Source organism: Hemibagrus wyckioides, linkage group LG10, assembly GCF_019097595.1.
Source record: "Hemibagrus wyckioides isolate EC202008001 linkage group LG10, SWU_Hwy_1.0, whole genome shotgun sequence".
NCBI classification, from domain to species: domain Eukaryota; kingdom Metazoa; phylum Chordata; class Actinopteri; order Siluriformes; family Bagridae; genus Hemibagrus; species Hemibagrus wyckioides.
In genome coordinates, this window is record NC_080719.1 from 20861097 (window position 1) to 21005275 (window position 144179).

The window sequence follows — 144179 nt, forward strand, 5'->3', positions numbered from 1 at the left end:
TACCTGACATCTTTTAAATTAAATATGCAGAAGGAAAAACTGAGCAAACTTTCCTGCAGGACAGGATTTTCCCATGTTAATGGTAAGCTCTGAGTGTTCTGAGGACTATATGAGCTCTTGCAAAGGAAGATGAGGTAAAGGAGAAAGTTTGGGTGGTGATGTTACAAGAATAAACATTGAAAGCCTGTGGCTAGTAAGCAGTGAATGTGAAGCAGTTCATATTGGTGTATGCAGTCATTTGCTGTGATGATTATGCATGGTTGACGGGCATTGCATAGATGATTAGATGTGTAATTGTCGGTGAGTTTGAGTCTATGAGTGCATTTTTTTTGTTTTGTTTTGTTTTGTTATTTTGAGCAACACAGTTGCCTGGTGGCTAATGTATAAAATTAGACGAACAGATTTCTCCCAAAGCAGCAGTTCTTTTCTGTTTGAAAATTCTATTACAAGAGAGTTGAGGCTTTTTCCACTGATCTCATGCTTCTGCTGTTTTCTCTGCTTTCAACCCATGAAAGCATTTTGGACTGACAGAGAAGAACAGGAAAGAAAAAGCCATCTGGTACTAATCAGCATTTAATACTGGAGACTCAGTGTAAATCTGGAGAGATTCTGGCAGCTGCAGGCTTTTATTCGTTGGAGCTTTCGTGTGTGTCTGTAGGTGTGTGTGTGTGTGTGTATGTGTGTCTGTGTGTGTGTGTGTGTGTGTGTGTGAGAGAGAGTGAGTGTGTGTGGAGTGGAATCTGGGGTCAGCAACATCAGTAAATTTTCTTTTACTGTAATATTTGTCTTTTCATATGCATTTATTTATTTGGTGATGCTATTATTAACATGACACTGAATAAGCAAAGTATAATCTTATTTTCACATAATGTAGTACTTATGTGATGTTGGACAAGACTGCTCTATTTGCACTGAATAATCAGCTGTTCACTAACTTACAGAAACAAAGGGATCACAGCATTTTAATTAGCATTTGTACCATTTTAAGTTAGACCAAAGTGACTAGTCAAAGGGCCAGGAAAGAATGTTCAGGGTCAAGCAGCAAGGTTAGAAGTCAGGGCTCTTGAAAGTGATTGCACTGACAGGTTTATACAAGAAAAGGTCATTAAAGATCTGAGAGAATGTTGAGTTATGTCTCCGGTCCTTTTCAGGACAGTAGATAATTCAAATGGTTAAAGCTGTACTTCCCATGCAGAGTAAAACAAACTGTAAATTGTTTACTCCCCAAAGACCAGTGTAAAACATCACATGTGTGTTTATCCACGACTGTGTACATTAGCAGTCATGAAAAGCATATACAAGAACATGGTAAGTATACATGACAAGTTTAGAACATGTAAGCACAGTGTAATTCATTCCTTCGGTGGTTTATCCGGGTTAGTGTTACAGAGCCGGTCCCAGGAATACTGAGAGTGACGCTGGAACACACCCTGGATGGGACACGAGTTCATCATGTGACAGCATGCACCTAGACATGCACTGACTCACTGGCACCTATGGGTAATGTAGCATAGCTCAGAATCGAATAGGTGACCCTGGAGCTTTAAAAAACCAATGCTACCAGCTGCTTAACTGTACTTCCCTAAACATGGTGCACTCTGTGAGGGTATACTAGCATTCTATTGTATCCCACCATGAGCAAAATGCATGTTAAAGCCTTTTAAGAAAAAAGTCATGAATTTACCATGTGAACTAGTATTTGATTTATTAGTGATTAGCTCTCTGTATTACTGTGGTAAGAGTTACAGGCAACTTATCCTCCAAAGTTGGAGAAAGCCTCCTGCAATGTTTTATCATCCCCATCTTCTGCTGAGTGAATTTCATTCATTTTGGAGCCTTTTGTTACTGATTATGGCACCATTCAGTACCTTTATTGATGCTTCATGGATCTTCATCAACTTTGCCCTCCAAGCATGCTCTCCAACTCCAATTCTGAGCCTCCACATAAATATCTTCAACACAGTCTCCCCACCAAGTGGATCTCTGTGTTCAGCTCAGTCCCACAGCCCCTGTAGCAAAGCACAGGTACCATGATTCTACCTCAATGTCTCCCACTGCCCATTGTTCAGCTTGCTACATTTTCTGGACTGCTGCTCACCCTGGAGGTCTCTACTCAATCTTCTCCACACCTTTCATCTAGCCAATCAGTGCTGCTGCTAGTATGTCAAGTGTGTGTCAGAACTAGCCTACAGTGTTAGCTGGATTCTTGAACACACACTGGTGCTGTTATACCTCATTCTTGTTTTTATTCTCTGTACTTTGTATTTCATTCCCCAGCTTTTACATACTAGACTGTAAGTACTAGAGGTCAATAGCTACATTCTTCCAGTAAATTGAGTGTTTTTTCCAGTTAGTTGTCTTCCAAGCTAATCAGATTCCACTATATACAGTATCAGCTCTGTGTAGTTCTGAGGAATTAACCAGCCATGCTACAGGATTTATGGTCATGTAGAAAAAAATAACGTTCCATGGAATCCATAGGCAAACATGAGCTGTTCCAGCTGCCTTGGCATTTAGAGAAGCAGTGTCCAGTTCAGACATCTCTCTGCCGGGAGGACATACCCCCCTAGTATAAGCAAAAGACAAGAGATGTGTGACCATGCACATCACTCTCAGTGTCTGAGGTACAGTGTGGTGCCAGGTAGGCACAGAAGGGGTAAAATAATAAAATACACACAAACATATTCAATTGAGAGTTGTCTCTCCAGCCCTCGAATTCTAAGAGAATCTATCTAAAAGAAATGAAAAAGAGTGGTCCTTTTAAACAAAGTCACAATGGTCAGATGCAGTAATCAGGGGTGGCACAAGGTTGCATGATGCTTTCCACCTTCCACAAAAGCTCCACCATGGTCAGCCTCACTGAGAGCTACTAAAATTGGGACTGTACGGACAGTATCTATAAAGCACATACACATGAGCGAGTGGTGTGTGCACCCAGATTTACTGATTTTACATCTGTCACAGATGCCAAATCAACTTATTGTCAATGATGGTTCTTCCTGCCAGAGGTTTCCAGAACACTCTTCTGGATGTGGATGTACAGGTCGACAACTGGCCTCACTGATTACTGTATACATTTCTGCTTCTATCACTGAATCTGTTCACATTGTGCAGAATACTATCATTCCCTTTCCAGCAATCTGATAGCCTGTTTGTGGCCTGAAAGATTCTACCTTGGTTTCCACTGCATCCCTCATAGGACACACTGGCAACTTTTTTACAGAATTTGTCACACTTGGACAGGTTACTTGTACCTGTGGCACCAGAGTAAAGTGAAAGTTGTGGACTTTTGACCTAGCTCTTATGTGGAAAATGTTCCACAAATAATGTAAAGCTGCTCACCTAGATTTGTTTCATACATGCCTTACACTGGTGTCACCATGCACCTATTCTAGATTGTACAATGTTAACATCACTCTTCCCAGTGGGACAAGTATGACAATAATACATGATGTCAAGTGGCAAGAAGTTATTATTATTTGTCTATAACAAACTTCTAGATTGTTGTTTGTTAAATCCAGTAACAGATTTGTGAAACACCAAACTGCAGCAGTCTGGGATCATGAAGAATCTAAAAAGTTTGGACATCTTGTGTCATTCTATTTAATGAAACTGGCTACTGGTTATGTTTCATATTGTGCTTGGTATTGAAATCACTACATGGCTTATCCCAGTAGTATTTCCTAACATTTATATAAAATATAACCTCATGCTCTGTCAATATTTTAAAAGATATTCTCTTATTTATTTAGTCGAAAAGTGGATATTGAATAAAGTGGTCTTCAGGTTTCTACGAATTTCTTCAGAACTGAAATCAGAGACTTTAGGGAATTTTAATATTGTGGAAAGGAAAAGCAACCAACCCTTTTCCTTTTTTTTTATTTGAGGGAATCTGTTCAGTTCAGATGGGGCCAAACTGCAGTTAATATTCTGTTTCATTGGAATAACCTAATCAAAAACACATAAGTTATTAGATTTAGGGGCAAATGTGTATCAGCACCACAGTGTGACATAGGCCCACAGTGGCTGAAAAAAATAACTCCAAACAATTATTAAGAATGCAGAGAAATGTTTCAGTGTTGAATATAAAATATTAAATATTAAATATTAAATATTAAATATTAAATATTAAATATAAAATATTAAATATTAAATATTAAATATTAAATATTAAATATTAAATATTAAATTAATTAGGGGGGCTTGGTGGGTAGCACGTTTGCCTTATACTTCCAAGGGTTGTGGGTTTGATTCCTGCCCCCACCGTGTATGTGGAGTTTACATTTTCTCCACATGCCTCTGGGGTTTCCTCCAGATACTTGGTTTCCTCCCTCAGTCCAAAGACATGCTGTTTGGGATCTCTAAATTATCTGTAGTGTTTGAGTGTATGGGTGATTGTGCCCTCTGATAGACTGGCATCCTGACCTGGGTGTACCTCGTCTTGTGCCATGAGTCTCCTGGGATAGGCTCCAGGTTCCCCATGTCCCAGTATAGAGGATGGATGGATGGATGGTTGGATGGTTGGATGGATGGATGGATGGATGGATGAATAAAATAATTTTTTCTAAATGGTCTACAGTAATGTTTTGTAAGAGACTTGCAAGCAAGTTGACAGAAAATTGAAAGGACACCAGTTTGTTGCTGAAAGGACTGGGAAAAGTCTGTAAATACCATTATTGAAGTAAAATCTGCTGGAGAACAATCTGGTTGAACATTTTAGTGTAGAGGGAAAAGTGCATCCTCTTATTAATCTTCACATTCTTTCAGTGAGGGCTGATCTGAAATTTCAGGAGTTAATTTAAACAACACAACTGTATAATCATGCTTGTGAATTGTGGAGTTTAGATGAGTTTCGGAGATGTTTGTTTTTATAGTTGGAGACTTTTAGCATTTTAAAAGTGAGGTATAATTACTTGTGTAATGGAAGAAAAACTATCATAAAGCTTCATGAGCATCTGAGTATGCAGTGCATGTAGGACTGAGAATGTGCAGCTATAGTAGTGTGTGTGTGAGCAAAAGCAGGTATGATGAGTCTAATAATCTGTAGCCACAATCTGCCAAACATATGGGAGAAAGAGGAACGAAAAGTCCCTTATTTCCCTTACTTGCCCACTTCCCTGCACTGGGAACAAGCTCACAGTCCCTTGGTCTGAGCTGTGGAGCGCTGGCAAATATGCAAATTCTACTCACAGGAACACTGTGTAAGAAAAAGTTCAGCTGTGTTAAAAGGAGATCAATAATTAGAAACCTTTAATGCACAGTTTTCCAGAGAAATTTCACAGCATTGCCAATATCCATAAAATAAAATGAATGCACTGAACAAGCTAGTTTTGTTGAATATGATTCTCATTAAGTCCTCTTCCTTAGAAATGCCCTGTTTCCAAAGAAACACTTAAAGAAAAGCGATGCCATGAATGTGTGTTCAGTTAACTTTTGATTGCTATTGTGTGTGTGTGCGTGTGTGTGTGTGTGTGTGTGCGTGTGTGTGTTTCTTATTTCATTCTTAGGGATGTGGTAGCTTAGTGGTTAAGGTGTTGGACTACTGATTAGAAGGCTGGGAGCTCAAATCCCAGGTCTTGAGCAAGGCCCTTAACCCTCAATTGCTCAGCTGTATAAAAATGAGAAATTGTAGGTCGCTCTGGATAAGGGCATCTGCCAAATGTAAGTATGATTTATCTGTTAACATTATTTTTGCTTTTTTGAGTTGAAACACTTCTAGATAACACACACATGCTATAACACCCTTAATCATATCGGCATAGAAAAGCAATATGCAATAGACAGCAAATAGAGCAGATGGATAGATTAGTAGCTGTGAGTAACTATCTGGCCATGTTACTGGTTACATAGTTATGCAGCTAAGAAATAAAGTTCCTTGGAAGCCATAGGCAAACATGAGCAGTTCCAGCTCCCTTGTCGTTGGCCATTTTATTGAAGCAGTGTTCAGTTCAGACATCACTCTGCTGGGAGGACATACTCTTCCAGTGTAAGCAAAATACAAGAGAGATGTGACCATGTACATCAATCTTAGTGTCTGGGGTACAGTGTGGCACAAGAGGAATGAAAGAATAAAATATAAACAAACATATTTAATTGAGTGGTGTCTCTCCAGCCCGCAAATTCTGCAACCTAAGAGAATTAAAAGTAAAGGTCATTTCAAACAAAGTCACAATGGTCAGATGGAGCAGTCACCATGGTGGCACAAGGTTGTATGATGCTTTCCACCTTCCATGAAAGCTCCACTATGGTCAGCCTCACTGAGTGCTTCTAACTAAGAATGCCTCTGGGGTTTCCTCCGAATACTCTGGTTTCCTCCTTCAGTCTAAAGACATTCTGTTTGGAATCTCTAAATTGTCTGTAGTGTGTGAGTGCAAATGCGATTGTGCCCTCTGAAAGATTAGCATTATTTCCTGGGTTTATCTTGCATTGTGCCCTGCGTCTCCTGGGATAGGCTCCAGTTTCCCTACGACCCAATAGGATAAGCGGTGTAGAGGATGGATGGATGGATGGATGGATGGATGAAATAAATTATTCTAAAATGGTATACAGTAATGTTTTGTATGAGACTTGCAAGTAAGTTGACAGAAAATTGAAAGGACATCAGTATGGTGCTGAAAAGAACTAGGAACAGTCTGTAAATACCTTTCTTGTTTTCAGTGTGGGCTGATCTGAAATTTCACAGATCATGGGTTTAGGAATACATTTAAACAACACAAAGTGTATAATCATGCTTGTGAAATTTAGATAGGTTAAGATTTTAGATGAGTTTTGGAGGTGTTTTTTTATAGTTGGAGCCTTTTGGCATGTGAAAGTGAGGTATAATTACCTGAGTGTAATGGAAAAAAAGCTTTATGAGCATCTGAGTATGCAGTGCATGTAGGACTGAGAATGTGCAGCTATAGTAGTGTGTGTGTGTGAGCAAAAGCAGGTATGATGAGTCTAATAATCTGTAGCTGCAATCTGCCAAACAGATGGGAGAAACAAGAACGAAAAGTCCCTTATCCACCCCCCTACCCACCCCACTTGTCCTCTACCACGCACTGGGAACAAGCTCACAGTCCCTTGGTCTGAGCTGTGGAGCTCTGGCAAATATGCAAATTCTACTCACAGGAGCACTGTGTAAGAAAAAGTTCAGCTGCAATGTGTTAAAAGGAGATCAATAGTTAGAAACCTTTAATGCACAGTTTTCCAGAGAAATTTCACAGCATTGCCAATATCCATAAAAATAAAATGAATGCACTGAACAAGCTAGTTTTGATTCCCATCAAGTCCTTTTCCTTAGAAGTGCCCTGTTTCCAAAGAAACGCTAAGTGAAAGAAGATGCCATGAATGTGTGTTCAGTTAACTTTTAAGTTTAGCTGTTTTGTGTGTGTGTGTGTTTATTGAATATATATATATATATATATATATATATATATATATATATATATATATATATATATATATATATATATATATATATATATATATATATATATTCAATATATATTGAATTCACACAACTGCCGTTGTAGTTATTCACCAGACATAATGCATCTTAAATATATATATAGATATATATATATATATAGATATATATATATTTAAGATGCATTATGTCTGGTGAATAACTACAACGGCAGTTGTGTGAATAAATCTATGGTCCAGAGTATTATCCAAATATTCAACCACGTAATCATGTACAGTAATGACCACTGACTGCTTAGATAGGAAGAATCCAACATGTTTACTAATTCTAAGTAACAGCAGGAGACGAGACCTTAACTCCCCACAAATGCTTCACCTCTTGTAACTTGACCATATCTTTGTAATCTAATTTTACTGTGTCAAAACATTACAATTTTCTTTTCCACAGAACTGTCACAGCATTGCCAATATTCACAAAAACAGTAAAAAGAAAATCAAAGCATGCAGGGTCTCAGAATGATGAACGCTTTCTGAAGAAACTGTTGGAAAACGGCTGCTGTCTGAAACATTGTTTTGGCAGAACCGTGCACTCCTGTGTTGCATATTTTGGCTATGCTGGGCTTTTTACACTCAGCTGCTCGCTTTTGTTAACTGGCTCTGACTTGGAGATCATAACAGGAAATACAAGTGGGAGGGTGGCAATCAGGTTTTAGATTAAAAGGACTAATGAGATGACTCATGGGAGATAAACTTCCTCTACATAGGGGCTCAGCCTTGAGAAAGTATGCTCCAGATTTTGATTTCACATTAGCACATGATATACAGTGCACATGAACACTGCGAACACATATTCACTGCCTCCTTGTGGAAACAAAAAAAATGCAAACATTGGAGGGATTAGTGTATCATATAGTTATCTTTCTTCATGTTTTATGTTTCACTCTATCATTCTCTAGTTTTTATTTAAAAGGACATTTCTTTCTAACCACGGAAAGAACCAAAAAATTGGTTAACATTAATTCTGTATGAAATGATGGTTGAAGAATAAAAAAAACCTGTCATTCGTTGTTTTCAGCATTCAACATTGTCTCAAAGCAGCTTTACAGAAGTATAGAAACATACAGAAAAAAATGAAAGTTAAGTTCTATTTTATTCCTATTTTATCCCTAGATTATCTCTATTTTATCCCTAATAAGCAAGCCTGAGGCAAGTAAAAATTCCATTAGGTGACATGAGCAAGAAACCTAGAGAAGAACCAGGCTCAGAAGGGAACTCATCCTCATTATGACATGACAGGCTTTAATGGGATGTTAGACACTGTAAATGGTTGGCAAAAAATTGGGATCCCTGGACAAGCTTAATCTTTTTATATGTACTTTTACATACAAATTACATGTATACACAAAGTATATAGTATAAAGTATAGATATACATAGGTTTATACAATTTCAAAATTGTATAATGAATGCCTATAATGAGAAGTGGCGTAATGGTTAGCATGTATGCCTTGCACCTCCGAGGTTGAGGGTCCGATTTCTCCCTGTACTAGAGGGGTTTAATCACTCAGTTGTTCAATGTAGGCTGATTCGCATCTCTGAATTGTCTGTAATTGTGTAAATGTGTGTGTGTGTGTGTGTGTGTATAACATGAAGCTTCAGATAATACTGCAGGTTGTGAATCCATATGCAGAGTGTTTATTTAGACAACAGTAGGCAAAAAACAGCAGGCAAGAATCGTGGTGATAAGGACAGGCAAAAGAGCAAACAAACCAGAGAAAGCAATCCGTGGAGCAAATCACAATCAAGTAGTCCCCTAGAATTCTGGCGAGGCTTGGAAGTGCGGGAAGTGCAGGTGGGAAGTGCAGGTGGTGCTGTTACAGAATGCACCCCCAGAAACACCTCCAGATGTTCTCCTCCTGGGGCATCTGCATGGTTGTGGGGCTGCTTGATCTGGGTGTGCCTGTTGAAATTTAGTGGTTGACAGATGATTTTGAATGGTCCTATGTAGCCCCATGTCCTATGTAGCCCCAAATTTGGGGCTCATCTTTTTGCAGGGGAATTTTCAGCAGAGGTTTCTAGTAGACCGCCAGACCCAGTGGCTTGTACTGTGGGTAGGGCTGACATCTGCAATTGTCCTGGGCCTCTTGGTGGCGAATCGCCCTCTGGAGTTGCACAGAAGCGCCCTCCCAAACTTCTGCTCCTTTGGTACAAGTTATCTATAGCTGGGACATTATGTGGCTTGCCCATCCGTGAAAATATGGGTTGAGCCAGGTTGAAGTCGTTGGGTGCAGGAGTTTTGGGTGTACACCATCCCTGGGAAAAACTTGTTCCATCTGGTTTGTTGTACTCTAGGTTTGTTGACCTGCCATGCTGGATCTCTTCCATTATATCCCAATGTATAGAGGCGATCACCAACGAGGCAGTTAGATTTGGCTCAGGGTCCAGGACTTTGCTTTGCTTTGCTGGGTTGTGATGGTGAGAGAGGGCATCTGCTTTCACATTCTTGGTCCCTGCTTGTTAGGTGACTGTAAAATTAAAATGTGTGAAAAACAGTGCCCAGTGCATCTGGTGGGCATTCAGCCATTTGGTGTTTTTAATAAACTGTAGGTTTTTATGATCAGTTATCACCTGGAAGGGTCAGTGGGATCCCTCTAGCCAGTGGTTCCATTGATTCTTGATTAACAGCAGGTTGCAGTTGCTCACATCGTAGTTTTGGTCAGTGTCAACTTTCTTGAAAAGAAGGCACATAGAAAAAATTATCTGGAGAACCATGTTGTTGTGATTGTACTGCCCAGTACCACACGGCAGGAAGTGGCAACCTCCACAATGAAAGGAAAGCTAGGGCCTTGGTGCCATAGGATGGGTGTTGATGAGAACTGTAGTTTCAACAGTTCAGAGGCCCTTTAGGCAGAATCCAACCATCACAACTTCCTGGGTTTGCCACAAAATAATGCTGTGAGGGGACAGTCACTGTATTGTAGCTCCATTGTAGCTCCTTAATGTTCAAGGGGACAGGCCATTTCAGAGGTCTGAGGCCACCATCCTTTTTCCTGATGAAGAAAAATCCTGTGGCAGCAGGAAAAGTTAAGGGATAAATGAAGCCTGCATCCAGGGCCTCCTTAATGGTGCGTCCTACATAGAACTCAGGAGGTAAATCTTGCACTTAGAAAGGGCAGTATTAGAAAGGAGTTCCATAGCACAGTCCCATGGTCTTTGTGGAGGCAACTCAGCAGACCATTCCTTGCTGGAAACCTCCCGGAGGTTGTGGTATTCGTGTGGAACATGAACTGCTTTGGTAGACTCGAAGCTCTTCACCGACCATGCAGGGGAGTCTGAGGTCCTTCCTGAAGCAGTGGGTAAGGCAGTGGGAGAAACAGGGTATCAGATCCTTTTGCTGCCATGAGACCTGCTGATCATAGGCATGGAGCCATGGAAACCCGAGAATGATGGGGTTGGCAGGTGAGGACATCATGAACAATTCAGTTGTTGACAGATGACATCACTCCTCTGGTGAGTGGTGCAACCATCCCTGTTAGGCTGATTATCCACTGTCGTGATCTTCAGGGGGGTGAAGCATGGTCTACTCAGTAGCTGGAGTTCTCCAACCAGCTGGCAGTGGATGATGTTTACTGCAGGGCAATCTATCAGGGCTGACACACAGTGACCCTTATTATCATAGTTAAGCTGCACAAGTAAGAGAAGACTATAAGGACAGGTGGAGGGGCTCACCTTGGTGTTTCATGGGGCCGGTTTCTTTGGGCAGTTATGTCCAGCTTGGCTGCATTAAAGACAGAGCTGGAGGTGCAATTAGCGTTGACGTTCCTAGGGGGACACTTGTGTTCTGCCGAGATGCATAGGTTCAGGGAGGGTTGGCATGAGCCGGTCTCCCTCAGATTGTGGGAATAGACATGACAAGTGACTAGGGTGCTGGTTCCTGTGGAGTACAGACAAATAGCTAGGGTGATGAACGGTGAGAGTGCGATATTTTGGTCCCTGCAGGTGAGTTTGGCCTGTAGCATGAGATTAAGGTCCTCCTAGAATATCGCCTTCAATGATGTGTCATTCCACCCACTTTGAACCACTAGGGTTTGGAACTTGACCACATAATCTGAGTCAGTACCTTGCCATACTGACTGCAGTAGTTCAACAGACAGGTGGCGACCTTCTGCCAGATACTCGAACACTTCCCAGATAAGGGTAAGTCCAAAACAGCAGGCAAGAATTGTGGTAAAAAAGAAAATATTTAATTATATTCATTCATCTTCTATACCCACTTTATTCCTAATTAGGGTCACAGGGATCTGCTGGAGCCTATCCCAGCACACACTGGGTGAAAGGGAGGGGTACACCCTGGACAGGTCGGCAGTCCATCGCAGGGCTACATATAGACAAACAACCACACACACGGGCAATTTAGAAAAACCAATCAACCTAACATACATGTTTTTGGACTGTGGGAGGAAACCAGAGTACCTGGAGTAAAGGATTCACCTTCTTGCTGTGAGGCAACAGTGCTAACCAGTAAGCCACCGTGCTGCCCATTAAACAATATTTATTATAAAAAATAGAGCCAGAACACAATCCAAAAACTCAAACTTGGAATTGCAGACAAACTGACAATACGTCTTGAAGAATAATTGGTGTGAGTGTGGTATAAGTGTCTGCTAAACTGCAATTAGTCCGCTCAAGCTGGAAGTGGCCCTTTGAACTGGAAGTGGTTAGAATCTTGGCAACGGTGTGATTGTGCCTGGCGATGGGTTGGCGCCTGATTCAGGGTGTCCCCCAACTTGTGTCCTGAGTCCTCTGGGTTTTCTGTAGCCCAGTGTATGATAGATGGTACAGAAAATAGATAGATGGATGGTGCCTAATCCCATTGCACACAATGGGGTCCAAAAAAAACCAGCAAGGGTCCATAGCATAAAACCACACTAATCTATCTCCACTTTATTAGGAACACCTGTAGGCTGGACATTCACGCAGTAATCGACTCATCCAATTATAAGGTGGCAGCACAATGTTGAGCAGGTTGTAGTACAAAAGACCACATCAGGTTCTATAAGGTTCCTGTCAATCAAGAACAAGCATGAGGCTATCATGGGTACAGACTGCACAAACTGAAGACTTGAAGACCAGGTGATATTTTTCACCATCTTCATTGATCCAGTATCCAGTTTGGGTTAGTCTGTGCCGATGTGCTACACAAATATGTGCTACATTATATATATATACTACTACATGTTATGGCAGTACCAAATGGTGTGAAAGTACACTATCCATCAACCCCTGCACATCACATGAGCTTGTCACATGTTCACTGATCACTCACAGCTGTTTCCAGTTTAAGTTGTGTTTCTCGTTCTCAAATTCTTTGTCTCGCTCTGTTGTCACAAGTTGTGTGTCAGCTCTATTATCACTTGTAGTCTGCATGTTTCTTGCTTGTTATCTATAGTTCACAATGATCGATCTTCTTTTCACAGTTTTGGTTTGTACTTTACACAATAAATTTCTTGCACTTGCATCTGCCTTGCATACCAACTCCTGGCATCAGATTACATGGGATACATGGGTTGTTTTTGACCATGAGAGCAAGGCTGGGAACTAGTAAATAAACTTTTTTGATAACGAGGATGCCAACTCTTGCACAATTTTGACAAAAAGTCATGAAAACATTACAACATTAGTAACATTAGTGAGTGTCAGTGTTTCCAGGATTAACACATTTCCAGAGGTTATGAAAAGGCCATGAAATTGAAATTCATAATAAGGCGAATAACAAGGATTTTGATGCAAAAATGTACATTAGATTAGTGGTCTCTGCAAAACAGTTGTAATAACATAGCTTGTGTAAAAGATAAAAGATCAAGTTCAATGACACTGGTAGAGAGAGTACTTCTGTGTGCAAAAGATTAAGCAAACATCTAGCAGCATGAAGGGTCCTGCAGGGACAGGGTCAGTACTAGATACGTGATTTTAGCATGAAGTTTTCCACACAAAAATACTAGACCTTTGCACCTTTTCTACAAATATTTTTAAATGATGCAATGCCTGCATCTTATATAAATGTTTGTAGAGACTGTGATTCTACTAATGCAGTAGAGTATTGCACTTTACTTTTTGGCTGTGATGAATATAGTCAGAGGTGATTGTGCATCTGTAACTGCATGCCAAGCCCGTCAGCACAGTCACACAGTTACAGTATGATGTAGTGTGTGACTGTTTCCCTTTCTTTTTCTTGTCTTGGCTTCATTTACACATTGGAGCTAGCTGTATAATAACTTAGCTGTTAGAGGACGGCTAGATTGAGATATCTACACTAAAGGAGTTTGTGTGTGTGTGTGTAATGACCAGTGCAGCATATCGCTGTGCCATAAAAGGTGTCTCACTGGGGGCTCATCAACTTCTCACCGCCTTTCTTAGGATCTCACCCTTCTACTAGAGTGTCTGTAGAAAAGAGTTGGGAAACTGCATGACTTGGTGATGCAGTTTCCCAGCTATTCACATACATTGGTTATTAGATGGCTTTGCTGTTACTTTTTGGTTGACCACCCAATGGGCATCTTTGATTCCAAGCTTTCTTCTGGTTTCTTCTTCTTCTTCTTCTTGTTCTTTCTCTTCTTTTTGTTCGTCATCATCTTTATCGTCATTATTAGGGCACTGCAGCTTAGTAGTTTGCACATTTGCTTCACACCTCCAGGGGTTTGTGGTTCCATTCAAGGGGTGTCCTCCAGGTACTCTGGTTTCCTCCTGCAGTCAAAAAGCAAACGTTGTAGCCTAAGTTGTTTGTGTGATTGTGTGATACACTTGCATAATGTCCAGGGTATACCCTGCATTGTTCCCTGAGTCTCCTGGGATAGGTTTCATGTTCCCCACGATCCAGTGGGATTACTACTACTACTAATAACAGCAACAACAGACATTGTGTTATGAAAAAAATATATAGATTGTTCATAACAAAACTCTTCCCTCGTATTGAAATGTTTCTCATTTCAGTTTTTCACAAATTCATCTATTCTTTGTTTAATCAAAACTATTTGAAAATACGTCCTTCATAGACACGTCATACTCAGCGTTATCTACATAAAGATAAAACTCCAAAAAAGTAATGGCAACAATAGAGGCGTTTAATAAAAGCTCAAATTCATCAATCTTCAAAAGTTCTACATAGAACCAATTTTTTGGGGAAAAGGTTCTTCTGGCAAACCCTAAGGAACCCCAAGGAACATTTTTAATACAGATATCCTCTGTATTAAATAGAATATTATTTACATATTAAATTCAATGAATACTATAGAGTCATTGCTGATCTGTTGGAAACCTTGCAAGAAGAAACAAATTCTACATAATTCGGTCACTTGCACATCTAATATTCACATTCAGTTAGCGGTGGTTATCCAGCCTTTACACAGTGATATACAGCATGCAATTAATGTTAGCTATACAATATTTAGTTTGAATGTGATTATCGATAGCTGGGCTGTATAGCAAGAATATGAACACAATCTTATGAACACCCTTCCTACTCTGGCTCATGGACCTGGTGTTTGTGCCTTATGTTGATATATATTTATATATTTGCTCATTTGGCTGACGATTTCCACCAAAGCAGCTTATAGTTGAGACAGCATACACCTGCACAGGGTTGAAGGTCTTGCTCAAGGACCCAACAGAGAGTGGTACATGGTAGTGTTGGGGTTTAAATTCACAAGCTTCAGAAACCCAAAGCCTTAAACACTTTAAAAACTCCAACCACTCTTTTCAAAGTGGTGCCTGTTGGTTGTGGTCTTAGCTTAAGCTTAGGTCCCAGTGGGTTTGTTTTCAGCTTTTGTGGCTTAAAAACATCTGTCCTTTGAGAATCAGAATAGATTACATTCTTCAGCTGCTTGAGCCAGCTTTTATATACTGGTTTATTCTTAAGAATGTTTAAGTGGAAAGTATGGTTTTCCTTCTTGATTTTTCAGCTTATGTTCCCAGAATGCAATCAGCACTGGCAGCGAATTCATGGTAAGTGAAGGTCAGCACACTCTAAAGTGTACACATTTGTTTCGTCAGAGCAACTATGTGCAGACATTGTGTAGCTTTTCAAGCCAGACACAACATTATTATTGCAATTTTAAAACACTTTCACAGGAAAACGTTTATTGATGATACACACTTCTCAAAACATGCAGTTAAAATCAGCATTTCTATTAAAAATGTACAATACACAATTTTTATATTGCACTCTCATTAATTACAGTATACTGCCATGTTGTTAAATACATATTTACAAAATTTTCACATGCTAGCATGCAGTTCATTCAAAATGGCAAAACAACAGGGGTAAATATTATTGTGTACAATAGCTGAACTAATAAATAATATATACAAAATACAACTACCAGATTGGCAGAATTATGATGGAATTAACAATAATAAACTTTGAGTATGATTTCTAGGAATTACAAATAAGTAACTCTGATGAAATATTCACAAATCAGCAATAAAAACGTCAGACAGCAATCATTTTCATTTATAGCGCATCTGAATGTTGCAGTCATGCCAGCGCAGAGAGTTTGGTTAGTCTTCCTCACTGCTGCATGAGCCACTGGAGCTGTAGGAGCTGTCATTGCACTCAGCAATGTAAGGAAACTTGTACATGGTGGGGTTCAGCTCGGGCACCCAGGCCCGTGGGATCAGGTATGTTGCCAGGTTGAACAAATCCACAAACACTTTGTAACGGTCACTATTTAAGGAGGAAAATGTCAATAACAATCATGCAAGCATGAAAAAAAAACAGCTCATGGTTTATACTTGTTACTTTATACTTATACTCATGGCAATTAGCCTGATAGATTCTATTAAAACAGGATCTAATAGTATTCAAAATTTCCATTACAAGTTTATTAGGTTTTAAAGGTCCTCAGTGGTTATTAATGTATAATGGATATTTCCCTTTAGGATCTACTGCTCCTTTTTACAGATTTCTTTAATGTTGGTGATTTTTCAACATTAGCGAATGTTTTCAAACTTTCCATTCAGTCATCTTTTATTAAGAGGTTCAACACGGTTTATCGATCCTACAAGGACCTTTATAATTCAACCCATATAGGGAAAAAAATCTATTACCAAACCAGCAGAGAAAAATGTAACAGTTGTAATTTATTTATTAAATAAATAAATATTTCTATAAGATGCTCTGTACTATTTGACACGCTGTATATAGCAGATTATATGATGAATGACATCATCAGTGGATCATATTCACCTGACAGTAGAACGCAGGTAATGGTAACCGGAGGAGCCGCCCGTGCCCATTTTATTGCCGATCATTCTGTGCACCATGCAGACGTGGTTATCTGATGGCAAAGGTTGGTGGTTGTTAACTTTCTGACAGCTAACATGAAGGTTAAATGAAGAGACGTTCCAAACTACATATCACACATTACAAACAAGACTTACATCTCCATTTAGTCATAAGTGTATCAACCTCCATCAGATAGGTCAGAAGCTGGAAGGGCACCTGAAAGCGAGGCTCCTCTCTGCAAAGGGGAACCAAGAGAACACACTCTATCATCTGTGGAACATCATCTCTCTACTGTATTCCATGCATAACCACAATATCTATAAAAAAAACACCAACAGTGATGACAGGCACACTTTCTTGCATGTGACTCTCTGACCTGTAAAAGTAAATCATTAGGGCTCCCTGAAGAGCTCTGTAGGACAGACGGCGCTCTCCTGTAACGAAAGAATGAAGATGTTTACTTATAATGTAAACACGCTGACATTCCAGGTGTATGTCAGATTCTCAGTCACTTAAGGTTAATGTCAGTTATCCAGGATGGGAAATGCAGTCTTTTTTTTTTTTTAGTCTAAAGCAACTGATGGTGAGTTCACCTTTGCTTAAGAGATGTTCATGATGTTGGGAGTCGAACAGATAAGTGAACACTTCAATCTGCTTAGTGAGATCCTCCAGCATGTCTTGCTTTTTCTCGCAATTTGGCATTTTCTGCGAGAGGCAAAATTTGTTAGTTGGTTAGACACTAAGGTAAATAAAAACAAAACAAAAAAAAAAATGTAATTGCTCTTACTTCAAGCTTCTGCTTCTCCATCCTGAAACCTTTCTCAATGTTTGCTTGCAGCTTTCCCCAGAAGTTGAAGCCGTCCATTTCAAGGCCAGGTGTTCTCTCCAGCCATTTCTGAATAAAAAAATATGAAAATAAAAAAAATTGTGGACTGACTTATTAAACCTTTCTGGCTTGGTATACGGATAATGTCTAGTGCTGTTGTTTATGCATAGAAAGAGAAGTCAGGGGTCACATTATACCTCTACAAGCTGCAGGAGTGTAGGCTCTTGCTCTGTTTTGATCAAGTCCTCACTCTCCTGCCCCTGAAACTTGTCCCTATAGTGCCGACGGTTGTAGGGAACTCTCAATTTCTCTGAAACTCCATACTTATTCTCAAGGAGACGAAACTGGAGGCTTTGGAAACCTGAAGCTGAGGACAAATACTCCCTGTAACACACATGAACACATACACGATTACACTTAGCAAAACAATCAGTGTTTCTAATCTTGTGTTCCGGTAGTCTTGTAGCCCATGCTACATTGAAGGAATTGCGCAATTTAACATGGCGCAAAATGCGGAATATGGCTTATATGGCTCACTATTTCAATTTAAGCAAATTAAAATGTTAACTGCTTTGTGCAAAAGATCAGATTTTCCTCATTTCTAATCTCCTCTACTGAAGCATGTGATCAGATGACTCTAAAAAAAAATCTTAAGGTTTTACATGAACTTGTGGAGTCTATGCAGCTTGAGTGCAAACTGTTATTGAAGCAAAAAAATAAAAAATACATTCATAAATTCCGCTTTTCACTCTATCAAGGATATCATTTGTAATGAAAATCGTCGTATTATATTAGAAACAAATGCAAAATAGAAGAACTTCTGATGTTTTTGTTTACCTGAAATCGAAGAAATCCAAAGCTGTCATGGTTTCCAGCACAGCAAACTGGTCCACCAGCAGCCTGAAGATCATGGTGATCCTGTGGATGCGGCTCACCACCTTCAGCATGTTCCTCTCATCACGAACCTGACAGCGAATCAATCCTCTTTTACTCCAGGACTGATAATAATTCACACTTCATTTTTGTTAAACGCGTAGCCTTCGGTTGAAAAGTTGGAATGACTCACGTGATTGTGAACGAACAGTTCCCGAACCGAATCAAGCTCCCACATGATCTGCTTAAACCATAACTCATAAGCTGAAACACAGAACGATCTTATTAACTATTGAACATAAAGACTTAAAGGGAATGAGAATTTTTGAAACAAATATTAAAGCAAGGTATCAGTTACATTGGTGGGTGACTATGAACAGATGCTCATCATGGATTTTGTTGCCGTTCAGTTCACTCTGCAGTTTCTGAGCATTAATAATCTTATCCAGCTAATAAAAAGAGGTGGAAACATCCATAAATTTCGCTCACTACTACACAAAACACCATATTGTAAATCACAGTCAACAGAGTATATCATTCTACAAACTGAACTGAATTTACCTGCAAGTAGTCTCCATAAACAATCGCCCCATTGGCGTCTTTGTTGGTGCCTTTTTGAGATTCCGCATCCTGTTCTTCTAGCTCTTCCTCTACAGCACTGGTTTTAAAACTACTTATGAAAAAAATTACAAAAACACATATATGGTTATGAAAAATATTACATGAAAAGCAATTGTGATTTTCCTCCATTTAAGTAAAAGGTTAGCAAAAAACAAAGAAATCTACACGTACCGAGTTTTTGCTAGAAACGGACATCCACTCATGGTTTTTTTTTTTTTTTTTTTTTTTTTTTTTTTGCTCCACAGAAAGTTTTCACAAAGTCATGGAGATCAGACAAAGATCTCCACTATTTAAAGGTTTGGTTTGTCCAATCAACAGCCTGCTATCAACCTCTGCCCATCAAAAAAAAATAGCAGCATGACAAATATAATGTCACATGTCACGATGGATGGACGGATGAATACACAGACATTTCCAGTGAAATCCCTTTGGCTGAGCTACGAAAAAAAGGCAATTCTGGGAGGGATCGATGTACCTTTAACACACTTTATTTGGCCATCTTACTTAGTTTTAACAGCCCACATGAGCAGTGGCACAGTTAAGGTCACGTTTCGGCGTTTAACATGGCTGTAAATATGCAAATGATTTCACAGCTTTCGTGAAAACAGTGATGGGGTAAAGTTACCAAATGATCAGTAACAGCATTCAGTTCTTTAATCTCTAGAATTACTGAAAGTTTTCTCTCAGATTAAGTAAATATCAATATTTAAACAGCAAATCTAAACAGAACCATCCAGATTTGCCAATGGACTTGTTACACAAGGATGTCAGGTCTCATCACCATCGAAAGTCACATCAAAGTCTTCCCCACAGATACTGTTATACAAAAAGTATAATTTGTGTAATAAGTATAATTCTTCACATATCTGCAGAGTCCAGTGCTGTTTCTGAGGGAACATTCAAGAAATTTCTGACCCTAACCTCTAGAGTTCAGGCCTCAGATCAAAGGTTGTAGAAATCTGACTGTTTTTGAAGCTGGTGCTTGGGTTAATGTGTACTTTGTGCAAATTTATGAGGAGCAAAAACAAGCAAAAAGTAATGTTTACAGGGGCCACATTTAGCTCAGTCACAACCAAGGTGTGCTGATTGTGTGTAACAGGGTGACAATTTTGAACACAAACACATTGCACATAATGTCCTTTCTATTACTGTACACTACATAGTCAAATGCAACTGTGGATCCAGGAGCTTTTGAGCAACTTAAGGCTTACAGGCATCTGTGTTGTTTTCTGAATTCAGTAACATAAATTCCTTCCTGCTCAAACCATGAAATGTTCAATGATGAATACCTGAGTGCAAAACTGACTGCAGCAGCAACAGCAGTTCAAAGCCACTGCCATGGTCTCCTCTTTGGTTCTATCCACAACAGTTCCACATATGTTCAAGTTGTCCACCTGGTCCATCCTGAGGAGCAGTGAACACCAAGTGATGAGAATCCAACCAGAACCAGGGCATCAGGATGGATCAAGCGGATCCAGAGAGCTCAGGAGTAGCAGGCGTAGCTCGACAGAGAGTGAGAGAGAGTATTTGATATGCTTGAGATCACATAATGGTTAAGGGCAATGTCCATTGTTAAAGCACTATACAAATGATTTTCAAATGAAAGACTGGAGTCAATAATCACACCGAGGTCTTTTACTGCTGCACATGATAAAACAGAAAGATAATCCAGAGTTACTCTGTAATCGCACTGCATGAAAAGTCAGATTTTCGTCAGTTAACGACACTGTAACTTGCCACAGAATTTCAGGTTAAACGACTGTTCACGCGAATGTGCAGGCAGCACAGATAATTATCGGGAACTGCCAAAAATTGACGTGAAATAGGCTTGGCAGTAGACCCCCCCATGTTCCTATCACCTTGGCCTGGCTTTAGCTTTCATATGTAAATGTAGTGTGGGGAGGGGGGACTCACTGATTGAGAGTGGGCTTATTACCAAAATGTAAAGAAAATCTAGTATAAAAAGCTCAGTCTTATTTTAATTATAGACTTTTAAATTGTTGCTTGAATTTTGAATTGAGATTTGTCTTACACCGTGTCCTAACTACACGCGACGTTTTTTCCATGTTAATCAGCTTTTGTCCTGACCAGCCTAACCAGTTTTAGAAACTGTTTTTCTTTCTGCAACGTCGAGGCTGACAGCTCCTATACAGAGATCTCAATGAAAGTTCTGCGCATTAATAATATTGATCCTCAAACATGGATGAGGAGAGACTGATTATAGACGTTTAATAGCAGAAATATATAATAAATCCTTCAAGTTCTATAAGGAAAGCCATAAGAAGTGGAGGGGTGTATCTCTCTATGCATGTGTGCTCTTGTATGTAAGTATGTGTGTGTGGACTGTGATCTCTTCAGCTGCAGTATGAGAAAGCACACAAACAGAGAAAAACTGTTATGATCGGCTGTGCTTTATGATTGATCATGTTCAGTATGGACACAAATTTCCTATTGCTGGAATCATATCACGTTGCGTCTAGTTAGACTACCTTGTGTACCACTAAAAGACACAAAACATTAATAATAATAAACAAATAAGTGTGTGTTATATATAACAAATGTTAAATAAAATCCACATTTGTTCAATGCTTTATCAATTCAGTTTATTTATATAACAAATTTAATGAAAGTGAAGTCAACTGAGCGTTATTGTCATTGTCATAGGAACATACAGTGGAACAAAATGCATCTCTAAGGCTCTAAGGACCAAATTACACAACAGAAAATACTTTTTATTGTATACAACTAACAAAGTATATAGCAAATGATTACATAAAGTAAAAAAAATATAGTATAACATTTTAAGACAATAGTCTGATCGTCACCGCACTCCTAGACCTCAACCACTGTACATGTACCGTACTGATATCAGAACATCTGGCTGCATGTTGTCCGAGAACAAGAACTTCTGTCTTGTCAGAATTAAGGAGGATCCACGGTCTCATGTCCTATACACATTCTTCAACTTTACAAAGTCATAGCAAGGGGAAAACTATTTAACAATCATCCAAAATACTTTCCTAATAGAAACCACCTACTGATACAACTATAAATGCTGTTCGGAAGAAAACATGACTCACGACTGAAAATGTATTTATCTAACAAACAAGGTTGGGGGTTGCAAAAAAGGGTCATTTGCGCAAGCAAGTGACTCACAAAAGGAACAAAAAAAAAATTTACCGGCAAAAGAAATTACATCTGTAATTTAGGGCTTACAGCTGCATTGCTTGGCTACTCTATAAATTATTTTCTTTCTTGCTTTTCGTTGACAGGAGATTAATAAAGTCACACCTCTTATCTCTCTCTATCTAATTTTCCAAGTAAAGAAAGTTCTAGCTTCTAGAAGTTTAGTGCTGTGCAATAATCACACATTTGTCTTAGAAACATTATTTAGCTACCTAGCACAATTCATACACTTTTTTAGAATTGTATTTCATAACTCACTTTCAGCTTGTATATTCAACAAGGTCCGATATTTCTTGATCCAGAAATGATGGCTAAAGCGTCATGATTTTTGCATATTAATCATTTAAACCAAAAATCCATTTGTCAGCAGTGTCACTAGTATTTCAGATTAAATATAATATCAATTCAGTGTTATTCTCCCTTGTGATTTTACTCGAGCACCTTTTTGCATTATTTGTATAGCGCTTTTCACAATGGACATTGTCGCAAAGCAGCTTTACAAGGATATAAAAATTCAGAATAAAAATGATGAGGTTTCAAAATTGTATTATATTTATCCCTAATGAGCAAGCCAGAGGGATAAATCCCTGAGACCATATGTGGAAGAAACCTTAAGAGGAACCAGACTCAAAAGGGAACCTCATCAACATAAATCACACCAAGGTCTTTTACCTCTGTACATGATGAAACAAAGATCATCCAGTTACTCTATGATCAGAACGCTTACATCTGGCAGCATGAAGTCCTAGTACAAGCACTTCTGTCATGTCAGAATTAAGGAGGAGGAAGTTAATAAGCATCCACTGTCTCATGCCCTTTACACATTCTTAAACCTTTGTAAGCTGCTGCCTCTCATCTGGCTTTGCTAAAACATACCTGTGCCATCAGCATAACAGTGGAAGCTTATACAAAGTTTATAAAGTAATTTGGCGTAAAACAACACCAAACCTTATGCGTAAAGAAGTCAGCATTTGCATCTACATACTGATAATGACCAGTAAATAAGACCTGAGCCAATAGAGGGCTGTTCCCTTAATACCAACATGTTCTAGCCCAGGGGTGTTCAATCTTATCCACAAGGGACCAGTATGGGTGCAGGTTTTCATTTCAGCCAAGCAGAAGCCACACCTGAGTCTACTGAGAGCCAAGATCAACTGATTAAACAACTGAAATCAGGTGTGGCTAATGCTTGAGTGGCATTAAACCTGCATTCCTTTGCAGACTGGACATCCATGTTCTAGCCTATCAAGTAGAATAATATGATCAATGGTGTCAAAAGCTGCACTGAGATCAAACAACACCAGCAGCTTTATTAGAGTCCAGTAATGGGTCATTTACTACTTTAACCAGTGCTGTGATGAGGCTTAAATCATGACTGAAACATTTCATGAACTTTATTCCTATGTAGGTCTGAGTATAACTGCTATCTTCAACCTTTTTAGGATCTTGGAGATAAAGGAAGGTTTGATATTTGCCTACAGTTGATAAGGATTGATATATCTGATACGGCTGATAAGGGTTGAGGTCGGGTTTTTTAATCGGGGGCTTAAAAGATTTTGGAATATGATAAGGGAGGAACCCCTTTTAAAAGGGGTTTGATTGCCACTGGTATTATCTGTTTAAAAAAACATGTAGGTAAGAGATCTAGTACACAAGCTGATGATTTTGAAAAGGAAATTATTGAAAATAAATTGGTCTCTCTAAGAGAAGTGACGCATTTTAAACACTGATCTGATAGAGTAATGTAATGATTCTAAATTTCTAGTCCAAGTTATTTGTCTGATATTTTTCACTTTTGACATTGCTGCGACATAGTCAGTTTTTTCTAAAGTATTAAATAAATATCTAGAATATCTTTTATTTACAGACCATTAGCCTAATGTTTGCATAGGATGCAAAACGCAGTGCATCTCTCTTTACTGAAGTTAACACAGCTGATGATCTTGTAAAAACATGCTTATTTTAGTACAAATAACCATTTAAAATTCAAGATAAATGTTTACATTTTTATTTGTATAATGATTTTAACACTGCCACAAAGCAGCTTTAAATAAATATATAAATTCAGGACACACACAATTATATAAATTCATCTGTATTGCTTAAAGTCTATATCAGTATATTTTAATCTTCAAATATATTTTTTTTATGTAAATGTAAAACAATAGTTCATACTGTTCATGATTCAAACAAATCATGATTTATCAAAATTTATATTTATAGAGGTTCAGTTAAGGAGTCTTTCAGTATTTTTAATTGATTTGCATTGTTAGAAATGGCAGTAGAATAAGTATGTGCAGTGTGTTTATAACTAATATACTGTCAAACGGTTATAATGTTAAGTAAATTTATGGCCACAGCTGTGACGTCTGTTTGTGGAGATAAGGCTTTTCAATTTAGAGAACTGGCACTACAGAATTAGTCGTGTAGCTCTTCTGATCACACGATCACACACACACACACACACACACACACACACACACACACACACACACACACACACACACACACACACGGAGAGAGAGCCACACACACACACACACGGAGAGAGAGACAGAGACACACAAAAGGAGACAGTGAGAAACAGAAAGACAGAGAGAGCCACACACACAGAGAGAGAGGGAGAGAGAGAGAGAGAGAGAGAGAGAGAGAGACTGAGACATCCAGACAGACCCACAACGACAGAGGCACACAAAGAGACACACAAACTAACTGGCACAAAGACACACACACACACACACACACACACACACACACACACACACACACACGGAGACAAAAAGACACACACATTATCAGCTTTAATCCCAGCAGTACACAATAACCCTATTAAATCACAATAGCCGTAATGAGATGTGAGTGATGACTAAAAATCACTGAGCAACATGCAAATGAATCCGTTCACCATCTTCACTGTTCACCACCATGTTGATTTTCAAACCTGTCTGAAAACATTAATGATAATTCCTGGGAAACCCTGGGTTTGTTTTTTTTTTTTTTGCTGCATAACCTGGGGACTCACACAGCCAGACAAGATGACAATTTATAGTAAATAAAAAGCAAAAACATTACAAAAATAATTAGAAAAACATATGTTCTTTAATCAATTCCAAAAACAATCAAGAGCAAAATAAGGAGCAGATTTAAAAAAAAAAAAAAAAAAAAATGCAAACAAAACAAAAAAAATAATAATAAATGAACTGATTGTTTTACAGTTTTCTACAAAAGAGAGGATTTTCAAAAGGTTGGTTATAAACATCATTGTTTATGGACACAAGATACTCAGGATGCTGACTCACCATATTTCACTCATTTATTCAGTGTCAAGCTTTTATTCATAACAATCTGAGCATATTTCCCTGAGGAAATGAAACCATCATTATTATTAATAATAATAATAACAACAATAATAATAACAACAACTTACATCCATGTGTAAAGAAAAAAAAATTGATGGTGTTTGGAGTAAAGCATACATCATAGTCATGTGCAGATTTACTGATTTCTGATTCATAATCGTTGCAAGCTATTAAAAGAATTCTGCATGTTGGTGATGGGCAGCGTTTAGGATCTGCATTAAAAGCATTAAATAGTCGATTGCGGCTGTGCATTTAAGGGGAAAAAAAAGGAAAAGCATAGCCTTCTTTTACATTTGCATGTTAGTTACAAATCTGACTAAAGCAAACCCTCGCTGTCCAAGAATCAGCCTTGGGTAATTTTATGTACCTTTTTTCAGGAACTGTGCACATCAGCACACAACTGACTGCATCAGCGTTTAAAGGAATTCTGTCCGAGCGGTTATGAAAATCGTAAGGTTTGAGCTGCGTGATAAGGTGCAGGACTATAAATAGGACATCCTCTATGTCACCATGTCTGCTAGCTCTCCTACAGGAAAAAGAATAGAAGTGCTACACACACACACAGGCACGTGCGCGCACACACACACACACACAGGAACGAGCGCACATAAAAAACACACATGCACAGGTAGGTGTGCACACACACACACACACACACACACACACACACACAAAACAGCCTCATATAAACTGATTTAAATAGAAATGACAAACAATAAAATCAAAAATAATTTAACATTTCCCTCAATACCAAGAGCACTGCACACAAGCGATTGTCCTGTCGGCCAAATCCAGTGTGGGACGATCCAAGTCGGATTTTTTGTTTGTGTATTTTTTTTTCTTATACATAAGCATCTTTTTTTCTTCTTCTTTTTTTTTAGGGTAGCATGGACATTAAATACCATAAGAACATGGATGCATTTAGACTCATTTGCTTAATGCTGACCATTCAATCCTGACGACCTGAACACATTACAGTACAATAAATATCAATCCTTCTTTGCAGAAATGGTTATGAGCACGTTTACACAGAGAACGACAGGACGGACAATCGTGTGAGGACGACGCCAGAGCAGAGCAGACGTTACAATTACAATCACATACAGGCAGTCGCGCATGATCGCTGATGATTCCAAACAGTACCAAAAATAGAAATGAACAAAATTTGTAAAGCTATAGCCCTTATGCTGAAAGAAGGAAAAAAAAAGAGAAAGAAAGAAAGAAAAAGCTTAAGCAAGCATAAATATTTGACATGTATACCGGACAGACATATTTGACGTATACCGAAGACAAGGCCTACAAAAAGTATCAGTATTAAAATATCTGAGTAATTAAAATGACTGAACTTGGTTTATACTGTGCTTTCTTACGTGCATTAGTGTCCAAGTGAATCTCAAGATCCTGATACAATCTCCGCTAATAAGTTCAGACATTTTATTTCGTTTAGAAAATAGAAAACTGCTGGTATGGGTCATACTCAGAGTGTTGGTGTGTAAACTGAGGGGGAAAAAAATGTTTAAAAAAAGGAGAATGCTTTCCCTCTGCTGAAACTCATCCCAAACACAGCTAGCTCATCATCATCATCATCAAGTTGCATCGTTAAGTACTGAATGTTAAATAGCAGCATTTCATTTTTCGGAACATTAAAAGGTAGAATTTGAATCTGAATCTGCGCTCGCAGGACTGACGTTATGCAAGATTCGTATCTGATATGTCTAACCAACTCTGAGATTGAACGGCTCGCAGTAAAGGAGAAAATGAAATAGTTTGCATATGATGAAACGTAGCATAGTGGTCGCTGTAATTCTGACCCAACTCCTCGATTGGATTAATAAGACTGACCTCACCACAACCGTTTCCATCCATTACTGTCGGTCAAGTGACTGACTCTCTTATTTGTTTTTTTTTTTTGATAAATTGTTCTAGAAGTGTATGTAGGACAAGCTTCAGAGATCACCAGAGACTAATATTCAACGGTCACTAATGCTGAAACAGTTTTATAGCCTTGAAATTTTTGCTTCATGGAAATGAAAAAACCATCGTGAGTGTTTCATGAAGGCCCCCTAAACACTACACAGGAGTAATCATTCATCAGGCCGGGTGATTGGCTGACTGCGGTTCTGTTCGGAGATTTTGAATAGAAAGCACGTGATTTTGAAGAGCGTTCCTCCATAACTGGCATTGCTCAATGACACCCCGATGGTACGCACCATTCCTTTGGCCTGCTGCTGCTTAATCATGACTCTATTCTTCCATGGGAAGAAATAAAAAATGAATATTATATATAGTTACTTTCTTTCATTTTTTTTTAAATGACTGGTTGGAAATACTGTCTGCTGAAGCTGTTACAGTTTGGTTGGCTCCACATCGCAGATTGCTGATGTCCCGAAGACTTTAGCATGCAGCCCAATTTATTAAGATACTTGTGGCTAAGCTAACAGCGCAGTCATCATGAAATGGAATTTCAGTCAGGAGTCCGCAGCTACGCTCCTCGAAGTAAGTCCAAGTACAAAGCAAGAGGGTAAAAAATAATTACTGTAGACAGTGTGGTTCTGGTGCAGTCTTAAGTCACATCTCCTTACGTGGAGTTATCCACAGTTCCCAGCCTGTGGCGTAAAAAGATGACGTGGCGGCAAAAATATGAATAAGAATAAACCTTGCTTCTGTAGAGAGAATGCTGTCTGTCTTAGTTGTTACAAAACAAGTGTCTTCTTGGGGACAGGATGCATTTTTCTCTTTAATGGCGATCCTGTTACGATTCATGATATGAGAGCATCCGAAGGGGTGAGAGATGAAGGGGTGGTGTCTTGGGGGGTGGGGTGGGGTTAATTTTGGGGTGCTAGGAAGCAGACATGATTTGGTAAGAGCCGTTTTCTGACTGAGGTGGAGGTTTGGCTTCTGTGGTGGTTTTAGGTTTGGGAGGCCAGTCTGGATCCACACTGAGTTCCTGGGCCAGATGCATGTAGCGTGCTTTGGGCACCGCCCTACGCCGGCAACACAACCACGAGAAGAACTTGGATGTACAAAAGTCTATTCCTTCCTGCACACAAACACATGCACACCACACACACAGGAAAAAAAACAAGACAAGGGGAAGGAAGAGAAGAGAGAAAACATTTTCATATGCTTTTCATTTAAACACATCCGTCAAGCCTGAGATGGGACTGTGGGATACAATAATGAAATAAATAATGATATAAATCTACCCGCATATGTAAGTTGACTGATCACTAATACAGACAATGAGTCACATTTCAACAAAGAATAAAGGACAAGTTTAAATCTATGTCACTAAAATAAGCTGAAACTGCCCCGGGAGAAATCGTGATAAAGAAAAAAAAATGTTTTAACACAAGTATCTAAGTAATTTCTGAAGGAAATGCATCTAATTCATCATCCATTACACACTGACTTCTAACAAAATGATCTCAGGTGTTAAAATGGTTGCAGATGTTGTACATTGCACAAATGAAGTAAACAGGAGTATTAGAAGCATTAAAGAGAGCAGGAACATTGGGATAATCAGAATACTGATAACATAGTACGGCCACTAGGTGGCAGCCAAGTAGCATTCAGAGAGATCATAGTGAACATGCACAAGTCAGACATTGCAACAAGACAGACAGACAGAGAGAGAGAGAGAGAGAGAGAGACAGACATACATACCGATAGACAGACAGAACCAGACAGAGAGAGAGAGAGAGAGAGAGAGAGAGAGAGAGAGAGACAGACAGACACAGAGAGAGAGAGAGAGAGAGACACACAGACATACATACCGATAGACAGACAGACAGACACAGAGAGAGACAGACGAACAAAAAGAGACAGTGAGAAAGACAAATAGACAAATACCGATAGACAGATAGACACAGACAGAGAGAGAGAGAGAGAGAGAGAGACAGACAGACACAGAGAGAGAGAGAGAGAGACACAGACATACATACCGATAGACAGACAGACACAGACAGAGAGAGAGAGTCAGACGAACAAAAAGAGACAGTGAGAAAGACAAATAGACAAATACCGATAGACAGACAGACAGACAGACAGACAGACAGAGAGAGAGAGAGAGAGAGAGAGAGAGAAAGAGACAGTGAGAAAGACAGACATACATACCGATAGACAGACAGACACAGACAGAGAGAGAGAGAGAGAGAGAGAGAGAGACAGACGGACAAAGAGACAGTGAGAAAGACAAATAGACAAATACTGACAGACAGACAGACAGACAGACAGAGAGAGAGAGAGAGAGAGACACGGACGGACAAAAAGAGACAGTGAGAAAGACAAATAGACATACATACCGATAGATAGATAGATAGATTGACAGACAGAGAGAGAGAGATCTCTGTTCAGGTTTTATTCTGTGCCCTTATAAATGCTTTGGCAATACTGTGTACAATTTGTCATGCCAATAAAGTGTATTTGAATTGAATTGAACTGACAAAAAACAAAGAGAAACAGAGACACAGACAGGGACAGAAAGAGAGAGATAGATGGAGAAAGAGACAGACAGAGCGAGAGAAATGGACAGAGACATACACACACACGGGCATGGGCACAGAGAGACACACACAGAGACAGACAGTCACAGAGACGGACGGAGGGAAAGGGGGGGATGTTACAGTAGCAAGTGAAGAAGTAACGGTGAACAGAAATGTGATTTCCCAACCTGTGGTGGCGGGGTGGCAGGGGGGACACCATAGCTGCCCTGCTTGTCTCGGCTGAACACAAGCTTCCATAAGACGACGTCAAGGACGATGGTCTATGGAATATCGTAGTGGGGCGGAAAGAATTAAGAGAGCTAATGATCACATCGCTTTCATAAGATTTCAACTGCTACAGCAACAGTAGCAAATTAAATAAGACCTATTGAGAAGGGAGTGATTTCAGGCTGTGAGTTAGTGATGAGAGAAAGAGAGTAAGCAGTTCTTCAAGGAGAAGAAAAATATTAAAACTGTGAGCAATCTCTACAGCTGAAGGCTCTGATGACATGATTGGGCAACGTGATTATTTGCTAAAACATATTTTCAGATGTCGGAGAATGAGACGGCGTAACCTGGAGTGATTAACAGACAGCTCAGTGCTGTAGAAGAGTATGAAGCTTAGAGTACTGTTTCCTCAGAATCTTGATTGAGAGGAAGGTAATCTCATGAATATCTAGGCTTTTAAGATTCAAAGGCAATCAATGGCATCTGGAAATGGAGATGATTATATGGCAGGCTAAATACCTCTGTTGCAACTGTAAAATTAGTTTTGTCTTTGTTTTTTGCATGACATTTACATCTGCACTCAGTCAGACAGCTGGGATGTTTCATTGGGCTCCAGTCTGAACATCTATATAGAACATTCTAGGACCCAGTAAGTAAAGGGTCAGAAGATTCACAGTGTATATGGCACATTCAAGGAAGACATCAATCCACATACTTCAACACTTGCAAATACATCAGTCATACAGGAAAAACAAAAAACAAAACCAACAAAAAAAAAGACCTTAGTTAACATGACACAACAGCTGATATGAATGTAAGGTCCTATATGAACTGTGAACTCCGTTCTTCGTACCCTGCCTACCAGACAGCCTACTTGCAAAAGACATAACCATAAAATAGATAACCAACAGAAATTTCTCAACTTACCTCCACAAAGACAGACACGGCAGCATTAATCAGCACTATAATCAAGACAGTGATACGCCAGGTGAAAGGAACACACACAATCTGCAAGAATAAATTACGTAACGCTGTTGAAATCCAGTAATTTTATCATAGTCATTTTACGTCATATGATGACTTTGAAACATGCAGTTATCTAATATGGACAATGGATAATTCAAAGCATGGACTGATCTCGCCGCTGCGATACACTGGGCTGGAAACGGCACACATTTTAACCTGGATTACATATCGAAATGTCGTTACACCGATTAGACAAAACATTAAAACCAACTGCAGACATGGACTCCACAAGGCCTCTGAAGGTGTGCTGTGGTATCTCACACTAAGATCCTTTAAGTCCTGTACGTTGTGAGGTGGGGTCTCCATGGAATGGATTTGTTCGTTCAGCACATCCTGCAGATGCTCGACTGAACTGGAGGCCAACTGTTGAACTATGTCGCATTCCTCGGATCATACCTGAAAAATGTCTGGAGTGTGACAGGGTGAATAATCCTGCTGAAATGCATTGAAAAGGTGTACTTGATCTGTAACAATGTTAAGGTAGGTGTCAAAGTGACATCCAAATGAATGCCAGGAGCAATGGTTTCCCTGCAGAACATTGCCCAGAGCATCACACTTCCTCCTGGTGCATCTCATCGTCAGGTAAGCGATGCACTCAGCTGTCCTCATGATGTAGAAGAAATGCATTTCATCAGACCAGACCACCTTTTTCTATTGGTCAATGGTCCAGTTCTGATGCTCACATGAACCATTGTAGAGGTTTCACTGGAGGACAGGAGTCAGCATGAGCATTCTAAATGGTCTACAGCTACACAGCTCCATAACACATGCACTTTTTTATCAGAGCCAGTATTCACTTTTTCATTCCTCACGTGCATCAATGAACCTTGGGCGCCCAAGACTGTCACTGATTCACCAGTTGTCCTTTGTTGTACTACTGTTCATAGCCACTAACCACTGCACACCAGGAAGACCTGCAGTTACTGGAGATGCTCTGATCCGGTCATCTATCCAACACAATTGTCCCATGTCAAAATCGCTCAGATCTTTATGCCTGCCCATTTCTTCTGCTTCCAATATGTCTTCGAGTGTTTACTTGCTGACTGATACATCCCACCCCTTAACAGCCACAGGTAATCAGTTTCATCACTTCACCTGCCAGTGGTTTTAATGTTATGGCTGATCAGTGTATGTACTAGCCAACACTGACTTAGGTCAATACCACCAAAAACATCAGAGTAGATTACGATGAACTAAACGCACACATCAAAATATTATTAATTGTACAGGCCCACTATAAATACAAACACACACAAACACACACACACACAGACTCTATGCTGAGTGTCAGTGTTAGTTATTAATAAAGACACATGCAAAAAGACGTACCTCTAAACCATGATCGATATCAGGAATAGGGAAGAGCATGATGACTAACAGGAATATGTAGAGGCTGAGAACAGACACCACAAAGAGCCCTGCAAATACAGAAATACAAATCAGTCATGGCCATTATAGTGTCTATCAGTCATAAAATACATATGTGCATTGAATAACAGACACTGGTGCGCAGCAAACTGCATACAAACGGATTTTATGTAAACTCTGACTTCAAATCCTATCATTTGCATAGATTACCAGACTTGCACCCTTATCCAGAGCGACTGAAAGAAGAGCTTTGGAGTCCCTATCAGAAACACATTCTAATGCTAGCTCACAGTAATATAAATATTTTTTACATTATTTACATTTTATAAAGAATATTTAAACAAACGTAGAAAGTAAGCCAGCACCGACTCAGAAATAAAGACAAATGAAACTGTTCTTCCAACAGTGTGTATAAAACAGAGGACAGGCCGGTCAGTACATGCAGAGCTGTAAAGAAATGGCTCAGCTAATGCAAGATTTACATTTTTAGCACACATTTTTATTATTAAAATGATATATTAGTATATAATTTTACTGGCAAAAAAAGCAAATCAGAATATCTTTTTCTTCTGTCTTTTAGCTTTTACCCAAATTTCATGCTCCCAGCCATCTGTGTACTTGAACTTTTATGGGGTTGAATGGCTTGACAACATAGGACAGGTACCCAATCTGCAATATCGTTCCAGTTTAATGGTGCCAGTATTCCATGCAGTGTAGAAAGATATCTTCTGTACCTACATACGAAGACTTACAGTTTTTATAACTGGGCTGACGGAATGGTTTGCCTTTGGAAAAAACAACGGCAACGATGAGGTACTGAAAGGAAGAGACATAGAATAGGGAAGTGTTCTCGTAGTTTTGGATGTTGTGGTCATCAACCTCGGTAGAGTTGGAGAAATTGCTGTGGAAGGATGTATTGCAGGCACTGAAAAACAAAGAAAGAGGGGAAGAGTTAATGAACCATAAGTCAGAACATCTCGTGTGCTTTCTGCTTTGAACGCAGTCATTATTATCAGTTATTATTATTATTAGTTTAGACTATTCTGACATCTGGATAAAGGGCATGAGAAAGTAACTCACTCTGACTCGGGTGTCCAGATCTCGTACCAATCCTGGTTGCGCACCAGCAGGAAGGTGAGGGTCTGGAAGCCGAGGCAGATGAGGATTTGAGTGAGTACGGAGAAGAGCAGAGGCCCTGAGATCAGACCTGAAGGAGGTCGCTGAGAAACCAGCACAGACCACGCAGGATTCAGACTCACTGTGTGAAAAACAAACAATAAGCAAAAATCACTACAAATCCAAGACTTTGAGGGTGTCAGACAAATCAATATACAATCACTGTCCACTTTATTAGGAACAATATTTATCCCCCACCCCAGATAATTCTGTGTAAATTCTAATGATTGTTGTGTGTAAAAATCCAAGGAGATTTCTGAAATGCATAAACCAGGTCCTCTGGAACTAACATCCATAACCACAATCAAAACCACAGAGATCATATTTCTTCTTGCATTCTGATGTTTGATGTAAACATTAACTCAACCTCTCGACCTGTATCTGCACAAAGCTATGTGTTGTGTTAGATAATGTGTAGGTGTTCCTAATAAATTGGATGGTGAGTGCATGGATCTCTTATTTACAATGTTGCCAGGGTACAAAAACAGAAACATAATAGCTATGTGCACACAGTGTAGGACAGGATCAACATCCTGTATTAAGTAAAAGAGTTGAGAAATGTACTCACTGGTAAATACAACAACAAGGATGATGGCAATGTCAATAAACAGGAACTGGAAGTCGCCCAGGTTGCTGAGGATCTAAAAAGAGCATTTTCAGTGAATCAATCTTGGCAAAGACTCAATATATATGAAATAATGCAAACATCAGGTCAAAACACTCATCTACGGATAACAACGTTTTAAGAATAATGAAGAATTAAGAAGAGTTTTGTGTGGCGATGAACAATGTGGTTCTTGGTCTCTTGGCTGTGTTAATGTAAGTTACTTACATAGTAGAGCAGGGTGACACTGATGTACTGGATGATGCTGTAAAGGGCCATGAACTTGAACACGCAGAAAGACGTAATTAGAGCTGCTCTGCCTTCCCTGCAATGTACAAATTACTGTTTATAAACAGTATTCAGTGAATTCTGTGTTTTTCTCACTTGAAAGTTGTCAGCTACACAAAGCATCTGCTAGACAGTCAATAACAGCCAGTGAGCACTTGAAGGAAGTTAAAATCGGACACCTGAGCTCATGTTGACTCAAGTTGTAAAACATCTGACCACAACAAGAGAAACCCTCTCATAAAGCCATAAAACCCTAAGCACCCGTCAATGCCCGAATAAGCTTTCTGAACCTGTGATCATTTCATCATGCTTTACTAAAATGCTAGATTAAGATGCATTAAGACTTGTATTAATGTTTACACATAACAGCTGACTGTGAGAGACCAGTGCCTAGGTTTAAAAGCTTAGATGAGCTTAGCTTTGGGCTAGTGATTTGTTTTGTTTTATTTGTATGTATGTATGTATGTATGTATGTATGTATGTATGTATGTATGTATATATATATGAATGAGTATGTGTGTATGTGTTTGAACAGGTTTGTTGTACCGAATTAGGTTGGGCACACAGGAAATGTTGGGAGTTCTGGAAGTGAAAGGGGAAGCCACTGAAGCCTCCAGCTCAGAGAGAGAGATACCCCCATGAGCTCTTTTCAGGGCCTAATGAGAGACAGGAAAGAAATAAACAAAAAAAAAATATATGCATACGTGCATACAATCATACATACATACAGACCAAAGATGTACTCACCCCACAGTCATTGGCACCATCTCCACACATTCCAACATAGTAGCTATAAAAGAAAAATATATATGACCAATATTACATAAAAGGCTTACATTTTACATAAGTATGTGTATGTGTATGTGTGCACGCATCACCCACTCAACACTCTGTAGAGCCTCCACTAGCTGGGTTTTCTGGTCTGGAGACATTCTTGCAAAAACCGTTCCATGTAGGACCAGCTAAACAGTCCCACCAACAAACAGTTAGCTTTCTAATACAAATGGCCACATCACAAGCCTGCACAGTTTATCTGCTAAACACTTAGCCTTAAGTATTATGCTATAATGCAGCAGTTCTAAAAGTTTTTGCACCCCTGACCCAATCACTATCACAAACTATACAAATATTAGGCAGGATCTTGAAACATGTCTCCTAACATGCTGGTGATTTACTGGAGCCAAAGAGCTTTTAACCAAATCAAAAAGGCTAATAAATTATAAGAACTTGGCAAAAATTGTACTTCGATAACAATGTGTTGTGATTTCCAGATTGTCTTTGGACCCTAGTTTGAGAAGGGCTGCTAAACAAAAGGGGGGGGGCAAACAAACATGTTGCTTCTGACCTTCTGGAGCAGGTCCTGGAAGTGTTCAGTAATGACAGCAAATGATTTGCCACTCATGGCAAAGTGGTACTTCTCGATAGACCGCTGTTCTTCAGGTCCATCCTCAACACCAATCTCCACCTCCTGCATAAACATATACAAAATCATCTATTACAAACGAGCCTCTCACTTACAAAAGACAACTTGGCAAAGGCTTTATGTCAAAGATTATCTGAATCACTATTTTTCAGTGGGTTACAAATGCATTATCTGGTCAACTTCTGAGCCCCTGGAAAGACCGTTTTAAATATTCATACTCATCTGTAATAATATGAAAATATGAAAATATAAATATGAAATAAGCCATTATCTATAGTAGATTTGAAATATATATATTCAGCTAAAATTGAATTATAACTAAATGCTGTGTTCTGATCAGAAATACATAAAATCGTAAAATTACTAATGGAAAGTGTGCTGTAATTATTCACATTAACATTGTGTGTGAGAGACATCAGACAACATGGCAAACAATACAATGTCACTGAACTAGTCAGTTAGCTGAAGTGCTGTAAAAGTGAGCATAGCTTCTTCAGATCCTTTTCTGCTAAAGGACCAATATAAAACGGAGCATGTCTGAAATGTCTCATTGTGTCAGTCTCAGTTAGTAAGTTCTGCAAGACTATATTAAAGTCTGTTAAGTATTTGACCACACTAACTGAAAAACAGTGAACTGCTAATGTTCTGCACTTGCAGTGTCAGTCTATGTACTGCAGAGGGAGCAGTCTGACCTCCAGTGAAACTGGCTTGATGGAGTGCTTGTTGGGATTGTCTGCATAGCGCCAGTTGATCCTGGCCACCTGGCCATCTCTGGGGGGTAGGGCATCAGCAATAATGACTCGGTCCTGGGGCAGGATCATGCCACAGTCCCGTGCCACTGAGATAGCTGTAAGTATATTGTCACCTGTAAAACAGAGAGATGATTACACAAGAGGTTAACAATAAACTTTATTTAAATAGCACATTTATAAAGATAAAAGGTAACTCACAGGCCTTAACAATCAAGAGTTGAGAAAGAGGTCATAGAAAATAAAATAAGAAAGAAAGTATAATAGGAGATATAAAACTAGTAGTAAATTCTTATGCTCTGTTCCACAGGAAACAGGAAGCCAGTGCAGTGATGCTATACCTAATAATATCTCTGCTCCTGGTATATATAAAAGTGCTTGCCTTTTTTTCAAGTGGTACTTTATTTATGCCTTCAGGTAATTTTTTTTTTTACAATAGCATACAGGAGGAAAAAAATGTATATATGAATATATATTTATACACACACACACACCATGAGGTTTTTTGTGCCCTGCATTTGGAGGCAGGATCAAACCTGTGCTATATTTCTTAAATAATGAAAATCATCATTTAAAACTATTTACTTCCTCTCTTGCTTCTTGTCTTATTTTTATTTCAAAGGATGCCGGCTAGACAGGTTACCATTTTATCTTCAGGATATGATCTGATACTATACAGATATGCACCATCTATGCTGCTTTATTGTGCTGCTTTATTGTCTGATCTGTTGGTAACAAATAAGATCACAAAATATATATTTACGTGAAGCTATTTCTCCTAAATTAAAATACTTTCATCACTCAAATAATTCACACTTTCAGAAGTGCTGTTTCATATAACAACTCATTTAGCTGCAAGTATTTTACTAAAAATAAATGGTAGGTTTTAGATCAGTCTAAATTTGCTCAGACTTGATAGATCCAGATTGTGTTTCTTCTGTAATGGTCTCACTCGTGCTGCTTTAAGTGCATTTGGAAAAATAATTACCCGAGCTTCGTAGGGGTTTGCAGGAAGGCCAAATGGGGTAATACACAGTCTACATCCCAATCTAATACTAACTACATTCACAACTGCACACTCATCTCTGGCACGCTCTGAGCCAGAGAGCTGAAAGCTTTATTTGTTGGGATTACAGGAATTCCTAATGTACCCGAACAAGTGAAATTAACCTGTACACAATCAAAATAGCAGTCAGCTCTGGAGCAGTGTAGTCAGCAGTGTATTTGGACAGAATATGTCAGAAGTGGAGAAATCGGCAGGTTTTTCCTGTTACCTGTGACCATGACTGTGCGGATGTTTGCCTGTCTGAGGACCTCCAGCACTCCGGGAGTCTCGGGCTTCAGCTTATTCTGCATAATGATCAGCCCCAAGAACTCCATGTTGGTCTCAATGTGATTCCTGGAGATGAAGATCATCGCATGTTAATATGAGCAAACCACTGCGTTAATAGAACATCCATGTTTAGTGTATTGAATATTTTTAAACTCAAAAATGTAATATTTAAGTAGTTTACTCCTATTAGAGGGCTAGAGTGGTTAATCGGACGGGGTGAAATTTCTTAACAGAGAAGAAAAAGTCCAATTTTTCCATTTATACAAATTTCCTGCGTCATGTAATACTTTAATTCAAGTCCTAAACAGAGCTTCTTTCTTTACAACTATAAGTAAGGAAAACCATGAACTACTGAACCTGAATAAACTTGAGCAAGAGCAGGACAGAGAGGCAGGAGGATCTGGGTACCAGCTGGCACAGAGTTCTCATAGGCTACTCAGAGGAAGGATCTGTAGTACCTGTTAATGTTCTGTACTTTATGCCAGGTTAGTTTGGACTCCAGACGTCTGTGTGCCAGGGCGATGACGCGGAAACCCTGTTTAGTGTAGTCTTCCAGTACCTCTGCAAAGTCCTGTGGCACTGCAGAGCACAGTGAAAGTGTTTGATATGTTAAATGATGCCTCAAACTGTTAACAAAAATTCCATTCAAATTCTATTCAAATCCAACCAACCGGTCTCTTTCTTGCATAGACTTGCCACCACTTCAGGCGCCCCCTTTAGGTAGGCATCCATTCGCTTTTCTCCGAGGATCCGAGCCACCACGCTCATCCTCTGCGATGCTGAGGAGAAGGGGAACTGCCTCACGATTCCGATCTCATAAGATGCCTGTAAGGGACACATTCAAGAATAGATGCTCCACTATTCACACGGACACCCCCCCCCCAATCTGGTCACAAGTCCCACCCACCAGGCAGCTCTTCTCAATCATAGCACCATTTGCACACATGTACTTTATGCAGAACTGTGTTAGCATACTTAGCACTTAGCTATACTTGGTTGAAAGAACACTAAAAGCTTCTTGACGCGACGAAGGAGAGCGCCATCTACCCTCTTCTCAATACATAGCTAGTGTCGCTTGCGATTGACATGGGACAGAGAGTACACCAGTACTCAGATCCAGAGAGTATGGCCACTTTTGAACCCTTGTCTCCTGCTTTTTTTTTTCCCCCTTTCAAAAATACAGAATTTACACAAAAATTCAACTACTCACCGACAGCTCATACAGCTCCTGTAAAAACCAGAGCCAAAGAAACCAAAGGTCACTATTTAACAAAACATTAACATGAACTCTGGCAGAACATGCTCTGTATATCTCATTAGTATGCAACGAGAGTAAACACACCATGTCCTCCTCTCGTGACATCACAGGCTCAGGAAGGAGCTGCTTGGGTGGACGCACTACAGTGGGCATGATGCGTTCATGAAGAGAAGTTTCCTCTTCTGTGGCCTCCTCCAGGATCTGCAACACACACACACACGCTTTCAACATTTTCCTCTGATAAAATATGTTAAATCCTTAAATTATAAATAGTTGAGAAGTACTACAACTTTTCCAGGAACAAGCTACTTTTATTCACCATGCAGCAGTGCTTTGGAACAAAATGCTACACAACCTCTTTCCTTTTAATATCACCAGCTCAATATATTTATGAACTAAAAAACAAACTACTGTATGAAAAATTCCCAAAGTAATGAACCAATGTTTATTTCTAACCTATGCAAACAGTGAATCAGATTAGAATTTTGCAGATAAGAATAAGTAAATATTACAGCAAATGCATTAATATAGATATTTCATTGAATATATAGATTACTGTATGCCTATTAATGTTGACTAGCTGAGTCACTCTCTGTTTTGGACTATTGCTGTTTTAGTTATGTTAACTGCTTCTTAAAAATGATTTATGTAAGACCTTGGACAAATAAAGTAGCTACATGATAAAATGTAGTTTTCTTAGTAGCTTGTAGTGTAGCTAGTTACTTTCTCAACATGGTAGCTTGGCAAGATTAAGGAAATTACAACTGCAAGAGCAGGTTCCCAAACACTGGCCATTTGTATCACAGCACTGTCAAACAATTATGAGCAGGACTGAGATTATTAAATGATACAAACTTTTCCCTTAATGTGGTGGAAAAAAACACAATAAAGAACAAACCCAGCCAGTGGCTTCAAACATCTTCAGGTCCAGAGGGTCTCCAGAGAGTTGGCCTTCAATCTTGGTGAGCGAGTGACATGTGGCCATGCAGGCCACAAAGTGAGACTTCACCAAACTCTCTTTAAAGGCATTCTCCTCTGAGTGGAGGAACCTGGATGGTGAGAAAGAGAACAGCTATACTTTAACCTTCCAAAGAGATAAAAGGGCATGAAATTTAAGAAAGGAACCTAGAACTGGGAACACAATACAGCACATTCTGACACCTGAACATGCATTAAAGCCTGCGATTATTTGATGAGAATCATATTGTGTACCTGCTGTTCTCCACTCTCTGCACACCCCACAGATCCAAGCCGTCTTCAGTGAGTGTGCCTGTCTGTAGGATGAAGAAAAATGACACAAAAATGCTAGGCTTTGAAAGTGAGATTGCCCTAGACAGTGCTCTTTAAGATCATAGTCATGTATAGTATACAACAAAGTTACAGAGCAGTAATAAAAGAAGGTTAAGATCATTGTTTCAAAAAAACTTTAGCCCAAAGAGGTTAACTTTGTGCCGTGTGTGCTGTCTAATATGAAATCAAGGGTCAGATTTTACATTATAATTGTAATCTTGTTTTTTGACAGAAAAACGTCATAGAATAATTTACCAGTAACGTTGCATGCGCATTTTGAATTAATGGTACTACCTTGTCCATCAATTATTGTCCAGCATACCTTGTCAAAGCAGATAAGGTTGAGCTGCCCACAGATGTTAATCCTCTGAGGGCTGATACAGAAGATGCCAAGGTTTTTGAGACGTCGCTGCGCATACACGATACCCGCCGTCATCGCCGCCGGCAGTGCGGGTGGCACCGTAATGGTGATGATGTCCAGTGACTCGATGATAATGGTCTTTGCAGGAACCTACAAAAACAGGAAGTTTTTGCTATTTTGCATATATACACACAAGTCTCACAAAAAATCACATCAGCTTGTAAATTAAATTGTTTTCCTTCCTCTAAATGGATTTTAAAGGAACATTTTTTTCATATTCATATTCATTTCATAATAATAATAATAATAATAATAATAATACCTGTATTATGCATTATATCTAAGTCCAGTCCACAAAAAGGATTTTTATTAAGTCCGGTTAAATTTAGACATGACAGAACCCACCTAATTTAACTTAAGTTTGCATGAGTATTGGAGTGAAATCCCTATATAACTAAAACTACTGCATACAGTGGCAGTGCAGAACAGTCAGTATTACCAAAGCAGACAAAAACACAGTAACAAACAGTAAAAAAAAAACAAAAAAAAAACAGTAATAGCAATAAACTAAATAAAAATCTACATAAACGCAAGGAAAAAAATCCAACCTATTTAACATTTCCAGTGGAGAAGGGTACTACCTTATTAATTATGCTCAGCACGATCGAGTAAATGAAGCCAATGCCAGCCACTCCGACGAGACAAAGCAGGAACAGGTAGGCGTCTCTGTACAGCTTAAAGTCTGTAGGCTTAGGGTACAAGATGGACCGAATCAGCTGGCCCTTGGCTGTACTGAAACCTAGAACAAATTAATGAGAGTGAGCATGCATACAAAAATACATACACATGTACCTAGGTACAATAAGCTGACTGAATTATTATTGCTTTAAATAAGTATATGATTGGATTATATTCTTCCTTAGGTCAGTCACTTTGCCACTTGAACTAATGTAAATGGTGTTCCCTGCCTTCAGGGTCACAAAATGTTTTGTAATAAGAGCAACACTTATGACTTGTGTTATAATAATAATAATGAGTGACATGTTGGCATATCCAGGGCTTAATCAAATTCAAAGGATTAATTTGAACAAAATTTGTATGCACACATCTCAGCTTGTTAGGGTTAAGGGTTGTGATCAAAGGGCCCAACAGTAGCATCTTGGCCCCCTGACCTTCTGATCAGTAACCGAGAGCCTTAAATGCTAAGCTACAGTGCTAATGTATAAGAGACAAAATAAGCCGTGTGTTGACGTGTGTAGTCCAACATTAGAAGCTTCGAGAAATGTCCACCCTACTGGATTTGTTATCATGTTTCAAAGAAAAGAGACATGTTTCTTCATCAGGCACAAGGGAATGAACAAAGCAAGGAAAAATGACATTACCAGTCCTGACCACCACAGCTTTAACCCGTTCTCCTGAGTAAAAGCGGGTCTGGATGACGTGGGTGCCGCAGAACAATGTGTGTCTCTTATGTTCCTCCATATCATACACCTTGTCCCCCTCAGAGCCCTTGTCTCCCTGTTGTGGGTTGGGCAGGTTAGTCTTAGTGACAGGCACACTTTCACCTGGTGAAAAAAAAGAGAGAGAGAGTGTGAAGAATCTGTTACAGCCCAAGCTTGGGTCAGACCTACAGCAGAGAGTGTTATGGGCTTTCCCAATACTGGCAGCTAAGCATTGCTAAGGCTTGAACTAGAAAGTTGAACTTGAAGTCCTAGAAAATGACTCACTGAAGAAAGAAACATAACTTTCAGATAACAAATGAGGATGAATAAGCACTTTCGCTGTCCCAATAATTCTGTAGGTATTTTACCTTGTCCTACGAACAAAATAGTCATGTTTGATGGCTGTGTGTTTTAATGCAGTCTACATGTCTCTGTGACATTACCAGTTAAAAGTGACTCAAGGGGATAAGTCAGTCTGGATGAAAATACATTCACAGAATTAAGCACCTCTGTGCCTATTGCAACATTGTGGACTGAGGTTTGTCTAGTACCATTTCTGCAGTACCGGTGAAAATAACATTTAACATATTGACAGATGAAAAACAATTATTTAACCAATTGGGATTGCAGAAGCCGAGGTGAAAAGATGCAGCCAGTGACCTGTAAGCATGCTCTCGTTGACTATGCAGGTTCCACTAATCAGCACTGCATCACAGGGCATGATCATTCCGTTGCTGGGGATGACCATGACGTCGCCTGGGACAAGGTCTGTAGACATAGCTTCTTCAATGTCTGTATTAAGGACAGAAAGAAAACACTGGAGACCAATTTCATGTAAATAACACCTTGCTTTGCCAATCAGACAAGGACTTTGGTAAAGGGGAAGTACTTTAATTTTCATAAGCAAATCCAAGGAAACAAGTGTAGAGAAATGTTGTGCATATTCAGCAACAAAATTTGCAAGTGGATGTGCATGTAAAGGATGACGGGTAATGGTACCATACAGCCCTGCCCACAGGCCACCACACAAATACACACACTTTAAATACTGCGGTCACTTTCACTGTCTGGTTTTACAATTACCACATTTCACCAATTTATACAGGATTAGGATAGAACTTAAACCTTACCATTATTGGCTCTGCAGACTGATACACGAACAATACTGTGGGTAGCCACCATGTCGTGTAATGTGATATATTGCTACAAAAGAAAAAAAAAAAAAAAAAAAAAAATATCACATTTACATCCTTATAAACTTAGATATATTATATAATAAGTCGTTACTACTCATACAACGGAAAAACAGACACAAATAACATGTACATCATAGTAACATAGCAAAAGTGACCGTGTTTTCCTAATGTGAAAGGAATTTCAAACTCCTGGGATTGGAACTAGAGATGCTCATTGTTTGACTGGGCATTCTGTCTTGATAGAACGTATAGTAATGGTACTAGGGAAGCGAGACTAAAATGGCCAATTTACCTTTTTGATGGTGTAGAGAGAGGTAGCTATTGATATGATTGACATGAACATTATAGCCATAGCGTAGTAGTAGTATTCATCAGCACACCACAGGATAACACTGAAGAGCTGGAAGATGTAAAAGGGGTTCAGAACCTAGGAGGAAGAGCCAGCCAGAGTGAGAGAGAGAGAGAGAGAGAGAGAGAGAGGGAGAGAGATAGATATGAATAAATCTGTATGTGTAACACATAGGAAAACTATAACAGTGGAAACCATGACTAGTTAAACTACATGACATTAACCAACACTGTGGCAAGGTCAGCGGTTTTCCTTTAGAACTGGACTATGTGATGGGGGCTTTTGCATACATTAGATTAAATAGGTCGCCATTTTAGAAGACAAATAAGATTGACACAGGACTGTCTTGCAGGTGAAATGGCTCATCAGTAGAAATGACATGCATTTACACTAATGATATTAAAATAGTACACTAGTTTTACTCTGTAAATGTGTAAATGTGCTCTTGCCAATATGAACTATAGTGTAACTATGACATTCCATATAATACAGGGTCATTTTAAGATATTTGACATTATGGGGGGCTGGGGAGCGGTCCCAGAGGCGTAGGCACACCATGCAAACTCCACACTTGGTTGAGGCAGAAATCAAACACCCAACCCATGGAGGTGTTAATATTACTGTGTTAAGTAAATCTATCATGCATTGATCCTAGTTTTAAATAGTCATTAGGCAGGGTTTGTTACGCAGATCAGGCATCAGTGCTTAGACAACAGGATTCCAACCAACAGCGTACGCTTCTCTTCTACCCAGTGATAAAGCGACGGGCGTTACTGTGAGTGTTTACTTTCTTACACATGAAAGGCTAGTGTAAGTCATTAAATTAACAGAAGTATTAAACTAAACATTTTGGAACGGAAGCTAAAGGTCTTACCTCCTTGATTAGCAGCTTGAAAAGAGAAGGCACTTTTACAGCAATTTCATTCACTCCAAAAAACAGTCTCCTGAAAAAAAGAAAAAAAAAAGAGAGAGAGAGAGAGAGAGAGACAGACAGAAATATTTATAAAACCTCAGTGTTTTCTGATCACCTGGGGCAATACATATTTTTGTTGGTTTCAGGCTGATCCAGTTTGTACAGGTTAAGGCGAGCTGCTGAAGAATGTTTATACTCAGTGCTCTCCTCATGCCTGTTCCCACTGCTCAGATTTGCTGCAGTGTGATTATACTGTATGTTGAAAAATAGTTATAGTTGTGAGCACTTGGCCCGTACCTGTACTCCTGTTGGTTTGGGCTGAGGCCGCCGCTATGATCTGAGTGGATGCTGGAACAACTCGGCTCCAAATCCTCGAGACCCCTGCATAGAACACAGCAGCATTAACAAAAAGCTGAACGAGTGAATATTCACAGCTATTTTCATCCTGTTACAGTTCACTAAGAGAAGACCCACACACAAATATATATATTAAAAAAACAAGAGGCTGCTTACGTTAACACTTCATAGTTTTGGACAGTGTCATTCCAGTAGTACTTTGTGCTATGGAGTGTAAAATAGCGGATCTGAGGGGGTGAAAAAAATAGAATAAACAAAGCGCAGATATTCCAAATTCAGCAGTGACTCAGCAATGTACTACAGCAAAACGGTTCCTGCATCCCCTGCAGTTATTAGTCATTAGCAAAAAATCTGGTATGGACACATGCTGGTATTAGACTTACTGGTATGCCTTAGTTAGACTGCATGAGTACTTTATGTACTTTCACTAATACCCATAAGTGCACATGGGTGTGTGTATGTTTGGGGTGTGTGTGATTTGGGCTGAATGTTTTGGCAATCGTGATTCACAAGCATATGTCAGCATGCATAAATCCATGTAGAAAATGTGGCAGGATTGTGTATACCTGTACAGGTTGGTACTCTGCGTACTTCCTGATGAAACCTTCGGCTGCAGTGTCAGAGGGGTGGGGTGTGTGGCCATTGGCCATGTGGGTGGTGCTCTGCAAGTCCAGGCTGCTATAGGGGTCCTTTCCCGGGGCCAGCATCACACGCACCTTAGCCAGAAACCAGCGCTTAAACTCATCCTGGAGGACACGCACAGAAAAAGAATGTGGGGGACAAATAAAAAGAAGACAAGGACAACAACATAAAAAATAAAAAAAAGTACAAGAAGAAGAAAGAGTACATACAGTGCTTTGGAGCAGTACCACCTGGGCGTCTCGGATGGCGATGCGAGTGCACGTGGCCTTGACACACCACTCAGGCAACCAGTAAAGTAGCAACAGCAGAAAGCCGCCTGTACACAGCACACCCACTGCCACAAAGGCCAGCTTCCAGCGGCACAGCCTGTACCCGCTCAGTTCCTGTGACATGGACACAGTTGTTAGTCACTGTACAAATAAAATTTTTATTCAGGATCACATTGTAATTGGAAATTGTAATACAGAGACATTCAATTCTACACATTTGTGTGCATCAAACTGTGTCAATAGTTTGGGGAAGAATCACATATAGGTCAGGTGTCCCCAAACTTCCGGCCATATAGTGTAAGCTCTTGACATGTGTATGAAGTCTTGCTTGCAGTGGTTATTAAACATTGTGGATGACCAAAAAGGTTGTTACTTCATCAAGATTTTTCTCTGTTCTAGTTAGAAATGCACATGTTGTTGCAACACTTTACTCACAATAGTCTGTTACTGTATTACTGTTCCAACACTGATCTGCATTCAGATATACATTTTTCCCCATATATAATTTCTTTCTTTTCTGAACTGTTGAGTAATTCTATTCATTGCAATTTTTTTGAAATTCTATTCTTTTTATATTTTTATTCTGCATTTTATTCTCTTTTATTATTTCTTATTGTGTATGCGATGCTATTGTAAAGCTAAAGGCTAAAATCTAGTTTATATTCTAGGATTTTATTGTTTAATATAACAGAAATATTATATTTTGTCCTACTTTGAGCTAGAAGTCATAAATTAATCCACACTGCAAAAACAAATCTCTAGGGGAGAAAAAGGAGAAAAGAATTGGCACAATTTCCCATATTCATTAAAATGGGTGTGTACTGGATGCTAAAATGGACTTTAGAGTGTGAATTGGTTATATTGTCTCATGCGTCATACTGTCCATGATAATGTGTATATATTACAGTTATGGTAGGGGTAAGGTAGGGTTAGTACTCTTCAGATCATATTACACATCATCATGCTGACCCACATGCAAGGTCTTGCCACACACAAGCAATATCATAAGAGAAGAGTGTTACAACTCCTTCACTGTCATATGGTCATGTGAATATTACAACATTATGTAACCCTCTGCATGGTACAGTGGCTCAGCCAAGTTGCTGTGTTAACTTTCCTAAACAGCAGCATGTAGGGAGCCGGGACACTCGGTCATTAAGAAGAACACAGCTGCAACACTAGCGGGATTTATTAACAGCTACTCTATGTACAGACTGATCTGACAAGTGATGATCTCCCCACATTAACATCTATAATGCACATCACACATTAGAGAGCTTACCATTTCATCCTCCAGCCCCTTATTAACAATCTTCAGGTCCTCATTCTCCATCCTGTATTCCTGTTCCACCTCCACTCCAAAGGGTACAGCTACTTACCTGGAAAAGCACACAGTGTCAGAAAGAGTTCAAGATCTACAAGATACACAAACACACACACAAAAAAAAAAAAACACCTCACACACAGGGACACTCCAGTCACGACCCTGACCTCTCCAGCTGCATTTCATACAAATACAAACATACTTGAACCATTCATTCCCACCGCTTAGACTTTTTTTCTTCTCCACTAAACTCAAAATAACAGAATCATCTTTATTGCCAAGTACGGTGGGTCTACATGTACAAGGATTTTGTCTTGGTGTACAAGGAAGAAGGTGCAGTGTAGCCGAGTTGTGTGTGTTAATGTAATGCATATGAAACAGCAATGTATTTGTTAATGTCTGAGGAGGAGGAGGATAAGTAGTGGGTCCTGGATATAGTTTTGTGGCATGAGGTTTTAGTCTTGATGGACCACAGCCTCCGGCCAGATCGTACGTACCCCGAAAAGTTAGACACATTTCAGGTTCTTGGAAGTGTATAGGTCCTGAAGAGGTGGCAGCCATTCATCTTCTCTGCAGAGCAAATGACACTTCTGCAGTCTGCCGACAGTGGAGAAAGTGAGCATGGACTCAATAATGGAGGTTGTAGAAGTGCAAACACCTACTGTACTTACAGCTTCAGGAAGACTTTACATTATTATTTAAGGTGCGTAATGTGCAAGAAAATAATGCAGAAGCATGATGAGTTTGTGTGTTTCACATTTAGACAAGCAACAATTAACTTAAACGTACGTTAGTCTTTTTTACTATAATGACACTCTGAATTGGAATAGTTCAGCAATAAAAATGGACGAATTTCAGGCTACCCCCGCAAAAGAAACTACGTCTCAAATCACATATTTATGTACTACTTTAAACTTGAATTAAGTATTAACAAAACAACTTTTCCTCTTTCTGTTAGTGTCTGAATTTCACCTTCAAACCTAATGAAAAGTCTGTTATATGATTTGAGACACAGCTCACAGGATGATGGCGTACATTCTCAAGGATGGTTCAAGTCAAGTCCTGAGGAGGCTTTGTCGTCATTTTGATCATATATAGCTGAAGCTATATAGCTATAGCTGGTGCTACACAGAGCCACACAAAGACAACAAAGGAGTCAATGTCAGAAGTGGGATTATTCACCAGTGTGTTTAATGTAATAAAGTTTGGCTTGGGAACCTGGTGGACTGGGATATTTGAGCCTTAGTGAATGTCAATTAAATCTTCTGGATGTTTATAACTACACAGAGCGTGAACAATGCTGCTTGTGCGGCTGCGGGTTCTGCAGGTCAACATACTTTTAGCCCTAGCCTTCTTTATTTAAAACGGACTGATGTCTGAAACTGGTTTCAATCATATTCTATAACTGCATTAAGTGGTGAGCAGGAGAATATCAGGATTGTGAAGGTGTTGGGAGAAAGAAAAGAGAAGAAAAGAAAGCAATTCAGATTGCTGGTGCAGAGCATGGTGCTCAGCCTCCTCAACAATGCAGCAGCAGGGAGGCAGCATGGCGGTCCTGATCCCTGCTCTCTGCCACAGAGCCTGATCTTATCTGGGCCACTGCACCCGCCCTACATCAGACAAAGGGGAAATTTAGCTCAGGACCGTGCCCTTCCTACTATTTTACACCAGCCGGCCAGGCTCAGGCTTAGCCATGCTCCAGTACTGAGAAGAGTTGATCAGCATTCTCAAGCAGTTTGTGACTTTTTCAATAATCTGCCATGCAGTTTGTCCATTTAAAAACTTTGACTTAAAAAAAAAAAAAGCATTAAATATGTATGGCACATATACAAGAAACAGCTAAAACAGCTTGTAACCCATAACTGCAGCAGACAGTAGGGTAGATTTTTACACTATTTCGTAATTCTCTCGACTAAAGTACAGACACGCCTTTTATCTACTTCTTCTCACCACCGTTCCTTGTGCGTGGGCAAATCTCTAAATCTTATTTTCCCACTCAGTATGAAGTTCCATGGTCTTTCTTACTAACTAGGAAGAGCGTTAATTTCCAAAAGCAGCTGGACAGAAGAACATGTTTGTGTCCAGTTGCTCATCTGAATATGGAAGAGAAGAGATAACCAGCATTGACCCTTTTTTGTTTTGGTTAAACATTTTCTAACACAGCACTTGCAAAGACATCCAAAGAAGAGAATGGTTAGTGATCTGTCCTTGAAAAAATGATTAATAGTGATGAAGTACAACCCTGACACCTTCAAATATCTCTTCAGTTAATTATAACTTTGTGCTCAAAGACATGCTGGGACTCTTCCTTGGTAGTACTCTACTCTGCACTACAGTTATTTCGGGTAATGGATTTACATCCTGTGACTGACTGGTCTTAGTTTTTGTCGGTGATCAATTCTGCTGCAAGGCCGCAGTGCTTCAGGTCACCGTTTTGCTTCCTAGCCCAGCACCTTCTTATAATTTTTCAGACATCTGGCTCCATCTAAACGGATAAAGTTTGTCCAGTAGTCAAAATTACTATCTTCAGCTGCATCATTGATAAACGAGCTGCACATAAATCGCAACACATCTCTGAGTAAAGCTGTCTGCTGTAAAGGTAGTTCACATTTTTAAAAAGTCCTTTAAACATGTTAAAAAATTATAAAATATAAGTATTTGGCTATGGACTACAAGAACTGTTAGTGCCCAAATTTACCCAGTGATCTTTTAATTCAGGAGCAGTTTTCATGCAATTTATTCTTCATTTCTCTGGTATGCAACCCGTCTCATCCGCTCCCACATTATTCTAACTTTCAGTGGTCATGTGTTCCAGTGGTTTGCAGTGTGTGGTGTACCTAAAGCACTTTAATCCTCAAATTGCTGGCCATATTTCTATACATTCACAGAAAAAAAAATGAACTCATCTAGTTAGGCTATGATTAAAAGGTTTTTTTTTTCAAAACCAAAAATGACCTCATGAGTTAACCAGATCCAACAGGTGGTATGCTCTTAATCAAGTGCTAAAAATTCAACCTCATCATGACTTGCTTTATTTCCACCAACACTTTCAGGATTGAAAACAAGAACACACCAGGAATGGATTTAAAAGTCGTGGAGCAGAGCCTATACTTAATCCCAGACCTGCAGTTCGGCATGTACCAACATCACTACGACAAACATTACTATTAAAGGTGCATTAGGGAAGATTTGTGGAAAAATAGAGCTGTGTCGCCAAACTAAATACTGCACTCTATGCACTTACTCCTGTCTATGGGACTGAAGTCCACCATTTTGGAAATTCTTCTCATCCAGAAGTGGCAGAACCTGGTAGCTCCGCCCACTTCCACTACATAATCAAAGCTGCAAGAGATGAATGCATAAAGTGTCCAAGATTACACTTTGTAACTTTCGGTTGAATAAAAGTCCATCATATGGGTACTTCAAGCTCACTAAGAAGAAGATTTTTCAGTGTCAACACCTGACTCACACTATTTATACTACACAATGGTGTAGAGAAATGCCTAGGTATGTGATTTAGAACACACCTTAGGTCTTTAAGAGTTAAGTCGGTGGAGTTGAATAAGATATAAAATAATTTTTGTACAAACTGGACCTGCCCCTGTTTCAACCCAAGTACACCAAGCTCCACCCCCGAAACGTATTGTGGATTAACTAGAGCTACCATTAGCAAGGACTGTCATGACATCAATTCCAGGTGCATTCAGGCATTTGAAGATAATTTATAATTCTAGAAACACATTCCCTCATCAGAATGACTGTAAAGATGCGTTGTCTATAAAAAACAAAAAACTGACATGCGAGGCCAATGCGAACACAACAGATTCTGGACCAGAAGCATAAAACCAACTCTACAAATACTTACGGTGCCCTGAGCGTAATATGATGACATACAAAACCTGCAATCATCTCTAAACACATCATGTGTACGGACAAAAATACTTACATTTTAAATGACAGCCTGTCTCTGAACTACAACGCTCAGTGTGCACAACCGAACCCAAAGCAACCATGCCGCTGTTGGTCATGAAGTTGTAGTAATGGATTGTAAATAAAAAAAAGTTAGACTTTATACTGGATGTAGCTGCCATGATAAATTCTGGGTCACCTTCATTTTCTTCATCAAAAGACAGAAGGTAAATTGAAAGCAAAAAAATAAAATAAAAATAAAAACCCTGAACTGGATGGACATAAAATCAAAGACTGAAAGTCCACATATAAAATTAATACCATCCAAATAGAGCTTATATTGAACACATATGACTTGCTAATATCTTACCTTTAATACACTGGGAAGAGAGGAACATTTATACAAAGCAACATCCTTTCGACTGGAAAGATCCAATCACGTTTCAAAGATCATTACACTTGCTAAGTGGATGGGTGATAAAGCTTGGGGTCCGAAAGTGCGATCTGGAATGATCTGTATTATTCTAGGGAGATGGTGTGTGGGTATCACCTGTTGCACTGAGGTGGTATAAGCAGAGGGGGGGTGTGGCCAGACATCCGCAAAAAGTATTATTATTGGGATCGACTAACTGTACAAGTTGTCATAATACCTATGCACAAATCCTTTTCCTGAAGAACACACAATCAATTTATCCACAGAAAGTGTGATCTGTGACTACTACAGACATTCCTTTGCCAGTTTAAGTTGGCTATCAAAGTCCTGAACAGAGCAATGCTGGGGTGTTTGATCATGTTCTGACCTACGCTAATGTCTTTCTGCCAATAAACAACTTCCACTCAGTGCTAGCGTTAGAAAAACACGAGAAAGCCTGTGTTCATCAGGTTCCGAGGGTTAATCATTATTGTAATATATGTTACAGGTTATATAAAAAGAGTGCCAGTTGGTCTTACCTTAACACCTGGGGCACTAGGGCCCAAGGCAGCCCGTTCCTGTGGAAGAGCTTGCTCTCTCACTCTCTCACGATGCAGACCTGGACCCTGAAAATCACCAGGACAAGACAAAACAACGTTTTAATTAGAAACCACAAATCACAGGCTCTAGAGACTTATAAAACTTCAACCCTGACTTGCAGGGCTCTTTCGTAACTCTTGATGAGGTTTACGTGTTTAGGTTTATGTGTTTAGTTGAAAAGAGTGAATTAAAGGCAGAGATGGAGTGACTGGGGATGGTGTTTGTTTGTTGGACTAAACAAAAGAAGTATACATAGAAACACGGTGCGAAACATTTAAACGAAAAGCTAAACTTTCTGGAGTGACTCTGTGCCATGACTACCAATGGGAGTGAAGAGAGTAGAGCGTCGTGATCCGTGGCGAAGAGCACATGCTGCTTCTCCATCATCTCGTATGATATGATGCACAGATGAAAATGTTTTGATTGAGCAGCAAGAAAACCGATTTGTCGCTAGTTGCGCCACCGTTGAACGTTATTACTATGGCAACCAGTAGTAGGAACGCTCGCTGAAGACTTCAAAGCACACCGAATCGGGTCTAAGATGCGAGTGTTGAGAGCATGAAGTGCCCAACATTCCACACATACTTCAAAATGTTGCGGTACAATGCAGAAGTATGCAATTTGGGTCTTATGTCTTATTATTTTGCACACTCTCTAGTGCACAGAAATTTTAAAGGAAAAAGTGTGTTGTAATGTCCAGACCAAGCATTAGTCACTTCAAAGCCTGTAATGAAAAGCCATAACATTTCCTAGGACATCCTTTCTGAAAGTTTTCGAGAGATTTGGAGGTTCCTGCTACAATCGCCTGACTTCACCTTATTAGCTGTCTGAGTTTTGCCAGGCAGTGACCCAGGGGCTAAATTCGTCCCATTCATTTGTGTCAATGGCATGCGGCTTAAAATAAACAATAACAAGCCAGACTCCTCACCACCAAGAAAATAATGAACATTCAGCTCAAACCACCAGGCTATAAAATTAAATATTATTACTCTAAGACTGTGTGACTATGCCTAATCCCGAGGGGAATTCTGGTACATCATGGTAATAATAATATGGTATTGTGTGTGACCACAATCATTGAAAGACTGACCAGAATTTCACGGACAGTCACAAAATTTCTCATTTTAAGAAGTTAAGACATCAGTCCAAGAGCTCTTGCACAAGGCACTTTCAAAACCGCTTACACATCTACATGACGTCCCCCTGCGCATTTAAGCACCAGCACCTTCAGCAGTTTGACAGCCTCGCTTTCAGTTTCCAGAAAAAAAGAAAGAAAAAAAAAGCGGAGCCTTACAATACGCCATCATCAGTTCAGGAAGCTACACTGAGCAGAAAGAATGTACGAGGCTGAAGAGCTCGTTTGATCCCGGGTTACACATGCGTTCTGCAGCTCGAAGCAGAAAAAGCAGCAGTCTCTCCATGTTCCAGTAAAAGGACACCCCACCTCTCACTGCAGACAACGGCTTGGCGATTGTTAATAATAAGCAATGACCTAATGACGGGCGCTAATAATTCATGGAAGCTTTTGGAGGAGCGAGGGTTTTGTTGCGAGGCTGCTCGAAGCCCAATGAGCTTTCTTTATCACTTCCTCCGCTAATCAGAGTACATTAGGACAAGGCCTTTTGTTCATTACAGCAGCCAGACAGAGCTGTTTCACACTGGGCCTCAGTGCTGGACCTGATCCACCGGTCCAGTGTGGTCCTCGCTATGATCACACATGCCTGTATACTTTATTAATAAGAAATGACACTCAGCATTACTAACGCGTTATCAGTGCATCAGGAACATTACAAGCTAGAGCTCCTTCTCCATTTTCTTTCTGGTGGAATGTACAGCAAGTAAAAAGTTATTTGGTAAATCAACCTCAACCGTGAAGCAGCAGCTTTAATAAAAATAAATAAAAACAGATATATGGAGTTCAATTGCAACCTACAGGCTGCTGCTGCCATCACAAGAAACTGAATAAAAGATTTAATGTCATTTTGCACCCAATTCATGATCAATTTCCCTCTCCCTCACTGAGCCCCGTCTGTCTGTTTCATTTATACCCCTCCCTGCTGTCTGTCTCTCCCCCTTGCCTGTATGTTTCCCTCACTTTTCTCTTCCCAGCAGTCTGTCTCTCCTTAACTGTCCTGTCTCTCTCTCTCTCTCTCTCTCTCTCTCTCTCTCTCTCTCTCCCCTTGACAGTCTGTCTCCCTTTGTCACTCACTTTCTCCCTTTTCTCTGTCTGTCTCTGCCTGTCCCCCCACCTGTCTGCCTGTCTCTCTGTCATGCTCTTACTCTCCCTCTGTCTGTCTGTCTGTCTGTCTGTCTTCCTCTCACCTCTCTGCCTCTGCCTGTCTCACCTGCCTGCCTGTCTGTCAAACAGAAATTTGAACGCTAGTATTATTGAGAAGTTAAAAAAAACATACCAAATCCCAAAACACACACAAAAAAAAGTTATAGCATGATACAACTGTGCAAATAACATAACAGCACATCGATACACAAACATTAAACACTCCTGCTTGGAGGGTGAAAGATATTAAATGGTGGAAATTACAGCCTCTTCCTCCACTGTGCACTCGAATTCCTCAACCTGATTGTGTGCACTATTTTTATACAACAGCACAGCTTGGATATTTAACTATTACAAGATTCAGTTATTGTCGCCCCTCATACATCAGATAGCAAGTTTCACTCGGTTACACACACACACATACACGCGCACACACACACTCCTGTAACGGGAGAAGTCCTGTGTAACCTTCATTTTATTCTGAATTGCTTTTACATAATCTAAATTTAGTTCAGAACTTAACAGGCGTTTGGATTCTTCTAGAAATAAAATCCTTCCTGTCGTCTATGTAGCCCCAGATCAACTTCTTCATCTGACTGGAAGATTGTTCCACCCAGTGCCTCTTTTATTGGTCTGTTGTGTGCGATTGCTGATAGCTCATGTAGTTTACAGCTGCATACAGTTGGTTTCTCGAGCCTCTTACGAAAATTTCCCAGAAGCTGTGCACTCATGCCTAGACTGGTGTAACAGCAGAAAACACTGAAGCCTTAAGATAATGACACACAAATAAAAGACAATGAAAGCGTCCTGATGAACCTGTGTCTAGCCAAATACTTCTAAAGTTGATAAAATCCACACCTGTTTGCTCTCATGTGTCAGAAATGGATGCAGGTTTGTTAAACGACAGCACCATAAACACAAAGCATCAGATTGTAATCATTAAAGGGTTAAGAGGAGTCATCTTTTCGCTCTGTTCATGACCCGCAGTACTCTGACACTTAAATTGTACACTCCTCTGACCACAAGCTTCAGAATATTTGGCTATCAGTTTACAAAAAGAAATCAAAAAACAAAAACCTTTGACTACAGTGACTCCAGGAGTGTTACACATGCTGCATTCAGCAAGCTATCATGTTACCTGTACTAGGTGATGAATATTTTCCTCTTCACAACAGCACAGTAAGGCACTTCTATAGATCTAACCATCGAATATGTCTGCATGTTGATTGATCTAAAGCAAGCAGGCAATAAGACCACACTTTAAAGCTGTTTTGTTTGCTGCTGATGCTGACCACTCAGATAAGACCATGGTTCATAAGTATGACTTTTGGTTTTTCCTCGTCTGAGTTTGGGGAAACCAGCTTTGGCTGGTTGGTTTCAGACAAAATTTCCCATGAAAGATAACTAGATTTCTGGGTTGTAAGATTACTCTGGGGAAAACAAATCCCTTCATATTTAGTTCTGCTGCCTCCACACATATTTAAGGATTTAATCTCAGACTAGATGCATGCTGTAGCAGCAGTTCTGAGAAACTGGAATTATATTATTAGAACCTTAAAGGCATTTCAACATTTATCAAAGACGCATTACTAATACATGTAGCTCATGCGTGTCCAATCTGATCTGCACAGGGTCGGTGTGGCTGCAGATTTCCTGGAGCCATTTCTGGATTAATCAACCCTCAACTGACTATAAGGTACTTGGCTGGAATAGAAACTGGCAAACGGTCTAGCCCTGTGTGGGTAGGACACTTCAGTTATGGTTACACCAGCCCATCATATCTATATATGATGCTTCCCTTTTTCCACTCTTGCTGGAGTGGAAGAACTTGAGTGTCTTGCACTGACTCAACCCCACTGATCACCTTCGGGATAATCTGGAACACTGACTGATCCCCAGACCTCCTCTGAATGAACACAAATACCCACCGCTATGGTCCAGGATCTAGTGGAAAACTTTCCCAGAAGTCTGGAGTTTATTATAACAGGAAATCTGATGTGGGATGTTCAACAAACACAATGAGGGTTTGATGGTCAGGTGTCCAGACACATGGCTATAAAAAGTGTATGTCCGGACACAGAGACCTACTACTACAGGACATTCTTGATACTTGGAAAAAATAAGGCAGTTAATATAATATATAAGCTGAAGACTATTACATTCCACTGTGACTATGACTTTTGTCAAACCATTAAAAAGAACATGAATGTAGCATTAAACTGGGTGTTGTGGGTCTTACACAATATTCAGCCCCTATTCTTCTCAGACCAAATCATTTACTTGCTCACAAAAGCTTGCACTACTTCTCATATCTGATTATGCTTGATGAGAGAGAGAGAGAGAGAGAGAGAGAGAGAGAGAGAGAGAGAGGAAAAATGCTGCTCTGGTAAGAAGCAGAAAGTTCAAAAACAAAACTTATCCCCAAGTCAGACCACATGATCTTGGATGACTAGCAGCATGAGAGCTAAATCTGAGAGAGAGAGAGAGAGAGAGAGAGAGAAAGAGAGAGAGAAACCCTGCAGATCAACCACTATAAGATGGTTTAAAACCTAAAAAAAAAACCCTTTCAACATTTTCTCTACTTAGGACAAAAAGACTGTTTACGAAGGTGTTTGTTTTCCACGCCTGTAAAGAGCAGATTTACAGGAACAGTACATGGTGTAATAAAAGTAAATCTTAGGAAAGTTTCTGAAATTATTCCAGTTCATGTTCAGTCTGTAGTCCAGTCCGTGTCAATAATAAACTGTCTACAAACAATGGCTGTTATTTATCAATCTTTTAGTGAAGCTGTGAGTGAATGTTTGAGTAAGACAAACAGAAAGAAAATTCTCAGCTGGATTTACAGACATTTCAGATTTTGTACTTAGAACTCCGCCCACAGAACTCCATATAAGGTAAAGTTGACAGACTGCTGAGAGCACGAAATGAACCATCAGGGTAAAGCTAGAAAGGCAGAGGTAGACGTTGTTTTGACTCACTTCGATGTCAATAATAATAATAATATATAATAAACGATCGTCTAACAGATAGTCGTTCTGATTAAGAAAATCCTCTAAAAGTGTAAAAAAAAAAAAAAAAAAAAAAAAAAAATACAAAGGAAAACAAATCAAACATCTTTCAAGTCAAAATGGTATGTAATATTTAGTGTCTGTTTGTCCCCTGAAAAGCCCCACCTTCTTGTATTCTGTTGACTGACAAGAGCGAATTCAGAGGTCAAAGTTCACCCAGATATCGGGGCTAGATAAGCCCTCTACGAGAAAGCCATTGCAAAAGCACAAAAATCATAAATACACATGAAGCAACCGTAAATGTTGGCAAGACTTTTCTGAAGCACACGATATGCGTCATATAGACTGATAGACAGATAGATAGACAGATAGATAGACTGATAGACAGATAGATAGACAAATATGTAGACAGACAGACAGATAGACAGATAGACAGATAGATAGATAGATAGAGTAACTTGTACTAAAAAACCTGACTGGTGATACTTTTTTTAATGTATGGAAAAAATATTTATTACATTTAAACATTAAGATTTTCTTTAAAATTTTATTTTATTAATATTAAAAATAATCAAACACTGAAAATGGGGAAAAATGTAACAATATAAAAATCCATAAAAATGTTTACAAATTAGCTATAAAAATATAAAACACAAAATCTCACCTGCTTGGTGTATATTTGTAATTATTAAAAAATAAATAAATAAGTAAGAAAGACATCATGATATCTTGCGAAATAATTTACCACAATTTTAATAACATCACAACCCTAATAAATAATCCTCTGACATCTGTTTATTGTTCTCAAGGAACTCTCGGCTTCACAGTGGCTCTCTGGGATTCAATCTGAAGTTTCTGCTTCTCACTTCAGTCCCACATTTCACATTTGTTGCTATTTTTAACCTAGCACTTCGGTGCACGATCCCGGGTTTATCTTGGTCGTGTTGTAGGTAAACCGCGTATGGGCAGCTAGAAAGACGCCGCTTTTCTTTACTTTTCTTTCGGTTGTTCGAGGCAAACACTCCTGCTGTGGCTTGAGAGACTTGCACCGTGTCAGGACATTTCGCATCTCGGTCAGGAGTCAACATTGGCAGGCTTTCTATCACACGCTAAAGTCTTAGACGCCATGTGTGAAAAGTTACCTGGGCATCGCCTCAGAAAGTACGCTTCCCTGGAAGGCTTTAAGATTCCTTGCGCGTTTCTCGTGTTACCCAAACTCCGAGAGAAAGGAGCAGAAAGTTCGGAGTAATTACAAAGCAAACAGGGGAAGTGTTTGGCGGTCAGGTTCGGAGGATTAGTGCCTAGTTCCTGAAAGTCTTGTGAAGATCATCTGATCTCTTAGAGAAAGTGCTGAATCAGTGATGAGTGCTATACTGAATTATTTTTATTATTACTTTTCCAGGTTTAACATAATGATGCCATTATGAAACTTCTTGATAGAGAAGAAAACCTCCTCCAGGAGGTTTTACGATTGTTGGCAGCAAAAATGCTCGATTTTGCTGTGGGTTTATTCAGTTTTTTTGGGCTTTTTTCAGCCCTAGAAACTACTCTTTGCTGAAATGGCAAGCAATGATTCTTCTTTTAAACTCCTTCCAGTGAACACACATATAACTACTTTTAATGACATTCGATGCACATGAATGGAAGAGGGATTTGGCTGAATGAGTCCTGTGATGACTTCACAAGACGTGTCTCAGCCCGAATATGTGGAAAATTGACATTTTGTTTTTAAAGTTGCAAGCTCCACAGCATATAGTGCCGTTTGTTTGATTTTGCGTCAATCTCTGCCATCACAAGACCGCAAAATCCTGGAGGGACTGTGTACTATTTAAGCACCAACGGAAAAAATAGATGCTATAGAAAGAGTCTGTACGATCATGTGATGCAAACATCCAGGTTTGTAGAAAAATACACAATTTTTCTGGTCATTTTATTACCTAGATGTGAAATGCGAGTTTAAAAATGTATTACAGACGCCCCAATCATAAACTAATGCAAACTAAATAAGGGCTAGATTACTGTAATCAGTTATATTTTAACCTGATGTTTTTCTTAACAAAAAAAGAAGAATCAAACTAAAATATTGGCTAAAATACCAAAAACAATCTGCATCCTATTCAGCAAATCACAGCAGGATCACAACGAAGCATCTCGCTCTAATTCGTATATAAACGATCGAATAAACTTGCAGGAATTTGTGTGGACAGGGTTTTTAGCTCGCTGACCAGTCTGACCAGAGATGCTTTCTGTCTGAAAAGTGCTGAGAGAACATTGCAGGTACTCTCACACCCTCTCACACAGTGAGCTGCACTGGACGGACCTGTTTGTGCTGAATAAACACTCTCTCATTTCTACAATTCTTCTTCCTATAGCTGTGCCTAGGCTTGCGGCATGGTATCTCTCAACATACCTCCTACATGCACAGGCGTACCTTTTTACAATACCTTCACCTGGAATTATTTTTTTTCTTCTGAATATTAAAATTCCTTATTGAGAAAAAATATCCGTCACTCACTTAACGAAAGTTACTGTAAGAAAGATACCTTGGATAACTTCTTTAGTGCTCATTAGAGTAAAAGAATTATGCGAATCATTTAACCTATAAAAAAAACCTATAAAAAAATTGTTAATAATATAAAAAATAATATTAATATATAATAAACAAAATATATATCATAATATATAATAAAATAATATATATAATAATATAATAAAAATACTGAGATGTACTTCTAAATATTCATTTGGGAAATAAGACGTCTATTAATGTTAATTTTTAATCATTTAGCTATTCAAGTTGGCCTTAAAAATCTATTTTACAAAAAAAAAAAAAAAATTCTCCGCTCACAACGACTTGATGCTTAACAGGAGCGCAAGTGTTAATGCTAAACTTTTTACTATTTATTTTAAATCAGCAGAAACAGTATAAATCTTCTTGCATTGTAGATTACACAGTAGGAGGATATTTGAATGAGCTTGGCAGAGCGAAGCATGCGAGGGAGTGGAAGCTGGCAGCAAATCACCGTCTCGTCTTATCCATACTACACTGGGTTGTTTAATATAAATGGGTTATTTCAAAAACTTTAACAGATTTTTTTTTTGTATTGTGGAACTGAGAGAGCAGGCAGATAGACTGTACTGAACAAGACATCATATGAAAGGCTCAGGGCAAGCAGGCAGGCAGGAGCTGAAAGCTCACTCATGTACTTGAGAACAATTTGACTTTTACAGATTTCATGATGATCCAGCTCACTCGCTCATGCGGGTATTTATCACTCCCGAAATCTAACTTGGCCATTTGGATACGGTTTGGATTTAAAAAGAGAATAAAATGCAAGCTGTGCAAATACTGGGCCTCATTTTTCCAGCTGGTATTCATGAAACTCCTGTAATTTTGGAGGGGGGGGGCAAACAAACACATTTATATCCTACTCATGCTCTTGAGACTAGCCAAATGTAACTAAATCAACTGGATGGACTTCATAATTCATTGTATGGATTACTGCACTTTTATATGCCCGATATTCTGCTAAGGTTAAATCACTTATTTTTTTATTGTAATCACATATATAACATCTAGCACATGCCTCTTATCCAGAGAAACCTATTCAAGAGCTTTGGAGTCTTTATCAAAAACACATCCTCATGCTAGTGCACTAGGTCAGGGACTATGAGTAGCGTCCAGAACATTTTGTGAAAACCAGTGGGCTTTTTTTTTTTTTTTTTTTTTTATTAGTGGCATTAATGAAAAATAAAATATGAAAAATAACAAAAGCAAGCCAACACAAACCTTTCTATTAAGACAAATAAAACTAATCATTCAATTATGAGAAAAGGAATGGTGTTCATTTCTGCCATAGAAGAAGAAGCAAAATAACATCCAGCCTTTACCCTGACTGTTCATTTCATGCTCTCGGCTTCCTGTGCACTTTACCTTATATGGAGTTTTGTGGCTGTCGCTAAATGCAACTGAGCTGTCAGGAATGCACTTTGCTTATTATGGGTGATGAACATACATATTTAGCTTAACGTTTACACACAACTTTACTAACAGATTGATAAATTAAGCTTACTGTCCAGTTCCTCAATTCCACATTAGAGATTCCACTTTTCTTTTCTTTTTTTACCAGGTGAGTAAATGCAAAAATACATGAAAAGGCAAACCTTCCGGACTTATGAAAAGCTCCAGCCTACACTGCTGTCCTTCTAACATCATACACACACACAATATTTCATTCATTTCATCCAGGATTATCTGCATAACTTGTCCTGTTCTTGCTGAACACTAGCTGGCCCTGACTTGAGATTCAGCTCTACACTTAAGAAGACACGACATCAGTCAGTACATCAGTACAAGATGAAACTAATAATAATCTTTTAAGACTAAACAAACCGCACAAAGAAAGATCAGTATGCTGTACAAACAAAACCCCTAGTCAATCTGAAAATGTATATCAAAAAGAAACGTTTAAAAAAAAAATGTATAAAAAATTGATTGAAAAATGACTGTATCTGATGACAAGACAAGAATACAAACTTAATGTAAAATCAGCACACACACACACACACACTGATACACAGTACTGACACTAAAGACCCCTTACAGACACACACACACACACTGATACACAGTACTGACACTAAAGACCCCTTACACACATACACACACACACACACACACACACACGTGTGCCCATCCCATCCATCCATCCGACCCAATTTGAACAGACGCCCAGATAAACTTGAACCAAGAGGCTCAAACCCTGTTCCAGCATGACAATGCCCCTGCGCACAAAGCACAGAGCTCCATTAAGACATGGTGTGTTAAGGTTGGAGTGGAAGAACTGGAGTGTCCTGCACAGAGCCCTGACTCTGACTCAACCCCACTGAACATCTTTAGAATAAACTGGAACACTGACTGAACCCCAGACCTCCTCACTCTTACATACAGCTGAATAAACACAGCATATATGTGCGTGATGATCAGGTGTCCATAAACTTCTAGCCAATGTAGTCTATGTAGAACCCCAACACACCAAATTGCTATAAATAAACTCTTTATCTTCTTTCTCGACAGTAAGTAATAGTCACTGGCGGTTTTGGGCTCCAAGGTGCTAATTTGTGTTGGATTACTGAAACAATAAGCATTTGGACTTTGGATCCTCCAGCTCAGAGCCTGCAGGTGTTTGCATACCACACATGGCCTATATTATGATGAATCAGAGTTTTTGGGTTGGCAGTGTGTTGTTGAAAATTCAGTGAGGAAGCAAGGTGGTTATCAGTCTACAGCAGCTTTCATGCTCTGTAAAACAGTTAAACAATATTCATCACATCACACAAGCTTGTAAATTTGCATACAAATTAAACCCATGCCTTTAAAGGCCAGAGTAGTTTAGCTGGGTTTTTCCCCATTCTGAAGCGACTGAAGGAGTTTGCCTTCGGCTTTGCCTTCACACTTTGTTTTCTCTTTTCCAAGTGATTTGGGGTTTTTTGTTATGTTTTTAAAGATTTTGTAAGATAAACCTGATGTAGGTGCGTGTCTAATGGTGTACTTAGGGAAACACTGCGCTCCAGTAAGGTTCATTAAGTTGGCTATACTAACACATGGCTGAAGCTCCGACACAACAACACTTAACACAACTCAACACAACTCTTAACACATCTCACACAAACACACCATTCAACACCACCACCACACTCACACCACCACACACACACACAATACTCAACACGGCAGAATACTAAACACAACACTTAACACCATCTCACACTAACACACACAACCACCACCACACACAATACTCAACACGGCAGAATACTAAACACAACACAACACCATCTCACACTAACACACACAACACTCAACATGACAGAATACTAAACACAACACTTAACATGCTCACACACACACACACCATTTAACACCACCACCACACAATACTCAACATAACAGAATACTAAAACACTACACTTAACACCATCTCACACACACACAAACGATACTCAACACGAGAGAATACTACACACAACACTTAACATGCTCACACACACACCATTTAACACCACCACCACACACACCACACAATACTCAACATGACAGAATACTAAACACTACACTGAACACCATCTCACACACACACACCATTCAACACCACCACCACACAATACTCAACATGACAGAATACTAAACACTACACTGAACACCATCTCACACACACACCATTCAAAACCACCACTACACAATACTCAACATGACAGAATACTAAACACTACACCTAACACCATCTCACACTAACACACACCACCACACACACACACAATACTCAACATGTCAGAATACTAAACACTACACCTAACACCATCTCACACTAACACACACCACCACCACACACACAATACTCAACATGTCAGAATACTAAACACTACACCTAACACCATCTCACACTAACACACACCACCACCACACACACACACAATACTCAACATGTCAGAATACTAAACACTACACTTAACACCATCTCACACACCATTCACCACCACCACACAATACTCAACATGTCAGAATACTAAACACTACACCTAACACCATCTCACACACACACCATTCACCACCACCACACAATACTCAACATGACAGAATACTAAAACACTACACTTAACACCATCTCACACTAACACACACCACCACCACACACACAATACTCAACATGTCAGAATACTAAACACTACACTTAACACCATCTCACACACAAACGATACTCAACACGAGAGAATACTACACACAACACTTAACATGCTCACACACCATTTACCACACACACACACCACCACACATACAATACTCACAACATACACAATACTCAGCATGAGAGAATACTAAAACACTACACTTAACACCATCTCACACACACAAGCGATACTCAACACGAGAGAATACTACACACAACACTTAACATGCTCACACACACACACACCACCACACATACAATACTCACAACATACACAATACTCAACATGACAGAATACTAAACACTACACTTAACACCATCTCACACACACAGAATACTCCACACACACACACACCAACGGTCCCAGATGGCGGCAAAGCAGCCCTGTTCATTAACAAGCTTTCAGCTCTGGACAGATAAACATTTTTATAAAATGAAACAGGGCTGAAGTGAGAAACAAAGCGGCAGTAAAACCCAATCTGACAGCTCTCGTATATGGGTCAGACCAGACAGACGGTGTAATCCCAAATCAGAGAGCTAGCTAAGAATTAGCTGTTTATAGAAGCGGAATTAACATGAAGTCTTAGCGGTCTGACTCACAGCTTGTTTAAATGGACTGGAAATCCTGAGCAGGCTAGCTCAAACGGCTAATCAAGCTTCCTAGCCGGCTAAGTCAATACACACGACAGGCTAATAAACAAGATGTGATGTTTGTGTGTGTCGGTGTCAATAACTAGCTTACGCTATGCTAAAGATAAGAGTGAGAAAGATATATGAAACCCCTTCATCTGATCAACAATAATAACAATAATAATACCAATAATAACAATAATCTGTCGCGCGCGCGCGCACACACACACACACACACACACGCACACACGTCCCTGACACTGTGCGCGTGTGAGTGTGTGTGAGTAAAGCAGCCAAACACGTACCCAGCACCACCTGGACTGAAGATCACCTCAAAGTCATGATGAAGCGAGTTGTTGTTCCAGGAGAGAACACCACACACACTGAATCGTGATTCTCCGGGACTGTCCGGTAAACGATGTGTAGCTGGATGTTGACAGCACACACGATGCCCAAATGTGTGGCTTTGACTGCCTTAAACTGGCTTCGTGAGCTCTCTGCAGGAAGTGACGCACGGGAAATGAGCTCATTCTCAACCGCATGGATTGAGAGCATGTGTAACACCAGTGTTCTGTCGTGATGTAGCGGATCATGTTCTGTGGAAGATTATTGATAACATCATAATAAACAAATGTTCAGCCCTGTCTGTCCATCATAGTGTACATTTTCTATACTTTTGTGTAGCCCCTGCTATATGGCTAAAATTAAGTGGACAACACCACCGGTCACAAATACAGGTCAAGTACATCCTATTCCAGATGAGATCTGTAGGCTTTCACTAGATTTGGGATAGATCATGGCTGTGGGGATTTGTGGTCATTCAGCTGCAATGATGACCTGCGGTCCAGTTCATCCTAAAGGTGTTCAGTGGGGTTGATGTCAGGGGCTCTGTGCAGGACGCTCAAGATCTTCTGCCCCAAATCTGGTTTACCATGTCTTCATGGAGTTTGCTTTTGTGCACTGGTACATGCTACAAGGTTTGTTCCTCTTTGTTCCAGTGAAAGGTTATTGTAGCGCTACAGCATACAAAGATATCCTACACAATTATGTACTTTGTGGCAACAGTTTGGGGAAATACCACATATGGGCTTGACAGTCAGGTGTCCACATACCTTTTATAGGTCATCTTTCCTAGCTGGTAAGTGCTTGTTGAAACCAAAACTGAGCTACTGCTCAATAATGCCATATCAATATTAAATATCGAAACAGGAACAGAACTGGAAGCTATTAATGACTATGATGTATGAGCTCTGAGGCTTCTGCCAAAAGAAAAACATGAACCCCATTCACATCTGCAGTTTGAGATGTCCTAATGCTGGCCTCCAGTCTGACATGCTAACAGACTTCCACCTATTATTGCTTTGGACCAAACAGTTGTTTTTTTCCCCCTCAAGTTTCCAAATGGAAAATGAATAGACCTGTTGCTCTGGCTCCAACACCAAGCTGTCAAGTAAATCCCACTCAGCTTTCAGTACGGTTATGTAAGAATCTGTAATAAAGCCTTTATAGTCCACAGTTAGTTCCAGTCCACTTAATCTGTTGCGTCCAAGTATGCTGATATTTACTACAACAGCACATATATTTCATTCAGTCAGTCTGTGTATTACCATGGCAGCACGCAATGCTCTATAAAGCTGTGGCTACTGGGAAGTTGTTTTTCTGATAGCAAAAATCAACAAAATATTTGCTCATGCTGTGGCTGAAATGTCAGTTAATATTAACTTGTTTATAGAAATATCAGTGATATTTATGTGATTAGCACAGGCAATCCTTCAACAACAGTGTTTGGTTCAGTAGATTTGAATAACTGACAGGTCAGAAGTCCTGTATTAAATACATCAATGCAATCTAAAGCCAGTGAGGTGGTCCCATAGACCTAAAATATCGAAAGGAGCCAAGAAAAAATGTCAATATCTTGTAATGTCATATAATAAAAAACTATTCAGACAAACAGCCAAAAGTAAAAAAGGACATTTACAGTGCTGCTGTGTTTAAATTACAGCACCTTGGAACCTTATCGGTCATTGGATACGTCCCTAATTCACTTCCACATTGTGTTCAACAACCTCTAATCACCACATTGTCCCACTATCAGACTTTTTTGGGAAGTCTCCTTGGTACTCATCTGTTAGACAAGACTGACATGGGCACAATGTAACCAAGTCACCGAGTCACAGGACAAGAATGGCCAAGGCGGATGAACAGAGTGAAAGCTTAAAAGCCTTGGCCGTCTGGTCTGGATCTTATCAGGGGTTGCTGAACCTCTCTGCAGTCCAGCTTAGATAAAACAGTCCAACTATCAAAATACAGGAAACAACTCACTGAACTATTAGGCCTGTGAAAGGGCAATGTTGTTTTTTATTAGGATAGTTTATTAGACACCTCCCTGCATTTATCTGTTTTGGCTTTGTCTTGTGTTTCAGTGTTTAATGTGATCTCATTAGTCAGTGCTGTGGCATGTAGGAGGTTGGCATGTGTGACAAACAGAAGTAACAAAATGGTTCCCTAAGGAAACATCATGCATGCCAACAGATATTTTGCCTCTATATCTAAAACCGTGAAGTTTTATACGGCAATATGGGAATCTTATATCACTACAGAGGAGTGTCCATGCTTAAAAAAACAGACAATAAAATCAGCAGTTTTATGTTTACTCTCCTTTATTATATTTGATATCTTATTAAATACTCATGTACTGAAAAATCACATTGTTGAATCAGTGGAGCATCTGCTGTGTGTCCAGAATCATTTCACTGGCTCTGAAAGGCTCTGAAAGTTAGTGTCAGATGATCCAGAAACAATCCTCTCTTCCAGATCAGCACTGTTACAGAAACAGGCACTCGAGCTTGAACTCACGTTCGACTTTGACCTCGGGTCAACCGTCCACTCCTGCAGAGGGAACGCGTCCATCTGGGGCCTGTCTTCATTCTGTGAACTCCACTGTGGCGGGGTCTCCTCAAAGTCCCACTGCATGAATGCATGAACGAGAAGAAAACACTGGAGGGTAAGAGGCATTACTGAAAAAGTTTATAAATTTCAGCATATACAACATTTCATCAAAGAACATAAAGCTGTATGGGGACGCTAGGACACCGAAGAATTTGCTGCAAAGACAAAACAGGTCTGATAGAACTGCATAGAAATATTTAGTAGTTATCACAAAGAGGCATATCAGTTCTTCCCTTCATAATATAAGTATCAAAGAGCCAACAAACAAACAACTCCAGAAGTGCCAAGATTGCTAAGAAGAAAATCCTAGCAGTCAGAAAGGGAGGGGATTGGAGGTGGGAATCCTGCAAAATTTTTGCCACAAAAGCCTGGGACATGTCAGTGGACAGGCTAGCTGCATACTAACAGCCTAACTGATAACAGTATTGGCTGAAGTTATATTTAACTTTGATCTGTAGAATGTTACATTTATTAAGCAACCGCATGAACATATATGCTATCTTTGTACGATGATTACAAATTTACATGCATGTCCAGTCTTCAACCAAATCCCCCCCAATCAAAGTTCACCTAGATAATGTCAGCAGTTAAGCAAAACTACACTATGTCTGAAAGTTTGTGGACATGTGTGCTTTTTGAACATAATAAGCTCCAGTTTTCTTAGAAAGTTTTTCACTAGATGTTGGAGCGTGGCTGTGGGGATTTGTGTTCATTCAGCTACAAGAGCATTGGTGAGATCAGACACTGATGTTGTAAGAGTGAGGAGGTCTGGGGTTCAGTCAGTGTTCCAGTTCATCCCAAAGATGTTCAGTGGGGTTGAGTCAGAGTCAGGGCTCTGTGCAGGACACTCCAGTTCTTCCACTCCAACCTTAACACATGTCTTCATGGGGGGGCATGCACAGTGTTTGAGCCTCTTAGTTCCAGGCGAGGGAAATTCTATACAGTTATGTTCTTCCAAATTTGTGGCAACAGTTTGGGGACAAACCACATGTGGGTGTGACGGTCAAGAGAGGACAAATTTTTTCTTTCCCATTCAGTAAATTGCCTTTTTCAGCAGGGGCCATTTAAAAAGTGGATTAAACTGTAAATGGTAAGGGTGAACCACTGATGTAAAGTAGTAACACAGTGGTTAAGCCACAATGCTACTGATCAGTAGATGAGGAGTTTAAAACCCAAGCACTGCCAAGCTGCCACTGTTAAGCCCTTGGGCGAGGCCTTCAACCCTCTCAACGTTTAAGTTGCATCCAGTCTCAGCCAAGGTAAGTAAATGTAAATGTAAATCATGTAGTCACCTCTGCCACTCACAAAGTCAGTGATTAGAGAGCCAAATCCCTACAGACCTTACAGCCATTTCCCACAGCTTCTAAATCCAGCCTGTCTGAGTGCTTAACGCAAATGTTATCCAGACACAATGGAGAATTTTGAGAGTTTCAGGCTGGGTGCTGGTCATCGAAGCATGTCTTATAGGAAAACAATCAAGTCAACCTCGAGTTTATTGTTGTAGGAGGAGACACTGAAGTCTGCTCCGAAGGACACAACAGGAGCACCGAACACTGGACTATAACCTGCTCCATAGTCCGTTTGCGTCTCAGACATTTCACATAGTTTGCTGGTTTCCTGTTTAGTGAATAAAACAAAGTTCAATTGTTTTCACCTTGAGCAATTCACTTTTGTTTTCGGTTAAATGACATCCTCAATAAGCAGGCATTCTTAAGAGCAAGAGTGAGGGCCAAGAAACAGCTGGACACTGCCAGAAAACATGGCACACCAGAAGGATTTCCTGTTGCACAAAATGCAGGGTTATGTCCAATGCCTTCACTGGACTGCTTCATTACATGCGTAAGGCACAGGTCAGATTTATATGCTGCAGAGTGGATGTAAGAAAAGTTAAGTGTAGTACACAAACCTTCCCAAGAAAGGGAACACTTCAGACTTTTCTTCAACAACTGTGCAAGTGTGTGAAGATGAAAAATGATCCTCTGGGTAAGAATGGATTTAATGCTGTTGCTCCATGGGATGTTCAAAATCTGGGATATTTTTATTCCAATCAAACCCTGAAGGATTCATTTCCAGCCATTTGACTTGTTTTGATAGCCCCATGGTCTTCATGATGATGTTTTTTCCCGGTCTCATCTAACACTAAAAACAAATAATCATAATCGTAATAATAAAGCGAATAAAGAAAACCTTTCAAATACAGTATTTTAAGTAGCCTTGCAGTAAGTTAAGTAAATTTGTATGTCAGAGATTGTCAACTTATAAACCAGCAAGTAATGGCTTGTATGTGAGATTCGAGTCTTCGGCATACAGGAATTTATTCTTTCTGCTTTCTCAGGAACATATCAAGCTGACTGACTAACCAGCAGGAAAGACTCTTTATAACAATTACAACGTAATCTATAACAGAAACTAACCTTCGTCTCAGAAATTTTTATAAACTTTCACTAAGCACTTACATCTCCACATTAATCTAAGACCACTAATAACTTTGTGTTGTTTTACAATGTAAAACACAATCACTGATGTGGTGAAGTCTCGGGTATCCGTAGTGTAATGTTTCCCACTATGGTGACGTGTTTAGGACAAAATAGTTTGTTTTCTGGTTTCTCAGTACAGTAAAAACAAAGAGAAAGAGAGAGAGAGGTGTGGATGGTGTGACTGTTTACGGCTATTCATTATGTAAATTAACATACACTATATTGCCAAAAGTTTTGGGACACCCCTCCAAATCATTGAATTCAGGTGTTGTTTTTCAGGAGTTGTGCTTGGCCCATTATTTCCAGTGAAAGGAACTCTTAATGCTTCAGCATACCAAGACAATTTCATGTTCCAAAATTTGTGGGAACAGTTTGGGGATGACTGCACACAAGTGCACAAAGCAAGGTCATGGATGAGGGAGTTTGGAGAGGAGGAACTTGACTGAGTCCTGACCTCAACCCGATAGAACACCTTCGGGATAATTTAGAGCGGAAACTACAAGTCAGGCCTTCTCGTCCAACATCAGTGACTCACAAACGCGCTTCACACTTCTAAACCTTTTGGAAAGCCTGCTCAGAAGAGTTGAACCTGTTATAGCTGCAAAGGGTGGGCCAACTCCATATTAATTTCATGTGCATGTAAAGGCAGATGTCCCAGTTTTGGCCAGGCTCGCATTCTCCGCTCTAATTCATCCTAAAGGTGTTTTATCGGGTTGAGGTGCAGGCCAGTGAAGTTCCTCCCACCAAACTCGCTCGTCCATGTTCTTATGGACCTTGCTTTGTGCACTGGTGCGCAGTCATGTTGGAACAGGAAGGGGTCAACCCCAAACTGTTCCCACAAAGTTGGGAGCATGGAAATTATCCAAAATATCTTGGTATTCTAAAGCATTAAAAGTTCCTTTCACTAGAACTAAGGGGCCGAGCCCAACACCTGAATTCAATGATTTGGAGGGGTGTCCCAAAACCTTTGGCAATATAGTGTATATTCTCAGGTAAAAGAAAAATTATTTCACCATCAATCATTTGTGTGTAATTTCATAGTGCATGTATGATGCTTAGAATTCCACCGCCCAAAAAAGGAAATACTCAAGACAACAATACACACCACAAGAAGTGAGGTTTGAGCTGAATAGGGAACAATGTCTGCAAGGAAAAAAAACAAAACAGCTCAAGAGTATTGAGTGAAAGGCTTTTTACACTTTACATAGTTTCCCTGGGTCATAGTAAACCCCAGGTAAGTGGAATCCTGGGTTTTCTTGTTTGACATTTCACACTGCCCATAATTTAGCTGGGGTTAACAATTAATCCTGAATATTAATTATTTTAAATATTTTACACGGTACATTCCTGAACCCTGGTTTAATGTTTTCTTATTTGCATATTTCCTGCATCAACAACCACGACTGGATAAATACAGCATGCGACCGCTTTGAATAACAACTTGTCTCACACTTTCACATCAGTGAGAAAAAAATGTTGCTACGTAATTCCTCCCTGGTTGTTTTATACCTAAGGGAATAAAAAAGTAGATGAAAGAAAACTTAAAAAATACTATATTCTGTATTGAGTTTCTGTGAGTGAACAAAGCATGTAATATGAGGCTGAAGTGCTGGTCAGTAATTTCTGATCAGGGGTCTGTTGCTAAGCATCAAGCCGGAATTTTCTAACACTGCATCCTTTTACACTGAACATGTTTGGCACCACAATGGTAAAAAGCACCGCTATAAAAAGCCATGCTAAACCCTGCTTCTTGATTGAAAGTGTGAAACGTTCCGTTTAGACTGACTGTAACCCAGGGTTAAGTGCAGTGTGAAAAGCCCTACAGAGAGAGAGAGAAAGAGAGAGAGAGAGAGAGAGAGAGAGTTGCAGCAATACTGGATATGGCTGTGTGTCTTGGGAAATATTCATAGTACTCTAATTCAGTTGTTTATCAGGCTGGAACCAGTCAATAAAAAACATTTTCCCCCAGTTGCAGGAAGTTGCTCTTCAAAAAAAAAAAAAAAAAACCAATATACCAAAAAAAATACACATACTACACATTTTTTCCCAGATTAACAGATAAGATTCACAGTGTCTTGGTCATTTTATTTAGGTGATTCATTCATCAGGGTATTTTCTGTATCCATGTTAATCATACATGGATACATGCTTATCACTTATAAACCTTCCCATGCACAGCATCTACAACAGGCAGATTTCTGATCTGTGTTCTTGTGTGCCAGGTTTCCTGTAGGTCTCCACATGGGACAGTAGTTTTGTGGTCACTTCTGGAGACAAAGCACTTGCTAAGCATTCGCAACACTAGTGCTACATGACAGGTTTTGCCCTAAACCTTCAGTCGGATCCAACCGTGCAGAGGGAATATTTCATTACTGTGGCACATTATTGCAAGTGAAATGTGTTGTCCGTAGAGCAGCATTACGATAAATGGCTCAACTGTGCGGTAGATTTTAGACTCTATAGTGTTAAACAGTATCATGAACAGCGACTGTCTTTCCCTGTAAGTACATAGCCATAATTTCCTCATGAGTCATAATGCGGTCACAGACCTGCCTAAGGCACCAAATCAGAGGCAATAATTTTTTGTTAGGTCTACACTAAATTATGGGTACATTAGAAAGCATCATGATCTAAAAATTCATTAATAATACATACAATAACAGTAAGAAAACAAAAAATAAATTTAATGTCTAAATAAGCAGACTCCTCTCTCTCAGGCAACACTGGAAACATTTGTTAATTAACCTTTAAGCTCCAGGCATTTAAAATATTATTCTAGTTTTCAGACTACTAAAGAATATCATTTGTTAACTATTGTGTAGCTATGAATTTGCTATGAAGTACTGCATAGTCTTGAACTGCTCCTGGCATCTTGAAGTAGTAGTTATTTAGTAAATTCCTTTCCATGATTTGAGTCAGCAGACAGCAGTACAGACTTGATATGCCTTTTGTTCACCTGCAACACTCTAACGCCACCTACTGGCTTATAGCAGAGCGTTCCTGCAGAGATGTTAAAAAAAAAACCCATCGCATCATAACATAGGAAAATGTGCATTAACTTGGTTATTCATCTATACCATATCTCCAAATACAGTTTGCTATCTTACAAACTCTGCACCTGGATATTATAATGACAATAATATAATTTTTTTACTTTGTTGTAATGAGAAGCTATCTATCCGTCAGCCTAATTCACCTATTACAAATTCCACATTATTCCTTTCTACCCTCTGTCTGCCTCAGCCTTCAGCTTCACCTGCTCCTGTAACAACTGGGAGGAAAGATTCGATTTTCACTGTAAAGTACAAAAGTACATACTAAACACATATCTATCTTCAGAAAGCTAATATTAAATAAGGGATAAATAGTGACTTAACGTTATACTTTATCCTTTTTTTCTCTCTGTTTCTATATTTCTGTAAAGCTGCTTTGAGACAACGGCCATTGTTAAAAGCGCTATACAAATAAATTGAATTGAACATTTCCTAAAGATGCTACTATTGTTTGTTAAAAGGTGGCTCTAGGTAAGCTATATGTTTCCTTATAAAAGACAGACAAATTCACACATGACCCAGAATCCTATTTTAAAGCATGTTTAATCGTTAGCTTGCATATGGATCTCCAAGCCCTATATAGAAATACTTCCATTATCAGTATTACCTGCAACGATCAGAGTCGTTTATTGAAAAAGTGATTGCTAACCTCTAGCTCAGAGCTGAGGCAAGACGAATCTGTAGTACTGCCTGAGGAATAACGTTCATCCACCCTGACCACCTTCACAGATCCCTTCAGAGGCTGGTTCTCTGCTGAATCGGACCGAGTGATGGTAACCTTCTTCAAACACACCTGGAAAACAAGGAAATTCATAAATCAAATAATTCAAGTGTATATCAGTGCACACTGCTAGTGCCACAGGTTGAAAATAAAACACACAGGATGGCAATTCAATAAAAAAAAATAAATAACAAGGATAAAGCTAGACCAAGGAGGCATCAAACAGTAAGTAAGTAAGTCAAATATACAATATTGTGTTGGTTTCAAGTGCATAATTAAAGTGATCAAGCTGTAAGCAAAGAGAAAGAAAGAACTCATAAATGTTTCTTAACCAATTCTGTCCATTTAAAATGAGCCCATTGTTTTCAAAATGCTACAATACAGGGTGTGCAAAACAACTAATCTGACAGGCAGAGGAAGAAGCATTATAATGTTTTCCAAAAGCACTGCCACTATCCATGTTGTGTAAGTACATGCCTGTGATCACTTGTATTATAAGATACAAGACAACATTAGAGGAGAGCAACGACTTCATCACCAGTCTAAAATAAAGCAAAATACGTACCTTTCGAATAGGCTGAACAGTAGTGTTTCTATGAAGCTTCAGCTCAGGTATTTTTGATGAGCCGGTCTTCCAGGATGAGACATGTTTTCTGCAATTTTTATCTTTCTGAAACGCAGCAGATGAAACCCTGTGGCCCAAAAGGGACTCTTTATCTGAATCCGGCGGTCCAGTGGAATGCCGCATATAGCAAATTCTATAGCAGGAGAGGAGTAAAATCTGAACGTTCAGATAGTTAAAAAACTAAAATTACAGCAGCAGTAAAAAAAAAGAAGAAAAAAAAAAGCAAAATTGTAAGAGGTATAAGTAATACGTGTCAGTAGGTGCTACAGGAAAAAGGATACACAGAAATCCAGAATGGCCCAACTCGCTCCTGAGAGAATCCACAGCAGCGCTTTGACTACAGACTCCAGCCGTGAATCATAGAGCAGTATAGCAGAAGCATAAAGAGCTCCAGCCATAGCGCTAAAAGCTCTTGAGGAAACATGTGTCGAATTACTCATCTCTCCTTTGTTCTGCAGGATGCAAATGACAAGATATTTGAACAAAAGGTGGATTTGTGTGCTTCTGTTAAAACCCTCTCAACAAACAAACCCAAATTGACTGGAGGTGCTTGTTGAGTTGTTACTCACAGCTTTCAGAAAGAAGGGGATCCTGGATGTCCAGATAATAGCGAAGGACAGAAGACCGAGCACGTAACCGAGCAGTTCAGTCTGATCCTATTCTCAGAAACCAACACAAACCAGAGCTTCGTGAATTGTGTCACAAGGTAAAAAGCCATTCAGATGTTTATTCATAGACGTTTAAGGAAAGCATACTAGTCCAAGCCATGCTTTATTGTAAACCATATAGATGTTGTGCAGGTAAGAGAGGATCAGATCACTCACATGTAAGATGACATTCAGCAGCTTCCTGCTGGTTGGAGAGTCACAGGCGACGATATGCATGTGACGTAGACATATATTTGCGTAAACACATCCTCCCATTCCAAACAGCAGACAGACCACAAAAACGTTCTGTCTCCTTCTTCTGCTTAACATTCGCATTCTCTTTCCTTGACCAAAACACAAATGCAGAGCTGACATACACGATGTGGCCAAAGTATGCGGACACCCGACATCACACCCGTATGTGGACCTTCTGCCAAACGGTTGCCACAAAGTTGGAAACACTCTATCGTCTAGAATGTCTTTGCATGGTGTAGTGTTATGTTTTTCTTTCAATGGACAGAAAAAGCAGCCCAAATAGATCAAAAAGAAGAATGTCTCACACAGAGTCTCGAACTCAACTCCATTTAACATCTTTGGGATGAACTGGAACAGGCATTGCACCAGGCCTTCTTTCTAGGACTTCTACGGCCATCAGTAGCAAACCTCTTGTGGCTGAGAATGAACACAAATCCTCACAGCCACGCTCCAAAAGCTAGTGGAAATCCATCTTAGAAGAGTGGTGCTTATTATAAGAGCAAAAAGGGTTCAAGTCGATATGGTTTTGAAATTGGGTGTTCAACATTCAGGTGTCTACATACTTTCAGTATATATGTAATTTATACTCATTCATCATTTATTAGTAAAGGAACATGGTAAAAAACACAATGAATCCATCTTACCAGCGGTGGAATAGTACCACCAACAAAGAGGCAGAGTGACTGAAATGAAATGCATAACGTCCAAGCTTGCCATTATTGAAGCCATAAAACGCTAGAAGAGAAATTCATGTTAGTCAAGGGAAAATTTTGGAGATGAGTCAAGTTATAAAAGCGTGTTTTGTTTGGTTTTACCTGAAAAAATGTCTGATTAGAGAGAAAAGCTCCAGTAAGGTGACACAGGTCTCCAGTGAGAGAGTACAACACCCAGACTGGAGCATCTCTGAACTTAGACCTGCTGCACGTGAGCCTGCAAGGGGGGAGAGGGGGGGGGTAACAGATAACAGGATAAACAATGAAGTTTAAATGAATTTTCTTAATATTAGGACATTAGATAGCGCTGTTACTTACATCAAGTAGGAAATGACCAGGAGTACCGCAGAGGTGAAGCCGACAGCTGTCGAAATGCCACGGTTTTTCACCTCAGAGTCAAAATAACTCGTAACGTCTTTCCAGAACTGAGAAAACGTGTTGGAAAAATCCTTTTTCATCATTCTTCTTTTCCAAAACACCACCGTGAGGGCAAGGCTTTGTGGGGAAAAAAACCCGCTAAACACCACTTTAGAGAGATAAGTGACAGCACACACTCCTCCTAACTCTCTGCGGCTTGTACAGGACACACACGCGCGCGCGCGCTACCTGTGGAAGGTGTAATGACGGGAAGTTGCTCTCAGGTGAGACTCAATTCCCTGGAGTTCATCACAATAAGGCTTGACCAAATCGCATTATACGCTGAGAAAATGAGATTAAATCTGTGTTTAAAACTTTACAAACAGGATGCTTTATGTTAACGCAAGTGTGTTACTTTAACATGAACCATAAAAAGAGTTTGGACATGGGCATGACTCTGTCTTCTGAGCTGATGTAAATACTGGTGTGTGGTTTTCAGTTTGTTTCCTGTTCTCAGTCTTTTAACAGGGAATCAAGCTTTTACACCCTCTCTAAGACGAAGCCATATGGCACTTCTCATACTTCTCAAACCCCTTGTTTTAACTACCTCTACGCCTGATTTTATGCACTCTGGAAATCACAAGTGGAATATTATTTGCACTTCCAATATATTGTAGTACTCAGTTTTAGGTAGTGTGTGGCCATATATTATATAGACAGCTGATGGTTACACGTATATGTTTCTCTTTACTAAATTCGGAAGCACATAACTCTATAGAATATCAATATATAGAATAACACTTTATGCTATCATTACAATTTCCTTTCACTGTAACTAAGAGGCTCAAACAGCATGACAATGCACCTGTGCACAAAGCACAGAGCTCCATGAAGACATGTGTTAGGGTTGAAGTGGAAGAACTCGAGTATCCTCCACAGAGCCCTGACTCTGACTCGACACCTTTTAGGATGAACTGGAACACTGATTGAACCCCAGGTGTCTTTCCAGATCAGGAAAAATGCTTAAATGGATTTGCCTTATAGTGTGTGTTAAAGAGTCATTCTGGATTTAGCAGGTGTGAGAAACATAGACACCTTGTAAATTTAGATATCATATATTTCTGTATCTAAACAGTGAATTACTAATCAATTTTATTGATAACCACTGTAAAAAAAGAATGTGGAAAAGTGCAGTACAGAAATATAGTGGAATGGGTAACTCCTTCTTCTGCTCTCTCTCTCTTTCTCTCACACACACACTTTCATTAAACACTTTATCCAGGTCCAGGTTACAATGAATCTGAAGTGTTGATCACATGAACACTGGGTGTGAGGTGGGAAAGTCATCTGTCTATCTCAGAGTGCCATGCACTCATACATTCATACCTAAGGGCAAATGGAGGACACTCATACAGACATAGGTACAACATACAAGGACAGTAAGCTGAGATCAAGATCAAACCAGGGATATGCAGCTGTGACTGAACCACTTACATGGGTAATTATATGATATATAGTCTATGTAAACCAAAACAGTCACAAAAAATACAAATAATTTTAGACCCATGAAGACTGGTGCTTCATTTACTATACGTAAATGTGGCATTAATACAAAATCGCTTTGGATCAGGCAGAAATATATTATTTTATTGGTGGAAATGCGAATGGATTCTCAGAAAGAGGTTTTTATTTGAAGTCCAAATATTTCCATTTTGACCATCAGCCTCAGACAGGAACTGTTTGTTCATTTTCTACTTCAGGGAAAATGTTCAAGCATCCAGGTGCTTATTGAGTCTTCTCACTTTCTCCTTCTTGTTCCGGTTGCCGTGCTTTTTCCAAGGTTTCCCAGCTTGTTGTTCTGCGCCTGCTTTTCCTGCCACTTGTGGGCCACTGCCTGGTTTGTATCCCATCACCATCTGCACGCCCTTCGTCAGTGCCCGGACGTTTTCCTGAGAGACGTCAAACAGCACGTGTTGTGATATGCTGAGCAAATTAGCAAAATGTTTACTAATTTAGAAAAATAAATGAGAATTTCAGAAGAAATAATTTCTTACTTGGTGAAAGAAAGTTTTATCCACAGTGTTTTCAATCTGTTTGACCTTGGGAGGTTTACTGTCACACGTGGAAGCATCACTATTAATAGTTTGATTAATAAAGTTTAAATGTTGAGGCTGGAAGTCTTTAGCGTTGATGTGGGGTGGAGGGTGACAATAAAGCAGCTTTCCCTGCAAAGATTCATGTGCAAAACCATTAGTACACTATTAGTGTCTTCATTTTGCTTCATTTAAAGAAAATAAATACTTACACTAACGTAGTCTTTCAGGATGTAGCGGGCTGATCTGGACTGGTCTGGCTGACCGTGTGCTGTCATGAAGCCTCTCATATCTGAACAGACACATTTGCAAGTTGTCACATTTACACTTTGCACATCATACTATGGTGTGCTCTTATTAGTTATAACAGTTAGTGGCCTACATCCATAAGCTGACAGCAGTTCCTCAGCAGTGGGAGGGCGATCTGGCTCTTCGTCCTCTCTTGGTCGGACGATGTTGATGCCGTAAGTTCCCTCCAGCACAGCTCGTGGAATTGTCTGACAAACGTACTCAAGTTAAGGGATTCACTTACACGTTAAACACAAGAGCACAAAAAATAAAATGGATATGTTTTAATTATTCAGAAATTCCAGTACTTTAAAAGGCACAAGTGAGTGATGCAATCAATTAAACTTCACCAAGAAATGCTTGAGAGGATATGAGAGAGATGGCCGGGACGTGGTCTCGCATCTGGTCAATAGGAAGAATCCCGCTACAGATCATTTCAGCTTTGGTGGACACAAAGGAAGGCATGACTAGGCCAGGACAGTCACACAGGCAGAGACCTGGTTCAACAAACAATGTCTACAACACACACAAAACAAATATTTAACACCTTTTCAAAGGACAGAGTTACATGAATAAACAGAAACATGACTTTCTCATCCATTTTGCAATGACCATCTCGGTCTAAAGACTGATAGAGACTCGGTCTCTAATGAAAATGAATTGGAGAGGGAAGTCCATTTGCATGAACTCAGAACTATAAAGGAGTTTAAAATGTACTTCGTGCTCTCACTGGAAGATGCTTAGTGCTATTATTCAAGCACTAAGACACACATCATAAGATATTAATCATTAGAGTGATTAATTATAAATCAGTGTTTTTGTAATAAAAAATAGATATTTAAAATATGCTTGGGATGTTAAACTTAATTTGACGTTAGTAACTGAATTTTTAATGACTAATTTTTTTAAATGAATTCATTTACATGGAGGGTGCACTATTTCATAGCAGTTTATACAGTATACATAACACACTATTCTATCATGAAGCCGAATAAAGATTTCATATAATTTTGTGAATTGATGTATAAAGTGTAGTCAGTGCTCCATGTTTCTTTAATCACACAGAATATTTTAAGGCCGTTTTTTATATTTGGGAACCTGGTGCATTTTCTCCTGTGATTTGGCTCGGTTTGTTTAGACATTTATGAGCATTGTAGTCATACTCGGATCCGCACCAAAACAACTGGCCCGATTGCAAAAGAACTCTGGAGCTGTTGAGAAAGCAATCTGTCTCAATGAACCATCCTGTATAACAATGCATGCTAGAAAGTGAGTCATGTAGCATGTTTTTTGGTTGGTTAATGGCACGCACCGCTGTTTAACGTGTCTTTGGCGACGATGAATTCTTTAGGTGAGCACGGCATGGCAATTCAAAAACAAAGCATGATGTATAATGGCTCTTCTTTAAAACAGGTGGAATGAAAATGCTGTCTTTATAAAAGCTGGACTCCTGCTTAAACTGATAAATAACCACTACAGCTAAAAAGAAAGCCGAGCAGAGCTGCTGACTATCTATCCTTTTTGATGGATGAGTACTATGAGCAGAACCCCAGGACATGAACAGATGTACTCTGACCAATGAGAGGACAGTGAACAGAGCCAAAAAAAAGTCCCCAGTTTCAATACAAAGCACAGACCTACCAGTCTGAAAACTCGCTTGGAGTAAAGACTGATTTGCTGTTAACTGTGTACTCAAATGCTAGATGGCCGCTGCGTGCATCCTGAGGTCATTTGGCACGCTGATTGTGTATGTTCTGAGAATTTTACACGACGTGTCTGTAAATAATGTAGTATAGCATCATGTGACACTGTGGTCACAGCTGAATAAACAAAATAACGTGTATGAAATTACAAACCTATGCACTTCTCTACATCGGGATTAAGAACCAACACTAGTGTTTTTTATTAGTTTCTGATTTTTACAAATCTCTTAAATTTCTTGCTTAAGCAGCATTCATCAAGGTTTTCTAGATCAGTAAATATTTATTAAGCATGGTGAGGTTTTTTCATTTAAGACACAGACAACAACCGTAAGCATGGCAGAAAGTTTTAAAGAGAAATGGAGCTCATCGGGACATCGTTTTCCCCGCTCTGACGTACCAGGTAGCAGACATGGCTATTAATCCTCCAAATGTAAAAAAGATGTGTGTGTAAATGAACAATGGCACTCGTGCAGGTGAATCTGGCCACACCTACTGCGTCTCATTAAGGATTAAAAAGCAGTTGATGACAATTCACTTGTGTGTGTAGCGTGTGCTGAAGTCTACATCTGTTCAGTGTCGAATGATACAGTTGTTTATGGAAGTGCATTTATTGAAATCATACCTGAAAGTGCTTTGTGTGTCCAGGTGTAGCCGACACAGATACTTTCTTATTCCTAAAGATGGTGTTGATGGTGGAGCTTTTGCCAACGTTAGGATAACCCACCTTAAATAGAAAGAAGATCATGTCAGGCTGATGAAATAAAGGCTGCATGTGTGTGTATAAATTTCCCTACAAATTCAAGCTCACCAGTCCTACTGTGAGTTGGCCCTCCTTACACTTGGGTCCAGAATGTGCAGATTTAAACATTTCAAGCAGTTCGTCTTTGCGCAGCAGACGGCTCGAGTTATAAAAAGAAGCACAGTCTGAAGATGCTCTGCACTTCTCTTTCTCCTCTTCGTCTCCTGATGCCTCAGAGCAGGTTTGCCAGTCTGCCTCTGAAGTACAGTCCTCAAAACTCGCTGTTGTATCATCTTCATCATCATCATCATCTTCCTCTTGACTCCTCTCCTGCGAGACCTCGGGTCCACTGGGGTGAAATGACGTCTCCTCTGTGGCTTTCTTACATTCTGTATCACTGAGCTCCTCAAGGTCAGCCAGATCTTCTCCCTTTAACATCGGACAGAATAAATATAATATCAGTCAGAGTACATGTGCATACTAGTGCAACGTACTTTAGAATTCATTTACTTTTATGAATTTATTATAATTTATTTAACTGAAATATTATCAAGCTGAAATGTCTGTGTATCAAATTATCCTTTTATGAGGTAAAGATCAATAACATAGCGAACAGAAAACAATATACAATTATATGATTGTGCATGTAACATGATAAAGGGCTTTATTCAACCAGTTCATATTCAAGAGAGAATTATTAATTCTGACAAGTAACTAGATAGTAAACACTGTATAATAATAAAAAAAATATTCAGATACATTAAACAGAATCAGAAGGAGAAATGATTTCCCAAACAGATGTGTAAACATTCAGTGAACAGACGAAAGTACACGGAAAACACATCTGACCATCACACCAGTGTGTACTTTGTGAACATCCCTTTCCAGATTTTATTCCCATTTACTGTTAATAACCTCCAGATTTCTGATGGGGTTTTTTTGTGTGCGAGACTGTGAGGACCTGCGTTTCTCTACCCAAGTCTATTTCTAATTAATGTAGGTTCTACATCCAAACACAAAATCAACTGAGAAACATCAACATCTGTTCTGTAAAATGCTTTTCTACACAGCGAGGGGGAGAAACTAATCAGATACCACAAATGACCAACATGAGTACATTACTGCAAAGCCACTGTTGGCTTTGATTACAGCTTTGAGACGCCTACGGTAAAATGTAATTAGGTTCTTGCAAAACTGTGGTCCTCTCAGCAAATTCAAATTACAATAATCCCCCATTTATCACGGGAGTTAAGTTCCAAACCCACCCGCGATAAACGAAAATGCCTTCATTAAGCCGTAAATGACCCTCCCACACTCTTTAAACACACACAGAAAACATTTGCAAGCATATAGCGAGATGAATTTTGGGTAAATTCTTAGAAATATCACATTTATAGTGAGTACTGTATGTATGTATGTTTCTTGCCAGAAGTTTTAGAAGGTGCAGAGCGTTTGGGAGACATAATAGGGCTTGGAGAAAAAACAAAAAATACAGCATACACAGAACAAAACCAAACACTCGGGACAGTGACACGCGAAAAACTGGGATGCTGGAGAATTCTGCTTCCCTTTCCCCAACTGCACGCATAGCTAGCAGCCAATCACAACCGTGATTAAATGAATGGGGCATTCCGATTGGCCGGACTCATTCCTTCAGCCGTGCTGTATTTTGATTTTCAGCTTCTCTTGCACTGCCCTTTCCCAAACAACGCTACGCTGTACAGTACTTTATATATTATTAACATTTTATTTTAATTAATGTTTATATTTTGTAATTAATAATTATATTTTTATTAATAAATTACCTTATTTCAACATAAAAACAATTCACTATAAGGTTTGAGGATACCGCGATATACAGAAAATCCGCAAAAAAAATTAGTTATGTTCCAAATAAAAATCCGTGATATACCGGGACCGAGATATATGAACCGCGATATACACTACCAGTCAAAAGTTTGGACACACCTAATTCCATGGTCTTTCCTGATGTTTATTTCTTTCTACATTGTAAAACAATGCTGAAGGAGGCCGAAATACACAATAACGTCCTTTGAACAGTTGATATTGAGATATGTCTGCTACTGATGCTCTGTAATCTGAGGTGCTGTTAATTGGTGATTTCTGAGGCTGGTAACTCTAAATGAACTTCTCCTCTGCAGCAGAGGTAAGTTTTGGTCTTGCTTTACTGGGATGGTCTACATGTGAGCCAGTTTCATCATGGTGCTTGATGGGTTTTGCAAATGCACTTGACAATACTGTTCTTACTATTCTTACTATTCCAGAACACCTGACCTTCGTGTCTTAAAATAACAACTGACTGTATTTTGTTGTCATTACATATGGATTACTTAAGTCCATGTGTGTTATTTCATAGTTTTGAAATCTCCAGTACTGTTCTAGAATGTAGAAAATAAGTCACTAAACAAAAAACAGTGAATTAGAAGGTGTGTCCAAACTTTTGACTGGTAATGTAGAGGGGGCTTACTGTGGTTTCAAATGCTAAAGAAATGATGAGGGTCCCTCTGATGGACCGCTAATGGTCTAATATTAAAATTCTCAATAAATAGAGTCAGAAGCTTGGTGAGGCCATGTACGCTTCACACACTTTTTTGGAAATCAGTTTTGAGTAATATTGGCTGATGAGATTAAATTCCCCTCTAATGAGTCCTCCTGCACTGATCCCCAGTAACGTTTACAGAAAAGCAGCTCAATGATGAGGTGATGCTCCCACCACCATGTTTCACTGTGGGCATGGTGCTCTTGTGATCATACACACCTTCTATTTCCAAACATGACAAGTTCAATTATTGGCAAATAGTTTTATTTTTGTTTTGTCTAACCAAACTATATTTTTGACATTTCAGATGTGCATTTCTGTGCTTCTTTTTTGTAGCAGTGACAATTTATGTGAGATGTAGGAATGGAAATGACTGTGTTACAGTTCACTGCTTACTGTTCTCTGCGTCACTGCTGCTTTCACGTCTTCCTACAACTCTGCATGTGACTGTTGTCTTCTCTCTTAACTTCTTTATCGTTAAAATCTGAGGGCTTATTGTGAATTCTTACACGGCTCACTGGTCTGGGGAAGATTATTTGCGGTTCCACGAACTTTTCACCTGCATTTTCATCAATGCAGTTCTACTGAGAGGGACGTCCAAGAACCTTGCTTTGGCTGTGTGGACTTCTCATTAGACTTTTGTTGGAATATTCTCTCTACTCTTTATGAAATCTTCCCCTGCACATCTTTTATATTACACCAAGTGCAATGTGGGCAAAAACATTTATAGAAATTCCTTGTTATGACCTATTCATACAAATATTTAATATTTTGTCCAACATCTTGTTTGTTTATAAACAAAATTTTTTGAAGCGGATATATACAGCATGAGAATGCTCATTTTACCCTCCCTGTATACATGTAATGGAAGTTCTCACCTTTTCTTCAGCGTCCAGCCGCTGTGCCTCAGCCAGCGCAGACCAGAACACTGCTCTGATGCCTTCTTTCTGAAAATGCTCGGCCCAGGCTCGACGCTGCTCTCGGGTAAGCAGATCTGCTTTGTTCAACAGCAGCATGTTCACCTTGTGACTGGAGACCTCTTGGACATATTTCTCCTGATGGACGATTAAGACAATAGTGTATTGCAGTAAACAGAGGCAGAACATCCAGGACCGATTCTAATAAATCAAAAACCTGCTTACGTACGAGATCTGGACAGCGGAACAGCAAGGGGTTCCTGGCGTCAACTATTTGAACAACGACATCACTAGAGAGAAAATATTACCGAATAATTACAAAACTGATTCAAAAGAGCATTTATACTTGTATTCACAGATGGAAATAAAACATGGCTGAAATTGCTTTTAACTAAAGTACCTTCTCTCGATAACTCTCCAAAGCTGCCTCCAAAAATCCAGGTTCCTCTCAAAAGGAGTAAGAATCAGCTTCTGCTCCTCCTCCAGTCTGATACAGGAAAAAGAAGCAAATAATTTCAAATAATGATGTACATACAACCGGACACATTAAAGCCTAGGAAAGATGTGATGAACAGCTGACTCAGAAATTTGCTCCTTCACCTTGCCAGCTCTCGCCTCCATGACAGGAAGCTGTCTCTCTCGGCTTGTTGGAGGAGCTCGGGACTTGTGTTCTCATCCCAGTGCGGTCTGTAAGAAAAGATAAGACATTATGACAAAAGACTTTCAAAAAGGAACAAGAACAACTCGCATCTCTAATCTAGCAGAAGGCCTGGAACGGCAAATTACCCCAATTCCCCATTTTGTCAATACTCCTACTGGAACACACAGTACAAATCATGCATTTTTGTATTTTTCAACATATTCAGTAATTGGCTAGTCAAAAGAACTTGTAAGAAATTACTATAATTGAGTGACTTCCTGTCATAAAGGACTCATAGAACCGATGTCTTGGACAGGGACGCATTCTCCACCCACAAGCCTAGGGCTTCCTGCTGATAATTTGTATGACAGAACAAGTAGGTTGTATAATATAATATTATACAACATAATGACAGTATAACGTAACATATTCAAACATGGAGGCTATTGAAGAAAAACAATTTCGGACATACCCAAAATTTCTAATTCAAATTTTATTTGTACTGTAAACTGTACAACGTGCAGTGGAATGTTTTAGCTGTGTAATGAAAATAGATTGAATAAGGATAAAGAGTAACAAAAAATAAATGAAAGTATAAAATATAGTATACAATTTCAATAAAATTCCAATTAAAATGTTATTTTTAGGAATAAAGTGCAGATGTTTGCAACTTTAGTGCAATATGTGGGGTGCAAAAACCCCAGAAAAGGTCATCCAGTGACCTTGGGCTTGTTTGGAACATTCAGCTTCTTGATCTTGGCGTATCAAGCTAACGAGACAACCCATAAACATAGCACCTCCTGCACTCATTGACTGAGGCATAAAAACATCCTGGTGTTGCATTTCATATTGTAGTAGTGTGACTCTAATGCCTACCACTAATGCTTTGGGAAATTCCATGTGTTTCACTCTACACTACGCTGAATTTTAACAATGTTCAGGCAAACAATCTATAATAATAAAGGGTTAAATGAATTCGGTAACACTTCTCCAAAAGCAGGGCTTACAGACATATATAATCACCTTCGTGGGATGCGGAGAAACTGCCTGTTGTCTTCGTGAAGTTTTTTCAGTCTCTTGGATTCCTCGGCGGTCAGTAGGCCGCTCCTGGATTCAGCTGGAACCCATTTGATGTTCAGCTTTTCTGAAAGATTACAGCACGCTTCAGTAAGACGACATACTTTACTATGATGTCTGGATAACGGATAGGCAGCGCACAAGGGTCTACCTGCAGTAAACTCTGTTCCTGCGAGTTCAGCTGTGGCCAGAAAATCATCCAAAGAGCTCTGCTCTGTTACAGACTGCAAATTCAGGCGACCCCAATCGTATCCGTCATTCAGTTCGCTGGTGTGGAGCTGGTGGAGAAAAACAAAACAAACACATTATATCAGTTACAGTTATATTATAAACCATAACATTTGTATTGCAAAGCAAGAGCGCTGTCCTACTAAACATCGGGACAGCTGTGACTAGGCTGTAATACAACTCTCTCAGAGAGAGAGAGAGAGGGAGAAAGAGCGAGAGAGGGAGAGAAAGAATGAAAAAGAAAGAGAAAAATGGAGAAAGAAAGAGGGAGGGAAAGAATGAAAGAGAGAAAATGGAGAAAGAAAGAGGGAGAGAAAGAGAGAAAAGAGAGAGAGAGAGAGAGAGAAAATGGAGAAAGAAAGAGAGAGAGAAAGGGAGAGAGAGAGTGAGAGAGATAGAGATAGAGAGAGAAAGAGACTGACATTTCAGACACTATTTTTGTTTTGTTTTGCCCTGTTGACAATTACAGCTCCACAGGAAGCTACAGCTTTGGTGTGCTGTCATGGCCCGTAAGTATAAAATAATTCAGTGTAATGAAATATTGTAATTTTATGTAGTGAACACAGACAAGTGAAGAGATGAATACAGTGACATGTCCCAGTGATGTTTCTACTGAACATCAGCACTCTTGGAACATCCAATCAAATTAGTGGACTGTTATATAAACTGACTTTTATCATAGCGTGGTTCTCGAACCTGATTGGTCAGAAGGTAACTACTACTACTACTACTACTACTACTACTAGTACTACTACTAGTATAACCATAACTAGTACACACTATAAAGAGTGACGCGGCTAACTAGTTGTAGCTAGCCCATTAGCAATAGCAGAGGAGAAGTATGACTAAAGTACGTCCTGTTGCTATCATGTTAGCTTCATACCCATGTGTCGTTTCTTCTGTATCCTCGGGCTGCATTCAGTCTGTCCTTCATTAAAGCTCTTCCTAAACCTGTACCGTCTCCATGGCCCTTCTTCTTCCCCATACTGACGCGTGTGTAAATATCCCTAATACACTTTTCCCAACATGCGACACAGGGCGCCTCATGCGTGCGACCGAGTCCCAAATACTTCGTCATTGTACATAAAGTGCACTACGTAGGGTCCAGAATCTGCTATTTCTGACTCAGTGTAGTGCGCCTATATAGGGACTTATAAGTTATTCGGGACTCAAAGGAAGTTATGTGGAATGTTCCATGTTGGCTAGGTTATTCGTGATTACGAATATGAGCTACCAAAGAAAACTAAGGTAAAGCTTTTGCGACGAGGTCTGTGTGCTATTTTTTTTTTGAAATAGCGTTTCTTTACTTCTTAATGTAATTAAATAGAGGATATATCTATTAAAAAGGGAAAATAAGCTACAAACAGACAGTTGGTTGCGTCCAACGTACCAGTGTTAAAAATGTCGTCTAAAATCGCGCTCTGTTAAAATAGTTCCGGCTTCACAGAGTTACTGCTGCTGAGCAAAAATAAAAACAACATTGATATAAAAAAATAGTTTTTAAAATGTCCAGCTTAGAAACAAAAAATAGTCATACACTAATGTGCTTGTTGCACATCCTATACCAGATTTATTTACTCTTTACAGTTATTATAAGCTCCAGTCTTCTGGGAAGGTCCAACCAGATGTTGGAGCGTGGCTGTGGGGATTAGTGTTCATTCAGCTACAGGAGCATTAGTGAGATCAGACACTGATGTTGTAAGAGTGAGGAGGTCTGGGGTTCAGTCAGTGTTCCAGTTCATCCCTAAGGTGTTCAGTAGGGTTGAGTCAGAGTCAGGGCTCTGTGCAGGACACTCAAGCTCTTCCACTCCAATTTTAACACACCATGTCTTCATGGAACAGTGTTTCAGCCACTTAGTTCCAGTGAAGAGAAACTGTAAAGCTACTGTGTACAGAGGCATTCTAGACAATTTGCTGTTGCAACGTTTGTGGAAACTGTTTGGGAAAGAACCACATCTGGGTGTGATATAAGACTGGAATAAGATTGTAATGAGGGGACCACCATGAATCAATAAAAAAAAATTCTTGGTACACCCTTTATCCTATATATCACCCTTTCTCATTTGAAAACTAAGAGAATAACTGTTACTGTAACCTGATATTTATTTATGAAGTATGGATACACACTTTTTCCAATGGGGGGAATGTCATTCATTCATTGTCTATACCCGCTTATTCCTAGGACTCCTAGGGTCACAGGGGTCTGCTGGAGCCTATCCCAGCACACATAGGGCAAAAGGCAGGGGTACATCCTGGACAGGTCGCCAGTCCATCGCAGGGCCACACATAGACAAACAACCACACACACTCACTCCTATGGTCAATTTAGAATTACCAATCAATAATAATATATATATATATTATATTATATATATAATATAATAAATCTATAATATATATTATTATCTATAATATATATTATAATATATTATTATAGATAATAATAATATATATATATTATAATATATTATATATTATAATCTATAATATATATTATATATATAATATAATAAATCTTACATCCAAACAGCAAAAAAAAGCGGGAGCAATTTTCTAGTGGGTTGTATGTGCTACGAACATGGATTTGAAAACACAGACAGTTCGTCATCACAGAGTATGGAGTCAGTTTGGACAAGAGTTTGGGGATTAGTCCGGGAGTGGATCACTAACACAGCATGTGTGCTGCAATATTAAAAATACAGCAAGTAGCAGCAGTCAGACATTTTCTTAAACATTTTCTTGTACATTAGGTTGATTGTTGATTCTAAATTGCCCATAGGAGTGAGTGTGAGTGTGTGTGGTTGTCGATGGACTGACGCCGTCCAGGGTGTACCCCTGCCTTTCGCCCAATGTGTGCTGGGATAGGCTCCAGCAGATCCCCGTGACTATACTATACTAATTAGGTATAGAAAATGGATGGATGGATGGATGAAAACAGAGAACAGCCCTCAGTCTCAGGAGAGTTTCTGTGATACCTTCTATCTCCAGCAGATGGCAGCATTCCCTTATTATTATTATTATTATTATTATTATTATTATTATTATTATTATTATTATTATTATTATTGTTGTTGTTGTTGTTGTTGTTGTTGTTGCAAAAATAAATTTCTTATTTGATCACATTCTAGATTTAAAGTGTAGAGTTGATTAAAATGTGTCTACTAAACTGGACCCTGCTTCCCAAAATCACTGTAAAATAAAAACCATCTTAAAATCTGATGCCGGCTTTACAATTTAATATTGCACTTTTTGTAGTGCTTTTGCTTTAAAGAAACTCAGTCCCTCTTGATAAATCCTATCAGGTCTTGTGTTACATTATACTAAACATAGACTACATTTTCACTAGCAAAATCTTTGCAACTAACCAACACAGAGGGGGGCGTTGAAAGTATCTTGAATAATCTGATATTTACAAAGAAGGAAAAACAAACATGCAGAAAACTCATGATATAAAACAAAAACATTTTTTTTTTATATATCTAACAGGTGCCTCTGAGTGTCATTTCTGGTTCGTTCCAGTGTGGACGCTCTAGACTCCACGCCCCCACCCCGAGACTCGGAGTTGGTTCAGCCCAGTGTATAATTACAGGCGTCTGGACTGTTGCAGTTAGTTGACGGCTCCTTACTATGCTGCGGGAGGGACAGCTGATAAGAACTTCTCGTGACTCCTGATATGCTAAGGAAGTGAGTGCTAGGACACTTTAGTCATGTAACGCGCTGTAACTTTTAAAACGCAGACACTGTTTGTAGTTGGCGTTTAGACGCAAGAGGACTGTACTTTTTGGTGTAGCTTTGACCACCCTGTGCACAACCCGACTATAATGTTGCCTTGGAAGAAGAACAAGTTTGACCTAATAGAGGAAGACAAGCAGTCCAAGCACAAGGGCTACGCGGTGAGTCTGAACTACTCCGCGCTCACCACGCTGGCCAAGGCGTGCCCGGAGAGCGCGCTGAACCGGGTGGGCAGCATGTTCAAATCCAAGAGGAAAAAGGTGAAAATCACGAGCGAGGACCCAACGTACACGGTGCTGTATTTGGGCAACGCCACCACCATCCAGTCAAAAGGTGAAGGGTGCACGGACGTGGCCGTGAGCAAAATTTGGAACAAGAGCGAAATGGGCAAGTGCGGCACGAAGATGCGGCTGACGGTGAGCTCGCACGGCGTGCGCATGGTGCACGTGGACGATCAAGCGCGCAGACCCGGACACCTTTATTTACTCCACCGGATCACATACTGCGTTGCTGATCCTCGTCTGCCCAGGATCTTCGCCTGGATCTACCGGCACGAGATGAAGCACAAGGCGGTGATGTTGCGCTGTCATGCCGTGCTCGTGTCCCGTCCGGAGAAAGCGAAAGCCATGGCGCTGCTTTTGTACCAGACTTCAGCCACAGCACTGGCCGAGTTCAAGAGGCTCAAACGTCGCGACGACGCACGGCACCAGCAGCAGCAGCTGGTTGGCGACCAGACCATCCCACTCGTGCCATTACGCAAGCTGCTGAACGGCCAGTGCTGCTACAAGCCTCCGGTGGAGCGCAGCAGGAGCGCGCCCAAACTCGGCTCCATCACCGAGGACTTGCTCGGCGAGGAAGCCGAAGAAAAAGCCACACAGTTTGAATGTGAGGACGTGCTTGACACGGACGAGGAGCGCACAGGCACCGATAAACCTGGCCTGTGCCAGCTCATTAACGATTTGGGGGAAATGGGCATCGGGAACGACGTGCGGACTCTAAAAGCGGACCTCAGAGTGACCAGACTATTGTCTGGTGAGAGCACGAGCAGCGAGTCGTCTATAGAGAACAGTCACGATCCTGCCGTCGTGTCTAACGATGCCGACGAGCGCAAAACACCAGAAGTCGGCTGAACTCCGAGAGGAAGTGTCTTCGTCCAGTTGTACAACTGTTCGGTTGTTCGCCTGTAGATGTTTGTGCCACTGTTTATCCGTTTCACTTGAAAGAGCGCTCGTGCGCTTGGAGGTTTGTGACTCCGACTTTGGACTGGATGAATAAGCCATGTCTCCATCCAAGCGTTCTTATGTTACATCCAAGGGTTTTGTATATGTTAGATGGGTTGCATAGTTTTGGCAAAAAGAGAAAATATAACATCAGGGGGAAAATTATATTATATAAAATATATATAAATTGTGGAATGATTCCATTAAAAATATAGCAAATAAATGCATAAATAAATAGCAAATGCATTTTTTCTTTACAATTGTTTAAGAACAATGCAGATAAAACAGACATGATTGAAAATCCTCATTATGAAGCCCTTGATAATTCACACAGGTTTTCCCTGGTCTGAAGTTTGAAACCTTGCAGGTTGATATGGACAGGATGTGTGGAAAGGATGTGTCACAAAATCACATTAGTGGTTGCCTGATTTGATAGCTCTGCATATAGTTCAAGCAGTGAAGGGTTAAAGAAGTGAAGCACAAGCAAGGACCTGACATGTTTGTTATATGATAAAACATGGTGTATTTTCTTGGTTTTTGAGGTGGTTCAATGTTTGGGTGGAAACCTGGCTGTAGGGAGAATGAACCAAGGTGCAGTTAACCTCAAGCCGAGCTGGGACAAGGAGTAATACGCAATAAAATGCTTTCTCTCTCTCTCTCTCTCTCTCTTGTCACATGAAAAGTTTTACATTCACGAGAGTTTACGTAAGTCATTTCCACAAAGGAAATGTTTCTCTGTTAAACAACAGCCCTAAAATATGTACACATTCCTTTAAGGACTCCCTTCAACTACCCAATTAATGCTAGCTATCTATGTTCAGGACATTCCATATTCTGTTCCTTATTTTGCACTGTTGTGTATCAACTTCGTTATGTTAATGATACTGTATACAACATTGTTTCCTTTTAAATGTCCTTATACATTTAAAAAAATCTGTTATTATCTTTGCTGTGCAAAAGAGAAAAGAAAATCTAATGTATTGAAATGTAAATATTCATAATGTGTATTATTTTTAAAGAGGTTCATGTTCATTGTTTTTGTGTATCTTGGAAAATGACCAGAAATAAAAAAAAAATGACAGAACATGCTTATAGGCTTGTGATTATTCACCTGAATATGCCAAACAATGAGCAGGCCATGATTTCTCAGTATGGAATGCAGATTGCTTAGATTTGTCACTTCACATTCTCTGTTTTGCTTAGGCATAGATGAACAAAAACAGGACTAACCAAACCGAACTCCCATAGCGATCAGTCTCCACACCCATTACTGCAAATTACTATTAAAATAGGTTGTTTTTCACTTGGAAATATTTAGTCTCTGGTCTTCATAGCTGAAGCATAAAACTTGGAAATATTTAGTCTCTGGTCTTCATAGCTGAAGTATAAAACAGCCTGCAAAAATATGTGCCTGTACGTTTTTAACCACTTCTTCATGACGGCAAGAAATGAGATGTGGTCATGTTCGGTCTGTGACTTTCCAGCTGAAACTAGGCGAGAGATCATCATGAGAGACTGCACATACTTGCACAAGATGCTTGCACATACACTGTGTAACTGCTGAGTGTGTAGCACCAGTTTACAACACTGGTCAGCTCCCAAACACATATATTATCTTGTAATCTCAGATGTTTAAAGGCAGACAATTGATCCATCCCCTGTTTTAGACATGCTATAATAATAATAATTTGGTTTTCAAGCAATTGAATGGCCAAAAGGAGCAGTAATACTAACACTTCCAGCCAGGTACAATACATAGATACACAATTTACAGCATTTGGCAGATTCCCTTATCCAGAGCAACTTACATTTTATCTCATTTTATACAACTGAGCAATTGAGGATTAAGGGCCTTACTCAGGAGCAGCTTGGTGGACCTGGGAGTCAAACTTACAACCTTCTGAGCAGTAGTTAACCACAAAGCTACCATATCTGCTACTGTACAATACACAATACTTTGAAGCCTGATGCTGTTACAATAAAAGACTGATGCTGTAACAATAGGTAGAGGAACATTTCACACGTCAATTAGAAGCACGGTTAGCATGGTATTTTACCCCAGGTTATGAAAACATGCTCTGAAGTAGCGTTAACTCCGCATTGTGGTGACAAAAGTGAACGAGTGTAAACAGTAGTTAAAAACTTTTATATATTTCATGTTTTCTTTCTGTTTTTTTTTTTTTTTGCCTTCTGCGAAACACTGATGTGAGACAAGCCGTTATTTAAAGTGGTTGGCATGCTGCATTTATCCAATCATAGTTGTTGATTTGGTTGCAAATATGTAAATAAGAAGAAGGTTAAGCCAGGGTTTAATAATGAAGAGCATTAATTGGATTGATGCCAAACATACAGCGCATGTGTTTGGACTGTGGGAGGTAACCAGAGTACCCAGAGTTAACCCCCAAAGTACAGGGAGGAGCCAAGAATTGAACCCCAACACTGGAGATTTGAGGCAAACATACTGCCCTCCTAAATATGAAGTATATAAATGATAAATTAATAAATAACTTGCAAGTGATTACACGACAGTCCATGCTAATGCTAATTATAGTCAAACTAATAGATCCTGAGGTGAAGTTTTGTGTACATGTTTGGGAATGGGGTTGGGTTTAAGTTTACTAAGCAGAAGGTCAGAGTTCAAGCACCAGAATGACCAAACTGTCCTTGTTGTGCCTTTAAGCAAGGATATATTATATATATATATATATATATATATATATATATATATATATATATATATATATATATATATATATATATATATATATATAAACCCTCTCAGCTCCAGGATCACCATATCAGGGCTGACCTTGTGCTTTGACCCCAACTTCCTAACAAGCTAGAATTATGCAAAGAAAAGAATAAAGACTTCTTCTTTTAAGTAGGTAAGTCTGCAATGTTTACTAGCAGTTCTGTCTTTAGACTAGTTTATATACAAAACCAGTATACAGTTAAATCTGTAACTCATACTAATCACAGTTTTGAGGTAATCAACAGTTTCCTTCCTTGTTGCTAAGCTACTCTCTATCATCCACTGTCGTTACTGTGCTACAATTTCAGTTTAAAATGTTGCTTATGAAAGTTTGAAGGTACTACAGTAGAACAGCACCAACAACCTCTCAGGTCTGTAGCTAAAAAGGTGCAGTTAAAGTAGCTCTTTATGAGCTTTACATTCTCCAACATCTCATGGAGGCCTACATGTTTTTTAAAACGTCCTGAAAAGTAAATTTTTACAACCTGCAAATCATCCCTTTACAAGGCCACTTGATCACAACACTAATCGTAATCTAATTTGGATTATTCTTGCCTAATGCACCTTTAAACACCGAAAACTTAAAAATTGGATTGATTGTCTTTACAAAAGGAGACGCCTGCACATGTGAGTTTTACCTAAAAAAGAGGAATGTAGCCGTTCCAATTATCAGGAGGTCTTTATACTGCAGTTATGTTAAAGAGCTGCAGATATTTATTTCCTTTTCCTAAATGCATGCCTTGCGATAAATTTGAACTCTCTGTGGTGGCTCTAATTGGTACTTTGCATCCCACAGCAAGAAGCTAGAAAACAATTATATTAAAGCCATATTAGTACTCATTAGAAGTAGTAAAACGGTTTATTGAGTAAAATGAACTCCCAGTTGTAACGTTACTATCACAACAGCGCGTATGAGTCAACACTTACCATGTAAATGTTATAAATAAAAAACGGTAACACTTAGAGCTCCCATGGAACCGATGAGGATGCAGGTCTTTTAATGCAAAAGAATAAAGACAGTGCATGCTTCAATAATGCAGATGTGTAACATGTCTCGTGTAAGATGCAGGGACATGTTTACTAGTTCTCTCTTTCAGACCTAGTATACGTTTCTGACAGACGCTGCAGATCATCCATGTTGTTACATCCTGAAATCTTAGACATGTGGTACACCTTCCTCTTGGAAAAAACTCTCTTGCCTGGAACAAGATCCTGCCTGATGAGATTCTATACCTGTATTTAACTTGCGTGTGTTATGTGGACACAAAGGAGGGCAATAAATCACACATAAACGGATATCTCCAGCATCCTCAGTGCTACATATTGTAAGATAGCTAACTCTGTTTTTTTCCAAGACATTTATTAGTTTTTGGGCACCAATTTATCCTGGTTTGGGCCACAATGTATGGATCAGTGGAGTACTGTAGCTTAGTGGTTAGCATGTTTGCCTCACACCTCCAAAGTTAGGCATTTGAATTCTGTCTCTGCCCTCTGTGTGTGTGTGTGTGTGTGTGGAGTTTGCATTCATCTTCCAGTGTTTCCTCCAGGTACTCCGGTTTCCTCCTCAAGTCCAAAAACATGTGGGCTGATTGCCATCTCTACATTGTCCATTATGTGTGTGATTGTGCCCTGTGATGGGTTGCCACTCTGTCCAGAATGTCCCCTGATTTTGTAATGTCCCTGAGTCCCCTGGGATAGACACCGGGTTGCCTGTGACCCTGTGTAGGATACGTGGAACAGAAAATGAATGAATCTTTCATTTTCCTCACTAGCAGACGACTCCAGTTCATTCACAGCTGCTTTAATGGACGTTTATTATAAAAATGGCTTGACTAAAATGAGGTGACCTGTAGTATTAAAAATGAAAAAGCAGATGATCATGAAAAAATGAAAAACATGTCATAAAAAGGACACAGTGATCTCAGAAAAGAGCTGAGCGGACAATACTCAAATGTAAGCTTCTTTGTTTTGCTAGGTCATTTGGGAACACTTAAACAGTACAGTCATTTCATGAGTGAGGTCAGGAATAAGACTAAAACATCTGCCTGTGGGTGTGATCCTCAAGCACAAACAACACTCACCCGGACCACGTCTCTCCCTGAACATCCTGTGCTCTGCTGGCACCGCGAATGAATCTCAGTCAGGAACATCATCCTTAATTAGCAAACACTGATGACATGTTAAGTACTGGGGGACCCCACGGAGCAGGCATCTCATTTCTCAGTATTTTTGACACAAAAGCCTCCCCCTGGAGAGTAATAGAGTTCAGCAGAGTTATTTCGGTCCTTTCCGTTTGCACAGATAATAATAACACGAAAGCAGGAAGAGTCAGCAGACAGACTACAGTCTTACAAACTCAGATTGGGAGATTTCATGGAATTCTCTAGTCTCTGATGGCTTGTTGTTTTTGTTGTCTCACAGCAAGCATTCACACTTCCTGTGATGTGCCACATGCATCCGTTCAGTCCTGCTTATAAAAGAAGGGCTGCTTAAGGGGCTGTTGTTTGAGGATGGGTGGATAATACACACGGAAAATCTTCCAAACCTCAAAATGCTAAAGGAAAATCAGAATGTGAACGCTTCTAAAATGATTAAGCAAGAGAAGTGGGTAGAAATTTCAAGTTTCGTCATCTTTCACAAGGTAACAAAGAAACCAGACATTTGGGGCTACTATTAACTATTGATTATTAGAAATGAGATATTATTGAGCAGTTCTTAATGCTATTGTTTAGTATGTTTTTTCATAATCAATTTAAAAGATATGATCATAATTATTAACCAGACCATAAAGCTTTGACGGCTTTGATCAAACTTGCCGTAACAACAGCAGCCATATAACTGAAGCTGTTCCTTAAAGATACTTTAATGAGGATGACAAACGCACAGCACACTGTAATTATTATCATCAATTCATATCAAATCCTATACTTCCATAATGCTTAACATTTATTCAGTACAATGAAATTTTATTTGTATAACACTTTTAACAGTAGGCAGCTTTACAGAAATATACAAATTCAGAATACAAATGAAAGATTTTAAAATTAAATGTATATTTATCCCTAATCAGCAAGTCTGAGGCAACGGTGGCATGGAAAAACTCCCTGAGATTATATGAGGAAGAAACCTTGAGACTCAAGAGGGATCCTTTCCCATCTGGGTGACAACGGAGAGCATGATTATAAATAAAATCCTTTCTATTACTCTATGTAATCAAGTTGGGTTGTGTAAGCAGGAGCTTTTGAGCAACATATAAATCAACGTAATTTCTAAGTGCATTATAGATTCAAAACAGCGCAAAACCGACTGCCGCTACAGCAGTTTACAGTCGGTGCCAACTGGTTTTATCCGAAGCCGACCTGTTGGTTTCAAGGCTGTCCGGGCGGAGCCATCTCCAGCAGCAGTGAGCACCACCAAGTGACAAGACTCATATCTATCATTCCTTTCTGCATCATGATGCACCCTGTTGAGGGTGGATTTGGGGAACTCCCATCTTTGTTTGATGTTATTTGTATGTAGGCAGTCGGTTCGAGTGCTCAGTGAGTGAAACTAGGTGTAAGGACCACACACACAGGAAACGTCCAGTATTCTTCATTGTTCTTCTTAAAATCAGAAACTACATCAATGTCGTCTGGGGATGTCCCATTAAACAATAAAACTTTGTTTATGACCTTACATACTAAAATTACATGCCCTACATTGCTGTTTTAGCTAAACCCAAACACTGTGCAGCTCCTACAGAAAAATAAAGGGCTTTAACTCATGAGTCATGAGCATAAAATAAGCCAAGCTCATACATGAGTCAGATATATGATATGAAGGTTCGATTTTGTTCAGGATTTATGTAAATTATGTTTTTAAAAAAAAAAATATATATATATATATATATATATATATATATATATATATATATATATATATATATATATATATATATATATAAATTTAATAGTCAAATTGTTTTCTATGAGTTTGAGGCAATGACTCGATTTGGTGAACAGAAAAGTACAGCTGAGTGAATTTAAAAGGTGATCAATACATTTTTTTACTCTGCATGCACAATATTGATTTGTTTACCTGCACAGAGAGATCTGATATCCACACAGGCTGCTGTGTAGATATCAGATCAAATTTTATTTAAAATAAATAAATAAATAAATAAAAAATTTGGCGACTGAGTTTCTTACTGAGTTCAGACCGTGACACTTGACAAATGATTCCCGAGTGACTTTTCTTCCTCTCAGCTTTTATTCATGTGCACAGGTTATTAGTAGCCCTGGATTGTTTCTTTTGTTTGTGGCAAAGGGTATAATGACTATATCTCTCTTGTGCACACAGCCAGGGACGAGCGCAGAGCCACACAGGAAGTGTGGACTTGGGCTGCTCCTTTAAAAACTACACAGGACACACAAAATGCTGCACACCATTAAACTGCACACAACTGTACTTTATTCATAAGTCAGATTCATAGCATCATATTCACATATCAATCACACTGTATCTAATATTTATATACTATATTTCTATATGTTTTATGTATATTTATCTTTCTTACCTGTTCAGTTAAATTCAGTCAAAAAAAATCAATTAAATCCATTTCATACTGTGTATGATTGTGTATCTGTTCAATAGGTTTTGAATTTTAGCTTCCATAACACATTAATAAAAACAATTTAACAATATCATGGATATGTCCTGCTAATACTAATACTAACCAGGGCAGCAGTAGCACAGCCCTGGGTTAGTGATCAGAAGGTTGGGAATTCAAGCCTCAGCACCGCCATGCTGCCATTGTTGGGCGCTTGAGCTAGGCTTTTACCCCCAGGGGTCTTATATTATATCATGAGGCTGACCCCGTGCAAAATATAGACGTCTTCTTCAAATAAAGGCTTCTTCTTCCTGAATAAGTCCTGAACGCAGGATTATAATGATTTAATAATACCATAACAACCACACCATACTGTGCATGATATTACAGTTCTCACTTCTCTGAATGTATCTCCTCTAATTACAATGCCATTAAAGAAATAATAAACTTGAGATAATCATGTACGCTGTCTCAGCAAATAATGACATCCATTCAAACTAAAGAGGATGAAAACTCTCCCTGAGTTCTCATTATAGATAATACACAACAATTAAACAACCATTGTGTGCTTAATTTATCTTTAATGGCAATGTTACAGAACTTGGATATAGACATAGTCCGTGTGCAAGCAATTACATTCCTCTGAGGTGAACGTCCTGGAGATAAGCTGGCACGTGTTGAGAATCTTTAGATAATTGTGTGCCACCAGCTCATCCTCCTAACAGATGGTTCAGTTCACAGCCTCATGTAGCTGAGTAAACAGATCAGAGACAGAGTGAGAGATAGAGAGAGAGGTGAGAGAACACATCTCATACCTAATGATTACTGTCTATCAGTAGCATGCTCATGAAAGACGTTCATATTAAATCTTCTTAGGAATAAAATTGGACACATTTTTTAATTTTTTTTCAATAAAAATAGATAAAGACACTGTTCCTATTTCAGATCACTTCAGAATACACAAAAAGTATTTAGATATTAGTCTTCAGGCAAGGATTGCTGGGAGATATTTCATATGTTTTTTGTTATTAAGATTATGATGATAGTTAGAATGTTTATTTCACCTGCTAGTTGAATAAGACAGATATGTGATGCCTCACTGTTCATTAGGTCCAGCTGCAAAAATTTCAGCCTTTCCAGTAATGCTTTATTTTGCACGCACACCGCAAAAGAGCCAAAGTCTTCCAACAGCCTACGTGTGGAGAAAAGTTTCCATGTGTGATGGCAAGAAAGAGAATGGCAGTTTTAAAGTGAAATCACCGTCACTTCCTTCCTGTTACTTTTGTTTTAGATCTCCGGCAAGCCTGAAGCCACTAGTCACCCACATAACCCCTTGAAATAAACCTCAGAAAAAGCAGTGGAGTTACTGTTTGCACAAATACAAAAACAAACACAAGCCACAAGACAGGGACAGAGAAAATGTCTTCTTTAAATCAAATCAAATGAAATATCATACACAGGGCTTTGGGGAAAGATTTGCTTTCCCACAAAAAACATTACAAAAAATAAAAGACAGCAGCTTTGGACTGAAACTTGAAGCAACGTTTTCCTTGAAAAATTGAACTGCCCTGAGCAACTATTGTCTGTCAGTCTTCTGCTAAATTAATCTCAGCTTTCTGGGAACACATGAAGTAAGAGCACAGAGTTTATTAAAGTCATATAATTGCAGAACAACAAATTCTATACTGCTGTACATGTGACTCAAAGTTGTGAATCATTATTGAATTGAAATTGGGAATAGAAGTTGTGAATCGTTAGTGATTTTTAGGGAATTGAAGTTAATCGTTAGTCAGTCAAAGTTGTTATAGAAATAGCCTTTATTTGTCACATATACATTACAGCACAGTGAAATTCGTTCTTTGCATATTCCATCCTTGGAGGTTGGGGTCAGAGCGCAGGTGTCAGCCATGATACAGCGCCCCTGGAGCAGAGAGGGTTAAGGGCCTTGCTCAAGGGCTCAGACCATTAGTGTTAACCATTAGTAAATTATCAGTGAATTAAAGTTGTGGCTCGTTAGTGAATCAAAGCTGTGAATTGTTACAGTATTCCAAAGTGAATCGTTAATGAATTGTTTGGGAATCAAAGTTGTGAATCATTAGTGAATTATTAGTGAATTATCAGTGAATCATTGTTGTGAATGGTTAGTCAGTCAAATTTGTTAATCATTAGTGAATTGCCAGTGAATCAAAATTGTGACTCGTTAGTATGTCAAAGTTGTGCGTCATTAGTGAATCGAGGTTGTGAATAGTTAGTGAATCATTAGTGAATCATCAGTGAATCAAAGTTGTGAATCATTAAATTGTACATTTACTGTTTTACTGCTTTATGTTGGTTAGATAGTCATTTGTTGGAAAACCATCAAGTATCAACAACAGCAACAACAATATAATAGAGTATACAATAATAATAATAAAAAAAATAAAATAAATAAAAATAAAATAAAATAAAATAATAATAATTATGATTATTATTATTATTATTATTATTATTATTATTATTATGAAACACAATTGATGTATGATGTAAGAAATCTTTCACCTGCTGTAAATGGACCACATTTATTCATTTCAGCCCAGTGTATAATGAATCAGTGTATACTGAATCACTAGCACAGCACTGTTCGACTTCAACCTCAATCACTCTATCAGGACCTTCACATAGCTAGAATTCCTGTCTCTTATCTGGGTGGGAGAAACATAGTCGACAGTTTGCAAGATAATTCAAGTCGGTAACTATTTCAGAACCAATGACTGGCAAAGCAGATTGTTTTACAGTGGAGAAGATTTTATTCATGACAAGTACATTATAGCAAGGTGAAATCTTTGCATATCCCAGTTTGTTAGGAAGCATAGGGTCAGCCATGATACAGCACCCCTGGGGTATATAGGGTTAATGGCCTTGCTAAAGCCTTCAGCAGTGGCAGATTAATGGTGACAGATTCTGATCAGTAACCCATATCCTTATCTGTTGTATCACATTTGCCCTTATTCCTTACACTACTACTCTAGTTTGTTGCTGAAATGTGCTGAACTGCAACAGCATGAACCCTGCATGTGACAGTGCATACTTCATATATGAGTTATTGCAAAGAACAGACTGAAGTGATCCACTGAGTACAGAATGTAGGTGTGGAGAAGTGAGTAAGCAAGTTTAAAACCTAAATACCATAAGAACAGGTTGAAGTGATCCACTGAGTACAGAATGTAGGGTGTGGAGAAGTGAGCAATCAAGTTCAGAACAACATCAACAAGATCAGATAAACTTTTTTTTTTAACCATAGCATGAGTTATATTGTAATACATATATTAAAGCCAGGTACTAAAGGTACCACAACCTGATAAGCATATATAAAGCATATATATTTTCCTCAAAATAGAATTGAAACTTATAGATTTCAACAAAATGATATAAAAAAAAACAGTCAGCCCAACAACAGTCCATGTCTTTGGAATAAGGGAGGAATACAGTAACGACTGGGAGAACACACACACACACACACAGGGTGGGGTTATGAATCGAACGGTTCTCCTAAGAAAAATGTAATTAAGAAAATGTATTAAGAATAATTAATATGATTAAGAGAATTAATATGATTGTTACACAAACGTTTTAAATTCTGAAAGTTGCCTTAATATCTATAAAAGAAGATCTGTGTGTTGATGTGTGGAAAATTTTGATACAGTATGGTGTTCCGTTTACTCCAATCTTCCTGAAGTACAACACACCATGGTTTCAGGTGGGAATGGTGTCCCTTTCTCTCATTTCTGTCAAAAAATACAGGGAAATGCAACAAAGGCACAGTGCGCTTTAGCTTTTTATGTAACTCACAGTTATTTATTTATTTAATAATTTATTTTTCTGGGTCAAATGGTTTTGTAAAGCCGGTTTGTGAACGATGCTAATATGTTGAAAGGAAAAAATAACAAATAACAACAGGCTTGAATTATTACTCTGACAAGGTAGGGACCCAGTCTGTGTAGCTCTTTTGACAGAAAAAAGCAGATGAGTCATTGGTGTAAGAAGTAAAATTATTCATGAAGCCACAATGCTCCATTACGCTATGCAGTGGATCACCAAATACAAGCATAATTACAGAATCTGTTTGTTTATAATATATCAAAATTCTTTGATATTTTATACTGTACTATGCCAGTTTCTAGAACCACAGCAGTAAATGCTAGTTTTTGAAAGTGGTATGTTGCAGTGAAATGGATATAAAACAAGTCAGTTCAGTTAGCAACAGAGCAGTGACCTTGTCTATGATGCACACAATATTAGTAAAGGGAAACCCACACATCCGCTCTGTACAGATGGCCTTTCAGAGTTAATCTTTCCATTATTTCAGTGTAAAGTCATGCAGTAAACAGCCGAGTAAAGAAATGACAATTAGGCTGGGGTTTAATACACCAAGTGGAACTTTTTGCTGAGGTTAGAGACGGAAACATTCACACCACGAGCTAACAAGGTTTTAATGCTACTTTCACACACGCAGTGACTCACAGTGCGACTAGCGACTTCCTGGTGGCTTTAGCTGACATGATCGACCATTAACGACGTTTGTGGGCGTGTCCAACTGACCGACATAGTTGAGAAACTTGGTGCAGGGACTACCAATGAGAGTGAAGACAGAGACAAAGAAGACACACTACTTCTCCTTTATCTTGTATGATATGATGCACATAGAAAATTGATTTTAAATTAGTTGCATTGCCCAGTGATAAATGTTGATGCTATGGAAACCAGTAGTAGGAACACCCACTGGTGACTTCATAGTACAGCGACCGGAGACCTACAGCAATAAAATGAATGTATTTTTGAATGTAGCTTTAGAGATTTCTAGATGCTGACGGCTTTTACCTGGCTCCTTACCTCACTTATTTGAGGAAAGATAGCATAGTCAATTAAAATAATAATTCAAAACATTTGTGAAACATGATGAGAGCTGTAATAGAGATACAGTTTATCTGTCTGCCTAGTTCAACCTGATTATTGTAGTATTGTAGCAGAACAGGCAGTCAGAATCTCAATATCACCCATGCAGTCATCCTTTGTTTTACAAGTCGCTGGTCCAATCTCAGCTCTTCAGGCGAGAGAACAGTCTGCTGATTTTTTGGCATTAGAATAGGAGTGAAGGCAGCCAACGAAAGGGCGGAGGGACTGTTCTACTGAGTGCGGGTGAGATCTCTGGCAATAGCAGCAAACAGCACATGAACAGCAGAAGGAGCACAGGAAGCATGGAAGATAAACAAGCGTGAGAGCCTTAAAAACAGGCCAAAAGTGACTCCTCTCCTCTGACAAGTTCTGCATTCTGAGTTCATATTTCACATTCCAGCAATATAGTTTAGATATATCATCTTTCAAACAGCTTATTCTGAATGTTATTGCATCTTAGGCAAATCAGTGAAGAGCAAACAGTGAGTGAGGCCCATTTTCAGTTGCTTTAAATCCTTTTTTTTTTTTAAAGCATTACGCATTCCTAATTGTATGCATTAAATTATGTATTTTAAATGTATTATATGTAAATGTATTAAACTAATTATACCATCATGCATCATATATACACATCTAATGTTCTCCTTTTTCTAAGGCTTAAAATCAACACTTTAATACCTCAGACAGCCCAAAATAACCCAGCCACAGTGCAGCATGTAAACAGGAAACTGAGCAGGAGGTCAGGGGCTCCAGAGAGGACCTGAAGGAGAGCGGTGCTTATAACCGGCACTAGCAGTAGCACTGTGTACAGGAAACTGATGCTCTGCTAATCAGAAAGCAAAAAAAAAAATCTCAGTGTTGCTCAGGCAGGCTGGAATGTCTGTAAAACAATGGGTCTGGAGAATGAGAGTCACAGCTTTTTTTCACAGGTATGTGAGGCATGGAATAGATTAAAGGAAGGTCAAAGGGGAAAACAAAAAGAATTTATTCTGATGAATAACAATTCTGGGGTATTTGGACAACCGGTCGAACTTCACAAGCCACAAGAGAAGAAAACAAAAGCATGCAGTTACAAATGATGCCTTGAATGCAGAGTGACACCCACCCACACACACACACACACACACGCAAACACACGTATGCACACAAGTGTTTGGTTGTTTACTTGGAAAGTTTTTTGGTGAAGATTTGTTTGAAGATACCAAAAACAGGAATTAGCGCTGAAACACGAGTGCATTAATTTTCAACCTGATTTTGAAAGCAAATTTGTGAAGGTTTATTCCCATGAACACCACTGCAGAAATGTTTCAGTTTTTGTCTTCTTTGCATCTTGAATGGCGACAGAAGCAAAACAAGCCATATTTGTGGCTCGAGGAACAACGTGGGATTTGGCAGTTGGTGGGAGGAGGCTGGTTCATTTTTATCTTTGCAAGCAAGCAGAATGGTTTTAATTAAAGTAGAAACATACAGTACAAACCCTGAAGGAAACTCAAGGGTGACACTTGTTCCACTGTTCCACTGATGATTTTTGATTAAAGACAAGTCACATGGCTGCATTTTAGATTAGCAGTGGTCATTCTGATGGTGTGCAGGACAAATCCAAATGACTATTAAACATTACTGAGGTAATATCAAGCACCCAGCTTTATTTAGTTAATTTCCTGGTCTAATGAGAATAAACTGTAATCTTACATTAAAAAAAAAAATCACTGGGAATCTGGGATAGAAATGAAGTTATGATTGCATTTTTTTTAACTGTAATCTTTTCTTATATACATGTAAAATATTTACATACAGCCAGGATAAAGACAAGCAATCTCAAGTTTCACAACATTTCTATTGGTCAGTTAGGGCAGCTAATTAATTTTAAAGCAATCCGAGCAAGAATGATTTCATTTTTAATTCTCTGTATCAGAGTTCTAGTCTGCCAATAGTTTACACCAAAGTTGATTGCCTTTTTAAACAATCAGAAATTAATGGAATGAAGCTTTTAATTGGTCAATCAAGATAATTAAGTGTTAATGTACACCTCACCTGTGGCTGTAAAAGGGCATACCTTAGGAACCATTAAAGTATTGTGAGAAGGTGATACCCGAGCTTACCCATTTTAAAGGCAATATTGAGATTTAATGTCGTTATCCCATGTGTAAACATCTGGCCTCAGCTATATATAGTAGTTGATATTGTACTGCTTTAAGTATTATAATTTGAGAAGTAATCGGTGATGAAGAAAGACTAAAGATGCATGAAACTTCAGTGTGTCAAAAGTACAATGTGTTACAGGTTTCCACACCCTTTCACACACCCACACTCTAGTCACTGATGCGTGACTACACACTCCCAGCTTTCTTCATTTTTCAAGATTATTCTCAGGAATAAGGTACCTGCCTAACCGACCTAACAGCACTGAAGTAAATTAAGCAAGAAAACACACACACACACACACACTTTCTTTAATATTACTTGTGGTGGAAATTGAGTTATTGTTCTAGATTGAATAGAGTGACTGAGGCTTCATGTGCGAAGGAAGCAAGAGTGAGAAATGGTCTTGCTCTGAAATACTAAAACAACAAGAGTTATGTAGGAAAATCCACATTTAGGTCTTTAATGGGTTTAATCTCTTGCAATTGCTTCTAAAAGTGCACCATCATTTGCATTTCTACATTATTGGCAGTGGTCTTATGATACAGAACACTAAAAAACTACATTTACTTAAGATCTGCTTAGTGATTGATGGAAATAAACTGAGAATGCATGAATTAAAAGAACACATGTATCTTGAGCCTTGCATTAAAGTCTTGGCTAAAAGAGCAGAACTACTTCAGCACTGTCACTTGGGGTACCTTGTGAAGTAAAATTTAGATTTTAGCTTCCATGTGAATGATGACCTTCATATCTGCTGTTTCATGGTGAAGAAAAGAAGATACACAAAACTTTTGTTTGAAAAGTTACAAAGGTTAAGGTTAGGGTCATACATATGTTTTGCAACTGAAACTTTAATTAAAACTTCATGCAGAAGAAATTAAACAAAAGACAACATCCAGGTTTAACGGCTACTGCTGGTCCCTTGACCAAGGCCCTTAATCCTTAATTGCTCATTTGAGAAAATTAGATAAATGTACTGTATGTCGCCCTGGATAAGGGTGTCTCCGAAATGCTGTATATGTAAACGTAAACGTAAAAAGTCAATCTTGCTTGTTTTAATTTGTATCGGGTTAAAAAGAGTAAGCTTGAGCATGCTGTAGATTAGCATTCATGCATTTTTTTTATGATTTCTTTTGTATGCACTGACCTTATTCATTCAGATTTGCGTAAATATTTCATGAGACCATGCTCTGTTCAACATCACTGTCAGCATGTTAACAGTGACAGAGAAGGGCGATGAAGTGTCTGTGAAGCTATGGATGATCTAAATAGAAACATGGCAAGCAGTTGGATTGTCTGCGGCAGCTGCTGCTAGAACAAGCCTAGACATGTTAGGATACAGGATTATGTGGGCTAGTCTTGCATGTTACTGCCTCAGCAGAAACTGGGATGAATCAACATTACTCATGCGACGACTCACGACTGACATTAACAGTCATTTATACCCCAGCTATCAGGTACATATAGTGAATCTTACAACCAGGGATTCAGTACTCAGAGTCTGTGTTATGTATTTTACTGAATTCCAGCTGATCAATTTGTTGCTTTAACATTTCATCTGTCTATGGAGCCTGTTTTTCATAACCATAGCACAAAAAAAGCTACAAATTCTGCCTTGTCATGTCAGGGTGTGGCAAACATACTGTACCTTTACTATTTTTGTGATCATTGGTTTAAAATGGATCTGGCAAGGAGCTATGTAATTGTAAAAAGTGGTTAGTCTGGAACAAATCAAGAGTTGATGCTATACTTACTGCCAATCAAGTTAAGCCCACTGTTGTTGTTTTTTTAAGCAGTGTACTTCAGTGGCTTAGTGCTGTATCATTGTAGGAACAACAAACAATAAGACTTTATGTATAGTTTTCGCACTGACATTTTTGTGGTAAAAATAACCAGCAAGCTGAAACACCTACTGTATAAGACAATGTGGGAGCACTCGAGGATACAGCTTATACACTGATTGGCCAGAAAATTGAAGCCACTTACAGGTGAAGTGCATGAAAACTGGGCAGGTGAAAGGATCTGAGAGGGCAGACTGTGATGGTTTAGACGACTAAGTAGCATCTGTAAAATGACACAAAGAAATATGACTACAAATGTCACTACATAACCAAGAAATTCCTCAAATGTGTAATGTGACGTTGATGTGACAGTCGTCTCAGCTGTCATGCACTACTATATTTGATTTTGTAATCTTGCAGCAGTTCTGCTGTGAAGAAACGCATTAGCAACCCATCACAATCCCACGGCATTTTAGTGTTTATGAGACAGGTTAACATGAGTTTAAAGAAGATATGAGTCTGACAGCCAGTCTATAAACAAAAAGGTAGTTGCCCGAGGCTGCTGCGAATTTTTTTCGGCTTAAACATACCAGAGCATTTGCATGTAGTGTCATTGTTTGCATTCACTTGCATAAACACCCACTGTTCACTTTATTAGGAACACCTGTACACATGCACATTCATGCAGGTATCTAATCACCCAATCATGTGGAAGCAGCACACATGCATAAAGTCATGCAAATACAGATCAAGATCAGAATGTGGAAAAGGTGTGATGCGTGTGACCTTAACCATGGCATGGTTGGTGGTACCAGCTGAGCAGGTTTGAGTATTTAAGAAACTGCTGGAACTGGAATTTTCACACACAACAGTCTGTAGAGTTAAAAAACAACACATCCTGTCAGAAGAGGGTCTGCAGACTGAAACACATTGATGATGAGAGAGATCAGAGGAGAATGACCAGACTGGTCTGAGCTGACAGGAAGTCTATAGCATCTCAAATAAGCACTCTTTAACTATTCTGAGCAGAAAAGCATCTCAGAAGACCAGTCTTTAACCGCTGAAACTGGACAGTTGAAATTAGAAAAAAAGTTCTGCTGTTGTAACTCATCCACATTATGGTTCGATGTACTGTGCATGCTGCTCACCGCAGTTATATCGAGTGATTATATGAGGTATTATACTATTACATAAATAATATATATGCTGTTATGTATATACTGTATTATGATTGATGTGAAAATTAACTGAAGCTCTTGATTTGTATCTGCATGTATTGTGCTGCATGCATAAATGTGCTAATCAAGTGGACAGTGAATGTAGTTCCAGCATATGACAAGCGCTTAGGAAATACGTGTTTAATTTCATTTGAAGATTTTTACAATGTGCACGTAAGAAGAAATTTGGAATGGATGACTGAACTGTCATGCTATCGTACACACAGCAATTTTGTATCCTGTCATGGCTCTGAGTCCCCAGGCAGGGATTGCTCCTGAAGGATAGCAACTGCTATATAGCAATATGTTTATTCACTATGCTCACTGGAACTAAACCCTGGAAGAACCTTAGGCTAAGCTTATCCTCAAGTCCAGAACGTAATGTGTACAGTTTTTGTAGAGAATTTCTGAAGCAAACCAGTTTATTAGTGAGTGTAATGTTTCAGAAATTACTGATTGAATCTTTGTTCAGTGCCAGAAAATGTTTCATTCAGATGTTAAGAGCTATAAAAATGCAACTCAACAAATGTAAGAGATTAACTTTTAAAAATGAATCCACTGAGATTTCACTGACCTCAATTTACCCACCTACACAGGCAGGCATAAAAAAAATAAAAAACACTCACAAAAACCTTTCATTAAAAAGGCAGTCATTAGAAAGGTGTTATGCAGCACTGCAAATAGTCGTGTTGGTCGAGGCGTCAGTTTCAGTGAATCACTGGAGACCGCTGGTCAAAGCAATAACATGCCTAGGCCGCTCAGGTCTAATCATACCTACCGCTGCAGAAGACAACAGCTGACACTTGGAGACCTGTAATCCATCCATTATCTGTTTTTAACATTTCATTTTAGCAGTTCCATGGGGTTCAGAGTTTAGGTTAGTTGATTGCTCAGTTATTTGGTTTGAAATTTAGAGTCAACTGGTTTAGTAGTATGGTTTGGGTCACTGCTGCTCCGTGAGAATCGGAATAAGCAGCATTACAGGAATATATAGAGAATAGATATTTTAAATTCATAATTTTATCAATTTATCCCTAATGAGCAACCCAGAATTGACGGTAGCTAGAAAAAACCCCGATATGATGAAGAAACCTTGAGATGAACCAGACTCAAAAGGGATCCATCACCTTTTTTTGTGACACTGAATAGCATGATTAGAAATCTTTTCCCTTCTATAACTGTGTCAAAAACTGGAATGTTACCCAGGAATTAATTTTAGATTCATTTCTAACGATTGCTAACAAAAGTGTCCTCATGACACCATGTTAACATGTGGTAGAATTACCTGTCTAATATTCTGCCACTGGGGTGGCTCTTGATCTATATTTGAAGCCTGTTAGCACTGTATAGAGACAACCTGCCAATGTCAGATGACATGCAGAGTACAGTAACTCGCTTGTTTCCCAAATCCACAGCTGTGTAAAGCTGCACAAAGAGAAAAAGGCTGGAAATGAGGAGTCAAGAGCAAGTTACATTTTCCCACAAATCCCAGCAACCCTCACTAATGCTGTAATCCTACACAAGACACATCATACAGTATAGAGGACACACACACACAGACAAACACATTCGAGAAGACCTACCAGACACTGTGAGTGACATTTGTTCTGTTTGGGTATGCCTTACAATAGAACTTGGTGCTAAAGGTGGCAATTAAAATGACCTCCAATTTATTTTTATTCTCTGTCATTAGTGAGTTGCTTTAACTGGAACCTTTAGGTTACACTAACTCACTAATTAAGGAACTAATAATAGGAAAAGTCTCATGCTTGATGGTAATTCAAGCCTACATTCAGTTTGATGTATGAGGGAGATCCAACACTCCTAGAGACTGCTTTCTAGCCCAATTTGCATATACTGGTCAAGTCTGTATTACACAAATTATCCACATCTCACTGAAATCCTGGATAAAAGTCGCACTTATGTTCTGCATTTTTAGTTAGACCATACGATACCTCAAAAAACAATTCAGAAATGAGGATCATCAGGGTTCAGGTGATTCAGTGATATGGCAAAAAAAAAGATATTGCACAAAGATAAGAGATTTGGTCATGTATGTGCTTATCATACAGTACAAGCCCCAATGAGCCTCTATTTCAAAGTTCCCATTTTTCTCATTTATCTCTTGTTCCCATTTCCATTTTTAAACACTTGGTGCAATAATAACTCCATGGAGATAAATGGGGTGGTTGCTGTGGTGCCCCATGATTACATTACATCTTGGTCTGCAGATCAATGGAACGTTGGCTAATATCTATAATAATTCATGTCTGTAAACATTCTCAGTCATGACGTAAATTGGTGTGGGTCTTTGTGTTCTGACATTTCCCTGTCCGATTATTAATTATGGAAAATCCTGTTAACAAACGTCATATAAACCAGCAAAAAAACATTACAACCACCTGCTTAATATTATGTAGGTTCAACTTGTACTTCCAAAACAGTTTTGATCCATCAAGGCGTGGACTCCACAAGACCTCTGAAGGTTTACTGTGGTATCTGGCATTATGATGTTAGCAGCAGATCCTTTAAGTCCTGTAAGCTGTGAGGTGGGGCCTCCATGGACCGGACTTGTTTGTCTAGCACATCCCACAGACACTTGAGTGGACTGAGATCTTGAGAATTTGGAGGCCAAGTCAACACCTGAGTTCTTTGTCATGCTTCCAAAACCATTCCTGATGAATTTATGCAGTGTGGCCAGGAGCATCCAGCTGAAAGAGGACACAGCCATTAGGGAACACCAGTGCCATGAAAGGTTATACTTGGTCAGCACATCCTTTAAGTTCCCTCTTTAAGTTTTGAAAAAGCTCTGACTCAGACGTCTAGTCATCACATTTTGGCCCTTGTCAAAGCCGTTCAAACTTGCCTGTTTTTCCTGCAAATCAACTTCAAGAACTGACTAATAAATCCCACCCTTTGACAGGTGCCACAAGATAGTCAAATTTATTTCAGTCTTATTTATTTCACTTGTCTTGTATTTAATGTTATGGTTGATTTCTTTCAGACTATCAGAATATCTGAAATGCCTTTATAGGTTACATTTATGTATTATAGTAAACATGGAAATAGCTTCCACTGCTATTCTGATTAAACAACAGTATGTTTCAGCAAAACCATATGACAGACACCAGCTTCATAAAGCTGAGTAAAGCTGTGAACTTAAAATTAGACACAGAATAACTGAGTAACTTCCTCATACTTAATTCTGACAATGCAGAAGTTGTTTCACTAGGGCCACATGCAGCGAGAGTTTTCTGATTATGCATTAACACATGAATGCTTTTCAATTACATCATGTGCAGCCATGAAAGGCTTTGGAATTATTACTGGCTTCATCTGAAGCTCAAAATGACAAGGATAGATCTCAGAAACATTGAGAGGCTTGGTCTTAAACTTGGATGTCTTTCCTAGATTCTTAAAAATCTGAATTTGATATGTTAAAATATGATAATGACCAATAACCTAGTTATTTACAACATCAATGAACAAAAGAAATAACTAAAAAAATGACTTCACAAAGATTCACAGACCCTAGGAGGCCCATCCCATCCATCACCTACTGAGGCCCACAATCACACACCTACCTGCAGTGCAGTTTCAAATACAAAGTCAGTCAGAAGCACGAAAGGAAGCACATGAGACACATGAAAGACCACAGAGCTGGTCTTTTTTTGCACTGGTGATAGTGTGGTGCAGTATCACTACAATCTTACACTTCTCTGTTGGTGAGTGGCAGAGAGTGTGTAATGAAGATGAAGAAAAACAGTGTGAGTTTTGTTTCCTCTCCCCCTTCTGTTTAAATCCCTAAACATTAGGACTCTGAATCAAAAAAGAGCATGTAAATTATAGAACTAAAGCAAAGAAATCAAAGTACAATTCAAATCACTAGACTGAAGTTACAAATCCAAAATTTAAACAACAAAAAACAACAGCAGAAAACAGTATTTTAAAACATGGGAGTTGCAGGATTTCATTCACTTGAACTCAGTTTTAACAATAGGTCTTTGTGCAGAGCAGTAATTCAACGATCTAGCCACAGCATTAGATCTGTACTGACATCTACAACCCAGAAGTGGTGACACCAACAGAGAATCCATCCTCTTATGGGTTACAATGAATACGGAGGTTTAACAAAAAAATTAAAGCTTATTTACACTCTTTAGTGTTAAAGAATGGCAAATGGCAGATTTACACATTTACACAGGGAAATTTACACATATTCACACTTGGGTTTATGTAGTTGCTCAAATTTTCTGATCATGCTCCGTTCAGCCATAACAATAAAACCGCTGGCAGGTGAAGTGAATAACATTGTTTACCTTGTTACAATGGCACCTGTCAAGGGTGGGATAAATTATGCAGCATGTGAACAGTCAGTTCCCCAAGTTGATGTGTTGGAAACAGGAGTGTAAGGATCTGAGCGTTTCTGTGAATGACAACTCAGTGAGCCAATGACAGGGTCAGGCAAGGCTCCTTGATGCATGTGAAAAGAAAAAAGCTAGCTCGTCTGGTCTGATCCCACAGAAGTGCTACTGTAGCAAAAAAATTACTGAAAAATTAATGCTGGCTATAATAGAATGGTGTCAGAAAACACATTGCCTCTCAGCTTGCTGTGTATGGGGCTGTGTAGCTGTAGACCGGTCAGAGTGACCATGCAGACTCCTGTTGACCACTGAAAGCACCTACAATGGACATGTGAACATCTGGACATGTGAGAACTGAACCATGGAGCAATGAAAGTCTGATTTTTTCTTGGGTCCTAGCATTCATGTGGATGGCACTTTGACATGCACCACCTACCAAATTATTGCTGCAGGCCAACTACCCCCCTTCATGGCAACAGTATTTTATAATTCCAGTTGCCTCTTGGATTAACAGTTGCCTCTTGGACTAACAAATCTGATCCATTGAGGGCATGGAGGAGAACTTCAGAAGTCTTGTGGAGTTCAGGCCTGTTTAGACGGCACAAGGGGACCTACACAATATGCTATGACATGACATGACATTTATATACTATACTAGTAGAATGCTAGTATTAATCTTTTAACATAAGGTATACTATGCACTGACGTCTATGAGGGGTCACTAACAGGACACTTCTGTGTCGCATGCAGTCGAAAGCGTATTCAGCGTGAGCAAACAGCCCTGAATGTTTTTTCCACCAAGTTTCAGGAAAGGTTTAACTGCCCCCTCAGGGCTGATTTAAAAGAAACAACAGCATCTACTTCAATCTTCTTGGTTTCTCTGCAGACAAATCTCCTATCCAGGGCGATTGCCAATGACAATGAATGATGGCTATAATGTGACCTCCGCTTTCACATCACAGTATATGACTCAGGAATGTAATTTAATGTAATGTAACGTGGAAAAGATTAACATAAAATGACCTGAAATATCACACACACACACACACATTTATTCTGTTGAATACAGCGCTCACCCGTGTGTGAACACATCATGCTTTATCACATGATTATGTCTCCTCATTCACTGTACAGACAAGATGACATTAATCGCTTTCATTAATTATAGTGCCTGCATTGTAAATCCTGCTCGTTGCCACAGTTTATCACTTTTTCAGAGCAATCCACATGCACTGACCTTCTCTGTTCCAGTTACTGCATTTTTATCTATCAAAAGATTCCTTATCCTGAGGTTTAAAAGAGAGTGGCAGCCTGTGGAGAAAGATGAATTCCTTTTTAACCCTCCATGAACCCAGGATATAATCGCTCCCTGCTATCAAATGATAAATATCAAATGTGATGCTGTATTTCTGTGTCTCACATTACACTTGACGAGTATTCATTCCTGCGTTTATCATCCCACATGCTAAAAAAAACCTTACAAAGCACTTGGAATTTATTCATTTCTTGCATGTGGGATCAGAAGAATACTGTACCTCTCATATTTCTTCATTCTTTATTTACTCATTTCTGTACTTGTATGCGAAATGTATGTATATAAATTACTAGAATATACAGTATGCTTAATAATGTCGTCATTTAATTTGTTTCGTTAAACGATCTGCTTTTTACCCGTCGATGTGATGTTATGATGGAGAATTGTAAAAGATTGTGACGCTGTTAAACAGTTCAGAGAACTGATGTGTTTCTGAGGAAATCTATTGGAAAAACATTTTTCGAATCGATTACTTTTCATTCCAGGAACCAGACCTTCTTCTGTGGTTAAATATGGTAACAGACAACAGTGGAGTTTAATGAGGATTGTGACATTTAGCTCTGCTCTACTTTAATTGAATACTGTTGTATCCAAACAGGGCTGTAACCACTAATTTAAAATCATGATACAATGAGGTAAAAACATACAAACAAACACATCTGTGGACAAAATATTTTCTGCAAAATAGCAGTTTGGAAACATCTAATCTTTTATGACAAATCCATGCAAAGCCTCCAATCTTCTGCATTATACAGTTTAGAAATGTTGGACAGTTCATCAGACAGAAGTGGTATTTAAAATGCATAAAGGTTTGCCAATTAGTATAATCCTTAATCTAATGAGCTCCCAACTGACAGCAGCTGATCAATACTTGAAAGCTTTCGAACCTCAGATTTCTTCTTTCTCTTCCTCGTTTTTCTGGAAATGTTGGTCACGTTGGTTCCTGCATGTAGGAAACTCTGTCTCACTGCATTACTCTGTTTCTAAATTTAAGTACATCGGGCATCATGTTTGCCCTGAATATAACACAGAACTCACAGGGTTGTGTTAACCTTTAGATCCATCTCTATTGACACTGCTGTTGCCAGTGAATTTAAACAGCTGTAACCATTTGAGAATACTTTCTGATTAACCCCCAAGGAAGTCCTTGTCCTAGAAAGTAGTTACAATTAATCAAGAGCAAAAGCTCCAGGCCTGGTGTCCATTCCTCTAGCTGCTCTGCTTAAACAGGCTTTTTCTCAGACATGCTGGGAATCTCTGTTTCTCATGATGACAGATTCATCACTGATCAGTGAGGAATCTGAGGAGGGGAAGGCATGTGTCTGTGTCAGTAATTATAATTAGATTGCACTATTTAATATTGCCCTAGGACACCCCAGATCCCATTCTATGCTGTAGCCTTCTGACAGAGCGTATCGCACATTTATACCATATTATTTAAACAGAACACCTAAGCTGTGTCCCAAATGACGTACTACACACTTCACACTATACTTACACTATGCACTATGTACTTCCTTGTGTATGAATTTTCGAAGGAAAGTATTATCTAAACGGTTTATTGCTAACGGGAAGTATAAGCCTTTTCCTAGTCCAATGGAAAATGACATTGACACACCTAACATGACGTTGCTATAGGTGAACTGTTGAAAAATAAATCACGCTATAGTTATTTAGGTAAATCAATCATTAAGTATATTTCATTAGAAGATATGTTGTCCACCAGAGTGTTGTTAGCCATCTTGAAAAATATTTCTCATCCAGTGTCAACCCCTGGTAGCCCCACCCCTCTTCACCTACGTAAGCAAAGCTGTGAGCGTTGAGTGCATGAAATGTCCAACACTTCACTTTTTTTTATTTGTTGAATAAGTGCATCATCTGGGTACTTCAAGCACACTTGGAGTTGGAATTTATACTAATGGTGTAGAATAGTGCATAAGTATGCAATCTGGGACTCACCTATAGATGGCTGTATTAATGGCTGTATCCAAAATGGTATAATATTCATTATTATAAGTATGTGCTATGAAGTGGAAGCAGGTTCATGTAAATTTATTTATCACTGATTATGTGCTCTAATCAAGAAAGTATTTTCTTCCATTAACCATAATCTATCATTTTCACAGAGTCAATGAGCATCCTGTCAAAATTTGTTGACAAGAATCTCCTGCTACAAGATTAATTAAACTACAGTTAAAAATACCAAATTAAAGGTTTTCAAGTGGCCTTAACAATCTAGGCATGTCAGAAACCTAAAAAATATCTATAGCAGACGGGACTGGGCCAGATCTGGCATTAAGCCGGCACTGCTGGCTGAGTACTGGCATGGCAAGTGGTATGTCAACCAGATGTGGACCAGGTCTGGCAGTGATGGCACTGTTTATATGATGGCATGCCAGATGTGACCCGGTTATGGTTTGGTTTATGTGGTGTGGCCCAGTGCTTGCCTTGTGCTGGCCCAAGTTTGGCCCAGCTCTGACAAACAAGATATGGGCCACCAAAGGGCCGTCATTCTTTGTGGTATGTGGGCCGAGTGTAAGTGCATTGTGTGGGCCAGATCTGGGCCAGACCTATTTTGCTATCTGGCCATGTTTTATAATATTTCAGTCTTATCAGTAAGACGTATATGTACATGATCATGTTCAACAACATAACATAACTAAGTTATTACTAATATGTGTATTATTAGTTAAACTTATTTTTACGAATGCTTTTTAAAAAATGAACCAAGAATTTTTTTTCCCTTCCTTTACAACCAAGCCTCTCAGAATGAATAACATGCTGAAGTTTGGGACAGAAGTTTGTTACAGGAAAAATAATAGGTGATGGTTTCCATTTGTCAAACTGTCCAGTTGGGTAAATCTGTGCCCGCTGTAGTCTCAGAATCCTGTTCTTGACTGAAAGGAGCAGAGCCAACTCAGCCAATCCTTATTCTCATCCCCCAGAGATGAGAATGAAATTCTGTCAAAATGCTGAATGAAGTTTTTTCTTTATTTTTTTTATGAAAAGTATTTTTCGGAGTGACCAAAATTGTTACTGTTTGACAAATATAAGCCGGAGTTTCACTGAATTGGTTGACTGTCTAGACATTGTGAAATTGTGGGGAAACTCTTTTAGCTTGGTTATTATTGCAGCTAGTCCTGACCTTGGCGTTGTACCAACTTTGAGTTATTATTGCAGCTAGTGGTTAAAAATAAGAACTACACCATGCACTATCAGGACCATTGGGGAAGAAATCATTCTGCCACATGCCCTCTCATGAGCATGAGTGTAATTTCCCTTCACATCATAACTTCCTTATGTTCTGTTTTCTGCCCAATTTTTTAGGACGCTTGAAAAATAGAATGCAGTGTCAGAAAAAAAAACAATATTGTTAATAATGTTTTGGATAACTGAATTTCTTTTGTATGGGAAAATGTGACTATGGATTTAGAGGAAAAAGTGTTGTGCTGCATGAGACACAAAAGGAAGCACATGCAGGTGTGTGAGACCCATTGTTTACTAGATTTGAAATTCGTTTTACTTAATAAAGACAGTCACAAATCCAATATACTGGATACTCTCAAAAAAAACCAAAAGCCTCCAGAGAATTTAGTGGCATTTTATCGTAAAATAAATTATACAGAAAAACAACAACAAATAAAACCCCACCCACCGAAACAAATAAACAAATAAAAAACCCTGCTCAGTTCTTCTTAGTAACAGCACCAGCAGTGCTTCAGTCTCCAGCCAATGAAGAAGTGCTGCTCTTACAATGCACCCAAATCTGTTGCACAGGCATTGCATCAGCTTTCAGTCATTTTACACATGGACACATACATACATAAAACACACAAAACTGAAAACCGTGAAGCGTGTAATAGAAGGACAGCGAGGTAATGCCTGTTCCTGATGCCTGGAGATATATATCTTTATCAGAAGCATATATATATATATATAAATAATATCAGCCTATACTGTGTGTGTGTGTGTGTGTGTGTGTGTGCCCAGTGATGCAGTTCCTCAGTGCTGACTGTGACAATGTTTAAACATAGACAAACCAGTTCTTTCCAAATTCAAGCAAGCAACTGTGATTTTATACCACATCGTTTACAATTATAACATTATTTTTAGTGACAGAAGGAAATCATAGCCGACAAACAGGAAAAGCCTGTCAGGAGCTCAAGGTCAGCTTTATGATTAGCAGGTCAAGGAAGGGCATTTAAAGAATATTACACAATGAATTTTCTGCATATTTCTAACTTAATCAGTTTGAGTTCATTTCTAGTTGGTCTTGAGACAGTACATCTATTTGGTTATTAAACTTAAGGTGAATTTATATGTATATACAAAATTCTGAGTACAAAATAAAAGTTGTATTTTATCTGAATTCTTTAAATGACAGCAAAGGCTATTTATCCTGTAGAATTTTATTTAAATTTCAGCATTATCCATAAATAAATAAATAAATAAATAAATAAATAAATAAATAAATAAATAAAGCATTATCACTGTTTTCCTATTAACACAATATTCGTCTCTCATGGGAAAACTTTGCAGACTCTGGATCTTCTCACATACCAAATGGTTTGTGTAAAAAAACTCAGTCACGCTTTACCCTTTAAATAGCCCTATGATATAATTAGCTCAAAATAACCTGTGATAACTTGCACTTCAAACCTCAGGTTAAAGTGTTTGAGCTTCCCCAAACATCAACAGGATAATCCTTTTGAAGACATTACACAGAATTCACTTCACAAATAAGCTTCTGGCACAAAGCCCTGCTAACTAATGGCTGCTTGAGAAACCTTGTCAAGATGAACAGGTCAATCCAGTCAAAGGACACATTGAGCATGGGTTTAGGTTACACAACATTTAGACTGTGAGATATTTTGTAGACTTGCTTGTATTCTACAGCATTTAATCTGGGGATTAGTTGTTCTCAGGGAGTGTGCGGAGCAGCTAGCAGATGTCTTCACTGACATCTTCAACATCTCGCTGAGCAGCTCCATCATCCCTACGTGCCTCAAGACAACGACCATCGTCCCTGTGCCAAAAAAGTCCACGGTTTCCTGCCTCAATGTCTACCGTCCCGTTGCACTCACACCAATCGTGATGAAATGCTTCAAGAGGCTCGTCATGAGGCACATCAAGTCACAGCTGCCACCCTTGCTGGACCCCTTGCAGTTTGCGTATCGTCCTAACCGTTCCACGGAAGACGCCATCACCACAACCCTGCATCTGGCCCTCACACACCTGGACTGCAAAGACTCCTACGTTCGAATGCTGTTCATAGATTTCAGTTCAGCATTCAACACAATCATCCCTCAGCAGCTGATTAAGAAGCTGAGTCTCCTGGGCCTGAACACCTCTCTCTGCAACTGGATCCTGGATTTCCTGACTGGGAGACCTCAGTCAGTCCGGATCGGGAGCAGTATCTCCAGCACCACCACACTGAGCACTGGAGCACCTCAGGGCTGTGTGCTCAGTCCATTGCTGTTCACTCTGCTGACTCACGACTGTGCAGCAATGCACAGCTCCAACCACATCGTCAAGTTCGCTGATGACACGACCGTGGTGGGTCTCATCAGCAAGAACGACGAGTCAGCATACAGAGAGGAGGTGCAACATCTAACAGCCTGGTGCAGAGCCAACAACCTCTCCCTGAACGTCGACAAGACCAAAGAGATGGTTGTTGACTTCAGGAGAGCACAGTGTGACCATTCTCCGCTGTCCATCGATGGCTCCTCTGTGGAGATCGTCAAGAGCATCAAATTCCTTGGTGTCCATCTGGCGGAGAACTTCACCTGGTCACTCAACACCAGCTCCATCACCAAGAAAGCCCAGCAGCGCCTCTACTTCCTGAGGAGGCTGAGTAAAGCCCATCTCCCTTCCCCCATCCTGACTGTGTTCTACAGAGGGACCATCGAGAGCGTCCTGAGCAGCTGCATCACTGCCTGGTTTGGGAACTGCACCGTCTCAGATCGCAAGACCCTTCAGCGGATAGTGAGGACAGCTGAGAAGATCATCGGAGTCTCTCTCCCCTCTATCACAGACATTTACACCGCACGCTGCATCCGCAAAGCCAACAGCATTGTGGCTGACCCCACACACCCCTCACACACACTCTCCACCCTCCTGCCATCTGGAAAGAGGTACCGGAGCATTCGGGCCCTCACAACCAGACTGTGTAACAGTTTCTTTCCTCAAGCCATTAGGCTCCTCAACACCCGGGACTGAACTGTTCTACACTCTCACACACACTCTCACTCAGGACTGAACTGTATACTAACTCTCTGTCTCTCACACACAGATACACACACTCTCTCTTGACTGTGTGGACGCACACACACACACACACACATAATTTATACTGTTCATTACTTACTGCACTACCTCTACCTGTCATCCGCTGCTATAGTTATATTTATGTTTATTCTATTTGCACTACCTCAACTGCTGCTGTGTATTTTTGCACAATATTTTTGCACAATACTTTTTTTTTTTACATTTCACTTTATCTATTTTATTTCACTTACATTCCAGTACACGTTCTTTTATTTCTTTTCAGCGCTAAGTGTCCTGTGTTCTTTTGTGTTGTCTTTATTGTATTTGTCTTTTTTGCACTGTCTTGTCTATGCTCTGTTTGCATCTAGCTGCACACTGTGCACTTTACGTGGCTAAGACAAACTTCTGTCCTAGCTCTGTGGTGTTGTTTGTTGTTTAGTATTGAACTTGTAGTTGTATGTTTATGTAGCACCAGGTCCTGGAGAAACGTTGTTTCATTTCACTATGTACTGCGCCAGCTGTATGTGGTTGAAATGACAATAAAAGCTTCTTGAATCTTGAATCTTGAATCTTTAAAAGTTACTCTAGAGTGTGTGGGAAGATCTTAAACCACTAATTTTTTTTGTTTCTGGTATTGTCCTCTTACTTGAACTAGATTAGCGCAAATATTTTTGCTGTACAAACTGCAAAATAATGTTTAGGATTCTACTTCTTACATATTTGTGCTTTTTTAAACTCCTGCCTTATCCTTCCTACAGTGTCTTATGCATAATATAACCTTTTGCTCTATGTGATGATAATTTAATAATAAGAGCTGCATAATATTTTATCTTTTCTGTTTCACATACTCTACAGTTTACAGCTGGATTGGGATAAATAGTGCCACACAATCCATAAAAGCAACAGATGAGGACATAAACCTCCTCACTCCTGTTCTCACAAGCCTATATGTATATATGTATGCACCTTTTTGAAACCCCAGCTGCTGCTATTTAAGATATCCTTCAGAACTTAATCTTCATTCGTTCAGCTTACCTTAAAACCCAAGAGTGGTTGCCAAAGAAGATCGGCAAGTATTTAGAAGGTTGGAAAGACAGCATGGCTATAAATAGAGCTTTAACTGTCCTATGCATACAGGATTCAGATGTTTTTAGTTGGAAGACAATGGAGTCAGGAAGCCTTAAAAAAGCTCTACAAGGAAATAGTGGCTTTCGCCAAGGGAGAAACACGTATCATTACAGTAATAAAATCATCACATTTGCTTATACTTAGCTTCTCTTAGCTACAGTATACCCAGAAGCTATATTAAGCAAATGTTTACATGGGCTAAAAAGGGAGCTCACAATTAAATTTTGAATCAAGGCGGGGAAACAGAATTGATGGACAATACATTGCGTGTTCAGAGGTGACTCAGCTGTCCACTGGCTATCTGCAGGATAAGGTCAATAGAGGTTCAGGTTCTAAATTTCATTTCATTTACGTAAACCTTAGGAAACGCAATAAGGCCAAGCTTTCATTTCAAACGGTGTTAGGGCACAAGAATATAAAAGGAAAGAAAGTGAAAACAATACATATACTACCATCCAAGAGCTTGGACACCTGCTCATAGAAGGGATTACTTCAATTTTACTGTTTTTCTATTAATTTTTCTTTATATTTTAGAATATAAAGTATAATAATTTCTTTATTTTTTTAGAATAAACATAAGACTACATAATAACAAGGAATCATGTCGTAAGAAAGGCAAAGAAAATGAAAACTATTTCATATTGGAAATTTGTAACAGTATTCCTCACAAAGCTTTTTAAACATTTGCCATTTTCTCAAACAGCTTCATGAGGAAGTCACTAAGGAGGCCTTTCCAGATGTTCTACAATAAACCAAGCAGTTATTGTTTGCTTCTGCTGTAGTTTTAAGCACAAACTTCATGTTAGGGAAAACAACATCTTTGTACATCATGTACTTGTTTTAAAGATCAAGCCAGCTCAAATTAATCAAACCAGCTCAGATACATCAAACAACAAACAACTTTAGGTTCATGTCCAGGTACATGGAGGTACAGGAGGAAGAGAGAGAGAGAGAGAGAGAGAGAGAGCACAAGAGTGTGAAGAAAGCAAACTAGAGTGAGAGAGTCTCTTGGAGTTTTAAGGGTTTTATTTGCTCTCTAAATTAGTTGGAAGCTAATGAACAACAGATAGCAGTCATCCATTTATCCCCATTGGATAAATGGAGTCATTGAGCAAGAGAATTTTTTTATACTCTGAATATTTTAGCTATTGTTTTTGACAGGATGGAGAGAGAAAAGCACACAGATTCAATAACACTAAACACAAAGAACAGAAATCAGATCATTCAATACAATTTTATTTGTATAGCACTTTTAACAATGGACATTGTCACTAAACAGCTTTACAGAAATATATCAATTCAGGATAGATAAACTCCCTGAGTATATATGAGGAAGAAACCCTGAGAGGGACCAGACTTAAAAAGCCATCATCATGTGGGTGACACTGGATAAGGTGATTATAAAATAATTTACATTTTATAACTGTACAAAAAAGTGCGATTCATTCTAATTTTAACCTGAAGTCTGTCTTGTTGAAGTTGTACTCTGAAGTTGTTGAACTGTACCCTGATGGAGATTTGAATATAAAACTGTTTGTGCCAGTTGCAGCAGTCTAAAGCCATTGTCATGGTTTCTTAAATGGTAATATCCACAGCAATCCCATGTAACTCTAGGCTGTCCTTGCGGAGAGTGAGAGAGAGAGAGAGAGAGAGAGAGAGAGAGAGAGAATACCTAGCACACCTAGATGTACTGCCCTTTCCTTTGCTTAACACTTTTTTAGTAACAAACAATTGCAAGCCTCAGATACTTGAGCCATGTCCTAAACTGCATATTAACTACATCCTCTATGGCCCTGTATGGAGATGGGGAGATCCCATGCCTGATTTATGCAGAAGCAAGGCAAATGGAGGTGTCTTATGTAAACATGGATCTATGAATAGGTTCCACATGAGAATGTATATGGTTCTAGTGTTCAAGATAATTTCTTGGACTGCTGTGACTTAGAACTCAGTCATCATACCAAAAGTGGCCAATCCCATGGCTGTGGGTGTCACATGTGGGTGTTGCCTGTGACACTCCCAGGGAGAGGTTTTCAGTGCCTCTCAGCCATTAGCACAGAACAGAATGGCTATCCACAAAATGCGTATCTACAAAGGGCCAGTCTGGGTGGAGGTTTTCATTCCAGCCAAGCAGAAGCCACACCTGAGTCTACTGAAAGCCAAGATTAAGTGATTGAACAAGTGGAACCAGGTGTGGTTCCTGCTTGATTGAAATGAAAACCTGCATCCAGACTGGCTCTTTCCACATAAGATTGAACACCCATGCAACAACAAGGGAACCTGCAGGAAACTTTTGGTTTGATTAATGAATGCTGTGTAGCATGTGCAGGATCAGGGAAGAAGGTGGGAACACTACAGTGTAGAGCTGGTAGGTCAGTAAATTGTTTGAGGGAAATCCTAAGAAATCTGTCCCTCCAAGTGAAGAGAGGAACAGAATTAACATCTGATAGCTCGGCATAGGTAATTGGTGGACTTTAAAGAAGAAATGATTTGTTGATGACATGTTTGAGCTGCAGGAATGGTGTGGTAACTCAAATAATTACTCTTTACAGTGGTGGTGAGCAGAAGAGTATCTCAGGATATCCTTGACATGGATGGGCTACAAAACATCATCTAGTCTTTTTCCCCATCTTCAATTACCTCAGATTCCTGTTCTTGGCTGAAGACACTGAAAGCTTATGTGGTCTTCTGCTGCCGTAGCCCATCCACATAAAACCATGCAATAATTGTATTACATTTAAATTAAAGTGAAAGAAAAAGTAATGGAAGTAAACAATACAAAGGATAATGCATATAAAACTAAAACTATAAGGCACAATAAGCCAGAATCCAAATGAGTCACTGGGTGGGTGGAAAAGCAAGGCTGAAAAAACACAGCAAAATATTACAAATTATATTTGCTATATTCAAGATACCTTGAATATAGCAAATATAGATGTGAAATAGTCAGTGATATCTGTGTTGATTTCAAGAAAAAAGAAAAATTTAAGGAAAATTTAAAGCAATCTGCCATAAGAGAAGGATCAATCCAGGACCACAGGCTGACACCAGATAAAGGTTGAATCCAACTTTGTAAAATGAAGATGTTTCAGGGTAAAAAGTGTCCAACTGATTTGTGTGCTCTAGTTTCTTCAGTTGAAGACCAAATGGTGCATCTCAGCATCTCAAAAACAAACCCAGGGTGTCCGTACCTAATAAACCGGCCTCCTAGTATGCACTGTACCATACACCTAGTATGTATCTGTGTATACATCTACTTGCATGCTTATGTGTTTCTTAGCAAATCTACGGATGTAGGCTTTGCAAAGATTATTTCCACTTGAATAACAATGCGACCTTTGTAATTAGGTAATTAGAGCACAAAAAATAACTTAATTATTGTTAACATATTTTATGGCCCACCCTGTCAAATCTCATCACAATGCGTTACTGCATATTCCCCCTTCATACGCACGAATAATTAAACCTCATATTTATATGCAAATTCATCGTCTTAGAAAATGTGCAGAGATTATTGTGTTATTAGTTGCTCTCTGCAGCAGTCCTTATTTCCTGGTATGGAGATGCTTGAAATACTTTATGATCTGTTTAAACAAGTAAAGGTGAATCACATCCCTTTTTCTCAGTGCCTGCTGTCTGAGAAAACTGGCCTTGATTTAATACAGTACTAATTATTATTAAAAAAACATTGAGAAAACTTGGGTGGTGGTCTGACCCATATACTATACTAAACAGAGAGGTGAGGTCTACACTGGGTTTATAAGTATCACCTTATTAAATATCTGCATTTAAGGTTAATTAGCTGAGCTGTTACACCATAGATTGTAAACAAAATAAATAAATTAAAATAAAAAAGCTTGAAGAATGAAGGTTTTGCTCTTTTGCACCATTGACAGATCATTTGGTTCATTTTTAAACATTTATGCCATAAAATATTAAATCTTTTTTTGTTTTTTTGTTTTTTTGTTTTTAAGATGGCTTGTTTTTATTGTTTAAGAAGTTTGTTTGGATTTCTACAGAGGCACTGCCTTAAGGGTCAAATGCTAATGAAGCCAAGTGTCAAAAAGTATTGCACAGCTAAAGTGCAATCACATGATATATAACAGAACTAATGGCACTGTTTGAATCCAACTCAGAGCAAATGTCACAGATCATCATTTATTTTAACTGCTAAAAATGTCATTTTATTTTGTTTTCTAGACATTTCATTTCATGTGCAGAGAGTTTTGGAGACTCTATACTGTCACATTGCCCAAAGACACAAAGAAAATGAATTAATGATACAACCTCAACCTGAATTTTTTATTCATTTAATCTCAAGCATTTTGTTGAGCTATATCCATCATTCACACTCATCACATGGCTAATATACAAGGTATAATCCAGAATGTACACTATTGAACATAACCGTCAGAAAACATGCAATAAGATAATAATAATTACTTCTTTAATATTCTAGGATGATGCAACATGAGTACACATCTAAGTACTCAGTAAGGGCAATGGGTAAAGCTGTCAGTGTTTTGTTGCAAAAAAAAGCCTGCTATTACTTGATCCATTGCTGTTTATAATCTGCAATCCAGAAAACACCTGTACAGATATTTTACATTTAGAAAACGAATAAACATGGTCACTTGTTCCTCTTCAGACCTAATAATAATAATAATAATAATAATAATAATAATAATAATAATAATAATAATAGTAATAATGCTTTTGTTATAGTTGTTTTATACACTGTATATCATATATTGTATGTATTATTTATTTTAAATAATGGGAATTAATTCCCTATGTGGGAAATAAATGGGAAAATCCCAGGTGAACCTTTGGAGAAAAAAGTAATAAAAAAAGAAGTAAATCCACTTAGGATCTATCAGTTTGTCCCTTTAGGGAAAACCTTAAAGGTTCTATATTAAATTAAGCTAAGAGCGCATAATTAAAAGTGTGTATGCGTGTAGAGATGGGACTTTCTATTCACACCTGTACCAATAAAATGTCTACAGATTGCATTTTACTGTATAATACATTCCCATTTAAACATGGCAGCCATGCATTTTCTGTTGATGGCTTTTGTGGTTCTTTAAGGTGCAAACACAATTTATATTTGAAACTGGAATCAGCCCCCTCTCTGTTTTTATTGTCTTTATTGGTTATTTCTGCTCTGCAATACAGCCATTAAACATCACTAACAGAGCATAATGAATGGTGCAGATAATCAGCATGTGGCCCTGTGGTCCAGCTTGATTACTCTTCCACTACAGAACACACTATTAAATATTACAGGGCCACTTGCTGATATCTACAAGAATGCAGATATTTATGGAATGTATGCCACAATATGCTGCATCTGTCTGGTGTGAAGCATGAAATGCTTCTTATTAAGCTATTTGCTGGATAAAGCAATGAATTTTTCGCATTCCAGAAAGAATACACAGGGAATCACAATGTAAGAAAAGAAACCCATAAAACCTCATTCCCATCCACTCATTCTCTGTAAAAATCTGGATATTAATATATTCTATCTGCTTTCTGTTTACTGATGGAGGTTGAACATCTTTTTTGCTAATTAAAAGTCATGAAAATGTGTGATTGAAATATGGTTGAAAAAGCAATGACTGATGCAAAGAACCATACATGACCCCTCCACCCCATCCAGGCACAGCCTCCACACCATCCACATGCTACAACCCAGTCCTCACCCCATCCCTGCCTCAGTTCACAACCATCTACATACTCCAACCCAGTCCCCACACCATCCCTGCCCTATCTAAAAACCATCTGCATACACCAATCCAGTCCCCAATCCATCCCTGCCTCAGCTCAAAACCATTTGCATACTCCAACCCAGTCCCCACCCTGTGCTTGCACCATCTCAAAACCATCTGCATACTGCAACCCAGTCCCCACCCTATGCCTGCCGTTCCTCAATACCATGTGCATACTCCAACCAAGTCCCCATCCCATCCCTGAATGGCCATAACACCATCCATATGGTCCAACCCTATTCAAACTTCTCCCCACAGGGCACCTACACCATCTATATGCTCCAACCCAGTCCCAACCCTATCGCTAAATGGCCTCAACACCATTCACATGCTTTAACCCTGCCCCATTTCAACACCATCCACTTGCTACAACCATGTCCCCATGCCATCTCTGCCCTGCCTCAACACCATCTGCATACTCTAATCCTGTTCTTTTCCCATCCCTGCATGGCCTTAACACCATCCACATGCTCCAACCCCATCCCCGACTCCTCTGTGCAGGGCACCTACACTATCTACAGGCCCCAACAGTGTCTCTGTATGGTTTCAACACTATCCAAATGATCCAACCCTATCCTCCAATCTCTTGTGGAGTTTACTGCTTTGAAGCCAGACTGGCTAAGATCTAAGAGGTTATTCTTGGTAAGATAGAGAGACAGTTGATTGTAGACAGCATTTTAGGCAGGATTTTAGAAAGATAACAGACAGTGATAATGGTTAGGGTAGTTGCTGATGTCTGATTAACAATCAACATGTATGTTCTGTTAGTAATGAACAGATTTACTAAAAATAATATATGTAATCCATTTTGTATAGTTTGCTGTTAAACTAATTAGTTCAGTAATTGTTATTTGTTATGGTCACTTCACTTCCAGAGTTTCAGGAGCTGTTCTGCCGGTCGTGACTTTCGAATGGGATGTTAAAAAAGAACACGCTTTTTGAGAGCACATGGGATTGCTGTCAGCATGATTGCTAGTTCTCTAGTTCTCTTTACATGCATCATACGCCTTTAACAGTATCATGGGTATGTATTGTTTATTATCTTTATCTACATTGTTAAGTCATTGTTTAAAATGTCTGTGTTTTTTGTGTTTTGTAAGCACTGCCGCTAATTTATTAGAGTAATGCTAATGTGTCACTAGCTTGTTCAGAGTTCATATCAGGATTAGCGATCTCAATCCATACAGTTTTGTGTTAAATGCACTGTGAATAACGTATGCAATGATGTAAACAATACCACATGTAAAGGTTTGTCTAGTTTAAGAGGGCTTTATTCTGAAACCTGTGTACTCGTTAAAAGCCAGCACATACATTATGCTTTATTGTACCTTGCAGTTTCACACTTTCCTCACAACAATAAACCTGTGGACAGAAGGATAAACTGTCTTCAGAGTCTTGCTCTCAGGAGAGAGTTAACTGGCTGTTAAAGTATATCAGAATACATAGTCTGAGGGCAGCACAATGTAACTTAAACAAAACAAAATAATTTGATCTGTATTCAGTACAAACTTTTTAACAGATTTGTCAGTAATGATAACCCAAATGAGAATGCTTCTCTTTTGAGTCTGGTTCCTCTCAAGGTTTCTTTCTAATATCATCTCAGGGATGATATTGTCTTTGTCCTTCGTTGCCTCTGGCTTGCTCATTAAAGATAAATTTACATTTTTTTTGTATTCCTTTACAGCTGCTTTAAGACTCTGCCCACTGTTAAAAGTGCTATACAAATAAAACTGGATTGAATTGAATAGATAAAGCAGTAGCACTGACACATTTCACTGTCTCTGATGGATGGTGTAGTATTGCATTTTTTTTAATCTTTCTTAAAGTGATGTATTGTTGATCTGCACTTTTTTTTCCATGTGATTTAAAAAGGCCTAGTCCCATTATGGCACAGCGAACTCTAGGCTGTGAGGAATGGTAGCAGGGCTGTATTTTCTCTATTAATTCTGAAAAAGGTACTCATAAATATTTGAAGAGTACATGCTACTCTGTACCCATGCTGTCCCTGGGGACTTTGGGAACGAACACATGCTCATGCATTAGCACATTCAAACACACACACAGACACACACACGCCAGGTTCTTCAAAAGTACACAAGCGAACAAAACAATGGTTATTCTCACAGCTACAGTACTTCTTAAAGTGATCCCAAACTTTATATAACTTTATGTACTGTATAATTCCACAATCGGCTCAACCATGCAAACATTTTCTACTGATTCTTCTAAGAATCAGTGTTCAGTTGAATATCTGAGTTATTATGAAGCCTGCAAGAGGGAAATATTATTGCATCATAAAATTGAAATATGCAAATGCAGCACTACTTTAGTACAGGAATGGATTAAGACATGACTTGTAGGCCATTTTTAATTAAATTGTTTTCTTTCTTTCTTTCTTTCTTTCTTTCTTAGTACTATTTATTTATTTATTTATTTATTTTATCATGGTAAGGATTTATGTTGCTGTTTCTTTTCTTATTTTTGCCCTTTTGCACTGTTGCCTTTAAAACCAATTTAATGTGACTTTACAAGAAGATTTGAAGGCAAAATAAGTTGAGTTCGCAGAAACTGTAGGCAGTACATTTCCCCCTTAAATCAACAGGTCCCTTCCCTAAGATCAAAATGCACCGAGATATAAAGAGATTAACTGATTTGTATAATTTAAAAACCACAGTGGGTTTTCCAGATGCTTCCCAAAATCTTATTATGGAGCTTGTAATAGCATTTTACAGATTATTCTGAAACTGGTTACAGCAGAAACCAAATTTCACTTCTCATTATTCAAAGTGTATTACTGCATTATTTCTAAATCTGTAATGTGTCTCTTTATGTGTTTTTCATGGAGCTCTTCATGGAGGCCACAAGTAAGCAGTGAATTTTTTCAGGTTCAGCATGAGACAACACCCCACTGCTACCTCCCAGTGGACAAACTCCTCCTCAGGCAAAATGAGACTGATATCAGCATGAAGAAATGTTACAAAGATATTTTCCCTCTCATACCGCTATTTTGGAAAACAATAGATAATATTAAATATATTATTTACATGCTACCAGATTGTTACATCATGACCTTTTAGCAGTAGTACTAAGTGTAGGTTAAGTACTAGTATTGCTCTTTATCTTAAGATATACAAAATCTTTGAACTGTGAGAGAATCCCAGGATCTGAACAAATTCAAGTGAAACTGAAAATTGAGAGGAGAGCACTACATGTTCAGTCTGCTTGAGACAAATAAGAAACACCATGGCAAGCATGACTGGGCAAGTGACAAAGAAGTTGTGAAGAAAGAACTGTGCATGTGTGGTTTGCTGTTCTAGCAGCCAGAATTAGCTGTGATGATAAAACACCCAGAACAGTTTTGCAAAAAGGTGCAAGCTCTGGCCACATCATGAGTATTTCCCTTTTCTCCATTTGTTGGAGAAATTTGGCACTGACTAAAGTGATCATCATGCCTGCTGGTAAGTAAGAGAGTTGGTGCACCCCCACTGATCTCATTAGATTAGCTAATGAGAATGAAGTGACTTACTGTAAATACTTGAACTGGGGTGGGATAGAGAGGGGGAAGTAAGCAGGACAGGAAGTGTGGGTGGATGTGTGACTTGTGGGTGTGTGTAGTGTATGGTAGAACCCGAGGGGCAATGCAACTTATTATACCAGAGCACATACTGTCCATCTATCTATTTATTTTTATTATTTATCTGGCAGATCATTAAATAATGTTTTTAACACCTTTATCTGATCTTATCTAATAAGTGAAATGATGACATGGCTTGTTAAAAATGTTTACGACAAAGACAGAATATTTAGAGAAATGGATCATGCTCATTGGTTCACGTTTCAAAACAATATATTGTATCTCATCTGTGGCACTGGCCTGAATCAAAATTGGTCTTTTATTTAGTCTTATTTATTTTAATATTTAAGCATAAAAAAGCAATCATTCAGTCATGGTAGTTTCTTACCTGGAATTTTATTTAAGGCAACGTTTAAATTTTAAATTTTATTTAAACACCAAAAACAAAGACATTGAAAGTTACCTTTTCAAAAATTTCAAAAAGGTAACTTTTTTGTAAGATTTGACCATTTTCCAGAATGAAAACTACGAGTTAGATCGAAGTTTATTAATCAATTCAAAACATAATAGCTTAAAAAACCCGATCTATTTTATTTTGTCTTGGCTAGCAGCTCCAAACAGCTCTGACCCATTGAGGCAAGGGTTACTGAAGACCTCTGAAGGTGCTCTGTGGTATTTGGCACCAAAATGTTAGTAGCAGATCCTTGTGGGCCTCCATGTGAGGTGGGGCCTCCATGAATCGGACCTGTCTGTCCAGCACATTACACAGATGCTTGATTGGAATGAGATCTGGGGAATTTGAAGGCCAAGTCAACACCTTGAACTATTTGTCATGTTCCTCAAACTATTCCTGAACAATTTCTGTACAGTTCCTGAACAGTAGCATCATCCTGCTGGTGGAGGACACTGCTATTAAGGATTGCTGTTGCCATGAAGGGGTGTAGTTGGTCTGCAACAACGTTTAGGTAGATAACATCCACATAAATTCCAGGACCCAAGGTTTCCCAGCAGAACATTGTCCATTGCTTTTGTTGCATTCTGACCAGTCTGTAGCTGTGAAACCCTGTACACAGCAAGCTGTGATGCACTGTGTGTTCTGACACCTTTCTATCATACCTAGCATGAATTTTTTAGCAATTTGTGTTACAGTAGCTTTTCTTCGGGATCTGGACAGACAGTCTAACCTTCACTCCCCACATGTATCAGTGACCTTTAGATGCTCATGACCTTGTTGTCCTTTCTGGCCACTTTTGGTAGGTTCTATCCATTGTATAGCAGGAACACCCCAGAGGACCTGCTGTTTTGGAGATGCTCTGACCCAGTTGTTTAAACCACAAGCGCACCCTGCTGAGTATGGAGCTGCACAGTGCCCATGATGAGTCCCGTCCACTGTCACACAACTGCCTACAATAGGCATGTGATCATCAGAACTGGATCTTGGAGCAATGGAAGAAGAGTGCCCAGTCTAATAAGTCCCACTTTCTTTCATATCACATACAAAGCTGGGTGTATATAGATGTCAATTTGACATAAAACTTTGGGCAGTGGAACTGTTCAGCAGGATAATGCACCCTGCCACACTGCACACATAGTTTTTGGAATGGTTTGCGGAACATGACTTGAACAAGAGTTCAAGGTGCTGACCTAGCCTCCAAATTCCCTAGATCTCAATCCGATCAAGTGCCTGTGGGATTTGCTGGAAAAACAGGTCAGTGGCAGCCTCTAACATGTTAGTGCCAGATACCACAGCACACCTTCAGATGTCTTGTAGAGTCTATACCTTGGCAGATCAGAGTTGTTTTGGCAGCAGACAGAGGTTCCATTCCTGGAGCATATCCCAGGAGCACTGGATCCAAAACAAGGATACAGGCAGTCAAATACAAATGATGATGTAGGAGCTCAGAATCAAAAGATTTGTGATTCATATTACCTGCTGAACAACATGTTGCCCTTTGTATTGCAAGTACCCTAAATCGCAGAAATGAGCTTTGCTTGATCATAAGACATCTTAGATCATCTTATCAATGTAGCTAATGGAGTGTCAATCCTGATGAACACACTGTGGTGGCTGTGCTGAGAATATTTAACATAACAATATTCTAGTTCAGCAAGAAACAGAACCAAAAAGAATACCTGACCATTGAATATCCAGGAAGTAAATATAATCAATATATTTCTAAACTCTTACAAGAAAACGGACTGACCTAGAAAATCATAACAAAGACGTAAAAAATACCAGGGAGAATTGAGATGAAAGAAATATTTTCGAAAGACTTCCTTTATACCTTAAGGGCCAGATAATATTTTAACAGCACTATGGTGAAATCAAATAGTGTATATAAAATAAATTCTCCTAGGAATTAGGATCTGTGTAATGACCTCGGGCAAGATCAACACTTATAAGATTAGCAAAACATTTCTCATGTACCAAAGTAGGTGAGAAGTATTACAACTTGTGCAGTATGAGCAACAAGAAATATTAGAAATCCTAAGAGCATGTAACAAGAAGAAATGATTGTAGCATTCTGGGAAATGATTGTACTGTATCTTCCTCTACAAGTTAAAGAGAACATGCAATGCAAAGCTTAAAATAAAGGTGATATTTGAATTATTTAATTTTTTTTCTTCCAGCTGCTCCCATTACGGGTCGACATAGCAGGTCATTGATCTGCATATTTGATTTGGTGCAGGGTTTAAACCAGGTTCCCTTCCTGACACATTTTTTATCAGGGCTTGGGACTGACACTGAGTGTGCATTGACCTGTATAATTCAAACAAATTGTATTTGATACATACACAACTATACACAGTTTGACATGTAGTTAAATCCTTTTTGACGGTTTATATCATAAAAAGTAGAATAAAAAATAGTTCCCTTGTGGTTGGGTTTAGTTTCCTGCCTGGGAAAGGCTGTGACAGTGGTTTGCAGGATCATTTTTGTTAATAGATTTTGTATTAAAAAATAAATAAATAAAAAATGATAAAATAATATTAATAACATTTGGCTGACTGAATGGTGTGTGTGTGTGTGTGTGTGTGACAGATCTGCTACAGGAGGCTGTATGAAATTAGGTCACTGAACCAAAAGTCATCATCAGATTACTTCAAAATGACTGCTATCTCTTCAGTGAGAGCAGGCTCTCTCTCTCTATATATTTTACTAATATTTGTTTGTCTTAAAGTTATATAAGGACAGAAAGTGAAAGAGTATTTCCAAAAAGCCCCAAATGCTCTACATGAAATAGAACAACACAACAATCTACTGCTGGGAAAAAATGATGACCTGCCTCATCTAGTCACAGTTTGAGGTTTAGTTCTTACCTGTGCAAAACATTTCACCATTCTGTCGATAATCCTTCTCTGTTTTAATTAGCCAACAATTAATTTGCATAATTGCCATGGAGGATAACTTTGCTCATTCTTTATTCAGGCAGGAAAAGGTTATGGTTCAAAATCTTGACATTTCATAAGAGCATTACAGAAAGCCAGATGTGTCTGTGCTGTATATTTAGGAAGCAAATTAAATGTTTCATTATGCCACCAACTGAACAAGTGAATCTTTCTGTATCACATTACAAACGTGTGATATGCTAAGCATCAAATTTTAATACATCGCGGATGAACAAACAGACTGTTGAGCAGATGCATGCTGAAGATGCGTCATATCTGTTCCCAGCAACAATGAATTAGAAAGCTTGTATATTTTAAAATTAACTCAACCATTTAAGAGCAGAATGAAAACTGGTTATGGTCTAATATAATGCACATTTAATCAGTTATGAAAAACGTATGCAATTTTAGCATATGTTATCTTTCAAAAAAGATGACATCAATCATCTCTAGTGCAAGTAAAATATTTACTGAATGCATAACATAAAATCATATGACCGGAGTTCATATAATGTATTAGTTATACATATCATGTATTAGTTATAAGGAAATAACATGCAACACACCTTTTAGTAGCATTGCATTAGTTTCTCTCTGAATGAATTGATATATAGCAAAAATAATTCATTCAAAAATGTTCAAACTGATTATTTTAATATATAATTAACAACCACTTTAATATGAACACCTGAACCCCAGCTCATTCATGCAATTATCCAATAAGCCAATTATCGCAGCAAAGCTTCAACTGAACATATGATTCAATTTAATTCAATGTTATTTGTGTAGTGCTTTTAATAATGGAAACAACTGTCAAAAAGTGGCTTTACAGAATTTTTAATTGATTCAGAATTAAAGTATTCAGCATTTTAAATGACAATTCATGATTATTCAAAAAACATGTCCTATTTTATATTTTTTTTAACATCAGGTGTCCAGTTTTTGTGTCTGTGTCCACTTAGGCTCAGATTCCTGTTCCTGGTTGACAGGAGTGGAACCTGATGTGGTCTTCTACTGTTGTAGCTCATCCACCATGGATGTACAGAGTGGTTATTTGAGTTACTAAAACCATTCTAGCTGTTCTCCTCTGACCTCTCGAATCAAAAAGGCTTTTCCACAGAACCACCTGGATTTTTTTTTCATCATTCTGGCTAAACTCTAGAGACTATTTTTTGTGAAAATCCCAGAAGATCAGAAGTTTGTGAAATACTTGAACTAGCCCATCTGGCACCAACAACATACCATAGTAAAAGTCATAGAGACCACATTTTTTATTTTTCCCTGCACTTGGATGTTAATATTATTTGAAGTTCTTGACCTGAATCTGCATAATTTTATTCACTGTACTAGTGCCGGATAATCGGCTGATTGGATAATTGTATAAACATGCAGGTGTATTTCATGCAGGTGTACATGTGTATTTCAAATAAGGATTTCTCCAGACCTCTTGAGTAATACATAGCACATGTATGAGTTTTAGAGTAAAATATGAGCTTTAGATAGTCCTATAGATAGTGATCCTCTAAATGGCTTTTGATTTTATAGGTCTATAGATGCATTAATGCAATAATTCAAACTAATGCTTTATAAATAAATACTGTTCTGGTTGGCAATGCTGAATGAGTAAAGACCATTCAAATTTAATTGAAAGTCATTTCATTGTTAAAGATGTCATTATTGACATTCAAGGGTCACTGTAGTTGTTGACTAGCCTGCCATTGGCACTCATTGCTTCTTAAAAAAGCAGAGCACAGTACATGTTATTTATTTATAACACAGGGTCAGGACTTGGATAATGCAGGCATTCTGTGTATATGTGTATACACTGTGTATGCTTTACTTTACAGAAAAGTAAAGCAATCTCACAACAAGCACAAGTATTAATGAAACACTGCACTGTACTCTCTAAAAATCAACAATGCCACACTTATCACATCCCAATGAACACCTGAACCTCTAATGATTACAAAAAGCCTCTTACCATAATCTCTGAATGAAAGGCTTTTTCATTACATGGCTGCACTAACAGCTAACTGCACAGCAATGAATTAACTCAGTGTTCATTCGTGTCCAGCTGGATGTAAATAGTGCAGCTTTTCAGTTCAAACCCTGTGGGTTTGCTGTATGTATGCTGTTCAGAGTTGTAATCCATCTTCACTTAATCTGCACCTCACTCTGAATAGATGGCAGTGAAAATCGAACGAGAAAACAATCTGATCCTCTTTGAGCTGCACACATCATGCGACACACAAGGAGATATTTAGATGAATGCCTGGAAGTAGTCATGTACAGTCGGTATCAACACTCTATGATGAGCACACAAAATATTTTGCTGATAAATATATGCGCTTCCCTTTTGTTTGCTCTCATGCTTGAGAAGATGTGATAGAAATATAGGCTAACTGGAAGAAGTCCAGCTGGTTGTGCTAAGCAGCTTAACAGACCTGGTCTTCACCGTACACTTGTACACATCAACCCTTAATTACAACAGATTACAAAGCAAGACTTTCAATGCTCCCCTTTTAAATGGTAAACCAATAAATCGAATAATAAAAAATAAATTATCTAGAAAAATCTTCTGCATTTTTCTTTCATATAAGGTCAGTATTTTAAATGACATCTACAGTAAGCTACTCACTGGGTTAAAAAAAATACTGTCAGATTTTATTTTAAAAATATTTACTTTAACATTTTTGACTTGGCCATGAATTTTTGAGATAGGTCTCTTTCCAGCTGGCAGAATATAAAAAATCTACATTAAAATTTAATAGAGTAACTGTCTGTTTGCTTGCGAAAGGTGGAAACTTATCTGGAGAACAATACAAACTGACAAACCTCTCAGCTTCGGGATCCCCTGTTTTATCCTGAGCTTGGATTACTGTCAGTCTGGAGTTTCTGTACATATTCTCTTAGTGTTTGCTTGGGTAAAAATTCTTTTGTTTTTGCCTAGAATTGACTATAAATCCATTGTGACTGACCAGGATAAAGCAATTGCTGATGATGACATGAATATACACATTAGCCAGCGTTAAAACCAGCTGCTTAATATTGTGTAGGTTTCCCTTGTGCTGCAAAAACAACTCCGACCCATCGACCCATCCACAAGACCTCTGAAGGTGTGCTATGGTGTCTCACACCAAGACATTAACAGAAGATGCTTAAAGTTCTATTAGGTGGGGCCTCCATGGATCGGACTTGTTTGTCCTGCACATCTCACAGACACAGGAGGACATGGACGCTATGTCAACACCTTGAACTATTTGACATGTTCCTCAAACCATTCTTGAACAATATGTACAGTGTGGCAGGGAGCATCCTTCTGCTGAAAGAAAACACTGGCATTAGCGTCACCGTGAAGGGATGTACGTGGTTTAGGTTGGAAAAACATTCACAAAGTCATCACTGATAGTGATGGTATGAATTTTTCTCTGGTGGTCTTATTCCTAGTTAATGTTGCTACAGTATTAAATAAAAATCGATGATTATTTTTGTTTAATATCTCTTCAATTAGACTGGAGAGATAATATGGTGATCCTGCAGTACTAAGAGAATTTCTGGATGCTCTCCTTCCATGCTGTTCGCAAAAATACTAATTTTGTTTGACAGCATTTACGTTTTCTAGTGATCTGTTTTAACGTGTTTGTGTGATCTTTATACCAGGGTGCTCATTTTTTCTCTCTAATGATCTTTCTTTGAAGTGGACCTACATTGTCTAGACTGTAGCAAAATGTTCACTCTAATCATTTAGCTTCCTGATGACGGTCTGTGATGTTACAGATGGTGTAGCACAGTTGCTAACTCTGGGTGATTATTAAAGATAAAGATCTGGGAGTTAACAAAGATAAATACTACTAAATAACTAACTAAATAATGCTAGGATAAATACAAGATAAATACTATATCAAGCTATATTTTTCTATATTATGTAAAAACTATATTAATCATGTTAAAGGGCCCTATTTTTCTACAACCTTCTTGGTTTTTCTCAGCTTCAGTGTTAACATCTGATAATGCCTAATGAGTAAATGAGTCATTTATCCTCCTTCAGTTTCTGATTCACTGGAAAAAGCAGATGGAATCTAGTAGTTGCCAGATTTTGTTGCTCCACTAGCACTCTTGGGCATGTGACAGATGTCAGAGGCACGGATGTGATTATGCTTTAATCAGGTTACACATTCTTTTAAATCTTTAGCTTAGAGCACCTTCATAAAGTGACCTTTACATTGTTACCTTGAGTCCGAACACAACAATCAACATACATCAGCATTTAAATACTGACCAATACATCAATCTTTTGGTGCCCGTATGTCAAAAGAGGTCAAGGCAAATGTATTGTCTTGCCACCTACAAACACATGCCCAATGGGAGGCAATGGAGGTGTCTCCAGAAGATTCATAGAATTACATAATTGATTACAACTGGTCCATGTAAGAAACCACCACTTTTTATCTTTTTTCACCAGTTTGGATTAGTATTTAAAGTGGGAACCTCTACATTTTAGTAAAAGGTTTACTGTTGTTCAGGGGAGGGTAAAAAAGCATACAGTAGGTGATGTAATAACGGCTTCTCTTCTGCAATCCTGGGTCTGATTAGTTGTTGAAGAAGGCCCAAAAAAACTCCTAATCCAGTGTGTTTTTGTGTGTATATTGTAGTTTTATATTGCAGACAAAAGTCTGCAGAAGGATACTTTGCAATAAAATGAACAAAACAAAAGAATAAACAATAAATTTTATAAAGCTAAAATGTGGTGGTTTTGCCTAGTCACAAATGTATTATTATTATTATTATTATTATTATTATTATTATTATTATTATTATTATTATTATTATTATAGGAGGCATAGTAGTACTGTAGTAGTAATAAAAAGAAGAAAAATCGATAGCTCATGGAAGTGGTAGCTCAGTGGTTAAGGTGTTAGCCTAATGATCAGAAGGTTCCCAATCCCAAGTCCACCAAGATGCTGCAGCTGGGCCCTTAGCCCTCAGTTGCTTTTTTTCTTTTTAAAGAAAAACAACAACACCAAAAAAAGAGATAAATGTAAGTTGCTCTGGATAAGGCTGTCTGACAAAATGCTGTAAACATAAGAATAATTGCAAAATGATTATAATGGAGGCTTAATCATCACTAATATATTCAACAAGACTCCTGTAACATAGCTTCCTAATCTGTTTGTTGAGGTTCTTTGCAGTTATATTACACTGGTACCATTTCCCCTGATCACAACTGCATAGAAAGGTGTAATAGCTACAGTTGACCTTATATATATATATATATATATATATATATATATATATATATATATATATATATATATATATATATATATATATATATATATACAGCCAGGTCCCCCGACAAATTAGTTATAATATGTAACCAGAGTAAATACAGAGAGTTTATCACAAAATGTAAAACATTGGTAAGACAAAAAAGGAAGACTAGTTAAGAGTTTACCTTAAAAATCTAAAAAAAAGCATGTTTGGCTCTGGAACAGTGTTCCACTGTAGGAGATATATGTAGAGCTGAACTCTGCATGCACGTCAGCTGCAGTTATTATGTTCTTTCATTCCCCAATTCATGATTTTCTAACACACAGGAGTGAATTTCCACAGCTACTGGTGAATGCATGACATCAGAAACGGTGATGACTTCTGCTGACATTTCAGCCCTGTTCTGAATGAAATGCCAGTTTGGCACATGTTCAGCTCACATGCGGCACGTACCAAAATAGAGGCATGGACTGAGGACAATAGATCTACAAGCTCTAGTTTTCCACATTCAATTGATTTCTTTTAACAGACTGGTAAAGCAGAAGCCAGTGAAAATGAAGATTTAGTCAAATTTTCAGAGCATTACAGCAGAATGTAGCCTTGTAAAGAATATCCTGGGTTTTCCTAGCTCAAGCAATTTAATAACCTATAACAATCTGTAAAACATACAAAAAAGAGAATATTTAATTAACATATGTGCCTCTATAAAAAAGCATTGGCATATCCTAAACATTAATATCAGCATGGGTGTTATATTACTGCATCCTTGTCATTGGCCTTTTTCTGCCATTTCTTCTCTCCAGTTTATTTTGCCAGTCCAAGTTTGCACTAAAAGACTTGTCCTTTTTTCCTGGTCTTCATGCACTAAAGCAGTTTCAAGGTTACAGAAAAGCAACAACACTCCTTAAAGGAGCACGTGCAGCAGGCCACACATTTCCTGATAGATGTCAGGTGGATTCAGGGACACGTGCTGTCTGCACTTTCTTGATACACTATTCCTCATGTCAGAGGTCTGACAACTCAGACCAAGGCTTCCTCTTCTGATAACCAACTGAGACTTTTGGCATTTACTTTGCAAAACAAACACACGGTTCACAGGAGTCACCCAGAAAAGTTTCACTTTTAAAATCCTCAATAATTTTTTAGGTCATGCACAAAATGGTTTAGGTCATTTAATGTTAACAGTTTAACAATTAATTAATTATTTAATATTGCTTTTGAGTTAAAGCTCAAACTCTTATTGCAACCTGCTTCTTTATTAAACCTATAATAATAATTTATGAATCATTTTCGCTGTAAAAAGAATGACATCCTGACATTCCAAACTTGGACAAGCTTAGCTATTGTTACAAAAAAAGGGTAGGAAACACTCAGAACATGCCAGGGCTCCTGCTTCGCTCCAGTATAATCAAAAACAGACATCAAGCTGTGATAATTTATGGAATAGGAAATTGCCATACTATTGATTCGTCCACGTGAATAAATATGAATAGAGTCACGCTATGGACCACTCTAGAGCGTGTTTCCTTACAAACTCAATTTGTTAATCCTGACATCCTTTTTCCATTGAGCTATAATTATGCCATCTATACAGAAATACACTCACTGAGCACTTTATAAGGAACACTATACTAATACTGGGTAGGGCCTCACTATGCTTTCAATTCTTCATGGCATGGATTCCATAAGATATTGGAAACATTCCTTAGAGATTCTGCTCCATGCATGACACAATTTCTGCAGATTTTTGAGGTACACTTTCATGCTGCAAATCTCTTGTTCTACCAGGTCAAAAGGTGATCTACTGCATACAGATATGGTGACTGGGAAGACCACTGAACAACACTGGGCTCATGTTCATGAATGCAGTTTGAGATTTTTCTCTGCAATATAATGCTGGAAGTAGCCATTAGAGGATGATAAATTGTGGTTATGAAGGGATATACATGGTCAGCAACAATAGCAACAATTCAAGCAATGATTGGTTGGTGTTAATAGTCCAAAATTTGCAAACAATGTGCAAGAAAACATTCCCTACACCATTACACCACCTCCACCAGCCTGGATTGCAAACACAACACAGGCGGATTCATGTAGTTGAAACCAAATTCTGACCCCGATCATCTTTGTGCCTATTTTCCTGAAGATTTGATGTATTGTATGGTGTTTGATGCATTGTGTTGTAGTTCAGCCTTTCTGTCAGCTTGAACCAGTATAGATTTTCTTACCTGATCTCTGAAAAACTGCATCCAACTGGATATTTTTTCTGTACTGCACCGTTCTTAATAAACTGTAGGGACCATTTGTGTAAAAATCCCAGATTGTCTGCAATCCCCACAGTTAATCATGCAACAGTCAAAATCACTGAGATCACACTTTTTCCCCATTCTGATGTTTGATGTGAACATTACCTGAAGCTGCTAGGCTGCATGATTTTATGCATTGCACTGCTGCCACACAATTAGATAATTGCACGAATGTGTAGGTGTACTAGTGTTCCTAATAAAGTGCTCACTGAGTTTCTTTTTGCTCTATTACCTTTAACAGTATTAGCCATATTTTCCTATGTTAACACACCTAGAATTGCGGCTCATTTACTATTTGTTGCTTTTTGCCAATTACTCAGTCTAAATCAAAGCTGAGTCTATTTTCTCACTCCAGGAAATTACATGTCAAACATATTTTTGCAGAATTAAAGGAAATCAAGTTTGGAAGATAATACTAGACATTGGTTTAGCAAATTCAGTTTTCAGGGTCATATTTGACATTTACTACTTCATAAAGGATATTGCTTTTGTTTGTTTGGCACACTGATGTTTTATATATGTTATATTGAAAACCAATAACTGTCAATTTTCTGGGAAAACACGCACACGCACACACATACACACACACACACACACAAACGTTCTTGACGTCAAGCGTAAATTCAAGTTGAAAAGCAATAAACTGCTACTGTTGCTACGGAAGCAATACTAGATTGCCTGACTAATTTAATTGGAAGAGAAATATAGCATGCCAGCTGTGCCTGTAAGTAAGTAATTATCACAGTCATTACCTATGTGTTGCAGTGCCTCTCTCACCTCTCTTAATGCTAGTTCGTAAGATGTTGTCTGACATTCTGCCTCTCATCAGTACCTTGAAATAGGGTTTTAAGGAGAGCACATTACAAAGCTCATTCAGTTAACTGTCTCTCAGACCAACGACTGACTGTTTGTGCCAATTAACATTACCCAAAGGGATGATTAGGTGAACTATTTCCTTTAATTTCAGACAGTACACCATTCTTAGAGGAGGTCACAGTGATCAGCTTTGCATGAAAAGGCAACTGATGCCAACTCAGACATGGCTTCACAATATATACATGAGCTACAGTACAGCAGAATATAAATCAGATATTTCCATAGCTACTGTAGTAACTCTTATAGAAGCAATACTGCTAACAAGCCGACTGGATTTTATTTAATCCAGTTTCACAGTGAGATTTTCCTCTC

General features: G+C 38.8%; 5 protein-coding genes across 8 annotated transcripts; 1 reads left to right on the forward strand and 4 right to left on the reverse strand.

Annotated features, from left to right (window-relative positions):
• Positions 1-15525: 15525 nt before the first annotated feature.
• On the reverse strand, positions 15526-19278 carry tdo2b (tryptophan 2,3-dioxygenase b). 2 transcript variants are annotated; one of them, XM_058400537.1, is made up of 12 exons: positions 19181-19278; positions 18950-19058; positions 18747-18837; positions 18582-18652; positions 18353-18480; positions 17713-17899; positions 17477-17584; positions 17283-17394; positions 17066-17123; positions 16845-16924; positions 16651-16741; positions 15526-16128 (listed from the first exon to the last, which is right to left on the reverse strand). In XM_058400537.1, exons 1-12 carry the CDS (start codon positions 19210-19212, stop codon positions 15963-15965), a joined length of 1233 nt encoding a protein of 410 aa, XP_058256520.1. In that variant the 5' UTR covers positions 19213-19278; the 3' UTR covers positions 15526-15962. The 2 variants fall into 2 exon arrangements, with proteins under 2 accessions (XP_058256520.1, XP_058256519.1); XM_058400536.1 differs by having other exon boundaries at positions 18950-19061; positions 19181-19227.
• A 6229-nt stretch (positions 19279-25507) lies between these two features.
• atp13a3 (ATPase 13A3) lies at positions 25508-65697 on the reverse strand. Of its 3 annotated transcripts, XM_058400533.1 has the most exons (34): positions 65505-65696; positions 52495-52581; positions 47593-47689; positions 46251-46424; positions 45966-46145; positions 45556-45626; positions 45340-45423; positions 45004-45073; positions 44073-44207; positions 43715-43787; positions 43245-43376; positions 42525-42707; positions 41784-41941; positions 41104-41292; positions 40704-40765; positions 40390-40540; positions 39576-39692; positions 39444-39461; positions 38905-39058; positions 38692-38812; positions 38175-38299; positions 36844-37016; positions 36074-36196; positions 35611-35690; positions 35476-35518; positions 35275-35384; positions 34669-34765; positions 34405-34477; positions 33741-33918; positions 33413-33585; positions 32622-32710; positions 31194-31274; positions 30227-30319; positions 25508-28594 (listed from the first exon to the last, which is right to left on the reverse strand). In XM_058400533.1, exons 3-34 carry the CDS (start codon positions 47641-47643, stop codon positions 28394-28396), a joined length of 3762 nt encoding a protein of 1253 aa, XP_058256516.1. In that variant the 5' UTR covers positions 47644-47689; positions 52495-52581; positions 65505-65696; the 3' UTR covers positions 25508-28393. The 3 variants fall into 3 exon arrangements, 2 of the variants coding, with proteins under 2 accessions (XP_058256516.1, XP_058256517.1); XM_058400534.1 differs by lacking the exon at positions 30227-30319 and having other exon boundaries at positions 65505-65697; XR_009205870.1 differs by lacking the exons at positions 25508-28594; positions 30227-30319 and having other exon boundaries at positions 31234-31274; positions 33248-33585.
• Positions 65698-67863: 2166 nt separating this feature from the next.
• tmem44 (transmembrane protein 44) lies at positions 67864-77115 on the reverse strand. The gene is made up of 9 exons (XM_058401575.1): positions 76958-77115; positions 76742-76856; positions 76571-76661; positions 75849-76015; positions 75594-75680; positions 75306-75476; positions 74965-75180; positions 74328-74471; positions 67864-68166 (listed from the first exon to the last, which is right to left on the reverse strand). The coding sequence occupies exons 1-9, from the start codon at positions 77098-77100 to the stop codon at positions 67945-67947; spliced, it is 1356 nt and encodes a 451-aa protein (XP_058257558.1). The 5' UTR covers positions 77101-77115; the 3' UTR covers positions 67864-67944.
• A 1071-nt stretch (positions 77116-78186) lies between these two features.
• On the reverse strand, positions 78187-88309 carry lsg1 (large 60S subunit nuclear export GTPase 1). The gene is made up of 14 exons (XM_058401798.1): positions 88125-88309; positions 87165-87291; positions 86960-87080; positions 85897-85983; positions 85697-85783; positions 85526-85586; positions 85258-85434; positions 81889-82248; positions 81703-81804; positions 79750-79893; positions 79472-79595; positions 79302-79381; positions 79051-79221; positions 78187-78945 (listed from the first exon to the last, which is right to left on the reverse strand). Exons 1-14 carry the CDS (start codon positions 88224-88226, stop codon positions 78766-78768), a joined length of 1923 nt encoding a protein of 640 aa, XP_058257781.1. The 5' UTR covers positions 88227-88309; the 3' UTR covers positions 78187-78765.
• A 2526-nt stretch (positions 88310-90835) lies between these two features.
• fam43a (family with sequence similarity 43 member A) lies at positions 90836-93246 on the forward strand. The gene has a single exon (XM_058401744.1). It carries the CDS (start codon positions 91063-91065, stop codon positions 92101-92103), a length of 1041 nt encoding a protein of 346 aa, XP_058257727.1. The 5' UTR covers positions 90836-91062; the 3' UTR covers positions 92104-93246.
• Positions 93247-144179: the final 50933 nt, after the last annotated feature.

Bases quoted from the DNA above. Each gene is read 5' to 3' on its own strand.
- tdo2b (XM_058400536.1), bottom strand. From the start codon at position 19,212: ATGAGTGGATGTCCGTTTCTAGCAAAAACTCG. The intron at 17,124-17,282 runs GTGAACTCACCA...CTTTCGTTACAG, and splicing joins TGAACATCTCTTAAGCAAAG to GAGAGCGCCGTCTGTCCTAC. The intron at 16,925-17,065 runs GTCAGAGAGTCA...TCCCCTTTGCAG, and splicing joins CTAATGATTTACTTTTACAG to AGAGGAGCCTCGCTTTCAGG.
- atp13a3 (XM_058400533.1), bottom strand. From the start codon at position 47,643: ATGGAGAATGAGGACCTGAAGATTGTTAATAAGGGGCTGGAGGATGAA. The intron at 45,627-45,965 runs GTATACACAATC...TCACCCCCTCAG, and splicing joins CAGAGTACCAACCTGTACAG to ATCCGCTATTTTACACTCCA. The intron at 38,300-38,691 runs GTACTACAGATC...CTTCATCTCCAG, and splicing joins AAAGTACAGAACATTAACAG to GAATCACATTGAGACCAACA.
- tmem44 (XM_058401575.1), bottom strand. From the start codon at position 77,100: ATGATGAAAAAGGATTTTTCCAACACGTTTTCTCAGTTCTGGAAAGAC. The intron at 76,857-76,957 runs GTAAGTAACAGC...CCCCCCTTGCAG, and splicing joins CTGGTCATTTCCTACTTGAT to GCTCACGTGCAGCAGGTCTA. The intron at 76,016-76,570 runs GTAAGATGGATT...GTTTTGGTCAAG, and splicing joins GTGGTACTATTCCACCGCTG to GAAAGAGAATGCGAATGTTA.
- lsg1 (XM_058401798.1), bottom strand. From the start codon at position 88,226: ATGGGGAAGAAGAAGGGCCATGGAGACGGTACAGGTTTAGGAAGAGCT. The intron at 85,587-85,696 runs GTACTTTAGTTA...TTTTCTCTCTAG, and splicing joins TGGAGAGTTATCGAGAGAAG to TGATGTCGTTGTTCAAATAG. The intron at 82,249-85,257 runs GTGAGAACTTCC...CCGATGTTAAAG, and splicing joins GGCTGGACGCTGAAGAAAAG to GGAGAAGATCTGGCTGACCT.
- fam43a (XM_058401744.1), top strand. From the start codon at position 91,063: ATGTTGCCTTGGAAGAAGAACAAGTTTGACCTAATAGAGGAAGACAAG.